Source organism: Gordionus sp. m RMFG-2023, chromosome 1 (assembly GCF_954871325.1).
Source record: "Gordionus sp. m RMFG-2023 chromosome 1, tfGorSpeb1-WG-v2, whole genome shotgun sequence".
NCBI classification, from domain to species: domain Eukaryota; kingdom Metazoa; phylum Nematomorpha; class Gordioida; order Chordodea; family Parachordodidae; genus Gordionus; species Gordionus sp. m RMFG-2023.
In genome coordinates, this window is record NC_088775.1 from 74,383,379 (window position 1) to 74,497,108 (window position 113,730).

The 113,730-nt window shown below is 26.7% G+C and overlaps 4 protein-coding genes across 7 annotated transcripts; 2 read left to right on the plus strand and 2 right to left on the minus strand.

The window, feature by feature from the left end:
- Positions 1 to 3,553: 3,553 nt before the first annotated feature.
- LOC135931628 (protein draper-like) lies at positions 3,554 to 33,590 on the plus strand. 3 transcript variants are annotated; one of them, XR_010573108.1, is made up of 19 exons: positions 3,554 to 3,581; positions 13,831 to 13,997; positions 14,466 to 14,573; positions 15,040 to 15,128; positions 15,348 to 15,440; positions 15,619 to 15,720; positions 16,735 to 16,979; positions 24,282 to 24,392; positions 24,538 to 24,744; positions 25,739 to 25,955; positions 26,220 to 26,390; positions 27,612 to 27,784; positions 27,900 to 28,005; positions 28,290 to 28,553; positions 29,868 to 30,050; positions 30,710 to 30,844; positions 31,214 to 31,657; positions 33,049 to 33,136; positions 33,444 to 33,559. XR_010573108.1 is itself a non-coding variant. In XM_065468866.1 (18 exons), exons 2-18 carry the CDS (start codon positions 13,831 to 13,833, stop codon positions 33,563 to 33,565), a joined length of 2,937 nt encoding a protein of 978 aa, XP_065324938.1. In that variant the 5' UTR covers positions 3,554 to 3,581; the 3' UTR covers positions 33,566 to 33,590. The 3 variants fall into 3 exon arrangements, 2 of the variants coding, with proteins under 2 accessions (XP_065324938.1, XP_065324942.1); XM_065468866.1 differs by lacking the exon at positions 33,049 to 33,136 and having other exon boundaries at positions 33,444 to 33,590; XM_065468870.1 differs by lacking the exons at positions 33,049 to 33,136; positions 33,444 to 33,559 and adding an exon at positions 32,058 to 32,729.
- LOC135931639 (uncharacterized) lies at positions 17,708 to 19,111 on the minus strand. Its single transcript, XM_065468883.1, has 2 exons — positions 17,900 to 19,111; positions 17,708 to 17,837 (listed from the first exon to the last, which is right to left on the minus strand). The coding sequence occupies exon 1, from the start codon at positions 18,983 to 18,985 to the stop codon at positions 17,900 to 17,902; it is 1,086 nt and encodes a 361-aa protein (XP_065324955.1). The 5' UTR covers positions 18,986 to 19,111; the 3' UTR covers positions 17,708 to 17,837.
- On the minus strand, positions 32,834 to 68,912 carry LOC135931611 (ATP-citrate synthase-like). 2 transcript variants are annotated; one of them, XM_065468849.1, is made up of 25 exons: positions 68,833 to 68,911; positions 68,426 to 68,608; positions 68,015 to 68,137; positions 63,746 to 63,808; positions 63,506 to 63,604; positions 63,082 to 63,173; positions 62,677 to 62,756; positions 57,758 to 57,894; positions 57,193 to 57,311; positions 56,598 to 56,731; positions 56,189 to 56,371; positions 55,690 to 55,838; positions 52,537 to 52,715; positions 51,977 to 52,149; positions 51,685 to 51,800; positions 51,151 to 51,307; positions 50,474 to 50,636; positions 49,826 to 50,018; positions 49,329 to 49,550; positions 47,079 to 47,233; positions 46,707 to 46,857; positions 44,141 to 44,287; positions 43,867 to 43,980; positions 39,766 to 39,925; positions 32,835 to 33,123 (listed from the first exon to the last, which is right to left on the minus strand). In XM_065468849.1, exons 2-25 carry the CDS (start codon positions 68,582 to 68,584, stop codon positions 33,005 to 33,007), a joined length of 3,387 nt encoding a protein of 1,128 aa, XP_065324921.1. In that variant the 5' UTR covers positions 68,585 to 68,608; positions 68,833 to 68,911; the 3' UTR covers positions 32,835 to 33,004. The 2 variants fall into 2 exon arrangements, with proteins under 2 accessions (XP_065324928.1, XP_065324921.1); XM_065468856.1 differs by lacking the exon at positions 43,867 to 43,980 and having other exon boundaries at positions 32,834 to 33,123; positions 68,833 to 68,912.
- A 15,687-nt stretch (positions 68,913 to 84,599) lies between these two features.
- Positions 84,600 to 86,140, plus strand: LOC135931513 (transcription factor MafG-like). Its single transcript, XM_065468684.1, has 3 exons — positions 84,600 to 84,737; positions 84,777 to 85,001; positions 85,260 to 86,140. Exons 1-3 carry the CDS (start codon positions 84,687 to 84,689, stop codon positions 85,392 to 85,394), a joined length of 411 nt encoding a protein of 136 aa, XP_065324756.1. The 5' UTR covers positions 84,600 to 84,686; the 3' UTR covers positions 85,395 to 86,140.
- Positions 86,141 to 113,730: the final 27,590 nt, after the last annotated feature.

Here is a 113,730-nt window from a genome sequence, read left to right on the forward strand (position 1 = left end):
GTTTTTTAAAGGAATGGAGTGTGCTTTTTCTCTGTCAAGATATTTTCTCATGCTAAAAATAAGTTCAAGCTTTCTATCTTCTTTGAACTCTAATTTTATACAGAACCAATCCAACTTAAATAGCAAATAAATTATAACTGGTAGTATATATTCATTTTTATGGATGTGTTGGAATCTATTGAAAATAATAAAAATCAAAATATTAATTGTAATCAATATTTCAACTGTATATCTATTATCTATGTCTAACAGAATTGTATTAAGTGTATTTAAAGCCATTTTTTTAAGTTTATTGTAATAACTATCGTGGGAGTGAGATATTCCAAATGGTCAAAAATCGAAAGAGCCGTAATAACCGGTTCCATAAAATAAAATAATATATACATATCTTTTTTAATAAACACTAATAATATAATATTCATCTATGGAGGACTTTATCTGTAATTGGGATCAATAGCGTCACGGGAGGGGGGGGGGAGTGAGGGTAGCTCGAACCCCTGAAAAAATTTTTAAAAAATTTTAACTAAAAAAAGATAATTTTATAGCTAAAAAAAATCCCCGGCTCGGCCCAAATTATTATACACATATCTTGACCAAATATTTATTTAATATTGACTTGGCCATATTTTTTTACCATCTGGTATCGTTTTCAAAATGTGGGATATTTTTTACAACTTTGAAATTAAAACAGTACTACAAAAGTAAATTGAAATTTTCTTTATGCCATGTAAAAGCACAAATTTTTAAGTACTTTTTGACCAGGAAAAAGATTATACATAGTAGAACAGTTACATATGCCTTTAGTGGTTATTCAAAATTGATGGTGAAAATTTTCTCAAGCCACGAAGCAATATCTAAATGCAACTTCTGTTTGGGGATAACTAGATTTGAATATATGCATCATTTTTAATATCAAAAAATGTTGGAATTGTATTAATATCCACATTTTATTATAGATAGATAATTATATCACATTTTATTTTTAATCATAATTTAAATTTTATTATTTGATAAATTACATTTTTATTTTTTCATCCTCATTACATTTTTTTATCCCTTTATATATCTTTTTTTAAACAATAATAAAAAAAATAACTAACACAAATTGATCTATCAAAAAAATGTTAATATAAAATTTTGACCGATTAAATTTAAATACAAATTGATATATAAAGAAATAAATCAATTGCCAAAATAAATAATAAAATAACATCGATCAACATATTCAACATTCCACCCTCCAAAGAAATTTGGCTTATGATTTCCTTGGGTAAGTTGAGTGGTAACGTCATTAACATTCATGATCACCAGGTAATACGCCACCCATGTTCATAGTGCAGTCTTCTTTTCAAACCGTACGATGGCTTGGTAAAGTAAAGACAACCCCTAGCTAATTTTCAAACCGGATCGCTTGTGCATGGCATCGGACATCTAGATTCCTTTCGAGCAAGGTTTATTTTATCGTGCTTCAGCCAGCAATCCAATTTCTTAGTCGTTGCATCGATCTTGGCGCACGGAATTCTCCTTGAAGGTATGATCTTAGGCACAGCATCGGGCTTCAAGTGAACTTTCTCTTGTCTGACCATTTTGGGTTTGTAGGAGTAAGTTGATTCGAGGTCTTTTTTTGTTGTCGAGATTATCTTCTCGAGATCATTCTCCACATTACCTACTAAGAACGTTTTTAAAATGTTGTTGAAGGTATGGAGCTACATACGTCCTAGCAGGGGGATCTTATCACAATCCACTACAATAGCCTCCAGTATATGTGAGTTTTCTTCATACTTAACGTTCACATTGGCAAGACCTAATATCTTGATAGCGCTGCCGTCATAACCAGTGAGTCTCATGTCCGTCTTACGTATCGCAGTTATGCCTATGGACTTAGCTGTCAACTTCGGAAGTATACTGTACCTGGTACCGGTGTCAACTTGCATCAACGTGGGTATGTTGTTGATGCTCACTGTAACGTTGTACGCGTCATATATGGTATCCTTGACCCCCAGATGGTGCACTTCCAAATTATGCAGATTATATTTTTTATAAGCTGTGTTTGAGTCGTCGTCATCATCAATTACTTCGATGTTCATAGCATGGTTCGTATTCATTTGACAATCACGATCTTTGTAATCAGAAGATCTATTGTAAGTATTATTGTCATTTTTGTACTGGTTGGGCCTCGACGAATATTTCGGAAAACCATTAATATTTTGAGAGTTGTGTCTGTGCTGACCACGACGGGGATAGTTGATTCGGTTATCACCTCTATAGCAGTCATTCCGTCGATCAGGGCTTTGATGATGGTCACAATGAGAGTCGTGGCGATTGACATGGACGTTGTACCCGCTATTGTTGTATCGATCGTCGTAGTAGTTATCGTTGCGATTATCGAAACGGTTGCGGTTATAGTGACAATTATCGTAGCTTTGATCAAAACGATTGTCGTGGAAGTTGCTGTGCCATCCGTTGAATCGTTTGTCGCGGTCGTTGTCGTAGCGTCCGTTGAATCGTTTGTCGCGGTCGTGTCGTAGCGTATATCGTAACGTTTATCAAATCGTTTGTCACGGCAATAGTCGCAGCGTAAATCGTAACGTTCATCAAAATACTGTGCGGGGCGATTGTCATTGATAAACTGGGGTTGCTTGATAAGAGATTTACCATGTGCGTGAGAGTTCTGAATGGGGTTTGTTGCTACGTAACTATTTTTGACTCTGCCCATGTGATTAACTTCTTGTACACCAGGTGATTCATTCAAATGTAACAATTTCATCTCGCCCTTGTTCCACTTGGGTCCGCGGTGTTTTCCTCTAGACCTAGATTGTAAATGTCTTCTATGGTCATAGAGCTCTTGACCTCTTTCCTGACATCTTTGGAATACGAAGATACTCTCACTTTCTCAATAATTCTCTGAATGCCATTAAATTTACATTCTTTATTGAGTCGTGCTACGCGCGTGACCCAAGCCGAGAATGTCTTATCCTTGCCTTGAGTTGCAGCATAAAATAATGATAGTTTAGCGTTCTCGGTCTTCGATAGATGTTGTAACTTGAATTTGCCAAGTCGATTGGGTCCTGGAAGTCTTCCTCAGTAAAAATTGCCCCAATATTATTGAATTTGTCATCTGGAAGACTTCGGAGAAATAAAGCGGCCTTTTCTCCGTTGGAGATCTTGCTGGTGTTGAAGAAATTTTGCAATTTCCCTATGTAGGCCTGTCATCGCTACTAAATTTGAGGAAATCCGGCTTGAAAAATTCAGTCATATATGTGGAATTGTTCAAAGCATCCATCATAAGACAATTATAATCGATAAAGCCGTAAAATAGAATAAATATACATTGCAAAATCAAGATCAAATTTTGAAATACTTACGCAAAGTTCAGACGTAGATTGGCCTCCATGTTGGAAATTATTAATATCCACATTTTATCATAGTTAAAAAAATATGCATAGTTGTTTTTCATGCCATAAAAATATTTTAAAGCTATTGTATAACCGGTCATGGCGCTTTTGAGCTTTCTTAGCGCAGATGACCTCTGAATTCATTCAATCATTTTTTTTTTCATTCAATTCTAAAAAGAAAAACTAGTAATTTTTATTTTATTTTCATAGCTTACAAATATTTCCGAATTGCAAGGAAATGGCTTTCTCACTAAAAATTTATTATGTAAAAAATCTCATTAGTTATTTAAAGTGTAAAACAGTTTATTCTTTAATTAGATGTATATTGTTAATCCTTATTTAAATTTTTTATTTTATGCAAAGATATGTTTTTTAAGACTTCTATAATTTCATATTCTTGCAACTTTTTTATCCCATTAATAACGTTATAATATATTAATAATCATAACATTTGAAAATTTTTAGTATTTAATATTTACTTATCAATATTTTTAATTAAAATTGCACAATAAATTGAATAAAAAAGTATTATTTTATATTTTATTTTTAATATCAAATTTATTACAACAATGCATTCAATAAATATATATCCCAATTATCAATGAATCAAACAACAATAGTGTTTTTTTTTTAAATTTGCAAACTTTTATAAATTTACCCCTCATGATCTCAAACTTATAAATATAATAATCTTAACAAGTTACAATATTTTTAAAAAATATTTTATAAAATATACCATATATTTAATAAATTAATATTCTTTTCTATTTTTTTAAATATGCATAATGCATCAGCTTAGATTTAATTGTTTATATCTCAATATTGATTTATGATTTGGAAATAAAAATGAAGACAACAGACCTAAATTTTCTAAGTTGAGATTGGAGTAAGTCTCAAATTTAAGATAAATTATTTTTTAATCACTTAATTAATTAATTCATAGTTGAAGTTTTTAGTTGTATAGGATAGAGTTAAAAATTATTTTCCTAACAATATATTTTTATATTTTAAAAAGAAACATGCTCCATTCAAATTTCAATTTTTCTTTCAAAATAAAGAAATAATAGAATTATTTTCTCTCTTATCATTGGTTAAATTATATAAATTTTAAATCTAACCTCCAATAGAAAGATGAAATTCAATCATGATGTTTGAAGATTTTTCCGAATTTTATTATTATTCTGCTTTAAACAAACTTTTCCCCTCTACCTTTAGTTATTGTCCTTTCAACCTTTCAACTTGTCTTTAAACTAGCAAGCCAAATTAATGTTTAAACCTATCTGATTAATGAGATATGAATAAAGGTCCCATTAGTGTTTGAAAACAATATCAAGGTACCAAAACCTTGGAAATTATTATTTACATTTGATCTAAGCAATTAATATATGCTAACCCTAGCCCACATCTGGCATTAGAATCCAATTGCCCATTAGTGTTTGAAAACAATATCAAGGTACCAAATTCTTGGAAATTATTATTTACATTTGATCTAAGCAATTAATATATGCTAACCCTAGCCCACATCTCGCATTAGAATCCAATTAAAATTAGGGAAATTTTTTAAATGAATTCATGCTGCATCAAAAGTATACATGATTTTTTAAAATCATGATGTAAATGAAATGTCTAATAATTGTTCTGCTTCCACAAAAAAATGATTCTTAAAATATTTATCATATACTAAATTGGCCATGATTTGATGCTATTTTTTAATGACAAATATTACTTTCAAATATTATATTGTCAAAATATTTCCAACATAATTGTGATCACTACAGAAATTATAACCATTATGATTTTAGGTTCTGATTCTAAAAATATTTAAAATATGATATGAATATGATTTGTGACAAAAGAATTTTTTTTTCATTGAACAAAAGTATATTTATATATTGAACATTATTTTCTATATAAAAATAAGATATAATTCTATAATAACAAATTGAATTCTTTTTAAATCTAATCCTCTAGTTAAAATATCATTCAAACTATTTTCAGAATTTTGTTCTCAGAACTCGAGATTTCGATAATATATATCTAGACCTTTGTTCCTTCTATAAATCTTTAGGCTTGCGTAATATTTTTCTGGATAAAATATTGAGTTAGCCGGTTTTAAAAATTGGCTCAAAACGAGTCATTTAATAGGTTTTCTTTAATTCTACAGTATTTATTTGTTGAGGGCCATTTTTGAACTTAATTTGACCGAAAATATATTTCAGCATGAATTTCATACAAATTTGTCTTTAACTTTTGAATATTTTATTTTTTATTATATATATGAAAAATTTATGTAGTAGTTGGAAACCTGCAGTATCACAACCCGCCTCGTCCTGTAAACTTGGCCTACAACAGGGCGATTAATATGATATTATAAATTCTGGCTAAACCAGGCTTAAAGAATTCGAGCCAAACCAAGTTGAAGATTTTAAACAATTGGAAATTTCGGTTAATTTGAAAAAAATAAAAATTTAAACTATATCAATTCAGTTGGAAATCATGAGGCGGTTAATATTCATTTACTACTCATATTTTCAATTTCCCCCATTTAGCCAAATACAGTCAAAATTATTCATATTAATTACATTTTTAAAATTTGGGGTTGGGCAGAAACGTAATAAAATACATAAATCCAGGCTGAGCTAAAAAATTTTTTTTATTAAATCTTGGCTGGGCCTAAAATTTTAATTTCTGTAATAAAAATTTATTAATTTGAGAGTAGTTTAAAGGTGTATGGTAAAATTATGTGAAATCCATATATTAAATATAAAATAAAAATACGTAGCAATTTGTTTATATATATAGTAGAAAAATATGATTAGAAACCAATAATGAAAGGGATAATATTAAGATGTAAAAAAATTTAAAAAATCATAAGGAAAGGTATAAGAATTTGATTATAAAAATATATTTAGTGGGAATATCCTGATAAACTATGTTAGAAAAAACAAATTAAATTATTATCTAAAAGTTTACCCTGATTATATGCAGGTAATATCAATATTGCTGTTTTTTATGAGGTGCATCAAAATGTACATCTATATATATATTTGACCAAAAACAAAAAAAGGTTCATGCATGTATAAACAAACATAGGTAAATGTTTGAATCTTTCCTTTATTTATATAAATAACAAAAGCCGATACTGTGATTTTTTTTTAAGACAAAAGGTAAATGCGTATCGATAAGAAATAAATCAATCATAGGTTTAAAAAAGCGATAGCCCTTGTTAGACTCTGACATAATTTCAGCTTCTAAATGTTTAAATAATCCTTTGATAATCAAACATGTTCCTTTACATGACCCATTTTTAGTTTTCATAGCAATACGGTCAAAAATTATACGTGAAGAGGAGACATGCTTGAAGGAGTTTGGGAATGCAAAACCATAGGGTAGTTGTTATAATAATCAGGGGCATCAAACACGATAAAATTAAAGCTTAGATATGATTTGATGAGCCCTGGAATCAATTAGAGTGAAGAGCAAAACTATTTTTGAAAGTTAATGTGATGGAATAAGTTGTTCATTATTGGCTTCAAGGGCAAAAATGGTTCATTGTCGAAGTCGGCAGACATATTTTCATCACAAAATAAGCATTTCTTATCTTAGGAATGGATTTTGGCACCAGGGGGCCACTCGCAAAATTTTTGCCAGGGTGGATCCAATTTTTTTAACAGTAAAAAAAGTGTTGGGTTTTTATGTTTGAAAATAATAATTTCAAAACTATTGGTAAAATTTTTATTAGCTTTAAATTTGCCAGGATAGTCAAAAATATTTAAAATAATATTATATTCATTAATTAATATCAGAGACCTGCATAGGTACCATTTGTACGACCCGGCCCAGATTTTTTTTTAAAAATTTTTTCGGCCTGGCCCGTTTTTTTTTTAAAAAATTTTCAGGCCCAGCCCGGCCCGGATATTTTTAAAAAAATTTTTTAGGCCCGGACCGGATATATTTAACAAAATTCACGGGCCGGGCCTGCAGGTCTCATTAATATTACAAAATCAAATGGAAGATACCGATACATCTTCTGAAACTATCTAGATGCAGATGCTTTTTAAAAGTGTATCTAGATATATATATACAGCCGGTTTAAAATGTGGATTAATTTACTTTAAATCCGATTCTCCTCAGCCCAAAAATTACTTTTTTTTCAAATGATTAATCACCATATATTATTATTATGTAAATATCTGTATTTGAAAGAGCGGGAGCTCACCAATTCTTACTCTCCCCTCCTTTATTATGTATATTATTTAATAATTTTAAAAATATTCAATTCGTTGACATTATTGAAATGTTTATGCCTTTCGGAGCTCTACTACATTTATATAGATATTTACGTGAATAGTTTATGGCTTTACCCTTTAAAATAAAAAATTAAGTAAAAAGGATTTATATTATATGAGAATAGAAAACACAACTGCAAAGCAATGACATTGATGATTCATTAAAAATGTACATATATTGAAGTCAGCTCTAGTCAATGTCATAAAAATATGAGAATGACTAAGAAGCAAAAATGTTACACGCTCGGGGAAATTTTTAGATTATTATTAGTAAGTTCATTTGTTATTCGCCAGACATAATTATAATTTTGTTGAATGGAGGTTAAATGGTGGCTTAAATTTCCATTTATCTAAATTTAATTCTTGGATATATACCACTGATTTGGTAAGCATATTTCTTTTGACACGTATTGCTCGGCAAAAATAAAATAAAAACACGTTAGAGGGCCCTGGTACTCGGGTTCGCGCAAACATGGGAGTGAGCGGAGCACCTAGGCCCCCGAAATAGTGATAATAGCTCAACTAAAGGAATGTTCAAACGAAGGAGATTTTTTAATTGGTTATAATATATATAAAATTAAACAAGTATCTTAAGTAAGAGTGAGATTAAATAGAGATATGTGTTAAGGTTAATTAAATGTTTGAGAGATATGAATTAGGGTAAAGATATTTTAAAAATGGTTTTTAATAAATTTTAATAGTTTTAATTAATAACCTGTCATATTTGACAGGTCATGTAATTATAAACAAACAAATGATATTTTAAATAAATCAGCTTGTGCTTGCTAACGGCAATTTCCTTGTGTTGGACGATAATCCAAAAGTAGACGATTTTGGCCACCAAATCCTAGACTTTATGGATTGTTATACTTTAAATTACCCTAAACTAAATTGAGTTATTATTTTAATTAAAGTTTATATTCGATTGTTTAATTTATTATATTATATATATTAGTTTCAGATCCTTAATAAATGACAGTAGATTAATAATAAAAAATTTATATTTAATGAATTGGATTGTTAAAACACGTCATATAATCTTTTATTTCATGGGCTATAAAGAGTTTGCAAAATGAAAAGAAAGAAAAAATTGGCCGGTGATGATAAACTTAAAAGAAAGTAGCGAGACGCCAAATTTATTAATTCGCAAAAGAGGCTCTTTTAAAACACTTTAAATGAAGTACATCACATGCCACATCTGAAATGCGAGAAATACTTGTTATTAATAATGGGGGCATTCATATTCTTATAGCCAATTACAGCGCCGTGGGCTTTTGGCGGCCCAGGGAACTAGTTCGGCCACTGTTTAAAAATCACAATTCTAAGCTTTATTTGAAAAATTTTTGTATTCTGAAAGACACTATGTAATATGATAAGATTTAATGGATTTTAATCATAAATATGAGTAACACATATTTAAAAAAAATAAATAGGGTGCATGTACCACGTATATAATCACAGGCTTATAATAATCATTAAAACTAAAAAATAGTAATTAAAACATTTATACTCGACTTTCTCTTTTATATTTAAAAAAGGATATTATACCAAATAAAGATGCAATGTAATTTTCGATTGAAATTAGGGATAGGTTTACGCGGCGATTTTGCACCATGCAGGATTTAAGTAAGTCTTAATTTGTTTGTGAAGCTGTGTTCAACCGATGCGACGGTAAGAATACTTAGAAAAATTCTCAAAACAGATATATTTGACAGGGCTTCATTTGGACTATTAGTGCAAATATATTTTAAGATTTCTAATGCTCTTCTTACATAATATATTTTTTAGAATAATTCAGTTATTAGGAGAGACCGGGGATCTTATGAGTTCGAGGTTCTTGTGAGCTTTGGGGTTCTCTTCTAGAGTACTCAACATATAAAATTTTATTTTAATTATCCAATAACTATTTTATATAAAAAATTAAACCCTATTCTACAATAAAAGTACTCTTTATTTAAACAAAAAAAATGTTTAAACTACCACAAAATTAAATTTTAAAAATTTAAGGGTATGGGACTACTTTTCATAAGTTCATATGAGCTTTTGAGAGTTATTTTTAGAATTCATTTTTGATTATTGAAATTTGAATATGGTAAGAAATTATATTAGAGAAAAGAAACAACTAACAACTGATAAAATCATTAATATATTTAATAAAAAATCCGTCCTTGCTAACCATTATGGAGAAAACAATTGTCTTGTTGCAGACAATTTAAAATCTTGTTTCATTAATCTGCAAGAAACTATATTATACAATTATCTAATAAATGTATCTAAAATGTTCATGAGTCTCTTGCACACGTAAGAGCTCTTTTTGAGCACATGGATGGATTATGGATTCTGTTGCAATTTTATAATCCATTCTTTATTTGTTTGAATTGTCAATAAATTTCAACGAATATTTATAATTTTCCATTGTGGTTGCAATCATATCATTTTTATATTTTAAAGTAAACAATATTTGCAACTTAAAGGCGTCTAGTGGGAAAACTCAACCTTTTCCGGGTGTAGCTCATCCTTTCCCAAATTTTTTTTTGCAAATATTAATACTGTTAAAAGATTATAATGCTTTTTTAAAATTTATGCAGAGCACGAAAGTAAATAAGTGGGATAAAATGAGATACTATTTATTCATTATTATCAGATACTTTTAATTTTATTGTAAGTGACGAGTAAGGTAAAAAAAAATAGTGTTAGTATGTTACTTTTCCCCAATAGTAACGGCCGTCACCTTAATTTTTTGGAACAAATTAAAACTACTTCTTGCTCAAAATACTCATTTATATATATTTTTTTAAATTGGGCTAATCAAAATTGATTAAAAAGCGATATCTCAAAAAAGCACTCATGAAAATTAAGCTAAATTTGGTGTACATGTTTAGCCGAAATTATTATGCTACTGAAAAATTCAAACATTCATACTTATAGGATTCAATAAAAAAAATTTAAAAATACTCTAGGATCTGTATATAAATGCTCAGGCCCACAATGGTTAATAATTATTTTCATAATTAGGTAATGATATATGACGTTAGACCACTTGTTAAACAACGTCCAAAATTTATCAAAATGCAATAAGACTCATTTATTTTTTAATATATATTGACGGAATCACGTGGTCAAGTCCAATCTAATATATATCATCTCCCAAGAACGAAGCCACCAAGTTGGCTTAAGAAAAATACATGATCCTTACTGGATTCTAACCCAGAACCATTGGATTGTGATACAAGTACTGAACTTATTCTCAAAATTATAAAAAAAAATTCTATATAAGGATAAAATTACAACGCTATCTAATATTTTAATAAAACACATTGAAAATCAATGTTCAAGCGCAAACGCTTTAATTATTTTTTAATATGTAACAAATATAATTTAAGTAATTTTTTTTCTTATAAATATTAATTAGTCTTACGGTGGCTAATACACATCGTCAACCTTTTTAACATTTTTTTGCACACATTTTCTAACCCCGCTTTATTATGTTATAAAAATAAAAGCCCCTCCCCCATAAATGAAAATGTTTGTAGTTAGTTTATTTAATCATAAACAAGTTTCTTAATCTTTACCATTTTCCCAAAAAATATTATCTTTTATAATCGGCATCTTCCTTAAGTCTAACCGGTAACCTTATTTAATAAATGAATCATTCTTTGTTTAATATCATTATTACATTTATTTATTTTTAATTTATCATTATTAAATTAAATTAAATACCTTTATAAATTTTTTTTGTAATAAGGTTAAGGTGTAATTAATTTGCTATTTATATTATATAAGAAATGGTATTTATTTTTTTTAAATCGTAATTCATAAAAAAATTTTAAAGTCGGATTTGGGCTAAAACAAATATTATATTTTGGGGATTATTACAATTAAAATTAATTGATTTTGCAAATTTAATTTTATTAGAAATGAATTTCCACAACCTAATATTAGAAAAAATGAATTTTTAAAGGTAAGGGATTTGCCAATATTAAAATATTATATCAGTAGGTTGTGTTATTTTTCTTAAAATATGTGTTTAAGGTCTGGTGCTGGCTAGGCCGGTAGTGTTATTTTGATTTATTTAATATTCAGATTGGGCAAGTGCATTTTTTTAAAAATACGGAAGTGATCTGCATCGGGCCTGATTTTTCTTTAAAAAAGTTTTGCTGACCCGGCTCGAACCCGAAATTTTTTTAAAAAAAGTTTTGCCAGCCCTGTCTGAACCCGAATTAAAAAAATTTACCGGCCCGGCTCGAATTTATTTAAATATAGAAATTAATTTTTATAATTACGCAAAATAAAAGATATATGTTATATGGCGTCTAGTTTCTATAAATAAAATTATTTTATTTTACATAAAAAAAATTCCAAGGCCCGACCCTTCCCGGCCCGGAATTTTTTTAAAAATATTAGACCCGAACTCGATTTTTTAAAAAAAAGGCCTGGCTAGGTCCGAAACCCATTACGGGCCTGGTCTACTTTTGCAAATCTCTATACGGAATATAGCTCGCAATCTACCCACTTTAAAATTTATATTTTAAAAAAAACATTGGAACTTAATACTTAAGAAATGAGTATAATATTTATTTCTTAATTTTTCTATATTTTTTGGCGACGTCGCTAGGGACTGACAAAATCTTGCCAAACATGCCACTCTTCTAAAAAACGTCACTCTTTTTGGTTATATTCTAGGATTATGGAAATAGGTGGGATGTTGATGGCGGGAACCTCTCCTTACGAAATTCCTGGTTACGTCTATTTTACCAACCATTTTTTTCTTCTATCGATTTCATTCTTCCCTTTCATTTAATTAATCTGGACGCTAATTAGTTAAAATTAAAAAGAATGCTATAATTATTTCCCCTTACTTAACCAAATAAATATTAAAAATTGTTACTTTTTAAAGACGAGCGAAGGCGGCCTTATCCTATCTTTATACGCTAATGTCTTTTTCCCAAAGTTATTAGGGTCTGCAAATTTTTTTAAAAAATGCCCCGAGTCACACCCACCTATTTTCCAAGCTCAGACCTCTGATTTCTATTATCCATTCGGGTATTTTTAATTATGAATACAAAACTCACATTTATATAAGGCTAAATAAAATAAAAATCACGAATTGCTTTGTCCTAAAAAATACTAGAAAAGATTGGAATTCTCGTTATATTTTTAAAATGAAAGAATACACAACTTTAACCTCTAATTTTATTTAAATTATTTTTGACTTTATATCTAAAAAAAATAATTTTTGGGCCGAATTGCGTGGCTCTATAGGTTTGAAAGGGACAGACTTTTGAGCAATTTTTTTAAAATTTTTCGTTATTTAATTAGAAAAAATATATAATTAAGTCAGGCTTGAAAATCTAAAGAGGGGAGCCAACCGACATTTGAATAAAATTATTTCAAACCGATTTAAATTTACCTATTTTGTTCCAAACTGAAACCCAAATACCTAACGGGACTTCAGTTCCTTAAGAATCACGGTTTTAGATCGGTTTTGTCCGAGACCGTTAGGATTCGTCCGTTGGCCTTTACTAATTAAAAACTTTTAATACGATTACGTTATATATTTTTTAGCTTTACATAAAAAAATTACATTTTTTTTAAAACTTTTAATTTTTTTTAAACAGTACAATAAGAAAGGAAAATAAATTTTTTTCAAGAAGTCGTTTAAAAATTTTTTAAATTTGACATTTTTGAGGACCGAAGGTTAATTAAATTTTTAAATTCTTAAAAATACAGATTATAAATTGGAATTTATTTTTAAAAAATTCCATTCTATTGTCTTTAATAAATTCTTTTGTTTGATTACGATACGATAGACGCTTTAATAAATGATTTATTTTTTTTTATAAAAAAATAAAATAATTTATAAAATCTATTAGCAAATTTTAATGCCGTAAATGTTACATTAAAAAAGTAACATTATCTTTATTACTTTTCATTATTTTATATTTTGTATAATAATATAATATTACTTTTATATTTACTTTACAATACCTTGTAAGTTTTAAAAATACCTATCCTAAACTATTATACTATTTCAAAAAAAATATTCTCAAAATAAATTCCGTAGAACATCGTTTGCAAATATTTATGCTAAATCCAATTAATATTTTGATGGCGATTGGCTCAATTTTAAAATATTTATAATATAGATGAATCCTTTCTTCCATCCCTGCACATCTTTCCGTTCCCAAATTTATGTATTGATCTGTCTCTTCAATATTTTTCTCCTACTTAATACTCAAGCACCAAATACTGATCATTTTTCCAGCGATGAAATTGGCTTAACTGGTCTTAATGTTTGTGTGAGGCCTCATAAGTAACGCGTTCATAAATAATGAGAATTTTAAAAATAGGAAGAAATAATAATTTTTAAAAAAGGAAGGAAGCAAAAATTGAAAGAATGAATGAGAGAAAGGAAAAAAATAATCAGAGACCTACAGGCCCGGCCCTAAGCTACCCGGGTCGTATTCTAATATTTTTAAATATACCCAGGCCGGGCCCTAAAAAATTTTTTATAAAAAAAATACCTGGGCCTGGTCGTATATTTTAAAACCGAATATTTTAAATCGTCATTTTTATAGTTATAAAAATTAAAAATAAATGTAATATTTTTAAAAAATCCGGGCGGGGCTTAAAAATATAAATCCCGGGCAGGGCCAAAAAAAATTTTTTCTCAAATATTGGCCGGGCCGTGCATGGTACTTCTGTAGGTCTCTGAGAATAATGCAGAAAAAAATAATATTGAGATACAATTTTAAATTAATACTGTTAATTCCATATTCAGAGAACATGTACCATATGAAACCACGGAATTAGTGTTTGAAAAACCTAAATGCGATTTTTGGGATAAAATATTTTCTGTGGCTACCGGAAGATGCAAACCGAAATCAAGGTTTCTTATTATACCTTATGTTTTTTTTATTCCTATTAACATTCTTATAAACGAATAAAATTTATTACTATTAAATACTCTAACCTGAAAATCTGTCAGATCTGAAACTCTAGCATTCTGAGCTAGCAATGCCTCTCATTCGAATTATAAGACATAATTCTAAAACTTCACAATTATAATGACTCGTTTAAATTGTTTAGTTTAGAAATATCTTCCATGATTTTGACTAAATCCGACCGAATTTTTAAGGTAAATCTGGGTTAGATAGAATTCTTAAAATCGAATTTGGTTCAGAAATGATTCAACCTGGATCCTGATTTGAAGAATATAGTTAAGTTCAGGAAAGGCTAAAGAGGTCTAAGAGCCTCACTAACTCATTTTAAAAGTTATCATTACTCGAAGTTGAGGTTTAAAAAAAATTGTAGCTCATTTACAGCATTATTTATAAAAATGTAACGCTATAAAGGACAATAACCGTCACAAAAACCCACACCGTCGAAATTATGCTAAGGCACTGCTGCAATGGATATTACAAATTCATTAATCAATGCTTACGTAAATATTTTAAAATTTTTTTGTAAATTTATTACATATTATAATGGGAAGAATTCATTACCTTCTTTCCTTCCTCACCCTTAGTTTTTTACGGATTTAATCGGGTGTAAATACGATATTTTACAAAATTAAATATTTCAAACTAATATTTAAAATACTAAAACTTTTGACAAAAGTGCATAATATTTGTGTTATTTTTCTTTAAAAAAAATAACAAAGCTATGTGTCCAGATCAATGTATACACGGCATATGCACGGCTCCCGGCGTGTGTCAGTGCAATGCGGGATATTCTGGCAAACGTTGTTTGTATGGTAACCTTCAAAAAAAATCATAATTATTTCTCTTTTAAACAATTTTTGGGACTTTTAAGTAGAATAATCTGTAATGAACTAATTTATTACTCGATCCATATTATCCAATCAATTAGATAGATTAGACTAAATAAATTATTTTGAAACTATTTTTTTCTTCTGTTTATCTTATTTTCAGCATGTAAAGGACTCACCTGGGGTCCTTCCTGCGCCAACCAATGTGAATGTCAAAACGCCGATTCTTGCGATCCAGAAAATGGCGATTGCAATTGCCTATCAGGTATATACTCGTAATTTTATTTAATAAATACCTTGTTATGTAAGTCTAGCCAGATCACTAAGATACCATAAGTTTTCTCAGATTAAAAATCTAATCAAATTCAGCCAAAAAAGATTTTTATAATAATCAGAATGATGCAAGGACAAATTACAATTTTACTAGGGGAGACTCGGGCTAATAAATTAACCAATTGTCAAAATTATCATACATATATAAATAATTTTATCAGAAATTGCAGAATACTAATAGGTATCTTAAATGATTTCTTAGCTAAAGTTAATTAACTATACTACAATTTTTTATAAAAAAATATAGAATACTTTTCAGTGGATTTTTTACCTTATAATCTCCGATCAGAGGGATTACCAACACCAATTGCTTATTATGGATTGGGGGTTGCTATTAAGATTATTTTTCAAATTAACGGTATAAATAAAATCAATTAATATTTTTTTTTTTAAAAAAAGAAGAATCTGCAATTTTAAAAACCCATGCCGAAGTCAAATATGGAAAAGCCGGATTAAGAATCCGGCAGATCTCTAATGTAAATTTGCATGTAATTTTTTAATCGATAAACATAATTGGATTCTGTTTGGCTAGATTGAGAATCAGAAAAAAGCATAAATGAAGGTGAATTAATATTTTAATATAGCATACTTAATAAATCAGGATTAGATGTGTATTTAAAATACAGAAATGGTGTGAAAATTTTGATAAGATTTGTTTTGGTCTTTATTTTAGCAAACAAATTTGTATTTAAAAATTCAACTCCGGTTTCTTAAAGAAAGTCTCAAATATACGATATTATACTAAAAGGAATTATGGGGATTAGGAATGATGGATGACTCTATTTTATGGGAAAAAAATTTAGTATCACTTTGAAATACATGGAAAAGTGAGGGGGATAGGAAGAATAAAATGTCTGAACGAAATAAAATAAAGAAAAATATATAATAACTACATTATACGATATAATTTTTTTTTAAATATCAAATCAAACATGGCTTTGCCAAGGATGGAGCGGTAACAATTGTTCGACTCCTTGCCCTACGGGTTACACTGGTCATTCTTGCGCGACTAAATGTATGCCCGGATTTTTCGGCGCCGCCTGCTTATCGCATTGCTCCTGCGCGTCAACCGAATTCTCTGTTGCTGACCGGGCAATCGCGATGGCCAACCGGAGTGGGATAGACAACGTTTGCGATCACGTGACAGGTGAGTGTGCATGCCCCGTTGGTAGGAGAGGGAAGTATTGCGAGGTCTAATCTTAAATTGAAATGAATTATAATTAAAGAAAAAACGAAAGAAGAGTAAATATTAAGGTAGAAACTAAAACAGGAGAGAGGAAGGAAATTAGTCATGGAGAGATGGTCAATATAGAGTAAACATTTTCTTAATTTATTTAACAATTGATCAATTCCCCTCTTCTTTTTTTTGACTGCTAGATTTTTCATTAAATCTCCTTAATTTAAATGTTGTAAGATAACTACACCATTAATCTGTCAAATTTTCAAAAGACACATGTACATAGGGTATTGTTTGTTAGTATAACACTTTTTATTGTTTTATATGGAATGATTATTATAACAAATTTTTAAATAGAAGTTCGCACATATGTTTTTTTAAAATAAATGATAACTCACTTATGGTATGGTAGTTATTGTTTTATTAAAATGTATATACAGTGAAACGATACACATGTTTAAATATACTATAAAAGGGGGTAAACAAAATAAGATTTTATTTTTAATAGAATAAAGATTGAAATTAAATATGGACAAGCAATTAATTAAGAAGATTAATAGTTGATTAATCATTATAAAAAAAATGTGTAATTTATGATGAAAAATGAATTTTTTTTTTTATTTTCTTTGAGAATGCTCAAGTAAGATATTTGATTAAATTTCATTTAAAATTCTAAATCATTTTTTGTAAAAAGTCTTTTTAATATTTTAGAATTTCTTAAATGTAATCTATTTTGTATATCCATTTATTTCGATAAAAATATGATAACACTATAAACTTTTATAATAATTTCGATAAAATAATTAATACATAAAAAATATAATTATAATTTATCAAAATATTCCATTGTTCCACGAATTTGATGTTGGTACCTTTTTAGAAATTAAAAGAGTTAATATTATAATTATTAATACAAATCGATTATAAAGATTACCTAATTAATCAGTTGCCCGCGATAACCCAACTCCAAATAGCTTTGCATGTGATTGTAAAAGTTAGTGAAATCATAAGGAATAAATCCGTGTAAGAGTTGAATAATATTCCTAACAATTTCATCTCTTGAATTAGGGCGGGGATTGATTGCTCTAAATTTATTTTTCAAAACTCCAAAAAAATTTTCAATGGGATTTAACTGAGGTGAATAAGGTGGTAGGTATTCAATCCTACCTTTATAAGAATCGATAAGATGGCTTCTATGGATAGATGCATTATCCATTACAATGATTGCATCTGGTGGTAGGATACTAATAAGCTCCGTCATAGAATCACGGAATAATAGCCCATTATAAGCTCCGTCTATTATTTTATAATGAATTACCCCTCCAATTCCGATTGTACAAAGGATACTTACATTTTTGCCCTTAGAGGATGGGATTTTTATTATTGGACGGACATTGTATGGCGCCCAGGCGTAGATTGGTACAACATGCAAGTTTATTCCAGTCTCATCTAAGAAATATAAATTTTCTCTTGGGATATTTAAGATCTTTGCACAATAAATTTGACGAATATTAATAGCCCCGGGAGTATTTCTTCTATCAGGCTCCTTGCCAGCCCTTTTTTTAGACCAACCAATATTTTTAATATATTTACTAATTGTGGTTTTTGTTTTTGGACTACCAGGAGGTAACTTTTCTATTATCTCCTGAATAGTCAAAGTGTTATTATCCATTAATAGGCTTATGATACTTCTTTCAATAATGGAAGAATCTTTCTTTTTACTTCCTCTTTTTTGAATATTATATTCCTTTAAAGGATCTCCATTTATTTCTGGGAATGTATCCCGTCTAAATTTGTGAACAGATGCAGTAGACATTTCGACATATTTTGCTATGTCTTTTATTTTCATTTGTTGTTTTTCCGGCATTGATAACATTTTGGTAACTATATCTAATTTTTCTTTATTCCAATATTTGTGTATTCTTTTTGGTCTTTGAATTCTCGACGAAGATTGGGAGTTTTCATTTAAATTGGAAAAATTAGTATTACTATTGGATAATAAAGATTCTATATTAAACATTTTTTTTTATTATTTAAGAAAAATTAAAAATAATTAATATGTAAGTATTTTAATTTTTTATTTTGAATTAAATTTTAACACATTTTTTTTATAATGATTAATCAACTATTAATCTTCTTAATTAATTGCTTGTCCATATTTAATTTCAATCTTTATTCTATTAAAAATAAAATCTTATTTTGTTTACCCCCTTTTATAGTATATTTAAACATGTGTATCGTTTCACTGTAAGAGAAAAAAAAGGGTTTTGGAATAATAGTAATATCACTATCTAGCTGAGATCCTGTCAAAGTTGAGGGTGAATGAACTCATATTACATTAACTTGGCATTTAAACGTGAATTGTTGAAATTTATGTTCAAATTTATTTAAGATTAACAATATAATTCACAGTCAGTCATATTACTTTTATTTTGTTTATATTCAAATTTAACAATACTTATATTTGACTACAAATATTTATGATTATATAGATAGTAAGACTATTTGTTAAATCAACGCATTTTTTTTTCCTACCTTTAATTTTTTTAAATCAATATTGTTCTTGCCTAGGGGGAATAAATAATGTATAATTAGAAATCTCACCACAAAATATGCTTGCATATTCTCAAGAATACTGGACAATAAACAATATTTATTTTTCAATCATAGAAATAAAAATGTATTTCTCAGATACTTCAAATCGGGTTTGCGCTGGTTAAAATATTCTCAATCTCTATTTCAATATAATCTGGTTAAAATGAATTTCATTAATTCATTAAATTATTCCGACAAATGATTTTATAATATCTATAAGTTAATGAAGTGTTGTAATTGACGAATCTAAAATTTAACCCCTTAACTTTACTAGAACGAGATATAGGGTCTCAAAGTGGCTCTACTTGATCATTTTTCGAAAAAAATGATTTTTTAAAATTGGGATAACTTTAATTAGATGCACTATATATATTTATAAGCTCATTTTATGCTAATAATTAATTTTTAATTTATATATTTTTTATGGATAATTTTTAAAAAAAATTGTAATTAATTATTTTAAATAATTATATATTTTTTTTTAATTTACAAATTTCAGATATTTTGTAAAGAGTACCAAAAACTTTTCGTATGAAAATTTTAAGTGGTAAAAAAAAAGTTAAGTAAGAAAAAAGCTTATAATAAAATTATTGCTAGATGGCACTAATAATTTCAAAGAGCTTAAAACTTGAAAATATAAGTCTACATTTTTCATATTCATAATATAATATTTATTTTAAAAAATCACATTTTGGCACCAAAATAAAATTTATGCTTGATAGATAGCACAAGTAATTTAAAATAGCTAATTATGATTTAAATTATAAGGTATGTCGCCTATTTGATTTATTTCAAAAAAAAAATTTCCAAAAATTTACTTTTTATCGGAGTCTAAATACATTTATTATTATTTTGTTGGATTCGCGGCCCAATATAAAAATAGGAAAAAGACTTCGCTATTCCAGCCTAATGATATTTTGTTACTGCGCATGGGATAAATGCGATGGAATAGGGGTCGAACTGCTAAACACTTGGCTGCACAAGCCAGTTTACAACGACGTTATGGATATCAAATAAAATCTTGCGATTTCTTCAAATTCGCTGAGGAAAATATTAAAAAATATTTATTTTTCCTATGTTGTAATTGTTAAACCAAATTACAAAGCCGAAGGATATAAGAAAAAACAATTAAATTTCGAATGCAAATGATTTAAAAAAAGAGGAATAAAAAAGAATGATTATTCAAATTAAAGAAAGTTCAAGATTTTTTTCAGTTTGTTTGTAAAACATTATGTAAATGAATTATAGAAAAGTATATATATATTCGAGGATATTTGTATAAGGAGAGATCATGATTTTACGAACTTAATTATAATTTTTAATTTTAATAATTTTTTATTATTTTAATTTTTTTTAATTAATTTAGTTTGATTATATTTTTATCTTATTACTTAATAAAGATTTAGTATCATTTTAGTTTTAACCTTTCTTTATTTGACAACGGTTCTAATCTCTCAATCCTTAAAAAAACTTCAAAATGTTACAATGATGTTGGAGAGTGGAGGCGACAGGGCAATTTCAACAATTCAGTCTAATTAACTCTCCCACTAGCCTCAGCAATATAAATATCAATCCCATATTGGTACAGGAGATTCTAAATAAAGGGGGAAGGGGATGTATGAAATGACGATCGACACAAAGACAAAGAGTTAGGTCAATGAAACATGGTGTCAATATCAATGGTCGTAATTCGAAAAAGAATAGAATTAGTCATTTAATTAAAAGGAATTCGCCACAAGAGATCGTTATACGTACAAGTGATCGATGTAGCTAAAAGAAATTCGTTATAAATTTTTATTAAAGATATATGGTTGACTGTTATTTAAGTTGATAATATTTAGCAAAATATCAGGTTGTTGATTAACCAAAAAATCTTCATAAAGAGAAACGGCTTTTCGTCATTAGAAAATTTATGCCGCAATCGAGCTCAATTAGAGATCGGATTTTTATTTTGGATCAAAAGATACAAGAAATCATTATAGTATAAGAGATCTTAAGGCAAAGTGGATATATTGACAAGAAGACCAGGATGCTATCGTTAATCGTTGACAAATTATAGCCAATTGCTTATCATAAATTTAGTATAAGATAAAAAATCGAACAAGAAGTCGTGGAAACCATCGTTACTCGCAGACAAATTATAGTCAGTGGTTTACCGTCATTAGTTACTAGAAACCGTTAGAAACAAGCAAAGACTAGGATAATGTGGGAGTAAAACGAGATATAATTAAAGGAGCTAGAAGAATGTATCGGGAACCATGCCTTACTCGCAGAATGGTGGGACTAATCTAAGTGGAAGGGTGTTGTAATTGTTAAACCAAATTACAAAGCCGAAGGATATAAGAAAAAACAATTAAATTTCGAATGCAAATGATTTAAAGAAAGAGGAATAAAAAAGAATGATTATTCAAATTAAAGAAAGTTTAAGATTTTTTTCAGTTTGTTTGTAAAACATTATGTAAATGAATTATAGAAAAGTATATATATTCGAGGATATTTGTATAAGGAGAGATCATGATTTTACGAACTTAATTATAATTTTTAATTTTAATAATTTTTTATTATTTTAATTTTTTTTAATTAATTTAGTTTGATTATATTTTTATCTTATTACTTAATAAAGATTTAGTATCATTTTAGTTTTAACCTTTCTTTATTTGACAACGGTTCTAATCTCTCAATCCTTAAAAAAACTTCAAAATGTTACACTATATATCTCATGAAAAATACCAATAGGAGCTAGAATTTTTAAAGGATCGGTTTTCAAAAGCTTCTTTTCATTCCTGGAACTCATTAAATTCTGCAGTTTATCCTGTTAACTTATCACAAATAATTAAGAAAAAATATTCGAGTGCTGTTCAAACGACCCCACAAAATATTCAAAGTCGAATAGGCTAAATATCAACCAATTATATTAAAGGGTATGTAACATGTTTTTATGATAATAAATGGTGGATGGCTTATATTCTAGCGATTATTAGTGATGATGAAGTAAAGGTAATATTTTTACCCCTAATGAACCTTCTCAGTCCTTTTTATTATCCACCAATGCATGATATTCTTATTCTTCCGAAAAATGATATTCTAACTGTCGTCAACGTTTGACCACTACAGGAAGAACTGATGAAGAATCAGAAATGACTATATACAAATTTAATTTAAGGAAATCAATATAACTAAGCATCTATACTATAAGTAATTTTACTATTTAATTCAATAAATATTATTGAACCGACATATTTTACAAAAATTAAGTTTTTAGCTATTTTAAATTCTTGCGCTATCTAGCGGAAATTTTATTTTTGTTACCAAAATGAGATTTTAAAATTTAGATTAAAAATTTTCAAAAATTAAGTTTTAAGCTCTTTAACATTATTAGCTTCATTAGCGGTAATCCTATTTTTAAGCATCTTTCCTACTTAAATTTTATTTACCACTCTTCGTATTGGGTGAGATATGGTAGTGATGTTAGACAGCTCGATTTTTAAAAACGGGTAACCTAAGATTTTAACCGAAAAATATTAAGCAAACCCCGAGATTTTACTCTTAGATGGTAGAAAGGTTTGGATATCTATTAGCAAAATCTCGAGGCTTACCTAATATTATTTTTAAATCTTAATTTAAAATCCGATAAATAATCTCAATTTTAAATCATTACTGAGGGCATTTGAAAAATTTGATTTGACCCGAAATGTATATCAGCATGTATGGAGTGCTCACATTTTGAATTTCTAGAAATTTTGCCATGAACTTTAGAACTACGTAATTTCATAAAAGTTTATGGCCAAAATTTTCTGAAATTCATAGCCTAGATACTCTACAAATGTTGGAATCCATTTCTGATTAAATCAAATTTTAAAAATTTATAAACCTCCCTCATTAAACAATTTAAAATCGAGAGATTCTAAATACCCATAGATTCCATATCCCAATGCGACATATAAAAAGACTTTGATGGTTTTTATATTAAAATTTTTTAAAAACTCGTTTATTTTTCAAAAGATAACAATATTTTTTGATTATAAAATTAATTTATCCACCTCTTATTGACCCGTAAGCTTCTCGTTGCCAATTACCTATTAGAAATTATTATTTAAATGTTATATCTAGTCGACACTAACGTAATTTCCTTGGTTGGCCACATTAAGGAGGTTTTACCGTGTCCTATTATAATTTGATCGAAGAATGATTGGTTTTAAAAGAAAAATCTCAACAATATTGTGAAAGGACTACGTAGGAGATCTCAACATCATCATGATTATGAATAAAAAATCTAGTTTAAAATATTTTCTTTTGTTGTTGGCATTTAAGCCTCTTACTTTTATGGTGAGCTCTATAGACTAAAATTGTCCTTTCTGGTTAACCAAAAGCAAAGTCAATATTGGAGTTATTTTTTTAAAAATAAAACACAGAAAGTCACTTTAAAAAAATAATAAAACAAAAATGTGAATTTTATTTGGTTACCCATCCTATTTGATTGAGCTCACAGAGAGGGCACTCTTTTGCAAAAGATCATAAATTATTCTTACTCTAAGTATTCATGTATAGAGAAAGTTTCCAAATGGACAAATTTTGGATGTACATTATTATTAACTTATTTATACTATGCTATAGTGAACTAGCTGGGATTTATTTATATTCCTTTATAAGGGACTATTCATCCCGGTTTTTTAAAAAAAAATATTTAATAATACAAATATTTTATATAATTTTAACTAAAGATTGAATGCGAATTCGGCACCTACGGCAAAAATTGTCAGCGACAGTGTAAGTGTCACGATCTTTTAACCGTCATATCTTCCAATATCGATAGGAAAAGCGGGAAGAAGGAGGTAATCCTCACAAAATATTATTTTATTATGGCTTCCTATAATTCCTTATTTAAATTATTTCAGTTTTGCCATTTTTTTCATCCCTCCATCTGTTCCAATGTGATAAACTCAAAGAATAATGGTTCTTATTTTTAACGTAAACAAGGTTCTATTAAGCGGAGGTCTTACTAGATGCGATCCGACTAATGGGACCTGCATATGTTCTCACGGCTTTTCTGGAAAACTCTGCGATCTCAGGAGCTGCCCTCCATTTAGATACACAGGCCAGGTGAACAATTCTATTATAGAGGAGAGTGACGATATAGATGAAAATATGATTGAAGAAATGGAAGTGAAAAATGCCCGTGAAAAGGTTAAAAAAATTTACAAAATATCATCCGATATCTAATTTGTATAGGTTTTTTTTTATTGTTTAAAATGATAAAAAGCACTGTTTTTGAAGCTAATAATTTATAATGCATGAATTTTTACTAATTTGAGATGAACGACAATGTATGTGTAATAAATGGTCTAGTTAGTATATGATATAATATCGCTTGCAGAGACCTTCATGGGCCCTAATTTTTTGATCAAGGCCGGCCTAGGTCTGGAGTAAATAATTTTTTAGGCCCATACTCGATCCGGCCTCTATTTAATATTAAAAAAAATTCCCAAGTCCAATAAGTTTCAAAAAATTTTTCCAAGACCATATCCAAAATATAATTTATTGTATTTAATTAAATAAACATTTAAGTGTATTTAGGCAATCATTTTGTTTGTAATACTGAAATTTATTATTATTAGAAGAAAAAAATTGTAATATATTTTAAAGTTAACAACTTTAAATAAGCTAAATTTGAATTAAAATAGTCCCAAGTCCATTAATAAAATTCAAAATCCCAGGCTAGCTAGTAAATATAATATTAGATAACCGACCCATCGGCTCTGATCGCTTGATTATCGGTCAACTTAACCAGAATTTTAATTGTTATAACAAATTTATAAATATTGATAAAGCATCTTTAAATAAATATATATAATAATATTTCAATTGCTAAGGCTGTGTCCTAAACCTGGTTTAAAAATTCGGAAAAATAAAAAAAAACTTTCAGAAGTTTTTAAATTTTATTTAAATCTGTTAAAATAGAAATATGTTAACATGTTATTATTTTTATATTAAAAATAGCTTTTTTCTTTTCCTTAAGTGTCTTCTTTTAGAAAATAAAATTTCAGTTTCAAGCGAAAAAAATATAGTATCAAGAGAAGGGCAGATAGGTCCTACATGTTCAGGACGCTCTCTAACTATGTAACAAAATGTTTTGGGTTCATTTCAATGCACATTCGAATTATTTTGCATAAAAATATAGTCACCACCTGCCCATGTAGAACCTGCATCATGCACCCATTCCTGCGCTTCAATTTGCTCTTCCGATTGTCATCCCATAAGTGGGCACTGTTTTTGTCCTCCCGGGTTTACCAATTCCCCCTTTTGCGATACTCGGTGTTCTCTACTTCGCATGCTTGACAACACTGAAGAATTTAGCCAACGCGGGCGAAGGGAACATGGTGACGATTTGGAAGAGGGTGATGATATACATTTTTTTTATAGTGCTAAGGATATAAGGAACAAAAAAAATACTTAATATGTTAATTTTAATTTACAATATATTAAAATGCTATCATTTTAGATGCCACTCTATACTCAAACCTTCGAGATTTTTTTTATGCCAAGGGAAATTAGGGAGTAAAATAGAAGAAGTAATAGAAATAAATTAAGGGATAAGGAAAATAACCACAATTCTAATTATTTTTTCCAAATTTCTTTTAAATTTCTCCACCAAAAAAAAGAAATCCCTTTCTTAAAACGATCTTCGGGAGGAAAAGGGTGCACGCGCAGATGTAAGTGTGGGCCAATCAAGGACGAGTTAACCCAAATCACCGAAAAAATATCGGGCGGCTTTATAGAAGCCGTTCTTTTTGAATGTGATCAAGAGACCCAACAATGTTCCTGTCCACCAGGTTATACATGAGTTAACTTTTTAGATCATAAGGATTTATATAACAAAAATCGCATTTGTTAGCCCTTTAGAACTAGTATTGTTAAACGACTCGTTTTGAGCCAATTTATAAAAACGGTTAACTCAATATTTCATCCAGAAAAATACTACGCAAGCCTGAAGATTTGCTCATAGAAAGAACAAAGGTGTTGACATATATTAACTAAATCTCGAGGCTTATGCAATATTTTTATGGCTAAAATATTGAGTTAGCCGTTTTAAAATCGGCTCAAAGCGAGTCTTTATTCAACACTATTTAGAACTATTAAATAGTATAATTCTATTTCCAAAACGGCGATGATATATTCGCGTATATACTGTTTGATCCTGCTAAGGTCGCTAAAATAATTATAGTATAAGTCTATTCCAATAAAATAAATCTCATTTTTATCTAACCAGATTTTATATATATAACGATTATATTCATGTAATCTCATAAAGTGACCATTTCTCCTCTAAATCTATTGTTAAAATTCTTTCTCAATCCATATTATCCAAATATCTTATTAATTAATTTTTTTATCATTTTTAAAAATTAAATAAAAAATTATACTTATTTGTTTCTCTTGTACGTTTAACCTACAATATTTTTTTAACGGTTTTTTCTTTCACTTATTTAATTTAATTTCTAAAAATATTCTAAGGCCTTTACCAAAAAATTTTATTGATAAGGGGAAGTGGATTTTTTTTTGAAACTTATTTTAATCAAATTAGACGATTATTAATAATTACTCCTTTACAAATACAGACAACCCTTAAGACTAATAATACTCGTTTAATTTAATGCACCTATTAATTTTAAAATATGAATAGGAATAGTTCAAATTTAAATTTAATAACTTGTTATAATTTATATAATATTCGTTCATTTTAGGAATAAAATCTACTTTTGATAGCAATGTATATAAACACTTTTTTAAAAAGAAATTGCAAAATTCCGTTAGAGAGATGCCAGTAATTTATCTGAAGGAAAAGCCCCCAAATTCTTCTTTAGTTACGGCCCTCACTTTTTGACTATGCTTTGGGATATAATTTAAATTTTAAAATATATTTTTAAGTGTAAAACACTTGTTTCAACTCTTTAGTACTCTTCATTTTATCCATTCATTTGCATAGCTAAACTTTCACTCTTCATTCTGATCTTAAACTCTGTTCACTTTTTTTACATATGTCTATATTAAAGGCTTTATGGGCAAAAACTGCAGCCAGTTATGCTCTGCCGGCACTTATGGTCCTGCATGTAAACTTTCGTGCTCATGCATTCATTCGCAAAATAAGTGCAATCCTGTGACCGGAGAATGCATCGGGAATTGTTTACCTGGTTATCATGGAGTCAATTGCAATACACCTTGCCAGGTTATCCTTTTTTTCTTTATAAAACCTAAATTTGAAAAAATGGTTTAGTAAGGAAGAAAGAAAGAAGCCACTTGACGGACGGTATATAACGTTATATTTTATTTATTTCACGCAGAACGGCTTTTGGGGTTCTGATTGCACTCAAAAATGTTCATGCAAAAATGAAAGAGCATCTTGTGATCAATCAACCGGTAAATGCGTTTGCCCGCCTGGCTTTACAGGTTTTGCCAGAAAAAAATATTGTTGATCAAATTTCTTCTTTCTAAAATTACTTATAATTACTTTCCTATTTTTTCTCATTAATTTTTGCATTAATTGTAATATTTATGACACAATGGTGCTACAAAAATAAATCATATCCATTTAATTTATATATCGATGTTCACAAATAATACTATATAAATTTATAAAGCGAGCATTAAAGTTTATTTTCGGACCTAAAACAACCACAAAAACTATTATTATATAAGTAAATCTCTTTTTTTCACATTTATTTTTTTTGTAGGTTCTCAATGCCTCACGCAATGCCCGCCTTTCACCTTCGGCTTCATGTGTTCTCAAAAATGCGATGAGTCATTTCTCAAACAAAATTGTCCTTCCTTCTATTCGTATTCCAACACCCATTGCCACCCTGTACATGGAGGTTGTGTGTGTGATACCGAAAGGTATTTTCTGGGAAATTTTACCGACGGTGATAACGTTATTTGCGATAACAAAAAAATCGGGAATTTTGTTGGGAAAAGTTCTTCTACCATGGCCAATATTGGAGGTTGGTTATAAAGATTTGATTCTCAAATTTATATTAACACCGCATACATATAAATATATATTATTTAGAGAATATCCTTTAATTTTTAGATGTTAATTAATCTTAATAAAAATCAATGAATAAAATTCCTGTTGTTTGATAATTTTTTAGGAACACGTTTTACGTGGAACGGAATTTTTTTTTGTCGGAATGGAAAACGTAATAATGCTTTTGTTCTAGGTCTGGTTATGATTAATTATTTGTATATTTATAAATGGATTTCAATTAATTTTACACAAATCTTTTTTTAATAGAAAATACAAATATTTTAAAATAATTATTATTTTATAAAATATATATTTATCTATTTTAAAAATAATTATTATTTTATAAAATATATATTTATCTATTTTAAAAAAAATTACCACATTTATTTGTTTCTTTGTCTAAAATCAATTTTTTATAAATAAATGTTGAATAAGATAAGAGACCGTAAACCTATTTTACTATATATCTCTGAAAAAACATTTTCACACTTAATTTGATGCATTCTGTACAATTTTGTGCTCTTAGAGGGTTGGGACAATTTTCAAAAACCGCAATTTCCCCCAAAAGTATCTAAATACATGCATTGACGAATACTTTTAAATTGATTTTTATAATACCAATAACAATTTTTTTTTCTATTTTATTAACCATTTTCTAAAAATTTGCATAAATAATAATATTGTATCGAATTTGTAAACATTTTTATTTTAGAATTATGTCAATGGACACTATTTTAATATAATATAGTAATCATATTTCCTGCTTCCACTTTCTTATAGATTTTGAAAGATAGTTTGAAGAGCCCTCCATCTAATATATTTAAATGACATATAGTAGGGGATGGGCATACTACATACTCTGCCAAAAATATTTTCTTCAAAAAAATATATTTCTTAAGTTTTATTTCAATATGAAGGTTGCACGTTTTATTAGATATATATTTTTTTCTCTAACTCAGATCTCAAAATTAATATTTAAAAAAATAAATTGCGGATTTTACATGTATATATAATATTTTAAAAAAACTAAAAGTATTTATTTTGAAATCGTAAATAAATACCAATAAAAAATTTCTTCTTTATTTTTTTAAATTTTAGATTTGATTTTTTTAAAAATATATATTGTATATTAAATATTTGTAATCTTTTAATATTGATTTGAATATAAAGCTTTACAGATGAAAAAAGAAAGTATTTGTATTTAGTATTTTAAATATAAATCAAGACACTGCTAATAAACTGGGTTATAAAAAAAATCTTTAATAATAATGGTTTATTTATGAAAAAGGTAAATCAAAATGGTTATTAATACTACCTATAATACTGATGATAACAATCTTGACACTCGTCATAGCCTTTTTCGTGAGAAGGGGATGTCTTAAACGAACGCTCAAAGGGAATATTGGACATGTATTGAATGGAAAGCCTTATTACGATACTTATAGACTACGTACTACCCATAATTTTAATAGTAAGGATATTTATTTTATAAAAAAATGTGTAGATAGAAGGAAGTAAGGAAAGAAAGATTGAAGCAGTGAAATAAATAAGTTTTTCCCCATAATTTTATAATAAAAAATAATTATGGTAAGAAACTCGATTTTTTTTCTCAGGTCTAGTCCATCCGCTCCACGGTAGCAATTATATTTTTATATCTGAAACCGGCCTATTGTATCTGAATTTTTAAAAAAATTTTAAAATCAAAATATTTATTTTATTTTCATTCAAACAATAATGATAATTTAGTTTTTATTATATTTATTGCAATATTATATAAAAATGAATAGTAAATTTCCCATTTGATATTTTTTTTAAAAACCTTCTAATTTAATATATTTTTCTTATAATTATTATAATCAATCAGGCAAAAGGGAAGAATAGGAAATTAATATTTTTCGGGACACAAGCCAGGCGTATATTTTATTGATGAAATAACTGCTGGCCGTTCCTGCAGGACTTTTTATATCAAAATTTAGAAAATCTTTAAAGAGTTTTCTCAAAGATTATTATTCCCAATTAAAATACAATATCCAAATGTAAAATGTTTCAATAAAAATTTTGAATTACCAAAACTTTCTCTATTAAAATAAGTTCCACGAATCTTATATTTTTTATTTTTCGTAAAATCAGCTCCAGATGACTCTTATTATGAGATGGAAGGAAGGCTCAATGGATTACCGCAATCTCCCTTAGGTCTTTCCCCTCAAACCGAAACAGATTTTTCTCGAATTAGTAATAATGATGTCAGATCCCGTCTTAGCAACGGTATTATGTTAGAAAATTAGTTTAGTTCAGGTGGAGGAGGGGAGGGGTGGTACATCTAAATTAATCTAATGAAAGTATTTAAGAAAAATGTTATAGGCCTAGAAATGCCACGGTTTGAATTTAATTTTTTTTAAATGATACATCATGGATTTAGAATTAATTAAGAAATTTATACCTTTTTAGTACCCATTTACACATAAATTTTAAATTTGATTTCGCAATACTGATGTTAATTTATTGAATTCGCATAGATTTTATAATAGATATTTTGTATTGGATTCTAAGCTTGGTACAACCAAACATTTTTTGATTAATTGAACTGAATTATAGTTACCCGTAATTTACAATTATTTAAACAATTTATTCAAGATTTTGAAAATCCTATATACGGACGTGAGAATTCTATCCTAAGTACAGATAAACGATTCAACAACTCAAATGATCAAGCAACTCCAAATAACCATAAATTTAGCAATAAAACAGCTATAAATTCCTTTAAAAATAATCTTAATTCATCGGCTCAACAGAATTCCTCCATAGCCAAAATGAGTAACATTGAAACGGCTAACAAATTAAAACAACAATTAAATGTTTCTCAATTGCCAAATGATGAAACCGAAAAATCGGCTTTACAAAAGGGCCAAGGTTTTTTAACCTTGGAAAATAAAGCTGAAAATGCACTCAAAGGAGCGAATATTGACGATTCCCATACAGGAATGGAAGATAGGCCGGCTTCTTCATACAATACTCCTAGAGCTTTGGAAAATGCATTTCTCAATGATGATCCGTATTATTTGGCATTCGCCTCTCCTAGTGAGCTAATTATTTTATAATATTAGTAATCGATGTTTATTTAGAAATTTTAAGTTTTCAATTTACACTTTTATATAATGATCGATATTTTACTTAGCTTATAACCGGTTTATACCATTTTCGCGGTTCTACCGCTTTCAATTTACCATCTTCTAAGGCTGTGTCCTAATTGGAGCGTTTCAATATTGAAATATTTGTTCAAATAACATGGAAACTATCAATCGTTTTAATCAGGCCCTAGCTTACGTTTCTTGTTTGTATCTGTTACTTAACAACTTATATTTAATTCTTAAATAATTATGTTTAAAAAATGAGTACTAAATAATTAAAAGAGATGAAATTTTTCATGAGTTTATAATTATGCAAAATATAATTTAAATATCTTCATAACTTGATAAAGAAAATAAAGACTTAGACGGTAAAAAAAGATGATGGACTAGCTTGATTTATGTCACGAGGCAAATTACAATAAACATTTTTAGAAATTTTAAATAGAAAATTTTATTAGCTTTTAAATCACATTTTTACCCGGTTTGTTATAGTTTTATAGTTTTTGGTACGAATCAAGTGTTAAATTTTTTATTGTACATTATAAATTTTATAATTCAATTTTTACTATAAAATTCAAGAAGTTAATTTTTGATAAAAAATTTCCTCCCCATATTATTTTTTTATTATGACTCCTAAAATTATTTTTATTTAAAGCGATAAAATGTAATATCATTTTAATTCATATCCTGCCTTAAAAAATACTTCAAAACTTATAAATTTCATGAGCAAATATTTATGAAAATTGAATGACATTTTTTTAAATATCCTAATATATATTTTATATATTGATTATGTTGAGAAGAATTTTTAAAATATTTTTAACTTTATTAAAATATTGTAAAAATCGAAAGATATTATTTTTTTTAATCTTATAATTTTATGATGTATTCAAAAAAATCACGGATAATTTTTAAGAATATTTTTTTCTACAACTTTTAATTTTATATTAAAATAAAATTTAATTTGACAAATTATACATCAAATGACATTTTATTATTTTTTAAATCTAAATTATTTATAAGCGCATAAATTATTTTTAAATTATATTTTTTTAAGAGTAATTTTTGTAATAGACTTTATTTAAATTTGAATACTTAAATAAAATGATGATTACAATAAAATTACATGGTGTTAAAAACTAATATACATATATATATAATATGCATAATGATTACAAATTATATCAAAAACAATTACTTTTTGCAAATAATCAACCGTATAAAAAAATATTTGGCTAAATAATTAGATAATTAAATGTATATGACAAGATTTTTTAAATTATTGAGTTAACATTTTCTATGCTAAATTTGATGCATTAAAATTTTCATGTGATATCTCAGGCATCACGTAAGATATATCGTCCCAAGGATGTCTGTATAATCCCTGTTTCAATCGCTTTTGATCCAAATAATGACCTAAACCGAATAAGTAAATATAATAAACTTGTATAATAATTAGGTGTAACAATAAAATTATGGATCGATTATTTAAAAGAAATTTTAATATTCTCATAACAATATAAGATTTTCAATTTTGTCTAGATCAATAACGACGATTTTACTTATAAAATTTAATTAGTCAACTTTTAAGTTAAAAAAATTCAAAACATATAATTTGATATGAAGCTGAGATGAGAATAAGTTATATTTGTAAAGTGAGTTTAGTTAATATTTTGAAAAAATTAATCTATAAATTTCTAAACAGATAAGAAAAAAAATTGTTAATTTTTTCAAAGACGCACCAAAACCACTTTTTATGGCCGATATCGATACCCAACCCAATACTTATAGTGTCAGCAGATGTCACCGAAATCCAATACCAAAAATAATAACGTACTTTAAAAAAATTTATAATTAATTCTTATTATAATTTATTTAAATTAATTTTTTATAGAAAATACAATTAACATAAATAGTTATTATACCATGAATTAGAAAAAAAAATTATATTTTTAATTAAATTTATATTTTATTAATCTATATATTTTAATATTAATTATATATTATATATTATAAATAATAAAATTATCTAATTTATAATTATCAATTGAAATTTTTTATGTAAATAATAAAATTATCTAATTTGTAATTGCCAATTGAAATTTTTTAGCCATGTTTGTATCCTAAATTCTTTCGCTTCAAACTATTAAGCGGCCATAATGACAGCAATTTTAGCATATTTGTCTTTTTAATATTTTTATATAGTACAAAGAATGAACCAAAACCAATTTGTCAACATTTTAACTTTTTTCATTATTGATAAAATTAGATTAAAATTATGGTGAATAATTCGGGTCAAGGATTTTTAAACATTAAATAATTGGATGGAATTATTCTTATAACAACGTTTTGTTTGAGTTTATAAAAAGGAGAGATATATGTTTTTTTCTTTATGGATTTGGAAACCGTTTAGAAAATATTCAAGCGGTAGCTTGCCCATATGAGCAGGATGATGTAGCTTTGATTGGGACAAAGTGGAGCCCATCAGGCAATTGACATTTTAATAACTCAGCCCTAAGAAGAGGGTCATGTACATTATTAGAAGGGGCAAGGGGGTGTATGCAAGTAAAATCCATAACCAAGGGTTTGCCATATACAAAGGGGACTATAGTTTTGCTGTCAGGGAGTTTTTTATCTATGCTGAACGTGAGTTAAAGAATGCACGGGAAATTTGCCTTATTGAGAAGAGTGGCAATAAGTGTGTCCATTTTGTTGTGTTGGTTAATTTTAGATATGAAGTGTATGGCGTCCAAAACAGTCTGTATGTAACCTGATTACATTTGATGCAAGTGTATTGGTTTAAAAATGGTATGCCCAAGCGCATAACGAAAAGAGTGGTTATCTATTAGTTGCTTGTTTAAAATACTGGGGTAGGAATCAAACAGTTGTTAAAATTAAGCGTCCTGAGGAGGGATTTGTATTGGTGATCTTACTCATGTTGAAGATTCCAGTCTTTTTGCTTTGATGACTCTGGCTGAGGTATTTGGCAAGGCATTGATGGTCATCAATTTAAGGCATCGTCCATAGAATTTCATAAGTGTCTAAATCTAAGAGGTCGGTAACAAATGATAGATAGAAGCAATCAAGGCCTGGAGCCGAATCTCTTGGGAAAGATTTGATAGTATATATTTAAACTTGTATTTGTGGGGGATATTTTGGTTCTGAATGTTTTTCTAAAAGTTGGTATCTCGTGCTTAAGTTGTCATTTGCAAGAGCTCCCTTAAGATAGAAATGATTGATTTGATTATATATTAGTTTCTGTGAGATTACTTGAAGATTTATTGACAGGATCGATAAGTATGGTCATAGTTTTCAAAATTATTATCAAAATTTTCATTCTTGCCTTGAAGGTTTGGCAAAGAGAAGTTGAATTACCCTTAGGGGGGGGGGGGGATATATTATATTAAAGTTGGGAAAAATAACAGTTTTTCCCAATTTCGACCTTCTAGTTTTTGTATAATTGTATTAAGGGATTTGATAAATTATTTTAAGAGACTGCTTTAGGAATATGTGAAATTGTAGATCTAAAGTTGGATATTAAATTTTTGGGATAAACCAAATCAGGAATAGGGTTTTTAATATAGGGTAATTCCCTGGTTGAGGTGTTATCCATTTGTTGAGCATCAAATAACTGGTATCATTTGGAATTGAAATCAATGGGATGATTGGTGTAATGTTAAGATTAGATTGCAGGTAGCTGGAGATTTATTGCTACCTGAGCAAATAGCAGGGACCATGTTTTATTATGAGGTTGTTATTTTTGTGATCAATAACAGTATGAAAAGTTTTTCCTGTTCATAGGAATATATTGGAAATTTTAATAGATATTAGTCAACCATATGATAAGGGGTTTACATCAGGGATGTGAACCCGGACCCTGGACCCTCGTATTTTGGCTGAACCCGGACCCTTTTAAAAAGTGGAGGTCCAAGGGTTCAGGGTGTTAAAAATTTTTTTTTTTAATTAATGTAAAAATATAATTTTTAAAAAATAATATAAAATTTTTATAATTTTATTAATTTTTAAAAAAATAATATAAAATTTTATTAATTTTTAAAAAAATAATATAAAATTTTTATAATTTTATTAATTTTTAAAAAAATAATATAAAATTTTTATAATTTTATTAATTTTTAAAAAAATAATATAAAATTTTTATAATTTTATTAATTTTTAAAAAATAATATAAAATTTTTATAATTTTATTAATTTTTTTCGTGGAATCTCCCTAAAATCACTTTAAAACTATAATTGATAAAGCAAGGGATGTTGTAAAATATTTAAGAACTCCCACAATTGTTAGAATATTAAAATCCATGAAAATGTAAATGATTTTAGATTTCACAACACGTTGGTCCTCTATGTGTATGATGCTAGAGCGATTATTAAGTTTGAAAGATTTCTGTAATAATTTTATCATAGGAGCATGTGAAATCATTTTTTCAGAAGATGATTGGAATCAAGTAAAAGAGCTTACTAGTGTACTGGTTCCTTTAAAAATAACAACATTAAGAGTGCAAGCTGAACAATTGTGTTTCTCGGATTTTTATGGCATATGGTTAAGATGTCGATTAGAGTTAGGGAGATTAACAAGTTCTTTTTCAAATGAAGTATTAGAAAATACTAAAATAAGAGAGCAAGAATATTTACAAAATAGTGTTGTATATGCTTCGATATATTTAGACCCGCGATATCAGGTTTTATTAAGTAGTGAGCAAAAACAAATGGCTATAGACCATCTTGAAGATTTATGGCATACACAAAACTCTATTATTTACAATACATTGGTGGTTACAACAATACAATATCTACTGGTTGTAGCGATAACAATGATAATGATAACGATATTGATGATCTGTAAATTTTACTATAAGATAGAGAAAAAATAATTAAATTATCATCTGATAGAAAGGAGCAAAAAATATTTATTGGATCTTTAATAGAAAAGTTCTTGGAAGTTATGAGAATAAATAGAGATGCAAACATTTTAAAATTCTGGGAGGAAAATTCTTCAATATATCCAGAATTATATACCTTTTCTAGAATCGTCATGGCTGTACCGGCGACACAAGTACAATAATTTATGTATTATAAAAATGACTATCTATTTTAGGTAAGCGTAGAACGTGGATTTTCATCGTTGACTAATTTACGTGGAAATCTGAAGAATGATATTTTAGAAGATATCATAATTGTGCGATTGAATAAAATATTTAAAATATAAATTATCTCATTTCGAATTATAAATGTGTATATATTGAGGTATAATATAAAATGGATGAAAAAAAGTCTTATTTTGAGTCATTATTTTTATGTTTCCTCTAACCCGGACCCGAACCCTGGACACGGGTCCTTTTTAAATTTATTACCGAACCCGGACTCTTTTTTTTGTCGAAGGGTTCACATCCCTGGTTTATATATGTAAACAGCTTATTAATATACTCAATAATTGAAATTAGATCTTTAATTTTGGTCTCAGTCATTGTACTATGGGGATAGGTTCTAAATCGCTAAAAATTGGGAATCTGACTTATATCTCCTAGAAAATTTTAGATGCTAGTGAAGTATACACTTGTATTTAAATTGAAAATTTTAAAAAATCGCTAAAATGGAGGAAATATCATCCAAATTCCCAATTTGATTCCCAAAACTGGGATTTTGGATGATATTTTCTCCATTTTAGCGATTTTTTAAAATTTTCAATTTAAATACAAGTGTTTACTCCACTAGCATCTATTAATATTAATTTCAAATTTACTTTAAAAATTTTCTGGGAGATATAATCCAGATTCCCAATTTTTAGCGATTTAGAAATCAGCTGATTAGAGGTTCACAGCTATATCTAAAGGCATGGAACTTTATCATAATATAAAAATATTGTAGTTTTTAAAAACATTTTAAGTTATTTATCTAGTTTAAGTAGTACTTTAAATAAAATATACTTAAAATAAAATTAAGCTTCCGATTTATCTTCATGGATAGGTGCTATAAAATTTTTAAATCAGAAACCGGAAAATATTATCATTTTTGAGTATCGGCCTTTTACTTTTATAATTTTGTGGCGGAATTAACTTTATTATGAAGACTAAACCTTCAATAATATTAAATACGACTAAATTTTTTTATCCTTAAAAAAAATATTTTTGTGGAAAAGACTATAATAAAAATTTAAAATTTTATTTTGGATTACATTTCATAGAGACCTGCAAGCCCAGCCCGGATTTTAATTCTTTTTAAATAACCCCGGTCGGGCCTGAAATTTTTTTTTAAAAAAAAATACCCAAGCCGGGCCTAAAATTTTTTACGCAAGCCAGGACTAAAATTTTTTAAATACCCGGGCCAGGCCATATATTTTAAAACCAAATATTTTAAATCACCACTAATAACTATAAAAAATATATATATTTAAAAAAAATCCGGGCAGGGCCTGAAAATATAAAACCCAAGTCGGACCGAAAAAATTTTGAAAAAAAAAATCCGGGTCTGGCTTTGCAAATGGTACAGGTCTCTGATATTTCACTTTAAAAAATGGGGTATCGATCTTTGTATAATAAATAATCACTAAGACAGATATCGTTTTTACATTTTATAAGAGTAAAAATATGCTAAAAATTTTATTTAGAAGATCCATTTTCTTTTGAGAGAAAAAATAGCAAGGAATTGCGAGAAAGATTGGGTATAGAAATGATTGGAGTGGTAATGCGAAGATGGTTTGGGCATGTGGATCGTAAGACAGAGATTCACCTGGACGGAAGTAGGAGGATCACGACCTAGAGGAAGGCCCAAGATTTCGTAGATAAATGTGATAGCAGAGGGTATGAGAAAAATAAATCTTACAAATATTGATGCTCAGGACCGTCATAAATGGAAAAGAAAAATCTCAGGGAAAACTGGCCAACCTGGGCCTTGAAATCTTCATTAAACGGAAAGAAGATCCAATAAAGGATTGGGCAATCGGTAAAGATAACTTAATTTCACAATGTATACTGCTAATATTAAATTTTTCTATATTTAAATAAATTTCAGCAGGCCGACAAATAATTTTTATTTTAACTCCAAGCCGGGCTTTTAAGGATAAATAATAGGTGTTCGTTTGGGATCAGAATCGACAAATTTTCTTTTTTAAATTTGGGTCAGGCTTAAAAAATTAGGCTAATGATCACTAATAAACATATCACCAAAACATAAATTTCAAACAGTTTTTGTTCTTTATTATTGGAAGCAACTTCATCTTTGACTAGTTGAAATAGGTTATATTGCCTCTATATTGAGAATTTAATGAAATAAATTATTTAAACCATTCCAATATTTAATTTGCTTGTTTTTCGCCAATTTATACTGAACAAACAAGAAATTATATTGTGGAATTTTTTAGAGGAAGAAATGTTTTATTATATTTATATAACTCTTATAAGGTTAGAGGTGAACATATTTTACTATAACAATAATCATGATTAATTTATTCCCCTTTATCACTATCTAATCATTTTCCTCAGTTCTGAATTATATACAATCACTATCTAATAAAAAGTTATCTTCATCTTATTAAGCTTTATAAAATGTTATAAATATCAAATATTAGATAGAAAATTAAGGATTAAATGAATTTTACCTATCATATGGTTGATTTATAATTTTTCACTCAATCAGATAAAATAGATATTAAAATTTTCAAGTTTTAAGTCACATATATCAACAAAAAAATTGAAATAAAATTATTTTGGTTCAATTTTATATTTTTGCCATATTACAATATGTAATAAAAATAAAATTCGATTTCAAAAAAAATCATAAATACAAAAATGAACTTTGCTTTAACCTAAGCTCACAAATTATAAATTTCTAAAAAAAATTATTAAAATCAATAACCATAAAATTTAATAAATATACCTTATTACAAAATATTAACTGTGAAACTCAAGTCAATAATAATCTCGTTTTTGTGTTACCAAGATTATAAAATTCGTGGTGTATAAATATGTTCTCAAGGTTAAGAACTATATTGGATGCCCATCTCATATAGATTGTAACTGTTTGAAAATGTATAATATATCAAACCTATAAATCCCATCGACCTTCCTAATACAAATATCCCGTTCAAAGCTCCGTATTCGACGTAATCCCTAGCTTCTTCTGGGGTAAAACAACCGGAATGACGCAAAATGTCCACAAAAATTACGCCTATAGCACCGTCCACGTTTAATATTAAATTGGGTTTCTGTTATTAATCGAGATTTTATATAAAGTGCACTGTTAGTTATGCATTTGGTCTTATTACAAAAATAAAACTTAAATATATTATATTTAACTCCCGATTATATCTATTATAAGGAGAAAGATTAAATTCTATGGTTTAGAACACTTCTATGCGCATTTGGGTGGCGTCAAATAGCAATATACAGTTATGATACTTATCAATCAAAACTAATTAGTAATCATCCAAGAGTTAGAATATCAAAAAGTTCAAGGATCTTTTTAAAGGTTCAGAGTCGGGTGACAAATTTTTTAATGGTTCAAATTCGGTTCTGTAAATAATAACTTTGTGGATTTCTTTCAAAAATGTGATAACGCCCTTATCTAGTGTTGTCAAGCGACTCAACCGAGTATGGTTTAGTCGTGAAGTTGGGTAATCGGCTAGCCAATTTTATGGTTAAGGCTGAGCTTAAGATAAATTAACTAAGGTTGAGCTTACGATTGATTATCTAAGGTTGAGCTTAAGCTGATTTTGATTGGCTAACCTTCTGCTTTACTGTAAATTTAATAATAATTTAATTCAAAAGGGTGACAATTGTTATCGTCATTTGAAAACTTTTCCAAAGTTTTCAAGTGAAATTATGTAAAAATAAATATTTTAAATCTGTTTTAATGGAACAATACAATTTTCGTATTCGTCATTATATAACTTTTTCAATGTTTTTAATGAAAGGTAATAATTCATATTTTAAATCTGTAAAATTTAATAATGATGGAATTCATAAATGTGACAATTGTCATTTTAAAACTTTCCCAATATTTTTTAAATAAAATAGGTAAAAATCGATAAAATAATTCTTGTATAAGTGGAAATTCAATAGTAATGTAATAATTTATAAATGTAACAATTGTCATATTCGTCAATTTAAAACTTATCAAATGCTTTTAAAACATAGGCGTAAATAAAATTATATATCTTTTATAGTGTAAATTCAATAATAATGCGAATTTAGGGCGACAATTATCATATTCGTCATTTAAAATTTTCCAATATTATTTAACTAAAATATGTAAAAATTAATATTTTACATCTGTTTTTGTGAAAATTTAATGATAAGGGTGACAATTGTCATCCTCATCACTTTAAAACTTCCATTGTTTTTAATAGATATAAATGATATTCCAAATGTTCCAATTAGACAAGGTCATTAATTCTAAGTACTAATTGACGTATAATTTTTTGATTTATAATAAATATCATTACATTTACCTATTAAATAATCTTATACTACAAAAAAAATCTTGGGTTTTCTTTATATTATAACTGAATTATCTTATATTATATTGGAGTGCAATAAAAATTCAAAAAATATGTGAATATTTTTTTTTGTAATTTTGTAGATTTCATGATGTTTAGAAATGATATTTATTTTTATAGCCTTAATAAATGTATAGATAAAATACATATTATAAATAATTATAATCTTAAGATATATTTAATAAAAAGGATAAATCATTTTATTATCATTTTTTTATTATTATCAACTATTCTATGAATTAATAGCAACGTTGTTAAAGTTCTGGAAAAATTGCTGTACCAGTATCAAGATATATTTTTATAAAAGTATCACTATCTAGATACTATTTTCGAGGTATCTGTATCTATTTTTAAATACATTATGATATTTTTTATTTTACGTTATTTTATATTAAAAATGATAATATAAGTTAAATTCATTAAATATTATATTAGCTTACTTCATTATAAAAATAAACCAAACAAATTTGATTTTAGCAATGGATGATGAAAATATGGTTTAATTTTAATTATATTAATTTTAAAAAATTATATATATCATAATTTTTAAAATTATATATATCATAATTTTTTAGATGATCATTTAGTAGTGATTATGAAGAAACAGAAGAAATCATCAACGAAGCACCAAAGAGATCTTTGATTTTTCCTTGGCCCATTTATAAAACATTTTTTTTAAAACGATCTCAAAATAAAACCAACAAATTTCTGATAAAAAAATGTTGGACATTCCATAAGATGCCCAACTTTCAGTTAGAATTTCTCCATCATATAACATTATAAAAAATTGAAAGGTAACAAAATATCAATAAATATTTACACAATTCTAACATATAATTTTAAACTTCATCCTTATAATTATGGAGGTACCAATATTTATTACGGATCGGATCTGAACGATATTTCACCCATTTTAAAATATCGGTTATCGGCCAATATTATAAAATTTTCCGATCCGATATAAAATGGCGTCTTTAACAAAAATTAAATGTTATAAAATTTTTAAAAATAAAATCGAAATCCATTTTTATTTATTTTTTTTAATAATAATTAATTAATTAACATTCTGTCATATTGTTATTTTTTGCGCATTCTGTTTATAAGTGTGCGATAATCTCTTCAGAATCTGTTTTTAGTGAAGCTGGTGATATTGACAGTTACCATCGCCGCAGGCTGACCTCTGATAAATTTGAAATTTTGGTATTTGTAAAAAGAAATCTTCGATATATTAATGTTAAATATTATTTTAAATCAAGTGATTTAACAATAAAAATATTTTATATACTTTTAGAATTGCAATTATATTGAATATAAAATATAACTGATCATTATAATATATTTAAGTGACATAAGTTATGATACAGTTAAATTATAGATGTTATACTAATAAAAATTATATTAAAAATTAAAACCATTGGTATCTTTACATAATACAAAATGAGATATGATATCAGATCGGTAATCGGCCGATATCAATTTAATATAGGGAATATCGGATCGGCCTCCAAAAAGTGGTATCGGTACACCCCTACTTATAATCTTGATTGCATTTGATTTCAAAATGCAAAAGATTTACAGAAAAAATTTAATTAAACTGATTGTAAACACAGATAATCTCTAAAAAATATCAAATAATTTAATAGATATTTTCAACACTTCTTAGAAGATATTAATTTTGACACCCATTTTAAATGATTCTTTTAAAAATAAAACTTAAAGATTATCCTAATATTAAATTGTTATTCATAAAATAAATGTAGCACCATTCTTCCACTAATCCATGGAAAAATAACAAATTGTAAAAATATAAAAATAGTAGCTAATAATTTATATATAAAATATCTGAAAAAAAAAAAGAATTAATAAAATTCTTATGTAAATTTTTACCATTTTTAATTATATAAGCTATTTAGTAGTTTAGTAGAATATTTAGTATTAATAATAAAAAATGATTTATACTTTTTATTATATCAAAAATTATAATTATCTACAAAATGTATTTAATCCAAACATTTATATTTATTAGACTATAAAAGTAATATCACTATAAAACAGGGTAAAGCTTATAAAATACACAGAAATTATAATCATATATTTTCTAAATTTTTATTGCATTCCAATATTAAATAATTTCGTTATAAATAATAGTATATTTATAATCAATTAATCAAAAAACCTTCTAAACTATCCAACATTTAAGGATTCTGAACCTGATCAACCTGCAATAATGCCGATTTATACAAATTTTGATACTTCATTTGCAACTTTAATGAATGTTTATCATATTAAGATGTTTTTATTTTTTTTTAAAAGTGAATTAATAAAATTCAATTTGCATTAAAAAATATAATAATTTTCTATTTTTTTAATGCTCAAAGTGGTAAAAAAAAAAGTTTTACACAACTGAAGTTCAGAACTCGAGTAGCGACTTGAATTTAACGAAATATGAGTCGAGTTATTGTGACTGTGACTTGGAGTCTGAGTCGCAATAACTCGACTATTTAAAAACACTACCCCTTATCCTTTAAAATTAGTATAAATTAACAAAATATTTTTAATGATCTATTTTATATAATTAATATTCCTTTATTTTCACGTTAAGAAAAAATCATATAATTAAAAAACAGATTTTTCTGAGTTTTATAAACCTTGGAAGTGAGAATTTTTTCAACTTCCAGAGCGTAATTGAGTAATGGAGTGGGACGTAAATGACTTTTAGCGTATTCCTTCAAGATTACTACCCGTTGGTCAGGATTATTCAGCTTAATTCGTCGAAGTTTGCAAGAAAAAATTAAATATTACTTTGCATTATATTTAATTTATTGTGCCTGCCATTTATATGAAAAATATGAAAATTTATTTGTAGATAATCAAGAATTACCGGCAATTGATTGCAAAAAAGTTCGATTTTTTTAAATTTACCGATTTAACACGATGCCCTATGCCCATAATGAGTTTGCCTTCCTTGCGAGTAGAGTTAACAAATTCCATAGCTATCATCCTTTGGTCATAATAAGCTTGACTAAATTGTTTAGCTGCTGCGTCTAAGGCCCCGCCAAACCTATCGCCCTAATTTATAATGTTTTATATAAGATGCCTGCAGCCATATTAAAACTGATCAATTTTTTTTAAATTGGATGAGATATATTTCAAATTAAAACAGGTAACTCAAATAAAGAACAGTATTAAAGATTAGGAGATATAGGTTAGGGTCAGGCGCGTAACCAATGGGGGCGCGTAACCAATGGGAAGGGAAGGGGGAAATTCCCCCCCATCGCAAATTTGACTATTTTCATAAATATCATTTTAAGCTAATAAAAATTTTACCCCCACCCCCCAGAACCCCCCCCCCCACCAATCAAAATTTTACAAATATTTGAATATCAATTTTCCAACATATTATTCAAAAATATTAATAAAATGGAAAAATATTTAGTCAAAGAGATTGAAATCAAACGATAATTTATAAATAAGGCTGAGCATGAAAAAAAGTAATGTGTCATTAGCAGCGATATCATTATTGAATTCAATTGATCAATCAGAGTTTATCATTGCTGCTAGTTGCATCAATAAATTATTTTTAGCTCACTACTTTGTAGAAATTTACAAAAACCAAATTTAGATTTGGTTCAGGTTATTGATTTGGCGGAAAATATACATGAACAGGTAGATACAATAAGAATGAATGTAGATAAATATTTTCATAATATTTATCTAGACGTTGAATCGAAGGCTAAATTTTATGATATAATACTAATTAAACCTCGTCTAGCACCTAGGCCATTATTGAGATGAAGATAAATATTGGCTCAACTGAAGAATATTATAAAATATCCATTTTCATCCCATTCTTAGATACTTTTTTATCGCAAATAAAAGTACGGGTTTTAGATAAAAAACAAGTCTTTAGCAATCTTCAAGTTTTATTACCCAAAGATCCTTCTTCATTTTCAAATGCCACTATTGGTAAAATTAAATATTTAGAAAAATTTTATTCCTATGAGATTGATACTGAAATAAATTTAATCAGTGAATTCGAATTGTGGTACAAATATTTATACGTTTAGCTATTTTACCTGAGCATGCTATTGATGCGCTCAATCGGTGTAAAGAAACCTTGGCTCAATTTCCTAATATTTCGAAGTTGTTTTATATTCTTGCATGTTTGCCTATTACAACATGTACGAATGAAAGGACTTTTTCTAACTTGAGAAGGTTGAAAACATATTTACGAAGTACTGACTCTCGGCTAAATGGGTTAGCTCTGTTAAATATACACAGAGATTTGGTTCCAACGACAAACGAAATAATTAAAAATCTTGTATTTGATAAGAAGTTAAAAAAACTTGTTAATTTAATTATTTTCTAGTCAATATTTTAAACTACTATTAGTATTTTCAATAAAAAAAGTATATTCTACTTATATTGTATGAGAATTTAAGCTGAGGCTAGTTTTTAAAGCAAATTTTATAAAAAAAATGACATTACACTTTATTTCAACTTTACATTTAAAAAAACTTTATTAAATATAATATACCTAACTTGAAATAATAAAAAAGAGGCTTGTAATATCCTATCCATAAGCACGAATTAGTAAATAATAGTTAAAAATAGAAATATAATTATTATTAAATTATTCATAATTTAATAGAATGGCTAAATAAGACCCGGCCAAAGGCGCCATTTCCCCCCCTATAAGAAAATCCTGGATACGCCACTGGTTAGGGTTAATATATATTAAAATAGTTTTTAATAAAATTTAATCATTTTTATTAATGGCCTCTTGAGTTACAACTAAATCGTTAAAATTAGCCTATTACTATGGAGGTTTAAAAAATTTATTTCTATATCATTTATTGTGAAGCATTAAATAATCTCCTTTTAATATTGCACATCTGTATTAAATGCAAAAAGAAAGAAATAAGAAATGAGATAGGAAAATAAAAATTCAAAATGAGAGAAAATGTTATTCTTAAAACAAAAATGATAAATATCATTGGCACTATATTTGGGCAAAACCTAGTTTTTAACTTAAAACTATCACATCGACCTCGAGTTTTTAATATAGTTAACTTTAAAAGAGAGCCTGCAGATTTGGCCGAATTTTAGCTATTACTTAGATATAAACCAACCCGATATTAGCAAATATGTTTAAACTAAATTCATATCAAATTTTGCTAAAGATATGTAATGTAAAGAAATAATTTTAAAAAAGTTCTTATATCATTGATTTTAAAAAAAATCCAAAAATAATGGACATTTTATTTAATTTTGAAACAGAAATTGTAAATAAATATGGGCTAGTATTATATGATTTACCCAAGGTGGGAAGATAATTAATAGAATTATTGTGGATGAATATCACATATATAAAATACTCTTTCTAAATTCTAGAAAAACAAGAATGAATGGTGAAAAGAATAGAAGTGAGAAACTAGAAGAAAGAAATTAAAGCAGATTTGGATCATTTTGTATTTTTAAAATTTACGATAGTCAAAAGGCCAGAAGCTAAGCAAGAGACTAAATCCTTTCCGGCCCTAGCGCACACTATAGTATTGTGGGCTCCACTAACTGCTGGCCCATGGTCTGCGGTTAAAATTAAGCACATCTCTATGAAACGAGCCGCGTGATAAGGCAGTCTGTAAATTTAATATATTTTTATATCAAGCTTATTTTTCAATTTTTTCCAAGCAATACCTACAAAACTTGAGTTATTTTTATAAGTGTATAATTTGTTATGGAAATTTTACTTGAATTATAGTATTAAGAAGTGATAAAATCAGCAAATCCTTCATTTTCTACTTATGCATATATTTTTTTTAAACCTTCAATTGAAATGTATATCAAATAGTTCATAAACCTCCTTTGGAACCAGAGCAGGCTAATAACGTCTCCTATACCCAACCCTTGTTCAAATATGCGGGTTATAGGCATGCCTGCATATAGTAATTCCTGACCACGTTCATCACAAATTGAGGTCATAAAGGAAGCCGGTTTACGGATTAGTCCCAGCTCCTATTAGTTTTATAAGTATAAAAGCAAATGCAGAATTGGTTTAATATATATATTTAATTTTGACATTTCTAAATATTAGAAGTGTTAAATTTTTATACTAACATTTCAAAATGAACTAAACTAAGAAAAATTTGGGATGTTTGTTAAATCAGATAAAGAGTGAGGTAGTAATATATATATAAACACTTTAAAAAAATTACTATTTGGCCTTAAAAAATTTAACATAATTGCCCATTTGTAAAGTAATCATTCAGATAGGTACATATGCTATCTAAGTTCAGGTCTGGTAATCTTAGGTAGAATATGACTCTATTCAACCTTTCTTTATTAATTGAACCAATTATAAGTTAACAGCATCTAAATTTATTGTGAAATATTCTCAACATTCAAAAACTTAAATCCTTCATCACACGAATATGATCTATCCTTTATATAAAAAATGGTTCTGAAGCTAATAATTAAAATTATATAATTTTTTGACCAATCAATTCCAGAGTTGTTAAACGCTATTTTTAAAAGTAGCGCGCTACCGTAATAGCTGTTTGTCAAAAAAAGTAGCGCGCTACCGCTTTCGCTATTTGTCAAAAAAAGTAGCGCGCTATTAGCTACTTTTTATAAAAAAAAATTTAGAAACAAATGAAACAAATTTTTTTTATTTTTTTTTTCTTATAATGTAAATGTATAATAAATAATATATAAAAATCAACATTTATAAATATAAAAATATAGTTAGTTTAGATTATAAAAAAATAAGTAATATAAATAAATATTTATTTTAATTTGTTGCATTTTAATAATAATATCATTTCAATATTATCATCCCCAAGTCTAGAGCGACGATCAGAAAGTATAAGCTTTGCTTTACTAAATAATCTCTCGACACTAGCACTTGAGGGCAAGGGGGTATTAAATTTTATATATAAATTTTTAATATATGAAAAATTATCAAAAATATTCATTTCAATATTTTTTGATTGAAAAAAAATATCAATTGGATTTTCTATTAAATCATCTTTAATTTCAAAAAACAGATCTTCTTTTTAAAGTCCTAGGGTCTAACCAATGGCCTGTGATTCCCAAATAAGCTCTAAAATTATTTAATCAGATCAATTTATAAATATAAATAAGTTTTTACCTTCTGTTATGTGTCCAACTATCTGCTATGGTACATACATAAGATATATCTGATAACTCTACTATTAGAGCATCTTTCATCACTTTGAAGTTGTCGGCTATTTTATTCATAAGTGTCTGGCGACATAAACTGTTGTGCCAGGGGATAAAGTTTTAATCATCAGAGTAAATGATGGATTATCAACCAAAGACACTGGCTGAACTGTGTCAATAATAAAATCAACAATAACTTTATCAGCCAATTTTTGTGAAATATTGGCATGTTTATTATCCGTTAATTTTGTTTGGATAGTATTTGTCTTTTTGAATGAAGATTCTCCTCTACCAAAATTTTTTATATGTTTCTCTATTTCCTTATAGCAATTGGCGTGAACAGTCTAATAAAATAAATATTATTATAATGTAAAAATAACAATTTACCTTTAGGTGTTTCTTCAGGTTATAGCTACTCGATTGATTTGATGATATATTTTTTTTACATTTTAAGCACATGAATTTGAATCCAGATTTTGTTTTAATATTTATTTTAAAAAATTTTTCAAATTTAGGGAATGGAAAAACGTTATTAGAGCTATTAAGTACATTTTCTTCCATTGAATCTTCCATATCTGAATCACTTTCAAGGATTTGGATATCCATGGACGATGCCATTTTAGATTATTAACACAGATTGAAAATATAAATTAAAAATTGAAAACATATTTAAATTTCAAAATTAAATAATAAATTATAATTAATTATGATATTATATTTAAATTTTTATGTTTATACTTACATTCATTATATTTTTAAAAGTAGCGAAGTAGCGCGCTACTTAGCTACTTTTAAAAAAAGTAGCGCGCTAAAAAATTAAATAATTTTAAAAAAGTAGCGGCTATTAGCTATAGCTACCAAAAAAGATAGCGCGCTAAGTAGCGCGCTACTTTAACAACTCTGATCAATTCAATAATTAAAAACTCACGCAAGCCCAATCGTAATCCATTGGTACGGTTGGAGGAGCCGTCTCCTTCCTGATCTCTATCTTGCCTTCTTTGACGAGCGATTGGAAAGTTTCTCTTATAACCTCACCCAAGGTGTCGAAACTAGATGGTGTTATTGCGCCGCACTCTTTCAAGGCTCGATTCTTAGCAGTAGCCGTTTCCGCTTCAGCCTCGGCCATTGAGCCAGCATGACCAAATTGAACCTGCAAAATAGTTTTTAAATTATAGAGTAAATAATGATATTATTTACATTATTTTAGCCTAATTAAAGATACTTTTGAAATATTTTTATAAGTAGAACTATATGCATCTTGAAACTTTCAAAAGGCTCAGATATTGGATCAGGAACATTTAAGGGAATCGTTCAATCTTAAAAAATGGCGGCTTTTCAGTTATTGTTGTATCGATTGTTGTTTTAGGTTTTTTCCCCAACCCCACTTTCAATATCTAATCAAAATATGTGCAAATTATTTCTTACGTCGGAATTGAACTTATTAGCGCACGTTCCTATACACCATGCCACGAGAGGCTTTGTCAATTTCTTGTTCTTTAGGGCGTCGCAGATTCTGTATTCTTCCACCCCACCTACCTCCCCGAGAACGACCATCATCTTAACATCAGGATCCGCTTGAAACCTTATCAAGTGGTCCAAAAAAGTTGTGCCCGGGTATCTGTAAAAAGTATTGTGGAATAAATAGATCAACATTTAAATAAAAAGTTGGAGTCTTTCAGCAGAGAATTTAATATTTAAAAAATGAACACCATCAATTCGGATAAGGAAGCTTAAAAATAGTATTTTGAAATGTTTTTATACTCGATATATTTTTAAATTAAAATTTTTATGATTTTTTTTTTCTATAAACAAAATTCAATAATTTTTGCTGAGTCTGGTATCTGGTTAACTGGATGGTGGATAGAAACCTTTGCTTTTAAATATCTAAAAAAATGGCCTTCTTATTTTCCACCCCTTATGCGTGGAAATACGTCACAATACCTGACCATTGTTTCCCCAAAGTCATCTAAATTTTTGAGATTTAGAAGCTCAATCAAATAAAATTTAAATCTTACAAATTCCCATAACGTTAATTTTAAAATTTAATTCTGATTATTAAATAATATTTTATACCTATCCCCTCCTATGGCAACTCCTTCGTAGGCCCCATCCGAATTTCTTGAGAGAATATTATTAAGTTCGTTGGACATACCACCTGACCGACTAACGTAGGCCACAGATCCGGGCCTATATAATTTGGAAGCTAGAACGTTGTCAAGCATACCACCCGTGTTACCTGTAAATTGCGTTTTGATTGATAAAACAAATTAGGCGATTGAGTTATAATAAAAAATAATATTGAGCTGTATACTTTCAAGATTTTCTTCTGTTAAATTATATTTATAAGGAGAAGGAATACATTTTAGAATGATTCTATAGAGAGTAACTGGCACTCAATTATACATATCACTCAATTATACATATCAATCAATCAAAATGAATTGATGCTAAAAACATTTAAGATATCCAAACCCTTTTAGTATGGTACGGGTGAGAGATATAATTCGGGTTGGGCTCAGTGACTGATAACTGTTTATTATTTCAGAACCTTGAAAAAAATCGTATATAGATCAAGAAATTCTTATTCAATTCAGTTCCAAATCAGATTTTTTTTAAAGGTCAAACTTCAATATCAAAATCCAATTGATGTGATTTATAATAACATTATGTGTCTATAGGGATTATAATATATAATAAAAAACTTCTAGCAAATAACTATCAGTGTCTGATAAAATGAAATTTTAAAAAACCTATTTTGAAGCAAGCAGGCTTGATGGCGCCAACAGTAGCAGGTCCTATGAGGGTGACGGCCGATCTTTCCTTACTCTTGAGCTTCAAGGCATGGGCTATAAGAGATTTAGTCAAGTTTTCTGGTATCCCCTCAGCGATTATGGCTATGGTTCGAATCTAAGTAATGACACAGAAAAAAATAAATGTTAAATCAAATATTTTTTTAAATAGTACTTAATTTATATCTAAAAAATGTAAAAGTTTTTAGACAAGATCTAATTGATAAGAATTTGGGTGCAAGAATTCCAGAATATTCTTATTGATGAAGACAGACAGATAAAGTAGATAACATAATATTATGCTTTTAGTGATCTCAGCGCTATAAAAACAACTTAAGAACATAATAAATAAAGTTCGGTCAATTCCATGGTATGACCTAATATTTAAAAAAATTGTCAACCGGGTTAAGACGATTTTAAAAACCTAACAACACCGATTCGTTTCAAGCAGTCCAGATTTTATACTAAATATAATGATCAAACATATTATTGAACCTGGGGGTATTTCATGCATTCCAAGGTACTCTCATAAGCGGATCGGAGAGAAGCGAAGTTTATCAAGACATCTGTGTCAGGGTGCTTTTTCATGGCATCCTCCATTTTCGCATAAACTAAAAAAAGCAAAAGGGAGAAATAAGGTATGAAAAGTCAAGAAAATTACGTTTTTAATAGACAAGGTACTATTATAACCAAATTATGACGCAAGTTAAAAATATATATTACACTAAAACAAATCTTATACAACAAAATATAATATATGGTAGTAAATAGATATTTTTCCCCAAACCCGGAATCAAAATTTCTTTGTGGCCCCAATAAAATTTAGCACTGTGATCGCCAGTGAAAGGGTATACCATGGCTGAGACGGAAGGATTAATTCTAGAACAGGAGTAATCGAAATCAAGCATGCTTTGAACGGCCCTCAGCTGGAGACCCCATATTATAGAACGAGTATTTTTCCTGAAAATTATAATTATTTTTAAAAGTTCGTATATTAGATGATATTTGAAAAGGATAGTTTATATTTCTCCTTTTTTCAGAGCTATGTGATTCTAATCTCAATTTTGTTATATAATTTTTGTTTTTAATTCTAGCCTTTTTTAGTCGCATAGAAAGGTATGTTTGAAAAAGACCCGGTATGACCAAAAAAGCTAAATATTACCTTCCCTCACCTAACTCAACCTTTTTTATGACATACTCTAAAAAGTCTCATATTTTTACCTAGCATAATTGGATATATATAATTAAAATATCAATTCGATACATATATTTTAATATTCTTTTAAACGCTAGCATCTATTATAATGTAAAAATTAAAAGATTAATTATTAAAAATGAGAGACTAACGTGAACAAAAGGTAGTCCTCTTTTGCCTGTATTATGTGGACATGATTAGGCATCACAGATGATGACTGTTTTTCTTTCTTTTTGCTAGCGCAATCTCCAGCAACACTGACGTTGGATATGTTTTCTTTACCTAACGAACCTGGGCATGTATTACTAATACCCAGTTCGGGACCATTTTTCTATATTAAAACAAATATTAAAGAAAATTAATGTGGCATGTATATTATGCTCATAAAAGGTAAAAAAAAAAATTTAAAAAAGGACGACAAGTACAAAATGGTGGGGGGGGGGTAAAAAGGTTAAAAGAAATGTCAAATCAATCACTTTTCGGCCGACCCCTTTCGATTTCGATGAAAAATCGTAGGCTGGTTATATATGTTCCCATTAGATTATAAACAAAATTTTAGCGGATTGGCAACTATATTAGTGAAGATATTCGGGGTTAAATGTCTAAAAAACGTCTTTTTTTGCTTTTTACTGATGTTAAATAATTAGTTTTTAATTTTAAACTAAATATGATCAAATATTGAATATAATATCAATAGCTAAGTTAATAATTGATGATTATGGCGAAAACATCAAAATTAATTTTTGATAAAATATGGGTCATCTTATGGTCAGTTGAAAACTTGAAATTAATATTTCGAAATGTATATGATCTCCGATTTTTAATTTTTTTAAGAAATATTATCCGTTTACTATTTCTTTAATAATTTCTTCAACAATTAGCATGGCTGGATATTTATTTTAAAAAATATTGCGATTTTTATACTTTTAAAAAAATAGATGGCGCTATATATAATAGTTTTAATATGTTAAAATTCATTTTTTTTATTGATTAAAAATATTTTAATGTATATATATCATACTAAATCGATTACAATGTCCATTATATATATTTATTTGTAATTCAGATCATAAATTTTTAAAATCTTCACAAATTTAGCCTAATTAAGATAGTTTATAAATTAATTAAATCTTACTTCATCTAAAGGAATACAAAGCCTGGCTAGCTTGTGAGATTTCTTCAGGAGATAATATATATGTTTGACTGGTGGGAGTAGAAGGATTGACCAGCGAGAGAATATGAGATTTAGGCAACACAAAAATATCTTTCAGAGGAAATTTAAATGAGGCTGAAGGTCTACAAGGCTGTAAAAATCGGATTTTTACTTCTTCATTTATATCATTTTTATCGATTATATATCCTAACTACCATTTATCATCATATAAACATGTTATATATCCATTAATAGTTTAAAAATTAATTTTCTCATTTAAAAACGAAACTTGTTTTATATTATATTTTTTGGAATTAGAATATATTTTGGTTTTTAGTCTATTTTGATCAATGGGAATAACCCCGTGAATTTTTTGGGTCCCATGTATAAGCAGTGCATTAAATCTTTTACGAAGGGCTAATTCCTCTTCGATATATTCTTGATTGGATACATATTCAAATTGAATTCCATTAATATTTTCTTTAGCATAATTATATAATTCTAATGGGGTTAGGATTTGATTTTTATTTGGCCTTTGAAGACTAGCTCAGTTCCTCCGATACCGTCACATGCATTTTTGCCGTGAGCAGTGGCAAAGAAATGCCATTCGGCAGGAATATTAAAATCGTATTTATAAAGGCATATGTTCAGAAAAATTTTGCGATTCTTGTATTGACGCGGCTTCATCTGAAAAATTTTTTTTTTTCTGGTTTAGAATTAAATTTGGATAAAATAACAAAATTTATATTTTTAATTATTCTCCAGATTTATATGCTACAAATGGATGTATAGTGGTCTGCACGTTATACCAATGAAATCCCTGAACTTCATCTTGTAAAATGAAGGAATAATTCTCAGAACAATCTAGAATTGTTAAAAATTCCCCATCTTTTAAATTTTTCTACATTTGTCATTAATTTCACATTCTGATGAATGGCGCAGACACAAACAATGTGTGTGCCACTAGCTCCAACTAAAATACAGTTTTTTGGTCTAAGTTCGGCAAATTTAGAGAATCCAATTGATATATTTGGGTATTCTTCCTTAAACATCTTGAATATTTATTTAAGCTTATTTAATATAAGTCTTTGGACTGATTCTTTCTCACTTTTAACAGATACACAATCTTTTATTCCAGGCATGAGTCGGCTTATTTCATCAGAACTATAATTTTGTTTATTTTTATTGCTTAAAATTTTTTCAAAATCTTCGAAATTTTCTTTATCTCTGGTTATTTTAATAATTGAAGATAATGACAATTTCATAACATTCTTGATCTTGATGGGTATGACTTAGTCTGGGGGGGGGGGTGGAGGGTTGGGGGTAGGCCTGGTAATTAATGTGATTTTCAATTTTTCCCTTAATAATTTTCCTGCATTCCTTTAATCTTGCTTTTTTGTTCGTGTGCTAGTCTGATTTTTTAATTATTTTTAATTTACATTGAAATATTAAAAAAATTATTAAAATTTTTTATCCTGGGAATATCTCTGGGGAATAAGGTTTACAAAGTTATATAATAGAATTTTATGATATATTATACATTAAAATAAATATTTTTAATCAATAAGAAAAATGAATTTTAACATATTATAATTATTATATATAGCGCCATCTTTTTTTAAAGTATAAAAATCGCAATATTTTTTTAAATAAATATCCAGCCATGCTAATTGTTGAAGAAATTATTAAAAAAATAGTAAACGGATAATATTTCTTAAAAAAATTAAAAATCATAGATCATATACATTTCTAAATATTAATTTCAAGTTTTCAACTGACCATAAGATGACCCATATTTTATCAAAAATTAATTTTGATGTTTTAGCCATAATTATCAATTATTAACTTAGCTATTGATATTAGATTCAATATTTGATCATATTTAGTTTTAAATTAAAAACTAATTATTTGATATTAGTAAAAAAACAAAAAAGACGTTTTTTGGACCTTTAACCCCGATTATCTCCGCTAATATAGTTGCTAATGCGCTAAAATTTTGTTTTTAATCTAATGGGAACATATATAACCAGTCTACAACTTTTTATAGAAATTTAAAGGGGTAGGCCGAAAATCTTGATTTTTTTGCTCATTTGACATGGAATAACCCACAAGCGAATAATAAATTTTAAGAGATTAAAGTAAATGAAACAACCATTCCACTGGAAAGCAAGAAATTAGCCGTCGTTTCAGAGGGTAAGGGTTCAGGTGCGATATCTGTTACGCCAAGGGCCATTCCAACTATAGCTGTCATGTGGGTCTCAGGACCGTATACGTATATGGGAACTCCTTTCAAAGTTTTGCCTTTTGCATAGTATAATAAATTATTATAATTTACATATCGATTAGCATTAAATATGGAGTATTTTTATTTAAAAAATTACGTTGCATACAGGGTTTTTTTATATAAATTATTAAAAAATTTTAAAGCCATAAAAAGCATAGCTATTCTATCATTTCAAAAATAAAGTATATGAAAATTTTAAAATGTAATATATATTGAAAGATAGAAAACAACAACACATTAAATTAATATATAAATAAAAAGGCGTATTGTCATGTCACCACCTAATAATATGAATATTACCATTTCTATTTCTAAAAATTTGGAGTGACTATTGCATGATTATCACATAAAAATCAAGATGCATTACCCAAATTTTTCATGATCCGTAATCCCTCTTGATAATTAGGCCCAGCTCTCCTGACATAAATCTTAGCACTGACTTTACACAGGTCGGAATGGAATTCGGTCAAGGCTCTTACTATGCCTTTGAAGGTGGAGGCCACATTAGTGAAATTTGCTATACCTCCTCCTATAATGAGCACTTTGCCACCTGTTATATTTTGATTTTTATAATAGAATAAGCTTTGTTACATTATTCAATTATGGTGGTGTACAGGTGAGCTTATTTTGATGAATTAAACAAAAGACAAGCATTAAAGAAATCAATTCTACTGAAGCATTTAAGGCAAATTATTTTCCTTTAACCAAAAAATAACCCAACCTTAAAAGAGTATTTTGTGGTGAAATAGAATGATTAAAAGCAACATTTGAAAAACCTTCTCTCGGATTTCTAGTCATGAGAGATAAAACGGTTTTGGCGTACTCATAGGTTTGGGACTCGCTAGGAGCCCCAGAATATTCTCCATAATTGGCTAGATCGTCGGCCCCACCCAGGTCACAAATCGTATCGCTTGCCATATTAAAATAATATTTAAAATGCTATTACATTCTTCGGTAAGAGTTAAGATATGATATAAAACAAAATAATGAGCGAGAATTATAATAGTCTTTACAGGATAATGAATCGCACTTAATTAGCTCTAGGACTGTAAAAAACGAGTTTTTTCTCAAACTTAAAAGCAAAAATAATAAATATGCACATATATCCTTTTAAAGAAAAACAAGCTAATTTATAAAATTGTATTTAAATTAGGTAAAAATAATCATAGAATGTTTCTACCAAATTAAACTGGAAATAAATTAACCAAGACTCCTGGACAATATTATTAATTTGGTTAGGAATGACATATTCTTATAAATCAAATTTAATATTAAAATCAATGATTTAAGCACGAAAAAAGTCATAATAGGTAATAAAATATATATAATAAAAAAATATAGAAAAAAGATTAAAAATAAAATTCTGCTTACCTGTATATGACTGATGCCCCTCCACCTGCCACCATAGTCCAAATCCTGCCGTTAGGATTCAAAATAGTCAATTTCAGAGAGGCCCCACTTTTAGCATCAAGGTCCCTGATGTATTCTTCCTAATTATAGCAACAATATATTCGAATATTATTTGAAATCTTTTTCCAGAATCTCCACATTGTTTTTAGATTTTGTGTGATAATCGAAACAAATAACCACCGTTCAAAATTAAAGAAGAAAAATAGGAAAAGTGAATACACAAATAGCATCGTTAGATTCTTATTATAGAATTCTAACTCTAAATTTGATCAAAATTGTTAAAATACACCACTTTAATTTAAACAAATTACAAAAATTATTCTTTTTATATAATAAAATAAGGCGTTTCTTGTGAAGTTGACAAAAGATCGTTTTTTTGTAAAATTGATGGTGGAGTTATATAAAACTCTATGCCAATCAGAGACAACCTATTTTTATAAAAACGAACAAAAAAAAGAATTATGAAAAATGGAGCTAGCTATAAAATAAGATCGATTTAAAATAATATAAGTATAAAATTAATTACTTCGGGATAAGCCCTACGACCAAAAGGCGGGGGATAGGTCATTTCACCCCATTTCGCTTTGCAAAGGTACTCGGCGCATGTGTCAATTTTGGCTGCCACATCCAGAGCGCATATGGAATTATCCTCGCTTTTCATCACTTAAATGCGGTATGAAAATAGTGTTTATAATAAATGATTATATATTTTGATTTTCTAAAATGGGGTATATATTTTTAGTCACAATTAGGAGGTGGGTCACAAAATAAAGGCAGTTTTTTTGATTGAACTCTATATTTGTTGGATAGTCAAATCGAATCAACTATATTTAGTTGCTTTCCAGTAGGCCTATCCAATAGTGAACTGAATAATTATTCGTTTAAACATATTGAATAATTTATCATTGGAATAAAATCCGAATAGTATTTATTATTTATAAGAATCAATATGAATAGTAAATTATTTAAGTTGCAAATCAAACAAATAATGCATATTTGATTTGTATTTGAATAAAGTCCTATGGATATTTCAAAACCGTTTGACTCAATATAAGAATTTATTTTTATAATAAAAATAATTTTAAAATGCTTTTATAGTGCAACCTTTAGCTGTATATAATTCTAATATTTTCTGGTTAAATTGTTTTTCAACTCTTATGCAATATCAAATAGAGTAAAATGATCAAAATTTATATTTTTATACCCTTTATACTAAACTGTGATCAAAATAAATATTAAGAAACTTTCATTTTCCAAACGTGCAAAAATATGTAAATATTTGCATGAGAATATGATTAACAGAGTTGGGCAGTACTGCGAATACTTATATCTAAGATACAAAATCCTTTTGTATCTTGTACTCAGTATCTTATTGACATTTTTAATAAGATACTAGTATCTGTATCTAAGATTCTTTACTTTGAAAAGAATCTTGTATCTTTTTCATTTTCTTTAAAAAGATACAGATACAGATTCTTTTTAATATTCATATTTAACCCTTTAGGTTCCCTCATAAAATTAATATGTTGCAACACGATATTTAGTAATTTTTTTATTGATTCTAGTATAATATAATATAAAACACACAAAAAAAGTTTTTTAAATTCAAAATGGCGGCTCTCCCTGGTGGTTTCAAATTCATATCATTGACACCTTATGGAAACTTTCGAAACAGTTTCTATTTTTATTTAGACATAGTGGTACGTTGCATGATTTGCACGACCACCTTGTTCTTCTGGGATTTAACTTTGTACTACAGAAGGTACACCTTCGTGAGGTTCCTGCCTGAGGTTGATGAGCTGAGTTTTTTAGTCTAATTTCTGGAAGGATATAAGCTTTATTATTTTTTCTTTGCATTGATATATAATTATTATCATTATGAATATTATCATCCCTATTAACATTTTTACAGTATACCAATTCGCTAGCAATTATTTGTCTTCGGAATTCTTTCGATGAGAGTTTATTATCTGTAAGAATATTGTATATTATGAATGAATTGATAATCGCCGCATCTATCAGCCAAAAAAATATTGGTAGTCACCATTTTCGCCACTTTCGCGAAATTTCATATAAAGACTTGAAATGGTCAACAGACCCCATATATTTATTATACATCTTTATCATTATTGGACATTTTACGTCAAATACTTCCCCTTTTTTATTTTTTCTCTTCACAGTATCCACTGATCTCGGATCAATATAATTGGGCATTATAAATAAGTCACGATTATCTCGCCATTTAATTATACTTATATTATTTTTGTCACTTCTCCAGTCAAACTCACCTCTTTTTAATTTTGTTTCCATATTCTTTATGGGCAAGTATCTCCTATTTTTGTTTAGTGTTCCGGTAGCATATATACCTTTCTTTTTTAAATCGATCAATTTCAATTTGATAAGGTGTATCCGATTCATAATCATCACTATCAATTTGGTAACGTGTATCCGATTCATAATCATCTTCGGAATCAGTGGATGAGTTGTCTAACGAAGAACCTTCAGATGGAATGTCCAGATAATCATCCATATATATAACAAGCTAAAATTATTGCGAAATGAGTTGGCAAAATTTATCAATTATTTAAAAAAATAAATATTAAAAATATTGTTGTTAAGTGGCAGTGGTTAGTTTAATATACCACATTAAAGAGATCAAAATAATATATAAATATTATTTATTTGAGCAAAAATAAATATTAGAAAGATAGATAAAATAGTGAGGAATATATACATTTAAAAATATTTGATAAATATACTTACTTATAATTAAAATTGGAATTTTAAGAAAAATCATCGTAAAAAACGTATTTTGAAATAAAGGCGCGAAAAAAAAATTAAAAAATAACTCCTCCACAAACATATGAAAAAGAATATCTTTTAATATATATTCGTGGTGGTTTCATTTTATATGATTAACTCCTTTAGAAGATATAAAGGTTAAAAGGTGGTTTTATATTTGCACTACCGCGACCGAAAGGGTTAAAACATTTACATATCACACAATCTAACTTTATTTTCTTCGTGAAATCTTGTATTATTTTCTTTATTTTTTCCTGCTATATTTTAAATATATTGATAACCAAAATTAGTTGGAAATTTTACAGATCACAAAGATAGAAAGATTAAAAATAACAACACCAAAACTAAATAAGTAAAGGTTATATTTTATATGAAATATTTTTTAATCTGTTGAATGTTTAACATTTATAGTAGTGAAGATGAAATTATGGAGATAGGTTCTCCTGAATCAAATCCGAATCTTAAAATTCTAGATGGAAAATTTTATAAATTAATTCATGTGAAAAAGGACAAGGTACAAGCCGAATGTCAAAATTGCACAAGTAAAAAAGTTATTAAAGGTTGAAAAAACTCCTCTACAAACTTTGTTAAACATATTCAAGTATATTATACATTTTTATTTTATAATTATTAACATAATAATACCTATACTCCCTCTTAGATAATTGTTATTAAAATTTTTATAGAAGATGGTTGATTATCAAATTAAAATCATTTTGTATATATAATGAGGTGTACCGATACCACTTTTTGGAGGTCGAGATCCGAAATTCAATTGATATCGGCCGTACCGATCCGATATCATATCTAATTTTGTATTCTGTAAAGATACCAATGGTTTTAATTTTTAATATACTTTTTATTAGTATAACATTTATAATTTAACTATACCATAATGTCATTTAAATATATTATAATGATCAGTTATAGTTTATATTCAATTCAATTGCAATTCTAAAAGTATATAAAATATTTTTATTGTTAAATCACTTTTATATAACAAGTAATAACATTAATCTATATACATATTAATTAATAAACAATTATAATATGAAATTTGAAATAAATATTTAAAATAATATTTAACATAAATATAACGAAGATTTCTTTTTAAAAATACCAATATTTCCAATTTATCAGAGGTCAGCTTGCGACGATAGTAACTGTCAATATCACCAGCTTCACTAAAAACAGATTCTGAAGAGATTATCGCACACTTACAGAATGCGCAAAAAAATAACAATATGGTAGAATGTTTATTAATTAAATATTATTATTAAAAAAATATACATAAAAATGGATTTCGATTATATTTATAAAAATAAATGATTTTAGATATAACTATTTTTTTAAATTTTATAACATTTTATTTTTGTTAAAGAAGCCATTTTTATATTGGATCAAATTTTATAATATTGACCGATAATTGATATTTTAAAATGGGTGAAATATCGGTTTGATAAAAAATATCGGCACATCCTTAATATATTTTATATTTAATTATTTTAGCATCTTATTAGAGTAAATATTTAAGCTACAATTGATATATAATATTAGATAATTTTAAAAGGCTCTTAATAAAATAATTATAATAAGGTAGAATTTAACTTTATTAGTTACTTTTATTTATTTATGATATAAGTAAAATTATATTACAGTATTTATCTACAAAATTTAATCAATTTAAAATGCATTAAAGAAAATTGTTATATATTTAATAATTAAATAATATAATGTTGTACATTATTTTTATATTTTTTATATATAATTAATGATTTTGCAAGAAATATATTAAAAAAATTTGAAAAGAGATTTAAATGATATTTATATATATATGATATAAATGCAAGATTTAATAAGTCATACTATAAAATAAAACTAATTTAAAAAATACATATATATCACAAACAAGTAATGATAAATACTTATTAAATATAATGAATAAAATAAAACTAGTATGATTTTTTTTAGAGATTCCATTTAGCCATATACTCCGAATATAAGCTATATTTAAAACAACACAAAAAATAACCTGCAAATTCTAATAAATCATTTGATTTAATTTTTTTTCTTATTTGAACATTCAACTCCCATTAAATATACTATACTCTCCCTTCCCTGTTTAAGCTATTAATGGACAAAAATTAATATTAAAATCCCTGGTTATTATAATTAATTCATCAATAAATATTTTATTAATTATTGCAAATAATCATTATTATATGTGTAATACTATTTTCTTCACATATAAATAATAAAAATTGTATTTTATAAACTATTCTAATTTAATTGGTAATGATAATTTAAAAGTATCTTGTATTTAAGATACTCTAATTTAGTAAAAGATACAAGTATCTTTTATCTTGTATCTTTTTGATATTTTGAACAAGGTACTAGTATCTGTATCTAAGATTCATTTTTTTATAAAGAATCTGTATCTGTATCTAGATTCTTTTTCAGGAGGACCTGCCAACTCTGTTAACATCTATATTAATATACAGTGGGTCTTCTACAATATCCAGTTCAAAATATAGCTTAAAATTTTTATCATCTAATTCATTAGTTAGTTTTCAATGGTATATTAATTATAATAACAGTATGCAATAAAATAAGATATGTGATAATAATTTAAAAATTGTGTACCCAACGGGTTGATTTCAAGATAAGTAAAATAGAGATCAGAGTAAAATTTGAACAACGTCTCCAAAAATAGAGCCAACGTCCTGCAAAATCAAATAATATAAAATTTTATTCGGTCAAAAATCGTTTTTTGCATCTTTCTTTATATCCTTTTGGCCTCTTTTCTTTTTAAAATTCATTAACTAGCTTCCTTGCCCATTCATCCTACGCCTACATTACGTTTAGCTATGCCCCATTCCTGCATTAAATCAATTACTTCTAATTTCCTCACATATTAAACTTTTTTTACTATTCCTTCCTTTCCATACATTTCATGTTACTTAACTACATACAAGCAATCTTGCATATTAGATATTTTAAAAGATAAAATTTGAGAATCAAAGAGCAAATTAAATATCACAAATTTACGGTCTTTTTTTAGGGCTAATATCCTGGAGTAACTTTTTTTCGATCTCAGATGCGGTAGGAAAGGTTTCGATTGGAATATCCATTTTTAACGCCTTTAAAAAAATAAAAATTACATTATTTGAATGATTCATGATTTTGGTTTAAAATAAAACGGTGTTTTTATTAGAGCCTTATTAAAATACGCTCAAAGCTAGGAGTGTTCAAAATTATAATATTTTCTCATTATAAAGGATATCATTTGATTTATATAAAGCCCAATAAGAATTTAGATAGCTCACGTGATTGTGAAAACAGTTTTCTAACCATGAACAAGGCTTTTAAATCTAATTATTAATTTAACACTATTGTTTAAGATGAGTAACTTAACTACAAATTAAGAAGTTTCAAAATGAATCAAAAGATATTGTAAACATTTTGCTCTGACCTTAGAATCGACATCTCCAACATCTATACCTCCCCTGGGACAAAACATCAAATAATCGCCGTTTCTATGCGAACATATGCAAACGTACATTTCGTCCTCCTGAACAATAAAACATTCGCCATTAAAATTAAAATTAATATTCTTCTTCTTTTTTCTTTCACTCGTTCTTTCTTTCATTTTCCTTCCTTTTTAAATTCATTCATTATATCCTTAATGTACATACCATACTATATATAATACCTCTTTATGCGGGAAAAATTTTTCTATGATAAAATAGTTGCAATACCCTTTCGAATTACCGATCTGTGTTATAAAAAATATATTAAGTAGCATTTTATATAAAAATCTTTATAAATTGTCAATAATGAATGCTAATTTATAAGTAGAAATGTTAAAATTAGTGAAGGCCAACGCTACACAATCTAAAAGTTCTTCGTAAAAAAGGTCAGCTGCATTTGATGTATAAACTACATCAGCGATCACTATTTTTTAAATTTCTTTAAAGATTGTGGAGCCTGAACCGGTCCTACAAGAACCTTCATTTTTAAGGCGCTAAAAAATAGAAGCCATTCCTTTTTCAAAGTCCCAATATAATAAGATATTTGAAGCGAGCAGCACTACCAGTAAAGTAAACTTAAAAATCATAAAATATGTATTTATTAAATAATCTGATGTATTTTATAAAGAGGGACAGGAGAATTAATCCTCTCTAACAATCCGCATCAGTAAAGTAAACTCAAAAATAAAATCGACCTCTATTATTATTATAATTAGGGATGTACCGATATTTTTATCGGATCGGGCCGATATTTCATCTTTTTAAAAATATTGGTTTTAGACCGATATTATAAAATTTTGAGATCCAATTCGACAAAATGCCGTTTTAGTTTTAAAAAAATTTATTTCGAATTTCATAATAAATTTGTATATTACTTATTATTTAAATAGATTAATGTTACTCAATATAAGTTATTCATCAATAAAAATATTTTATATACTTTTAGATTCATGAATATATACTACAACTGATCATTATATTATATTTAAATGATTTGTGTTATGGTATAGTTAAATTATAAATGTTATACTGTTGAGTAGATGTATTCATTAAAAATAATGATTAGTATGTTTATAGAATACAAGAGATATTTTATCGGATCGGTAATAGGTAGATATCGATTTATTATCGATAATATAGGATCGGCTTCCAGAAAGTGGTATCGGTGCACCCTTAATTAAAATATATTACGAATTCATTGCATTATATGTAATTAAGAAAACATTGTGATTGACATAAATTCCAGTCCTAAATAAAAGCAATTTATTATTTCTTATCCTTTTTTTTTTAAAAAAATCCAATTCCTTCTTTTAAAAAATTTGTGTAATAAAAAAAAATTCTGATTTGAATGATGTAATTATTTGTCAAAAAATATTTTATCGAACATAATTATATTGAAAAATCAATATCCAAGATTGGAATTTGTTCAAAATACATTCGATTTTTTTTATTTATTAATAAACGAGAAAGGCATACATTTGTGACGATTATTTTATTCGGCTGATGACTATATTGATGTTTAGACCATTAGGCATATCGGAGAAGGGCGTTTCCCTCCTTTAATTTTTCTGTTCACCTAAATACCCCTCTTTAAGCGAATAAAAAGTTTCCTTTACACCCTTTCCCTTCAAAACTTTGTATCACTCAAAATAACAATATTTTAAAAAAATTATTAAAAAGTTTAAAAATGACTTATAATTCAAAATTTTTCGGAAATTATTAAAAAAGCTATAAATTTTTAAAAAATATTAACATAACATAGCCAAAGGTCTGCAATAAACCTACCATAAAATTTATATGGGAAAGCCAGTGTTCACCTCTTTAGCAAACTCATATCTACTCGTACTTTGAAAATAAGTTAATCCATTCTAACGTAACTTTAGAGCTATTAATGAAAAAATATTTTAAACTTTATTAGCTTTGAAGAAGGCTGTAATTTTAAGTTTTTATATTTATTTTGTGTAAAATTAGTAAAACTTAATTTTTTCTAGTGAGAATATCGATTTAATTTGTTCAATAAGATGAAGAATTTCCATAATAAATAAATATTTTAATAATTTAAACAAAATATTATTCGCTACTATAATATCATAAAATCTTGATTTTATAAAATGTAAAATAATTATTTTTTCATACTTCTTTTACTATATATATTCGAATGAATTAGCATTATGTTATAGTTAAATTTTGGGAAAATTTGCAAATATACGGTTATATATATATATATCACTCTTAAGGCAGTTTCTTTATTTAGTTAGGGTTGGTTAATATAATTTTTAAATTTGTCGATTCGGAGACATTTAAAACCCGTTTTATAATATTTATTGGCAGACCAAAATCTCGTTGTTTTGTTATTCCCAATGTGTTTAAATCTAGGCCCCATTCAGTCCAAGTCTGTCTTATTAAACGGTCCATTTTGACCAAAAAAATGATTGATATTTTGTATATATTAAATAGGTAAATTAAATATATTAAAATTTAAATAAATAAAATACTTAAAAAAATGAAATGTCTGAATGATAAACCTATATTAATTAAATTATATTTGCATACTTTGCTGCTTTTTATTACCAGTTGAATTCATTAATCAATTATACTATTGTTAGCTTCAAGGTATACTACTGTAACTTCTATCCTTTATATTTGGCAACCTTTTATTTCATTTTCTTAGTATATATCACAACCTCACGAATCAAAATTGTAGACTCAGTTCGATCTTTTTTTCGATGCAGAAATATTTTTGACCTAGCTCTGGAGCCTGCTCCAGATTTTTAAAATTTGGGGCATTCTATAGTCCAACACGAATTTTTAATTTGGTCATCGACAATTTTGGCTGTATTTTGGTAACCATTTCATAAGGAAACCGAAAATATGAGTTGATTAAATCATCCAATATGTGATAATGATCTATTATGCCCCGAAGAAGGCTGATTAACGTTTTTTTTAGACTGAACCAAGATTTTCTAAAAAAAAACGATCTTATATTATTTTATGATTGCAGGCAGCTATGAGATACTATTTATTTTAGAGCTCTGCAAATGTATTTTTGGCCCGAATCCGAAATATTTGTTTATTCAAGTTCTTTTGAAAGTTGAGGTAGCGAAAAATGTGATATATTATTAATATTTTGTTATTATTTTAAAAATAAGAAATGAATTTTAAAAAGTATACAACGAATCACATTCAGCCATAAACTTTATACTTAAATGTGATAATTAACTTTAGGGGAAGAAAAAAAAATATTAATATACACGTTTTTTATGAAATTTGTACAAATATAGATGGTAAATAATTCAATATAAATATCGGATTGGTGAAAAATTTGTGGATTAACACAGCCCTATTCATTTTACTTTGTTTATAAAATAAATTATTTCGACTTAAAAAATGATTGTGTTAGAAACTGATCTAGGCCTACAGAAAATCAAATATTGAGATATTCGCAAAGGAATTTGTGTGGCCCACCCAGGCTAAAAATATTGTGCAAAATATTCGGACTGGCCGAGAATTTTTTTGATTTTTTAAGTCTGGAATAATGCAAATTTGCCATTTTTCATTAAGAAAAAAAAATTACGGATGAAAAAAGTGTATCATATTTTTTGGATAGGTCTATGAATAATGACCAGATAGAATCAAAAAATCTTTTTACATTTCTTAATGAGCTAGCTTGGGTCAATTTCTAATATTCCTATACAATTCATAAAATTTAAATCAAATAATTTCATATTTTTTCAGGCATAAAATTTTCCAAGTTTCTTCTCTTAGAAAAGTGTGTTTTAGTAAACATAAAAAATGATTATATGCAAGTTGAAAAAAAATAAAATGTTTGATTGATAAGTAACTTTAATTATTTTATTTTTTTTTAAAAATTTAATTATAAATATTTGCAAATTCTAAAATTAGCAAATAAATTTAAAAATTTTTAATTATTACTTGTCAATTTTTTTGAATTTCATATTTGTAAATTTTGAATTGAATTGAATAACAAAATTTTTGACAAGCCTAGATGGATGGTCAAAATCTAATATTAGTCCATCCCTCCAAGTTAGTACTATTAATAGCGTAACCCATATTTTATCTTGCATTTGAAGGGCACATATTAATTTCATTGTTAAGAAAAATGCAAGATAGTAATCACTGATCACCATTTTCAATTATCAAGCTCAAGAAATATATCAAAACTAAGTCTTTTCTCAAATTAAGCCAAAAATTTATTAGAGGAATACTCTTAAAACTCAGATAAGTTCAACTTAAACAGTGTTTTATCAACAATATGTACAGATAATTATATTTGTATAATATTTTCTTGAGTTCAACAATTAGTAAAAAAAATAGTTTTTTATATTTTGTAAAATCATAAATCAAATTTATTGTCTAGTTTCTTATATTTTTAAAAAATTTTCTTTTTATATATTTAATTGTAGAAAATAAAGTATGATTAATATAAATACTTGTAGCTCTTTGCTTGTAAGGTCTAAAATCCAATCACACGCATCTTTATAATTTGTATCAAGCTTAATCAATCCTAATTTTCCTCTTCTCTTGATCATTTGATCAGGTTTCACAACTAACCTCTATAAATTTAATTAATTTGCATTTTATTTATAAATATATTGCAAATTTTTTATAGTAAGATTTGTTAATTACAAATTAATAGTATATTAAATATAATTTTGATTTTGTTTTTTACTACATATCTTCAATATGATAAAAATGGTCCATTATAGAATCTTAGACAAATGAATAAATTTTTTATTAATCAGTAGTATAAATGAATTATCATAAGAAAAATAGAATTTATACACTTTACTATGTAACCTAAGACACTCAAATATAGATTGAAGATAAACAAATAATTATACTTCTGTTAATAACCATGGTTGATTTTTGGCCAGAGCATTGAAATCACATTCGGGAGTAGATATTGATGCAATTAAATTATGATCAGGAGTATTATTAGTAAGAACATATTTGTTAAGTAACTCTTTTCCTTTGGCTTCAAATATAACTCTGGAAGACATTTGTAATCAGGAAATCTAAATATTCTTATAATTATTATGAAAATATAACTATTTTATCATATAAATATATTTTTTTTAAACTATTTCTTAATTGACATTTTATCTAATATTAAATAATATAAAGAATAAGATTTATAACTTAAACTCAATATCAGTCTAACTAATAATTTGATTAAAATTTCTTTATATACTTTCTTTTACAAAGGATAATAATAAATATTAATTAATTTTAACATCTTTTGCTTTACTTTATATAGAATGGTAATGAAAATGATAGTAAATAATATTTGCTAAACGCAAGCAAAATTCAATTCGCTTTTAAAAATTTAAATAGCGTGATTTATCACCAAACAAACAACTTTTTAGAAAATAATCTAAAATAAAATTTTCCTGAAATAAATAAATTTAAATTGTATAAAATATTTTTGTATTTTAGCATATATACTTATTTATCATTTTTTTAAAAAAATGCCATATGTTGAAATATGATTAATTCAAAATAAATATTCTGAAATTTTCATTAATAACATTAAATACAATCTCTTATATTTTATTATTTATTCATATTCATTAAATTACAGAGGATTAAAAAATATATATTAAAATGGATATATTAAAAATTAAATATAAAAAAAATAAATATATAATATATATAATCTATGAAGACATTAAAAAGGACTATAAAAAATATATATATTTTAAAAAAAAGGGGGGGGTATATATCATCCAAGAGAAGAGTGAATACTTAAAAAATTAGACCGGCAAATTTCCAGGGAAATCTACTGGCGAAGGTAAAATTTTTTATTGGGGTCCCCTGAGATCTGTCTCATTTTTTTTTCCTATGATTTTAATGAAATTGGCATACATCTATTTTTATTATTATATTGAAGCATTATAGAAAATAAAATCACATTATGTGCAAAAAAAAATAAATTATATAAAATATTTGTATAAAAATCTATTTAAAAAATTTTTTTGTATTTTATACTTCTATTTTATCAAGCTTCTAGTTTACTATTAGGATAATAATTGATTTTTTTTTATTAGTATAACCCTATATAATTATTGTAAGTAATTAAAATTTCTCTTTACTTCTTTGTAGAGGTCAAGTTAGGGATGTAATTGAGATTTATCAGAGGAAAGGTAGGTGGGGGAAGGGAGGGGAGGGGAAAGTTTTAATTGTCTTCAACTATGCTGAATTGGCTTATTGATTAAAAGCCCTACTAAAATATATGTTAATATTTTGTCATTTGTTAGTATCTTTAACCAGTATAGTTCCGAGTATAAAGAAATAAAAATATTACCAACAAAATTTGGCAAACCTAATGATGAAAAATTGATCGAAAATACTTATTCTGCAAGTTTTATCAATATTTAATACTTATTTAGTATATAATTTTAATAATAGTAAAAATGAAAAATTATTAGGCGGATGTAACAATTTTTAATTTGCCAGATAAATTTTATTTCACTTAAAATCCAAGATTTACATAATGATTATTTTCATATCTAGCATTTTAGTGACTAACTTATTAATACTTCTTCTCTTATACAACCAAACTATATTTTTAAAACTTGACATATGTGTAGCAATAATTAGTTGCTAAGATTGGCATTATGCCAGAAAATAATAATAGAAGTACTGAATATCTGTTCGATTGCGACCACCTTTATTGCCTAATTGTAAGTTATTAGTTTATCAATCTGGTTGCCCGTAACAGAAATCGAATTGTAACCAAAATAAAGCTAAACAAAACATGTATATAAATTGATTTTTTCAACAAATTTTACAGATATATTATTTCATCCTCTTAAGCTATTATTGGTCTATTATTTTTAATTATAGTAGAAGAAGTACTAGTGGGATAAAATTAAGTAAATTATCTTTGTGTTCATCATAATTTTAAAATGAATATAGGAAACAGTATTTGGTTTCTTTTTTTAAAAAGAGATATTAGGAAAAATAGGATGTAAAAGTAATTAGTTCTAAGATAAATTCCCAAGATATCATTAACATGTTTTTATGGTGAAGATATGTATGATGACAAATTTCAAAATTCTTGAAATAAATATGTACCTTGAAACATCTTAACAATTTAGAAACGTTAAAACCATTTATATATTATAATATACTACTGCCATCCTCGACATTTATTGAAACAGCAAAGGTAATCTTGCAGATAAACGATACAAGAAGTTTGATAAACTTAAATTTTAAATGAAAATTTTCATTTTAATTACTTAAATTAAGTTGCAAAACTGTTTATAAAATTCTAAACAATATTTAACATAAAATTTATGCCATACTTCATAGTAAGCACAGCACCCTTTTTACTGTAAAAAACAGCAGAGCTAAACTGGAACTCTCTCATTCCCATCGGGCAAAAAATTGGTGGCGAGAACTTCTACCCATTTTTGTTGCAGGCTACAGTTATCTGAATGCGCAAGAGGCAAAGCCGATTTCATGAAACCCTATGGGAAATATGATAACAGAAAAAATCTGTGTCCAATAAAATAAAATAAAATTAGTTTTAGTTAGGGTGGTGGGAAGAGGGGGGGGGTGGATTTGACTAGGTCATTTTTAGTTTCATTAGCATTGAGGTAGAAAGGAGAACAATAAAAATTGATTAAATTATAGTACCAATATGAAAACGATCACTAATCAATTTATTAACTAAAACTTATATTCATATTTTTAAGATTCAATATACCCATAAAATTAAAAACAAATTAGATGGAAAAGACAAAACAAAATTTATTTTGTTGTCATTATTTTAAAAGCTCAGTTTTTATGATTTTTTTTCGAGTATACTCTATTTGTTCAATATATTTGAAAGTTTTGAAGGTTCAGTAAATTTTCTAGTTTCGGTTATACAAAGTTTTTATATAATTATATATACTTATTTATAATTTGTTTTTGGCATATTATATAATAATTTTCTAAATATGTAATATCATTCAAATTATACTTATACTATAAAACAAATTACTAAATAACTATAGTAACTAGTTACAATGGTTTTAACACCAACACTAATATTTCAAGGGTAGTAGTGTTCTACTAATTGGGTCGGGCACTGGTAAAAATTATTTTTTCGAGGTAAATTATAGGATGGGGTGGGGGTATGTTGGTTTGTTATCTGTAAAAAAAACACACTGACCGGCTAAATTCACTGCATACACAATGGCTATTATAGGATCCACTTTATTTCCCGATTGTTCTCTTTTGTGAAAAATTTCGATTATTCCTTTATTTTCCTAAATTATAAAAATAGAACATTGTCTTAAAATATTTAACGACACTATTCACATTTTCGGGATCATTTATATGATCTAAATCAATTTTTTCAACACCCTACAGCAGCGTCTACATGACAGGATTTTCACTGGATGCAAACCCCCTTCAAAAACCTTTACCTTTCCCCACCCCCTAAAAAATTACGCCATCTTTGGCGGCGATATTTCCCCATTATTATTCTTACCTTTTTAATTATAATGATATTCTTTCAGAGAATTTATAAAGGATAACTTAAATTAATCTATCTCTACTACCAACTATCGATATTTTGTGAATAGCAGAAAGTTTTATTCGGAAAACAATGTGTATCATTGTCTGCAATATATAGATTTGGTCGATGAATTGTATTAGAGTTCTATAATTAAATTATTAATTTTTACGGCAATAAATTTTGTCCTATTTCAACTCAAAATTCAATAGATAACACCCCCAAAAATTTATCCTACCCCCATTAAAGCCGCCTACCCTCTACCCCCCTCAAAAAAATAGGATGCAAACTGTTCCCTACCCCTCCCGCTCATGTAGACGCTGCCCTACAGTCTTTTCCCTTTATTAGATTAGAATATTTGTTCTATTCATTTAATTATATTGCAAATACTTCTTAATATAACGAGCAATAGGGTTTATTTAAAAATATATTTTTCCCCTATTACCTTTCAAATGGTTTAAAGAATTATGAATATTATGAACTTTTATTTTACTTCATCATATATGTATATTTCTATGCTAATTTGAAAATTTGGATGATGAATGCTTAATATAATATTTAATTATATTAATTATTATATATTTTTTTATGAAACCTAAAAATTTATAAGTATATAAAGTATATATATACATGTCATATTGGGATATGAAAATCATGGGGGTAAGTTAATCTCTCAGTTTTAAATCATTTACTGAGAAAGATTTTTAAATTCCAAAAATCTAATTCGACAGGAAAGTATTTCAGCATATATAGGGTACTCACACTGTAAATTTCAGACAATTTTACCATGAACCTTTGAAAGTCGTATTTTATATTGATTTTTATATGAATTTTTTATATAAATAAATAAATAAGAAACCTTTATGGGAAAATGGTCTAAAATCAATAGGGTAGGTATTCTACACATGGTGGAATATATTTTCGGTTAAATCGAATTTTAAAAGTACTCTTGGTAAGTGATTTAAAATCGAGGGATTCTAAATCCCCATGGATTCCATATCTACGACATATATATATTATAATAGAATAAAAAAATTGCTTGAAATTTAAATATATAATTTTATTTAAAAAAAACGTCATAAAATATAATATCAAAAAATCATATTTTATTTAAAAATAATTTAGTTTTTCATATTTTTTAATGATTATCAAATATATTTCGTAGCCATAATAGTCTACCCTATACTTGCTCTCAAATATCTTTCATAGCCATGTGAATATACCCTATACTAGTACGCCTTAAAAAATTCTGTATAAACTTGCAAAAAATTCTGAATTTCTTTTAAAACAAAGTTAACATTTTTAACACATTATAGTATTTTAAAAAATGATTCCAAAAGATTTATACGAAAATGGTATATATAACAATTAATGGCATTATTAAAGAAATAATAATTTCCTGTTAAAAAAACCACGAATGGCACAAAGGTTATATTTCTCAATATCATAATAATAAACTAAAAGATAAGCATTTAATATATTTTATATAGCTTTCTCTATGGGTAACATATCGTCGCACGAGAATTAGGTAATCCTATATTCATTTTTTGTCAAAAATGACTTTTTTACATAAATCATAATTATGCCATTCTATTTACATTAAAAAAAACTATAATTAAATCTTATACTAGGCTAACCATCATTTTGAAAACAATTAAAACTTAATTTTTAAAATTCTCTCCTGTAGAATTATAAAAAGTGGAGATAGAATATTCTAATTTTCAGGCGACGAAATGTATTTTCTTTTTAACCTATTTGGTCATAGATCAGACCCGACCCAATGGGTCTCATGAGCCGACCCAACGGCTCGGTGCAGGGTCGGCTTGCTGGGTTAGTTTACTGGGTTGGCTTGCTGGGTCGGTTTGCTGGGTTGATTTGCTGGGTTGGTTTGCTGGGTTGGCTTGCTGGGTTGGTTTGCTGGGATGGCCTGCTGGGTCGACTTGCTGGGTCGATTTTTTGGGTCGACCTGCTGAGTTGGCTTGCTGGGTCGACCTGCTAGGTTGGCTTACTGGGTCGACAAAATATATAGAAATTAAACAAGTTTGTTTTAACTCAGGTTCAATGTATTTGATATTAGAAAGATGTTCAAAAATCTTAAGTTCTGGTAATAAATTGGCACTGCTATTATATTTTATTCCACGAGGAAAAAATATATTGTGAAAATTTTTTAAAAACATATCTTAAGCCTAGTTAAAAGTTTTAGATACTTGAAAGAGGGTATGACTAAATACTGTCTTGCTAAACTGTCTTGCTAAACTGTCTTGCTAAAAAGCAATTAATCATAATTAATCATAATTTGATGATATAATATCTTTTAAAAAAAATTTTTCTAAAACATTTTATTTATTTTACATAAATCAATTTTTAATTAATTAAAAAATTGATAATAAATATCAAATAATTTAAAATTCTATTTTTAATTAATTTTATTGGAAAAAAAATATATTTACTAGCTTATTACAACTTATATTTTATTTTTCAATTACAAAATTTAACAAATTTATATCCATAAGAGGGCGTTAAATACATAAATATGAAAATATATTCTTAGGTAACCAGAATAAATATTGGATAGCGCTTTTTTTGTATTTGGGTGTAAATACATGTGAAAAACCTAAAAAAAATTTTAAAAATAGAGGTTTCTTTGAGAATTAATTAATGAGTAGGTTTAGAAGCGAAAAATAGTAGAAAGTTTGTAAGGAACATATTGCTGGCGTTATTGATCAAAATCTCTTCATTTTTGGTTTATACTTGTATATTTAGGTGTTAAACATTATCCTAAAAAATATTTTGAAAATATTATGATTTGACCGAATGCCGGGCTTAAAACCGACCAATTACTAATATTCGATCGACCAAATTTGGTGTTAATATTATTTGGAAAATGTTCATTTTTTGGTTTATTTATCTATAAATACGTGCAAATCATTATCCCCAAAAATATTTTAAAAATATCGTGATTTGACAGAAAACCGATTTGAAACCGGCCCAATGACTAAATACTGTCTTGCTGGCGTTATACATGGAAAATTCTTTATTTTTGGTTTATACGTGAACAATAACGTGTTAAGCATTATCCTAATTAATTTTTTGAAAATATTATAATTTAACCGAATGGCGAGCTCAAAACCGACCACTTACTAAATATTTCGATCTTACCAAATTTGGTAGTAATATTATTTGGAAAATGTTAATTTTTGGCTAATATATCTATAAATACGTGCAAATCATTATCCCAAAAAATATTTTAAAAATATCGTGATTTGACCGATAACCGATTTGAAACCGAAATACTGTCTTGCTGGCGTTATACATAGAAAATCTCTTCATTTTTGGTTTATAGGTGTATATTTAGGTGTTAAACATTATCCTAAAAAATATTTTGAAAATATTATGATTTGACCGAATGGCGAGCTCAAAACCGACCACTTACTAAATATTCGATCTACCAAATTTGGTAGTAATATTATTTGGAAAATAATCATTTTTGGTTTATTTATCTATAAATACGTGCAAATCATTATCCCAAAAAATATTTTAAAAATATCGTGATTTGACCGATAACCGATTTGAAACCGAAATACTGTCTTGCTGGCGTTATACATAGAAAATCTCTTCATTTTTGGTTTATAGGTGTATATTTAGGTGTTAAACATTATCCTAAAAAATATTTTGAAAATATTATGATTTGACCGAATGGCGAGCTCAAAACCGACCACTTACTAAATATTCGATCTACCAAATTTGGTAGTAATATTATTTGGAAAATGTTCATTTTTGGTTAATATATCTATAAATACGTGCAAATCATTATCCCAAAAAATATTTTAAAAATATCGTGATTTGACCGATAACCGATTTGAAACCGAAATACTGTCTTGCTGGCGTTATACATAGAAAATCTCTTCATTTTTGGTTTTAGGTGTATATTTAGGTGTTAAACATTATCCTAAAAAATATTTTGAAAATATTATGATTTGACCGAATGGCGAGCTCAAAACCGACCACTTACTAAATATTCGATCTACCAAATTTGGTAGTAATATTATTTGGAAAATGTTCATTTTTGGTTAATATATCTATAAATACGTGCAAATCATTATCCCAAAAAATATTTTAAAAATATCGTGATTTGACAGAAAACCGATTTGAAACCGGCCCAATGACTAAATACTGTCTTGCTGGCGTTATACATGGAAAATTCTTTATTTTTGGTTTATACGTGAACAATAACGTGTTAAGCATTATCCTAATTAATATTTTGAAAATATTATGATTTGACCGAATGGCAAGCTTAAAACCGACCAATTACTACATATTTGATCTACCAAATTTGGTAGTAATATTATTTGGAAAATTCATTTTTGGTTAATTTAAAACCGAAATACTGCGTTGCTGGCGCTCTCCATGTAGAATTCTTCATTTTTGGTTTATAAGTTAACAATAAGGTTAAGTAAGCATTATCCTAAATTATTTTTGAAAATATTAAGATATGACCGAATACCCAGCTCAGATAATCTTTATTACAATAAATTTTTAATCTCCAAAAAAAATAATTTCTATAAAAAATCATCCCTCCCCTCACCTCCATCGAAAATTCTCGGGTTCCTGTTATTTTTTTATTTCATAAAAATTAAAAATTTATACAAAATTATAATTTTTTCAAAAAAATAATTTTTTAAAAAATAATTTGGCATATTCCTAAAAAAAATAAAAATCAATGTGCATAAAAAAATAATAAACAAATAAATAAATAATTTTAAATATTTTCCGTTAAAATTTATTATTATTATATAATTATAAATATTCTTTTTGTGATAAAATGCCTGATTTCCTGCCCTATATGAATCGGTAAGTTCTATAAAATTATAAATATTAATTTTTTTTTATATTAGATTAATTGAGAAGCCATCTCCTGAGGTGGCTCTCGAAATTCTTAAAGAGATAAAAAGTGAAGATATTGTGCCTATGATGTATCATTCTTCAAATGGATTAGTCGGGTATGTTGATGTAATTACTAAGCATATATTAGAGAGAATTCAACCAACAATATTGTTGAAGTAAATATAAATATATATATATATATTACAACTTTTATCCTTGGCCCCGGGTATATGTAGCAGGCCATGTTTTAATTTTTTAAAATATAAAAAAGACAATGGCCGTACCGAAAAATTTTGTAAAATAAAAATTCTACCCGGGTTGGTATTTTTTTTAAAAAAATTCGACCAGGCCGTTTAAAAGGAAAATCTGCTTTTATATGAATATTGATTAGATAATATGAACTATATTAAACTTTTATTTGAATCATTTTTTAATTGTTTAAAAAATAATGAATATTTTTTTAAAAACAAACTATATTATTAAGATTTTCACCAAGGAAAACGATTGGGGATGGAAATTGCCTATATCGTGCTGTGTCATTAGCAATTTTCGGTGAAGAAACGTACCACATTTATATTCGTATTATAGCCGCAATCGAGGTCATACTCAATAGAGACTTTTATGATTTAGAAAATGTTAATTATATTGTACCAGTTTCCATGAGAGAACGTATTTTATTTTATTCTTATAATCATACTTTAAATAACATACTTAAAATAGGGGATTGGTCAGGCATGATTATTATTTTTGTTTTAAGTGGGGCTTTAAATACGCCTATTAAATCTTTTTGTCCCCCTTTATCATTTAATTTATTAAGCCCAAGTCCTTATACCCTTGATATATATGGTCGGGATGTTAGCAGATGTTCTGATATAAAAATTAACATAATGTGGACATCTTGTAGTATACCCAATGATATTTTAAATATTTCTATAAATCATTTTATTTATTTACAAAAGCTTAATTTCAACCCACATGATAAAATAGTTAATATTGACAGTTCATTTGATACTATATCTATTAATGAATCCCATGATTTTATAACTAATACTGATAATGTTAAAAAATCGAATTTAAATTATATAAACTCTTCCCCAATTAATGATATCAGCGGTAATTATGATAAAAAATCTATTAATGAATCGCCTAAATTTATAATAAAATCAAATTTAAATAATATAAAATTTTTCCCAATTAATGATAATTATGTTAAAAAATCTATTAACGAATCGCCTAAATTTATACCTATAAAATCAAATTTAAATTATATATTCTCTTCCCCAATAAATGATATAAGCAGTAATTATGATAATAAATCTTTTAAGGAATCGCATGAATTTACACCTATAAAATCAAATTTGAATAATATAAAATTTTCCCCAATTAATGATAATAAATATACTAATAATCAAAAATTCACTAATTTTTCAATAAAAAACATTTTATCATCAAACTCTTCACAAAATAAAAATTTTTTACCATGCGATAGTAGTGATATCATCTTAAAAAATTCATTTATCGAGACTACACAGGTAATACAGTTTTTACTAGATCCTAAAAATATTTTAAATTCTATACCAATAGGTATCAAAAATAATAAATATTATATAATTAATAATACTAATAATATAAAAAATATTGGATATCGCAATGCATATGTTGATGATTGTGGTGCTTGGAGTAGTGTCAAATCCAGTTTAAGTCAAATCATAATATTTTCAAAATATTTTTTAGGATAATGTTTAACACCTAAATATACACCTATAAACCAAAAATGAAGAGATTTTCTATGTATAACGCCAGCAAGACAGTATTTCGGTTTCAAATCGGTTATCGGTCAAATCACGATATTTTTAAAATATTTTTTGGGATAATGATTTGCACGTATTTATAGATATATTAGCCAAAAATGAACATTTTCCAAATAATATTACTACCAAATTTGGTAGATCGAATATTTAGTAAGTGGTCGGTTTTGAGCTCGCCATTCGGTCAAATCATAATATTTTCAAAATATTTTTTAGGATAATGTTTAACACCTAAATATACACCTATAAACCAAAAATGAAGAGATTTTCTATGTATAACGCCAGCAAGACAGTATTTCGGTTTCAAATCGGTTATCGGTCAAATCACGATATTTTTAAAATATTTTTTGGGATAATGATTTGCACGTATTTATAGATAAATAAACCAAAAATGATTATTTTCCAAATAATATTACTACCAAATTTGGTAGATCGAATATTTAGTAAGTGGTCGGTTTTGAGCTCGCCATTCGGTCAAATCATAATATTTTCAAAATATTTTTTAGGATAATGTTTAACACCTAAATATACACCTATAAACCAAAAATGAAGAGATTTTCTATGTATAACGCCAGCAAGACAGTATTTCGGTTTCAAATCGGTTATCGGTCAAATCACGATATTTTTAAAATATTTTTTGGGATAATGATTTGCACGTATTTATAGATATATTAACCAAAAATGAACATTTTCCAAATAATATTACTACCAAATTTGGTAGATCGAATATTTAGTAAGTGGTCGGTTTTGAGCTCGCCATTCGGTCAAATCATAATATTTTCAAAATATTTTTTAGGATAATGTTTAACACCTAAATATACACCTATAAACCAAAAATGAAGAGATTTTCTATGTATAACGCCAGCAAGACAGTATTTCGGTTTCAAATCGGTTATCGGTCAAATCACGATATTTTTAAAATATTTTTTGGGATAATGATTTGCACGTATTTATAGATATATTAACCAAAAATGAACATTTTCCAAATAATATTACTACCAAATTTGGTAGATCGAATATTTAGTAAGTGGTCGGTTTTGAGCTCGCCATTCGGTCAAATCATAATATTTTCAAAATATTTTTAGGATAATGTTTAACACCTAAATATACACCTATAAACCAAAAATGAAGAGATTTTCTATGTATAACGCCAGCAAGACAGTATTTCGGTTTCAAATCGGTTATCGGTCAAATCACGATATTTTTAAAATATTTTTGGGATAATGATTTGCACGTATTTATAGATATATTAACCAAAAATGAACATTTTCCAAATAATATTACTACCAAATTTGGTAGATCGAATATTTAGTAAGTGGTCGGTTTTGAGCTCGCCATTCGGTCAAATCATAATATTTTCAAAATATTTTTTAGGATAATGTTTAACACCTAAATATACACCTATAAACCAAAAATGAAGAGATTTTCTATGTATAACGCCAGCAAGACAGTATTTCGGTTTCAAATCGGTTATCGGTCAAATCACGATATTTTTAAAATATTTTTTGGGATAATGATTTGCACGTATTTATAGATATATTAGCCAAAAATGAACATTTTCCAAATAATATTACTACCAAATTTGGTAGATCGAATATTTAGTAAGTGGTCGGTTTTGAGCTCGCCATTCGGTCAAATCATAATATTTTCAAAATATTTTTTAGGATAATGTTTAACACCTAAATATACACCTATAAACCAAATATGAAGAGATTTTCTATGTATAACGCCAGCAAGACAGTATTTCGGTTTCAAATCGGTTATCGGTCAAATCACGATATTTTTAAAATATTTTTTGGGATAATGATTTGCACGTATTTATAGATATATTAACCAAAAATGAACATTTTCCAAATAATATTACTACCAAATTTGGTAGATCGAATATTTAGTAAGTGGTCGGTTTTGAGCTCGCCATTCGGTTAAATTATAATATTTTCAAAAAATTAATTAGGATAATGCTTAACACGTTATTGTTCACGTATAAACCAAAAATAAAGAATTTTCCATGTATAACGCCAGCAAGACAGTATTTAGTCATTGGGCCGGTTTCAAATCGGTTTTCTGTCAAATCACGATATTTTTAAAATATTTTTGGGGATAATGATTTGCACGTATTTATAGATAAATAAACCAAAAAATGAACATTTTCCAAATAATATTAACACCAAATTTGGTCGATCGAATATTAGTAATTGGTCGGTTTTAAGCCCGGCATTCGGTCAAATCATAATATTTTCAAAATATTTTTTAGGATAATGTTTAACACCTAAATATACAAGTATAAACCAAAAATGAAGAGATTTTGATCAATAACACCAGCAATATGTTCCTTACAAACTTTCTACTATTTTTCGCTTCTAAACCTACTCATTAATTAATTCTCAAAGAAACCTCTATTTTTAAAAAATTTTTTTAGGTTTTTCACATGTATTTACACCCAAATACAAAAAAAGCGCTATCCAATATTTATTCTGGTTACCTAAGAATATATTTTCATATTTATGTATTTAACGCCCTCTTATGGATATAAATTTGTTAAATTTTGTAATTGAAAAATAAAATATAAGTTGTAATAAGCTAGTAAATATATTTTTTTTCCAATAAAATTAATTAAAAATAGAATTTTAAATTATTTGATATTTATTATCAATTTTTTAATTAATTAAAAATTGATTTATGTAAAATAAATAAAATGTTTTAGAAAAATTTTTTTTAAAAGATATTATATCATCAAATTATGATTAATTGCTTTTTAGCAAGACAGTTTAGCAAGACAGTATTTAGTCATACCGCTTGAAAGATGTTCTTAAACCTTTTGGTCTTGTAATAAATTGGCACTGCTATTATATTTTACTCACGTGGAAAAAAATTTAAGAATTTTCTTTAAGACTTTGTTTTAAGCCTTGTTAAGTGTTTATGATATTAGGAGGATGTTCTAAAACTTTGGGTCTAGCAATTAATTGGCACTGCTATTATATTTTGCTCCACATGGAAAAAATAAATTGTGAAAATTTTTTAAAAATTTAATTTAAGCCTAGTTAAAAGTTTTTGATAATAGAAAGATGTTCTTAAACCTTTGGGTCCTGTAATAAATTGTAACTGCTATTATATTCAACTCCATGAGGAAAAAATAATAAGGGTCTAATAATTAATTGGCACTGCCATTATATTTTACTCCACGAGGAAACATTAAATGAGAAATATTTTTTAAAATTTACCTTAGGTTAATGTTTATTTAAAAGGTTTGATACTCGAAAGATGTTCTTAAACCTTTGGGTCTTCTAATAAATTAGCACTGCTATTATATTTTATTCCTCAAGGAAAATTAAATTGTTAATCTTTTTTCAGACGTTGTTATAAACCTAGTTAAATGTTTGTGATATTAGAAATAATGTTCTAAAATCTTTGGATCTAACAATTAATTGGCAGTGTCATTATATTTTTCTCCACAAAGAAAAAATAATTTGTAAATTTTTTTTAAAATTTATCTTAAGTCTAGCAGGCCGACCCAGCAAGTCGACCCAGAAAATCGACCCAGCTGGCCGACTCACAAATTGACCCAGTGCCGAAAGTCGACCCAGTAAGCCAATCCGGGTCGACTTAACAGGCCCAATGGGTCGGGCTGGGTCGTGGTCAATTTTTCGATCCTGGCTCAGGGTTGGGCCAATTTTTACGACATCGACTCGGACTCTTGGTCGAAAAAAACCAATTATTTAATAACACTAGTATACACTCCTCCTATTCTCAAATACTTGGGGACAAAACTCAGGACATGAATGGTTTGAAGCTCTTCTTAATGCTAACCTTAGTCTTTTGATATCACATGAGGAGCTGAGGGTAGTATTGCTAAAAACCTATTTTGGGTCCATTTAAAAAACGGCCCGATTATGATTTTTGCCAAAATAATATTATGCAAACCTTAAGATTTGTCAAATAGATGTCTAACTCTAGCGAGGGTTAGGATGGGGTATGGATTAGGCTTCATAAATGTAAAGGGTGTGGGATAGAATCCGATTATATGTTCAAATATGGTCAGCCTTGTTTATATTTTAAAGGACGATTTAGTGGCCACAGAACTACTAACTTTATAATCTTTAATAAATTAGGTTTGGTTGACAACTTGTTTAATGGAACCCGTTTCCAGTTCCGCGCCTGATTGAAAAAAATCATATGGCCTTATAGAAATATTCCTTGGTTTAGATGAAACACCTTATTTGGAATTTCACTTGTGTCTCTCAGTTGACCTGATTATCTCATTCGAAAAATGAAGAAGGCTATTAAGATTATAGGTAAAATAATACAAATGAATGGGAATCGTGTATAGAGATGCTAAATGGGCGGGTAGGTGGGCGAGCAAAAAAATTTTAAGAACGGGCGGGCTAGTTAAAAAAAAATTTAAACTATTGGCGGGGGGGGGGGGGTGGGATTAAGAAATTTAAGCAATGGGCGGGTGTGCTAAAAAAATTAAAAATCATTTAAGTAAATATTAATCAAAAATGGTTCTTATGAACTTTTTGAATATTAAATATTAAAATGTACCTTTTTGGTATCATAAATTCTTTTTCGTATATTTAAAAATACTTTAATGGAAACAACAAGAAGAGATTTGCCAAAGCTATCAAGATTAGCAAGAAAAATATTGTCAATTCCTGCAACTAGTTCTTCTTCTAGCATTGCTGGAATTTAGAACAAAGAAGAACGTGTTTGAATCCATAAAAAGGTTGATTCATTATTATTTTTGCATTATAATTACATATAATATCAATTTAATATTTTTATTTTTTCATAAGTATTTTATTTGATAAAATTAATTATCCATAATTTAAATTGAATATTTTTGTATGCATAATATAGTAATTTTCATAATTTTAAAACTTCTTATAGAGGCTTAAAAAATTGAAAGAATGGCCATAATTAAATTTTATAATAGCGGGCTTGGGGGGCAGGTGAGGAATTTTAGACTAATGGGCGGGCGGGTATATTATTTTTTGAAAACTATGGGCGGATTGGGTGGGCAGGTTATTAAATATTGGGTGGGCTCAAAAATCCGCCCAATGCAGACCTCTAATAGTGTATACTCTTATAAAATCTTATAATTATTCCCCGAGGCTATTATCCTAGTTTGATCGAATCTCAATGAGATTTCTTTTGTTTTTTTAAAATTTATTGTATCCCCCTGTTATGTATTTATTATAGAATATTCTATTCACATATATTATAACTTTTGTAATTATCTAATAAATATAGTTCAATATCTTTATTACTCCATGTACTAACCCCCCCCCCCCCCGCTTTATATGTTTTTTAAAATATGTTTTTTAAAAATATGTCTTTTAAATTGTTTTAAATAGTTTAGATGTTTTTCATATTTTAATATTCATTACATATGTTGTTATTTTTAATTGTTAAATATATATTACAAAAAAATATAATTTAAAATTGCGTTGTTTTTTTAATATTAAAATATAAAAATTTGAATGGTTATTATAAATGTTAAGAAAAAAAAGTCACTATATTCAGAAATTATTTAAAAAAAATTATCATTTAATTTTATATTGATATCAATATTAAAATATTATTCCATATTACATAACGATTAGATAACGATTAATTGAAAACAAATGAATGATGTATGTGTAAACCAATTTAAGCAGTAATAATATTCGATTTTTCCAAAGCCAAAATATATTAATAATTTATCTCTTTAGGGAATTATACAACATATAACAGGTGAAATAATATCATGATAAAAATAGAACTGTAAATACTACATATATTGTGCATATTTATTTTTATTTTATATAAAGCTATTTTCAGACAGGTACGGTTTTAGTAATAGCTATTTTATCAATGATGAAAACTTTATAATCTATCCCCTTTGACCTCATTTGCAAACAAGTGATGTCTCAATTCCAAAGTTCGCAACATCATGCCAAAGACAATAAACATAGAGTAATATTGTTATTACATAATAGTTTTAAGCTTTTTTAGAAAAAAGAGATGGTTTCTCTGTATGGCATATCCGATGAACATCTAGTCAACCTCCCGGTTAAAGATTTAAACAGACTTTTAAAAGGGATGTCTAAAAGCGAAATGTTTAAGTTAAAACAGCGTAGGAGAACATTGAAAAATAGGGGATATGCGGCTAGCTGCCGCACAAAACGAGTCAGTGTTAAGGAATCATTGGAAGGTAACAAAACAGGCTTAGAAAAAGAAGTATGACTTTTTTTTCATAATTTTATTAAAATTTGAATTAAACAGAAATATCAATACTTATGATATACATAATCAGCAATATTATTTTTATTTAATGTAATTTTTATGATTCATTAATAATATTGATTTTATCATATTTTAAATGATTACAACAAAACATATTAGTATAATTGAATCTAATGTTTTACTAATATCTTAACTAATCACTGATCTATTTTATTATAAATTATATTTTAAATTATTATCATTTTCTTTCAGGTTGAACAAATTAGACAACACAATTCTATTCTGAAAGAAGAATTAAAGGCTATTAAAATGAAGTATGTAACTTTGAAAAAATTTTCACAAGAAAATAAAGTTATATCTTTTGTCAAAGTGGAAAAGAAGCCTTAATTTATATATTATGGCAAACCATTTAGTTTAAAAATTTGTATTAAATTATATTTTATAATATTTATTATAATATTTATTGACAAATTTTTAAAATATTATGCATTAAAGATGAATCTCATTTTTATTTTATAGATATAATACATTACTTTGTTAAAGACTAATTTTAAAAGTAGCAATTCACCCAAATGATAAGCCCCTTAAAAAGGATAGAGTAAAAGTTGGCATGACCCAAAAAACCCCACTCATGGGCTGGGGAAAAAGATTTTTATAGCTGGTTAAAATTGTTCAAAATATTTTACAAGTTGGCTGAAGCTTATATTGAGCATTTTCCTTCATTAAAAATCAGTTTGAAAATTAAAATAATTAGTAAAATCTTATTTTTTTTTAAAAATGACTTTACCAAAAAATGCTAATGTTGTAAATATTAGAGGTTGGCATGGACTGTCCAGTGTAAGGTTTGGATATTAAAACCTTTTTGGGAGCTTGGGCTGGACTGTAAGAGGTATCCTAAATAATTATTTTAATTCATAATGTAATGAAAAAGCAGAAAAAAATTATTATGTTATAAAGAAAGAGCATTTTCAGTAGCTGATGATAGGGCCTTTGACTCATTTAAAGCATGATATCTTTATAATATGTTCATTATATCATGTATTTTTATATGATCATAATTTTTGAATACGATTATATTATAACTTTTTTATTATTTAAGCTGAATAAAATGTATGTTTTGAATTTAAATAAAATGCAACTTAATATAAATATTGATTACGATTAGATTATGGTGGCCAAATAAACTTTTATTTCAGGTAATACACATAATTTTAAATTATTTTTTGGATATTATAATATTCAAACTCAAAAAATTTAAGCTTGGGTTGGGCTCTGAATTTTTTTTTATAATTTAGCCTTAAGTCGTGCTCAGGCCACAAAAAAATCACTTTGCAGACTTCTAGTAAACTTTACTTCAAAAAATAAATGTTATGATTGAAAAAGTAATATGTTACTCCCTTGTGAAACAGTGTTACTGGCTATTCAAAAAAGTAACTTGTTACTTCAAAAATATTATATATAAATTTTCATTTTATTGATTTTTTTCTCCATAGATAATAAAAATAAAGTTACTCAAAAATAATATATTGGTTCGTTTTGTAATCATTTTTTATTTATTTTTAATAACAATTGATTTTCAAAATTTTGATCAGATAAATAAGAGCACTTAGTTGACAACACAGCTTTCGCTGTGCAATATGTGCAACTGGTGCGGAGGATGAGAAGTTTATATTATGTTTAAACCTGTGCACCACCACGCTAATATGCTACCATTGATTCCTGACCATGCTGACGCCGCCCCCAAAAAGTGTAGGCGCTCAACATGCCACCATCGATGTAAAAAATCGGCGATAGTGGCCAGGCCGTATTTTAATTTTTTAAATCACAATTATTAATATAAAAATTAAAAATAAAATAAGGGACCTCTGCAAGTCTCTGATTTATATATTATTTATGAATTATAATAAAAAAAATAATATTAATGTGGTTTATTCCTTCATAGAAAGTGATTTAAATCGTTAAAAAAAAATTTAAATTATATGAAATACAAACAAAATATTTCGCCTACTATAAGAATATATTCTTACAATAAATTTATATAAATATAATGAAAAGCCAATAGACATTATAAAAAATTTAAAATAAGTCGAAATGGGCAAAATATTTTTTAAAGTTGTTAAAGGATCGCTACCAAAGAAATAACAATTCTGGATTCGATCCCAATTTCCCGGACCTATAATTATTTTAAAAAACGAGGATCCTGATCGAGATGTTAATAAAAGATTCTTCATTACTTTTAAATAAAATAAAATTTTTCTATTTTTTTTTCAACTTTAAAATGCATAAATATAAGGTTTCTAAATATTTATATGAAAAATTCACAATCCATATAACATTCCTAAAATATAACAAGCTTTCATAAATAAATAGATGGTACAAAATTTAGTGAAAATATTATTTGTATGCTTTTATGATTATAATTTTTCTCTTAAAATATACTTAATTACAATTTTATATTATAAATAAATAGCTATTGCACCAACCATAAATGTTCCTACCTACCAGAAACCTGCAGACCCGGGCCCGTATTTTAATTTTTTTAAATTTACCCGGGCCGGGCCTAAAAATTTTTTTAGGAAAAAAATCCGGGCCGTACAAATAGTACCTCTGCAAGTAACTGCTATATACTAAAATGTATTATAATCGACTATATTCGTTCATTAAAAACATTTTTATAATCTTTTAAATAATTTGAGATAGATTAATATTTTTGTAATTGTAAAAAAAGATAAGGAAACTCTTGTAGAATTCATCAGAGAAACCAGAGATATTTTATTCTAAATTTTGGTGTATCGCAACTGATGGCAATATCCTTTAATGGTACTCTTTTTTTCTTTTAAATAAATTAAAACATAAAAATTCACTAATAATCAAAATTAATTTTTACAATTTCTTATAAATATAATCAAGCAGCTCTTTTGGAATCAATACTTCTGTTAAAATAAATCATATTCAATATATGTAAAAAAAAATAGAAACTACAACAAATATCACGAAATTTTTTTATAACAAAATGATTTTTGTACAAAAAATACAGATAATTTTATTTTACATTTGCATAAAAAACATTTTTTAAAATATATAATAAATAAAAGAAATATAATAAAAATCCTTTATTAATACTAATTTATAATGAAATATTTATATAATTAATAAATAAATCAGTATAATTAATATTTTTGGATGATGTAGTAATGGCGTCTTCGTCTCAAGAAAAGGCCTTCATGGAGTTCACCAGTGAGTTTGCGAATACAAACTAATTCCTTAAAAAACGATAAAGTTAAGTTTCCCGAAGGTTGTTAGGGTAGGGGAAATAATAGGGATGATTATGTGGTCATGCGAAATTTCAAACAAGAATACTCAAGGTTTGATTGGAGGGGGCTAATGAGTCTATACAAGGGTAGTCCTAGATAAATTTGCTATTTTTTATTGGAGAATCTCATCAGGAATTTTTCATCTGATCTAAAAAGACTTGGAGGTTCTAAAATGGGCGATATTTGAGCAGAGCTCAATGAAGTTACATAAAACATGTCTAAATCTAATCATCGACCTTTACAAGAGAGGCAATGAATACTATTCGTAAATTTCCCTCAACCCTAGAACTGTAGCCAGAGAGCTCTCAAATAGTTTAAACAATTTCCTATGGCATAGGTGAGTTTATTTTGGTTGATATATAGATACAAATTGACCGAGGCATAAGAATTTTGCTAAGAGGAAGGAGAAGCACTATTAGGTGGGGTTTCTTCCATAAATATTATTAAAGCTTTAGGGCCCACTTATTTTCGGCCTTTGGCTTTGTTAGATTGTTATAAAAATAGTTTTTGTTTTCACTTTTTTTTAAATAAAAATGCCTTTTTTAAAAATTTTAGTTATAGTCGTTATTTTAAAAAATTGACTAAGTTCATGTTTATAGTGATATATTCCATACACTTTAGAGTAGAGGGGGATGGGCGAATGTGTAGGGAGAAATTTTTCATTACTTAAAATGAAATTTAGCAGAACAGGTAAATTGATGGGGTGGTGATTTCCCCTTGCATCCCCCCTTCCTACGTCTATATGTCATATTTAAATTAATTTATTGATTTCTGTAACCATAGCATTGAATCAAAACAGAATTATAAGGAAGTTTAATATTGAATAATTATATTGTATATTTACTAGTTCCTTGGTTATATGAGATGAGGGAGTCAAGGCAAGGACTTCTACTACCAAGAGAGGAAGGGGGATTTGATACAAGATCATATTTAATATTAGAGGAGGATGGGTAATTGAGACACTATAGTTATTTAATAAAATCTGAGCGAGTATTTTGATTTGGATTCCCCCTTTTATGCTATTAATTTTGATTTTTTCATTTTGCTAATTTTTTGATATAATAGGGGGGTCGTAGGGAATAAAACTTATGGAAAATAGAGGGTCAAATTATTTTAGAGATGGGTAGGAAGTAAATTCTTCGTGAAAGGAGATTGTCATTGGCTTCGGGGGGAGGGTGTAGTAGTCCCTGGTTCAGGATAAACTCTTCAATTCGTTGTTCACAAATTGATATCATTGGTTTCATACCCAACAGCAATGAAAGAATTATGTGTGACCCAGAAATAAGAATGATGAGATGTAAAAACCAACCTGTTGTAATTGTTAAACCAAATTACAAAGCCGAAGGATATTCAAATCTACTCAAGAAAAAAGAATTAAATTTCGAATGCAAATGATTTAAAGAAAGAGGAATAAAAAGGAATGATTATTCAAATTAAAGTTCAAGATTTTTTCAGTTTGTTTGTAAAACATTATGTAAATGAAATATAGAAAAGTATATATATATTCGAGGATATTTGTATAAACAGAGATCATGATTTTACGAACTTAATTATAATTTTTAATTTTAATTTTTTTATATTATTTTAATTTTTTTTAATTAATTTAGTTTGATTATATTTTTAACTTATTATTTAATAAAGAGTTAGTATCATGTTATTTTAACCTTTCTTTATTTGACAACGATTTTAATCTCTCAATGCTTTCAAAACTCTCAAAATGTTACAATGATGTTGGAGAGTGGAGGCGACAGGGCAATTTCAACAATTCAGTCTAATTAACTCTCCCACTAGCCTCAGCAATATAAATATCAATACCATATTGATACAGAGGTGCCTTACAGCGATTGATCCAGGCTTTAGAAGATCAAAAGTCAGTCTAATTAACTCTGAAAAGAGATTCTAAATAAAGGGGGAAGGGGATGTATGAGATGACTATCGACACTAAGACAAAGAATGAGAGCAATAAAACAATGGTATCAATATTAATGGTCGTATTTCGGAGAATTAGTCGTTTAGCTAAAAAGAATGCGTCACAAGAGATCGTTATACGTACAAGTGATCGATGTAGCTAAAACAATTTCGTTATAAATTTTTATTAAAGATATACGGTTGACGGTTATTTAAGTTGATAATATTTAGCAAAATATCAGGTTGTTGATTAACCAAAAAATCTTCATAAAGAGAAACGGCTTTTCGTCATTAGAAAATATATGCCGCAATCGAGCTCAATTAGAGATCGGATTTTATCAAAAGATACAAGAAATCATTATCGTATAAGAGATCTTAAGGCAAAGTGGATATATTGACAAGAAACCAGGATGCTATCGTTAATCGTTGACAAATTATAGCAAATTGCTTATCAAAAATTTAGTATAAGATAAAAAATCGAACAAGAAGTCGTGGAAACCATCGTTAGTGGTTTACCGTCATTAGTTACTAGAAACCGTTAGAAACAAGCAAAGACTAGGATAATGTGGGAGTAAAACGAGATATAATTAAAGGAGCTAGAAGAATGTATCGGGAACCATGCCTTACTCGCAGAATGGTGGGACTAATCTAAGTGGAAGGGTGTTGTAATTGTTAAACCAAATTACAAAGCCGAAGGATATTCAAATCTACTCAAGAAAAAAGAATTAAATTTCGAATGCAAATGATTTAAAGAAAGAGGAATAAAAAAGAATGATTATTCAAATTAAAGTTCAAGATTTTTTCAGTTTGTTTGTAAAACATTATGTAAATGAAATATAGAAAAGTATATATATATTCGAGGATATTTGTATAAACAGAGATCATGATTTTACGAACTTAATTATAATTTTTAATTTTAATTTTTTTATATTATTTTAATTTTTTTTTAATTAATTTAGTTTGATTATATTTTTAACTTATTATTTAATAAAGAGTTAGTATCATTTTTTTCTAACCTTTCTTATTTGACAACGATTATAATCTCTCAATCCTTTCAAAACTATAAAATGTTACAATTGTAAACAATTATATTTTATTTTATGGGTAAACCTATTTACGAGGTGTTATATTATACATAATATTTCCATTTTCACAATTTATACAATATCAGAGCACAATGATCAACCATACGATATAGCCAATTTTTTGGATAAAGATCATATTAGCCAAGAGGAAAGGCATATACTTTTTAAAAAGGTATTATAAATATGTATGATAAATATTTATTTAATAATAATAGATCTACCCCTCAATTATCAATACAAACTATATGAAGTTACAATTTCAAGACAACTATTTTACCAGATGATTGTGGCTAGCATACCTTATCCGAGATAATGGAGCATATTGAAATATTTGGCCCAAAATATGCTGGAAAAAAATTTAGTTAAGCGTAACAGTCTTGTTGAACTCCATTTCAGATACAAAGATGCCGGACAAATTATCACAAAAGCTGTGAACTTATGATTTCTTCAAAAGAATTAATTCAAAGCGATTATTTGATTCCCATTTCATCACATATTGATAAAAATATCTGTGAATGAGGGGATCACGAATTTACAATTAGGACAAATTCGTTGCTAAATATACAAAATATGCTGTATTTGTCTATTTTAACTTCGTTGCGAATTCTAGATAACTGTGAATGCAGGGTTACGTGTCCATTTGGATTTTGGAAGCTTGAATTCCGATAATAAAAATAATGAAAGTAATTTTCATGGTCTTATAAAATTTAAATCCTTAGGGGATTCTGCATTATAATAGCAGAATTAAAAATAATTCATATCTCAGCTCCAGGATTCAAAATGAAATTATTGATATTTGCAATATTATTTTAGAAAAATTAATTAATGAAATCAATTCTGCCCCATGTTTCTCAATTTTGGCAGATTCCATTACAGATATAGGCATTGAGTAGATGCCATTGTACGCACGATACATTGATATCCAAAATAACATTATTAAAGAAATATTTCTTCAATTTATTTCTGTTTCAAGCATTACTTGGTCAGCCTTAGCTGATATAAAATTTGAGATCTTAAAAAATTTAAAGTATAATTAATCTCATGATAAAATTATTTTTTTGGAAAAATATAGCTGAATATAAATTTAATACAGAGACAAGGGCATGATGGAGCTTATGCAAAGAGTTAGAATTCAATGGACTTACGATAAAAAGAAAATGCCCAATACTATTAATGTCTACTGTGCTGCTCATTTCCTCAATTTATCCATACTAATGTTTTATTTTTCCATATACAGGTATATGTTTAATTTTTATAATTCTCATTAATTTGAATTTGTGTATTAACTTAGAAAATAGCCATTAGTTCTAAATTTCTGAAACGATACTTTTAAGTAAGAAGAATATTATCTTAAAAAAACCTCCCTCCCCCTTTCACAGCAAATTCCTGTGTACGCACCTAATACTATTATATATATATGATTCAATAATGACGTAGTAATCAAAATCAATATAGTTAGTATTAAATTATATTCAATTCATTTTTATAATGTCAAATTGATAAAAGTTTAAAAAAATAAAAAAAAGCAAGGTTTTATATCTTTTTTTTCCCCACAACAAAATACAATTTCAAACTTTATTTGAAATAATTTGGCTATAATTATACCTTATTTATTTAAAGTTAAAATATATTAAAATATAATAATAAATTTCTTTGTCTTTAGTTGGTAAACGAAACTTTATGACTTTTACACTTATTCTATTTCACTTAATTACATTGACTAAAAAGTTAAAATAATCGCTCTTTTTGTTTGTTTGCGCAATATTTTTTAACAATTCAAAAAAACCTAATTGAGAAAGAATAATTTATAACAAAAAAAAATAGAAAAAATGGCAGGTAGAACTTTTGGTAGGTATATGAAGGTAATTTGCATAAATTAAAACTTTAAAAATTTGAGATTATATAGTGTTTATTAAATCTATAAAATACTAAATAGAACCTTTTATAAACTTCTTGACAGACGAGGTGAGGAAATATTTATAATTATCATTTTTATTTATTTTTTTAAAACTTTCATCTACTGTCTTTGGAGCTGACATAGTTATATTTTGATGACTTTATAATATATAATAACAAAATTCCCTTCTTTTCTTTACTTAAAATCAATGAAGGGAAAAAGATTTAAAGCCGCATCCATTTATGTAGAAAAAAAACGGGGAAATTTAAGGAATAATATTATATTTATAAATAAAATTGAGACAGATGCGTGTGACAACTGACAAAGACAATTTACATTTACATATGTATACATGTAATCAATGTAAAAGTAATACAATTAAATTTATATATCACTGATTTATGATTAGTTTTTATTTTATAAATTAGCACCCAACAATACATAAATGAGATTTCACTTGTAATCCAAATATAACCGATAAAGACATTAAAATTGCACAAGGGAATCATCATTTTATCATGACCGTTTTTCTACGAATTTTATTATAAATATAGAAAATAAATATAAGTAAAATGAAATTTAGTTTATTTTTCAAATTAAGAAGCTAAACAAAAAATCATTATTCCAATAAGGAATCCTAACATTATAATGAAAAATGAATTAATTTACACTAAATTATTATACTTCATAAAAAAGTTTAATTTCACAAACTTTTGAATTTTATGCAGACGAAATATTGGAAATTAGTTGATGACTCGAGGGTGAATAAACTAAAATCGTGCTGTTTTTTGTTTAATTCTGAGAACTTGTATAGGTCAGAACCCGGCCTAAATTTAAAAAAAAAATATTTTCAAAGCTCCAATCCAATTTAAAAAAGTCTATTTTAGTCTGATACTTTATTATAAAATATTGATTTAAATTAAATTGAACACTTATATATACACTTTTGAATTAAAAATATCTTTAAAAAACAAATAAGGATACATTAAAAATTAAATTAAAAAATATATCTAGATACCGGTTTTATTTTAATTTTACGCTTGGCCTGGATTTTAAAAATTTTATTATTTCATAACCCAATCCGTTATTTTTAAAAATATGTCATTTTTGTTGAATTTCATAAATGGTATCAAATGAGAAATTGGGCTGTTGGACAGGCCTGCACCTTACAGGTGTCTGTTTTAATTTAGGGTTTTTTAATATAATCATATTTTGGGTCTAAAAAGTAAAATATAATTTTTTTGTAAATATATATGTCGTAATATGGAATCCATTTAGATTTGGAATCCGTCAGTAAGAGCGATTTATATGAAATAAAAATTAAAATTAATGAGGAAATTTTTTGAAATTGATAGGGTAGGTAAAACTCTACAAGTGTTGATATACATTTACCACCAAATTATATTTTTTAATTTTTAAAATCGGCCTCAGCAAATGATTTGAAATTAAAGAATTCCTAATCTCCAAGGATTCCATATCCATAAGAATAGTACATATCTAATAGAAAAAAAATTCAAAAATTATTCTCATTCACATTTTGTCAATAAATAACGTTAAACGATACATAATAAACATATCATCTGCGTAACCATGCCTAAATTAATAGTGTAGACGGGTATGGAACAAATCAAAATGAAAAATTTATGTCATGAGGAGATAATCCCAAATTCATGAACAATTCATCATCCATAAGTGACGTCAATAAGGGTCAACTTGAGTAATTTACTCTACTATCGGGGCACCTTAATTTTAAGGGGTAATAATGGTGCCTCTATTAATCAGTTTGCAAAGAATGGACGAGAGATGGTAGTAGTAAATCGTGATTGTTTTAATAGTTGAAGTTTTTGTTTAAATAAATTTAATTAATATATGATTTGATATCTATTTAAATAAAATCTCATAGTTATTATATATTCTTCAGTTTTTAATTTGTTAAAATTGCATTGTAGATGTAATATTAATAATAATTATTATAACTAATAGTTTTCCAGATTGAAGAAGCAGACGATTTATTTTATATATATGTCGGTCATGTCAATGAGAAACTTTATGTATTTTCAAAATCAAGGAATTCAAAACCATACCTCTTTCTTTCGGATATTAGATTTATGGTTACTTATAAACCAAAAAAAAGACAATTATTTATTGATTCTAGAGGTCACTTATGATAGTCAAAACTGAAATAGTTCAGCTTCATCCATTAAAGAGGACGAATTTTCAAAAATTAGCTAATTATTGATTGTTACATACTATTATAAAATGTACATATGCATTATATTTTATTTCCCATGCATAAATATGAATTAAATTTTAGGTCTTAAAAACATCTGTCTTCGCCCCTGAAATTCTGGAATCAAAATACATCGACAATCCGCTGTCGCCCCACTTTATGTTTATAAAAGAATTGTGATATTTTGATCTAATTGAGCATCCCTCCGAATAAACATAGGAACTGGTCAAAATCTCAGCATCAACCTCTTTTTATAACAATTAAGGATTTCTATTCGACTATCTACACGTTGTAATATTATTACATCATCTCTTCTCTATAATGCCCAAGTTGAATATAGATCTCATTCATTACTTTGCTGATTTTCTTTAATTTAAATTTGTGAAGAAAAAATTCGATGATTCGACATTCTTCCCTTTGAAAATATGATAAATTATATTGGGTGATTTTGATTTGTTGATTGTATTTTTTAAAAAATGATTCCTTTTAACAATGTCATTATTGGTTCCTTACTATGGTTTTTATAAATTAAATCGTAAAATATTATTAGAATATTTTATTATATATGACGAAATTCATGTGTTGTTAATGTTTTAGGTAAATTAAAACAAAACGATTTGAAATAGTTCTAGAGAAATGAACCAACGAATTTGATGTTATTTATTTAGAATTTATCTTTCAACTCGTTGAAATAACCAACATAATATATATCTCATTTCTCTATAAACATCTGTTGGTTGTGTTATAATTCCGAACTTACTCAGGGTGTTTAATCAGTATTGGGAGAGCAATTTAAGAATTATAGGTTTGTTAAATCTTTCTAAAATTAAATAAAAGATTAATTCTAATAATAATGATGTTTAATTACTTACCCTTGAGTACCTAAAATATATATGTCATTTCGCTTAATAATTATAATTTATCAAATTGTATGTTTACCTTTTCTTTATTAACTCTTTCCTTTGGTTTTATTAATTTTATTTCCAAATATCGTTCGTTAAAAATAATAACATAAATTTCGCAGAATCCAAAATTATTCAAAACTGAACTTTTTTGAATTAACAATGTATATATATATATATAAAAAAATTAAACAATTTTCGAAGAATTAAATATATAAAATTTGCATATTTGAATATATATATAAAATTTATAGAAAAATATTATGTTCAATTTAAGATTATTTACATAGACAAATTACCCCAAAAATATTATCTTCGTCTACCATTTATTTATGAATAATCACTTTTCAAAATTAACATTCGAATTTGCATATACAACACCTCCTTCCTTTAGATCTCCCTTGCCCCCGAAGTGTTCGCTGATTCAACCATATTTCGCATCGGTAAATTCGTATTATTGTTCGCTGTCAACTCTACACTGGGACAATATCGTAACTTGTGTCCTCCCCCACAAGCCCAACATTCCACTCTCCTTCTTGTGTTATATGGTGCTATCCTGTGAACCCCTCTCGTTGGCGTCTCTTGTAGCCCATCTCCATATCTTTGTTTGGCTTCGTTCCTAGCGGCTTCTACCCATCTGTTGGACTCTTCTGAACCGTCAACCTCTCGGATCTCTATCTTCATTATTTTGTTACCCACTCTAACATAGGAGGCCATCTAAATCAAATACTTTATACACATATATATATATATTCTTCGACTTTCTTCTCTAACTCTTTATAAAATATAACTCTCCTAATTAAGTCTAACATCCCTTTTATTTCCTACAACGTATGATTCTCCTACTACGTCTATCATCACGTTATTCCTTTCCAAATTATGATTCTCCTACTATGTCTATCATCAATTTATTCCTTTCTAAATTATGATTCTCCTACTATGTCTATCATCAATTTATTCCTTTCTAAATTATGATTCTCCTACTATGTCTATCATCAATTTATTCCTTTCTAAATTATGATTCTCCTACTATGTCTATCATCAATTTATTCCTTTCTAAATCTTCGTATATTTCTCATTTCTCTCTAAGGCCTTAAGCTTCTACACCTTACTTGCTTCAGGTGCCTTGTAAAGGTTCCTTCTTGTCCTTCAATCTTTACTTCTACTTTTTTCTTTCCTATATTTTTGCTTATTACCCCCTTCCCCCATTTAATAGGCCCATCAAACAACAATACCCACACCAAACTTCCTACTGGAAATCTTTCACTCTCTGCTTGTTCTCTCCTTATCACTTTTTCCTTTAAAAAATCTAATTCTGATCTCGTCTTTCTTCCTAAAAATATTTCCGCTGGTGACTTTCCTTTTGCTGTTTCCGTACTGTTGTATGCTAACAATGATAACCACCATTGCCCTTCTCCATATTTTGCCTTTTTCAACCAACTCTTTACTAAAGCTACCATTCGTTCAGCTTGTCCATTGCTTCTTGGGTAATATGGTGGTGATAATAAATGTCTAATATTCCACCTATCACAAAATTTATCAAATGCTCTACCTTTAAACGCTGGACCTCCATCTGATACTATCGTCTTCATTAAACCATATTTGCCTACAAAATCCTTTATCTTGTCTAAAGCTACTCTTGTTGATAAACCTGAAACTTGCTGACAATCTATCCATTTTGAACCTGCATCTACCATGATAAAAAATCTTTTCTTCTCATATTCTAAAAAATCTACGTGTATTCTTTCGCATGGAATGTCTGTCTTTGGCCATTTATCTTCCTTATTCTTTGCTGGAACATTAGCCCACATGTTACAGGTTTCACAGCTCCTTGTTAACTCTTCTATTTCTTTATTCATCTTAGGCCACCACATATATTCTCTTGCTTTATTTTTCATTCTTTCTATGCCTTGATGACCTGAATGTATTACATCTAAGGTTTCCTTTCTTAATTTATTCGGTATCACTAATCTATATCCTCTCAATAAACAATTGTCTTCTATATTTAATTCACTCTTAACTTTTTTAAACGCTTTATCTTCATTTTTCCATTCTATATCTCCTTTTAAACAAGCTTTAATTCTTATTAATTCTTCATCTTTTTGGGATATCTTATCTACTATATCAAATGTTATAGGTTTTTCTCTTGTATCTATTCTCACCGCTCTTATAATATTACAATTTACATTTTCTTCTTCTTCTATATATTCTAAACTATTGATTACTGGTTCTATGTCTTCAATGTCTTTATTAAACAATCTTGATAAAATGTCCGGTAAGCAATTTTGTTTACCTTCTCTGAATTTTATTTCAAAATCGAAATTACCAACTAAAATTAGCCATTTTTGCAACCGGGGTGAAATCATAAGTTCCTTATTCTCTTTTTTAAATAAATCTACCAACGGTTTATGGTCCGTATACAATAAAAACCTTTTTCCTATCAGATATTCCTTACATTTCGTAAGCCCGAATTTTACTGCTAGAGCCTCTCTTTCTATCGTTGAGTAATTTTTCTCAGTGCTATTAAATCGTCTCGATAAAAATAAAACAGGTTTCTCCACATTATCTATCATCTGCAACAAAACTCCTCCTATACCTTCATTAGAAGCATCTACTGCTAAAATAATATTTAATTTCTCATTAAAACAACTTAAAATAGGCTTCTCTACCATCTTTATTTTCAACTTTTCGAAACTTTTCTCCTGTGCTTCTCCCCATTCAAACTTTTTATTTTTCTTTAATAAATCATACAACGGTGTAGCAATTTCTGCAAAATTTTGAACAAACCGATGATAATAATTTGTTGCTCCTAAAAACGCTTGTACCTCCGCTTTATTATTCGGGGCTCTCATATTCATGATCTTATCTATATTCTTTCCAATTGGCGTAATCTCATTTCCCTTTATAACATGTCCTAAATACTTTATTTCTTTTACTCCAAAAACGCTCTTCTTCAAATTAGCTTTTAACCCATTTTCTACTATAATATTTAACACTTTAACTAATCTCGAATTGTGTTCTTCTTCTGTTCTACCAGATATCAAAACATCATCTAAATAATACATTATTCCTTTTATTCCTTGAAATAACGCCGTCATCGTTCTTTGAAATATTGGCGCTGATATTTTCAAACCAAAAGGTTATCGACAGAATGCAAACAAACCTCTATGAGTTGTAATCGTTAGTATCTTACTTGTCTTTTCACTCACCTTAATTTGCAAATACGCATTCGAAAAATCAATCTTTGAAAACAGGGTGTCTCCTCTTAAATTCGCTAGCAGTTGTTCTATTCTAGGTAGTGGATACTTTTCATTTATTACGCACTTATTAACTGTTACTCTATAGTCTATACACAATCTTAAACTGTTATCTGGTTTTCTTATGGGCACTAAAGGTGTTGCCCATTCACTATGCACTATTGGTTTTATTATTCCGTCTTTTAACCATTTATCTAATTCTTTATCTATCTCTTCTATCCAAGAAAACGGTAATCTTCTTATGCCGCAAAACTTAGGCCTATAATTTTCTTCTAATCGTATATCTACTTCAAAATTTTTCAGAGTACCTAATTCTTCTTTAAAGACTTCCTTATACCTATTCAAAATAATCTTTATTTCTTTGTCAAAAATATCTTCAACAACATTCTGGTCTACCATATTATTAATTTCTTGTTTAATTTCGACTGAATTTACCTCTATAGTCTTTATATCTCTTGTTTTCTTAATTTCTTCTAAGTTGCTTCTATATTTAATCAAAAATTCTGGTGTTCGATTTTTAAGTTCATCGAGAACTATCTCTTGATTGACTCTTAAACAAGGTAACTCAGTCTTCTCTTTAACCTCACTTCTTATTATCTCTTTAGTTGTTTTGTTGTTCTCTTGTATATTTTCGAATAAAGACCACCACTTATAATCCGGTCCTATCTTCTTAATGTCATTCCAACCTAAAATTGGTTCCGTATTTATTGTCGTTATCCATAACTTTATTTCCTTCTTTATATCTATCAATTTTATTATATAAAAACCAAGAATTTTAATCATGCTCCCATCTATCTGTCTCACCTTTATTTTCTTTGTGATGAATCTATCTTTTGAAAAATATTTATTAAATTCTTTTACACTCATTAAACTAATTTCGGCTCCTGTATCTAATAAAAAGTTAATTTCCATTTCACCTATATTTATTTTAATCCTAGGACATCTATTTTTCCTTATAATATTTTCCAACTCCATCTTGCATATGTTTTCTGTTTCGAAATTTTTTTTATCATTTATCTTATATTTATTCAAATATTCTAAATCATTTATATTATTATCATTTATTCCTAATTTACAATTAAATTTATAAAAATCAGATATACTATTACTATTATAATTTATATACTTATTCTCTCTTTTATATAGTCATCTGTTACATGTTTCCTGAACATGTCCTTTTAGTCCACATTTTAAACATATTAAACTATTATCTGCAAAACTTCTACAATTTGTTACTAAATGGCCTTTCCGTCCACATCTCGTGCAATTTAAATGTCCAGTTAAATCACATTGCCTCGAAATGTGTCCGAACTTTCCACAACTGTAACATTTAATTGTCCCTACATTATTTATTTGACTTATATTACTTTCTTTTCTTATAGCGTTCTTTATTCTTTCTAAATCTTTATTTTCCAATCTTATTACCGAAGTATTTCTACCTATTATTAATCCTATCGAGAAACTTAAAATTAATAACAAAATTATAATTATACCTATATATTCAAAAACTAAACTTAATAAATTAATCTGTGTAATATACATTATAAAGTACTCAATAACCACTTAATTAATAAAATTTTAAATAATTTAAAAACATTGTATACATATAAAATTACTACTATCATAAATAAAAGTAATAATAATTTATATACCATAAAATAAATCTGTTTTTACCTTTTAATTCCTACGTGAATATCTAAAGGTCCCTGATTTACTTCGGTCCAAATTGTTATAATTCCGAACTTACTCAGGGTGTTTAATCAGTATTGGGAGAGCAATTTAAGAATTATAGGTTTGTTAAATCTTTCTAAAATTAAATAAAAGATTAATTCTAATAATAATGATGTTTAATTACTTACCCTTGAGTACCTAAAATATATATGTCATTTCGCTTAATAATTATAATTTATCAAATTGTATGTTTACCTTTTCTTTATTAACTCTTTCCTTTGGTTTTATTAATTTTATTTCCAAATATCGTTCGTTAAAAATAATAACATAAATTTCGCAGAATCCAAAATTATTCAAAACTGAACTTTTTTGAATTAACAATGTATATATATATATATAAAAAAATTAAACAATTTTCGAAGAATTAAATATATAAAATTTGCATATTTGAATATATATATAAAATTTATAGAAAAATATTATGTTCAATTTAAGATTATTTACATAGACAAATTACCCCAAAAATATTATCTTCGTCTACCATTTATTTATGAATAATCACTTTTCAAAATTAACATTCGAATTTGCATATACAACAACAATATAAATTTAATATTTAGAGCTAACCTTTTGATGTTCCTATACTGACTTTTATTTATATCATCAATTATTCTTCCATTTGTAGTTCCATTATTTGTAATTATTAGGTTAGGGATTTTAATTACTGAGTAAATAAAATATAAATTTTTTAAAAGTACTACATATTTTTGCTTTTTTATAAGATGACTAGGATACTTAATGTCATATTTCCTTATATCCATAATTTAAAAGTGAGAAAAATTGAAATTATTTGACGGGAAATTTAAAAATGGTAAATAAATACTGTCAAGGAAAATTTGGAAATCCAAATTTAATTTATAGAATAATTTAGTAGATCATAATTAAATATAAATTTAATAAGAGATGGGAATAATTATTATAAGATTTAAATTAATATTAAAAAAAAATGGTATTTGTGAAAAATATTTTTGTATATCCGGCATCTGCATTTTATGCTTAAGGGGGCAAGGGTTCTAATCCACCGCCGCATACGTTAATTAATAGTATATATATGAACTATTAACTAACCCAAATTAAGGATTCATTTATTCAAAGTGTACATACATTGAGGTCAGCTGCAGTCATTGGATATAGTAGACGCCATTAAAAGGTATTTACTTATGATGAACACTTTTTAATGCATTTTAATGAATGAATTGTAAGTCTTGGTTAGAATATTAATTTGGTATGAAATAGAGCTATGCATGAACTTGTTTCGAATTCAATAAAATCGGTTGGTCTGACTTGGGCAGTCATTTTCCTCCGGCTTCCGGATTGGACTGGATATTAATTTCAAATCACTTCCGAAGCTTCTTCAATCCGTACCTGAACTCGTTGATCATTATTGTTTTTACTGTTATAAATATGAATCCTAGAATTTTTCAATAACATTTTTTTTTCGGAAATGTGTCGTACCTTATTTCGAAGTCTCATAAAATAATGTACCTTAAAAAAATAATAGGACAGGTAGATATATTAAAATATTTTCATCTTTAATATTAGGTCATATGCAGTGCTTTAATACGATAAAGAAAATAATTCTGAAGTGGTAGGAGTTTAATGAAAACGAAAACTCAATCGATTAATTAATTGTTTTATACTTAAAAAATAAATGTCAGAACCATCATCATAGACGTATAAATCTAAGAATTTCAAAAATTTTATTCGTAAACAAAACTAGTTCAGCTTGAAATTCACCTAACGATCTTAAGTTAAGGCTCTTAATATTTTATTATAATTAGTCGTACAAATTTAATACATTATAAACTTGGGTTATCTATCCATATTTACTAATATATATATGGTAGAAATTAATTACGTTTAAATTCAATTTGAAAAAAAAATGGGAGTAGAAAGGCATCGACTATGAAAACTGAGCTAATCGTGCGATATAAAGAGTGACCATTTGATTAAGGAAATATTAGCTTTTTTAATTCATCAAGGTTTAATCATGGAGGAAAAAATCATGAATTACAATATCTTGAAATCCTATCAGACAAATTACACATATTGCGCTTAAATTAAAAAATGCATTTTAATTTATTTATGGTATATATTATTTAAGAGGATACATTATATATATATATAGGACCATAATTAATTAAAATCAATTATTAATTCAATTTTATTTTTCAGATTTTAAAGTGCAGAAATAAAAGACCAAGAATTACCTTTTGGTCCTTTTGAAGAAATCGAAATTATTTCATAAGTTAAACAGTTATATTAGCGAATTTAATAAAGTGCCTAAAAACTTATATTCTAGCTAAGAGTCATAATGACATCAAAATAATGATTAAAAAGAGGAACTATAGAAATCCATCATTTTCCAAAAAAGTATACTTCCTTCTGAAATTAGCCGTTTGCTGATTTGATATGCTTGACATGGCAATGGATCAAGTTATAATTTATCAATTAAAATTTTTTACGCATTCCAAACATCTTTTAAAGGGGAATAGGCTTGTTTAACACATATTTATAGGTAGAATCTAAATGTGAGTTTTCCAAAAATAATTTTTTTTAAATGTAAAATGATTTATCAGTCTAAATTATAAAATTAAAAAAATTTGTGCATCAAAAATAAGGAATTCGCTAAACTAAATTTAAATAATTTTCATTCTTCCTCAGTTCATAAAACTTATTTTGTGTAGCATTATGATTTTTTGTTAACAAATTATTTATTTATTTATACTATATATTGTGGCTGGCGAAAATAATTTATACTTTGGAGTTTATATCATAATTTTTAAAATAATAAAATAGAATGGAATAAAATGAAATAAAATATAATCACTTCTCTTGATTTAGCTATAAATATTTTTTTTAAATTGAAAATTATAGTCACTAGTAAAATTTCCACCTAGAAGAATTTTTAATCTTCCGCCTTTCTTAACCTTTCAACAAAATAAACTCTGTATGACCTCCCCCCCCCCTTTTGAAAATGTTAATTCTTGATTTAGATTTAGGTGTTTTGATCAGTAGTCACAATGGGTGTACTGTACTTTTTGAGATATCATCATTACTCAGAAACTTTAAAAAGATCTGATCTCATGATTGAATGAATGTTTTAAGCCAAAAATTTATTAATTTGTGCATTATTTTCTGTAATTTTTTTTTTTAGAAGATAAATATTTTAGATTTTTGATAATATTTTTAATGATTTTAAGGCTACCCAGAATAATTGAATAACATTTATTCAAAACTTTGTTTTTAGACTAGTTTTTATAGTATTATATAGATGTAGATTATTTTTGTTTAAAATAAGCTTTAAAAAATGTTTAAGAATTACTTTTACTCTATGATATAATGGCAGTTTAAAATTGAGGTCAAATAGATATCGCCTTAACACTTGAGGGGTTTACATAACTTTGCTTCTGACTAAATAAATAAACTAGTTAAATTATCTTGTCAAGTTAATGAATGAAGGATTGTTAACCTTTTAATTAAAAATCAGTATGATCGAGTATAAAATTAGTATACCTCTGCAAGGGAAGGTCGGAAACTATCTTTTAAATCGGATGAACTTGAAATTGATAAGATCAAGTTTGTAAAATTAAAATTACTATATTTTCGGCTATTGCTTCCAGACCTTTTTTATTAAGTCATAATATCCGCCATTTGTAATTTATATCGAATTACTTGAATGTAGGAATTTGAAGCAAAAAAATAGAAAATATTATTATTTTGGTTTATTTTATATATTTTATTTATTTCTACTTATATATCATTTTTTTAAATTATTCTACCCAACATATAAAACATTGGCATACCATGACTTTCTTCTGATGTAAAAAGTACGTTCATTGTACCGGACCACTTATTCTAAGCGTATCATGTTTCTTTGTACCAAGCTTTCTTACTATTCTATAAAAATTTGGTAAATGAGCAACTACTTTAGAAGTAAATACCTTCGCGAAATATATTCATTTTATGGAAATAGTCATTAATGATATACTTTAGCGGACAAATTTTTATAGTCGTAATATTCGAATATTATGAATTATAATGCACATTAAAATATCGCTTAAGTTACCATATCTCTCAATCTTGCTTCTTAATCTCTACCCTGGCTATTATAAAAATTGTTAATATATTAACCATTTTTAGGATTAAAATATAATCCCATTTGGATGATACCTTTGTACAGGTTTCATATAATTTTTCTTCATATAAACAAATATCATTATAAAAATATTTTATAACTGTCAGAATAATTTTTTTAAAACAAATTGATATTTAATTATGATAACAAATAGCGAATATCGTTTCCTTTAATTTCGATAATGGGATATTTTACAATTTTGATTACAAAGTTTAACTTTTAGTTTTTTTATACAAAACTAGAAATATATAAAATGGTAAATGCATTCTTGCGAATAGATATGTTATTTTATAATGGAGTTAATTGTTATAAAATGACATGTATCTGTAATTTTAATATTACAAAAAAAACTTAAAAATTAAATATCTTGCCCTATATCGTTCAGACATACTTCTCCAAGATCTAATTTAATTTGAATTTATATAAAATTTAATTTTAAAGATATCATATAGCTATTAATTTTTATTATAGGGTTATGTTATTTAAATTAAAAAAAAATAAATTAAAAACAATATCAATTTAAATTATTTTTTTTTAAAAATATTATGTAATTGAAAAATTAAGAAATATTTGGAAAGATTTATGAGTATTTAGAAATTTATATTAGTTATTTTAGTCTTTCTAATTTATATCCGATTAAATTTTTGCGAAAAATTAACTGTAATAAATTTTGTAAATAAAATAATTTATTTAATATCATACCTTTTTAAAAAATTCTATCTAAGAGCAGAATCAAATAACCAAAATCTGTCTTTATATGATCAAATTTAAATACTTTCTATTAGTTATAATGACATACCTATACCAATTGCCCTTGTAGAAAGTTTGTTAAGTTTAGGGAAGCTTATTATTTAAAAAAAATAAACACTAATTTCGAAAAGACTTTATTGTTAAAATCCAATAAAAATTCCAACCCAAATATTTATGAAACATAAATATGTGATATAGTTCTGCAGAGTAATCATTTATTTATATTATATTTGTGATATAGTTCTGCAGTGTAATTATTTATTTATATTACATTTTGATTAAAATTATTTGGCTTAAAATTTTTATATCGCAAAATTATTTTTTTTTTGAATAATAAAAAAAAATTATATAGAAAATGAGAAATATTTATAAAATTATTTCAGCTACATTTGAAAAATCTCTAACTAATTTAAGAATGTATCTTGTAACAGTATCTAGTTAATTTTCTAAAGTAGTGATTTGATGTTTTCTATACTACTTTTCTCAGTTTTTACTATTTTTTTCTTTCCTTCTTAAATATTAATTTTTGAAAATTGCAATTTGACTTCTGATAGAGGTTTGCAATGGAGAGGTCTTAACCCAAAAGCCTACTCGCCCAATGTTTTAAAATTTTTTATCCCGCTTGCCCATGTACGCCAATCGTTTTTCTAATAAATCTGCCTCGGCCCCATTCATCTAAAAATTTAATCTATCCACAGGTCTAATCTATTAAAATTATTAGATTGGATTTAGCTATATTTTATTTTATTTTTTATTTTATTTTATTTTATTTTATTTTATTTTATTTTATTTTATTTTATTTTATTTTATTTTATTTTATTTTATTTTATTTTATTTTATTTTATTTTATTTTATTTTATTTTATTTTATTTTATTTTATTTTATTTTATTTTATTTTATTTTATTTTATTTTATTTTATTTTATTTTATTTTATTTTATTTTATTTTATTTTATTTTATTTTATTTTATTTTTTAATTTAATTTAATTTAATTTAATTTAATTTAATTTAATTTAATTTAATTTAATTTAATTTAATTTTAATTTAATTTAATTTAATTTAATTTAATTTAATTTAATTTAATTTAATTTAATTTAATTTAATTTAATTTAATTTAATTTAATTTAATTTAATTTAATTTAATTTAATTTAATTTAATTTAATTTAATTTCATTTCGTTTCATTTCATTTTCATAATTTTTATTAAAACTTATAAAATATGCATGTGAGATAAAATAAATTTTTTTAATAAATACATGCTCTGGTCATTTCATCCCAAAAAATTCCAATTTAGAGGCCCACCCGCTCGTCCATTGTTTTAAAAATAATTTCAACCTGTTAGCCCAAACTCATTCAAAGTATAGGAGGTCGGGTTAAGAAACCCACCCATTGCAGACTACTTACGATTATATTGATATAAATTGATAGAAAATTTGAGTTCCTCCAAGTTATCAAAATAAGATTAATTAATCGATATGACCAATTTTGAATGTATAAGGGGGGGGGGGGGTTATCCTTAATAATCTTAATATAAAAATTTTATGATTACTTGATTTATTTTTTTAGATCGCAGTATACCCTAAAAATTTAATTTTCTTTTTTAAAAAAAAACTCAAAATTGGCACATCTTTATACACTTTTTTAAATGTAGATGAATATCGGAGACATTCCCAGACCTAAAGGGGCCGCCTAATTAAATATTCTTTTGAATTATTATTTATTAAATCCTCAAAAAGGTAAACTATTTAGAACCCTTGAAATTAAATGGTAAATAAAAGGCTAGAAAAGTAATGAAAAAGACGAAACCTTATGCCAATTTTACCATACTCAAATTTATTGTAACACAGTTCGACCCTTCGCAGTAGCAGCAAAATAAATTGTACTTTTAAATTTCTTTAATATTGCTTGCTAAAAATATCCATTTTTTAAAAATCATTGGCCGAGTTCGGAAAGAAAAAATTTATTGGCCTAAATTTATTAACATATCGTCAAAATAGCTTTAAAGAAATAGCATAGATTATTTAAAATATTATATTGTTTGATTGAACTTTATCTTTACTATCAAAAACGTACACTATATTATATTATAATACATTGCAATACGATTCCTAATCTCGCAATTTATAATATAAAAATTAAAAAAAAATTTTTTTATGCAAATAAAAGTTTATTTTCTAAAATAATAATAAAAATATCAAATGTCCAAAAGGTTAAGACTTAAGATGTGATAAAGGAAAGGAATTGTATAGAAAATTTTTAAATTGACCACCCAATGGAATTTCACGTATATTCAATGTTTTTAAAAGGAGAAGTTTGAATATTTAAATTAAGAGAGGTTTATAGTCAATAGACTCTGTAGCAATCACACCAAAGAGGTTGGAGCTATGTAAGAGTTAGTCATTATAACAGGTTTTATTCTAGTTAATAATATTACTCGTTTTTTAAAGAATTTAATTGTTTGTTTGTTCGTAATGTCTTATTTATATTTAAATTCATGATGAATAAAATTTAGGCCAAAGCAGAGTGTGTATCAAATATCATGGCATAAAAAAATATATCAAAATTTATAAAAGTGAATTTCTAATTATTTACCTGAGAAAGTTTAAAGATAATTAAATTTACCTGCTCAAAGATGACTTAAAAATTTTAATAATTTATGTTACATTTTTTATTGTCACCCACCAAAAATGTGTTCAACTCATGTGGCTAAATTTAATTTAGAAACACCTCTAAAACATTTCCTATTTGAGCAGAAAGTTTATTTGATTCACTTTTCAGACCCGTAGATGATAGATTTTAGCAAAACAACTATATTATGATCAGTCAGGCGCGTATCAAGAGGTGGGGGGAGGGATCTCCCTTCATCCTAAATTTGTCTATTTTCGTAAATATCATTTTAAGCTAAAATAATTCTTCTTACACACCCCATATCCACCAAAAAAATATGTAATATATCACTATAAAGAAGTGTTTAAAGAAAAATTAATAAAAATTAATAACTTTTTAAATTAATATAATACAAAATTTTTAGAAAAAAGCATTTTTATATAAATAAAGTGAAAACCCAAAAATTATTTTTACAAAAATTTAATTTAGTCAAATGCCTACAATAAGTTTACCTATAGACTTTTAATAAAATTTACGGAAAACCACACATAATAGTGCCCCCCCCCCTCCCATAGCAAAATCATGGATACATATAGGTGATCTGTCAAACATATTATCAAAATTATATAAAAAAAATACTATAGAATAAAATTATTATATAATAATGGCGTGAGTGTGAGATTGGAGATCAGCAAATTCCGGACTGGGCCTATTTTTTTATAAATGTTCTGGCTGGATTGGTCCTAATATTTATTTAGAAAATTCGGGCCGGGCTTAAATTTTTAATGATATTCAATTTGTAAAATGATAAATTTTAGTTGAAAAAAATTTTATTTATAGTTTTTTACAAATAAAAAAATATTAAACTTTTCTATATTTAAATAAATTCAGGCCTGGTCTGATGGACAAATAATTTATATAAAAAAATTTGTTCGGATTTCGAGCCGCCGAACAAATAATTAGGCCTGAAGCAGATCACTAGTAAAACTTACATTATAGGGGTAAAATTGTCGAATTCGATTGTGCCTTAAGGCGTGTTCCAGAAAATTTTTTTTGAACCTTGAAGCATGAGTGGATTCTTCGATTCCCGTCTGGTTGATCCATTTTTAGGATAAAATTTCGAGATGCAGTTTTTTATTTTTAGATAAACTGCAACACATTGCTTGTATTTGCATTTTTTTTCAGTCGAAGATTAATTCATAATTAGCATTTATTTAATTTTTTTAAATATCCCATATATTTCTCTTTTTTTAAAAAACTAAATATAACTCATTCAACTTGTCTTATTTGTTTTAGAAACTTTTCATTTATTAAAAAGAACTATTCTCAATACTAACAATATTTCTCCTCAAAATTCTAATATAAATTTAATCTCTCAGAAAAGTTCCACAAGGGACTACTTTTAATTATGAATTAACTTCTCATTTTAATATTCCTAAAAGGTGAAAAATCTTTAGTTGATATAACTAGATTCTGATCAATTTTCCTTGTAAAGTCCTCACCAGAGTGAAAATTAATGACTTATTTTTTGACTGATTTTGAAAGTTCATTTCAGTTTCCTTTAGATGATCTTAATTCAAAATGAAAGTTTATCAATAAAAAATATTAACCTGGAAGACATAGTCCTGAATTTGGCAACATGATTTGCTACAGCTGCAATGATTTCTCATTGCTATTTTTAAAATTTTGAAATGACCAACTTAAGTCTAGAATGGCACTTTAAAATGCTGTATATAATGAAAGTAAATTTTGTGCATCATTTCCTTATTTTTCCAGTACATATCCAATTTACACCAATCGACTCAAATCGTTTTTTAAAGATTATATATCTGAATATATAAAATATTATTTTTTTTTCCTTTTGACCTTTGTTATAAAATACACTTAATTAACTGTTTTTTAAAAAATTATTATATAAAGTATATGCACGTAATTTTTAAATTTTTTATCATAAGCTCAATAGGAAAGCTTAAGTTAATATTAACGTCATAAGTTAAAATATTTCTAACTAATCACAAAAAAAATTGTATAGAAATTTGATAATCTTTAAAAAAACAATTTGAGTCGATTGGTGTAAATTTAAGGATATGTATTGGGAAAGTAAGGGAATAATGCACAAAATTTATTTTCATTTTATACAGCATTTTATCGTTATCAATTCAATTCAAACTTTCTAGACTTAAAGTTAGGCATATCAAAATGTTAAAATAAGTTATAACAGAAATCATTCTAACCCGCAGCCATAGCATATGATGTTCCCAAATTCAGAACCATGTCTTCAAAATTAATATTTTTTATTGTTAAAATTCCATTTTGAATCAAGAACATCTAAAGGAAACTGAAATGAACTTTCATCAGTTAATAATAAATAATAAATTTTCAGCCATGGTGAGGACTTTACAAGGAAAAGTCATCTCCTTGGAGGAGGCTGAATGAAAATTTATAGGCAAACTTAAAGATCCAGTATATCATCATTCACTTTTTAAGATAAAAGATATTTCATAAGGAAAAATATAATCCCTTGAGGAACTTATGAGAGATATATTGGAAATTTATTTTGAAACATAATATTGTTAGTAATGAGAATTGAAGAACCTTATATTTAATGATAGGAAAGTTACTAAAACAAATGAGACAAATTGAATGTATTATATATTAGATTTAAAAAGAAATATATGGGATGTTTAAAAAAATGGAATCAATTCTAATTAATATAGCTTTGAAGAAAAAAAATGTAAAATTTTTAATTAATAATTATCGGTTTTGTTTTCGTAGAAAATATTAGGAATATAATAAAACTAATTATTTAATAAGAGTGAAAGTTTAAAAAAAACAGACTAACTAACTTAGAGGTTTAGTTTTGAAAAATTACAAAAAACTCTATTAGTTATACTATTTAGAGAAGATCCCTCTATAACGGGGTGGGGTGGGGAAGTGGATACGAGGCAATTTCGTCTAATCAATATATAATTATATCCCCTTACATTTTGTTTATTAACATGGTCCCATATCATTTGCTTAATGGAGGAGTGGGGGGGGGGGAGGTTATCTAGAAGACTAGCGAAATTTGATATATTCGATTATGCGCCTGTCCCATATTTAATATTTAAGGCGGGATGGTCTCAAAGTTAGTATACCGTTTTCTTACTAACTTTTCGGTAAATTTTATAAAATTTTTCAATAATTAGTTTTCATTTCAAATTCTAAGACCAAGCTGATCTTAATCTCCGAGTTTCCATTTTTTTAAAAGGATGATTTTATTTGTTTATAAATAAAAATTAATCGACGTGTTTGAATATTTTGTGAATAAAAAAAGTCAACACCCTCCTCTAAGAATTATCAAAAAAATTTTATGAATAAATGATAAAGGGGACATTTGATCTTTTAAGAAAATATTGGCTTTTTCAAAATTAAACTGGTTATTTGTTTTAAAAAATACATCGTTTATTTTCGGTCATTTCCGTCTTTTTTTTGAAAGAAAGATGACTTCTCAAAGACTCTTTGGGTGGTAAGGAAGACGCCTCAAGGATGTCATATCTTAAACGAGCGTTTCGGGCGATATGTAACCTTGGTTAATAATTCAACTAACAATGGAACTAATCTTTGCTGAAAGGCATATAGATAAAGTTGCTATTCTTCCCTCTATGTCGATTTAAAAAAAAATATATTTTATAACTTAATTTTAATTAATGATTGCCAATGTTATCATAAGTACTCTTCATTTATTACTTACAATTTTATATATTTTTCTTAGCTGAAACTTTTGTTTTAATTATTTGTATAAAAAATACAATTGCACTTGAACCTTTTTTATAAAAATAATATTGCAAAAATTTTAACTTTTTTTAAAAAATTATATTAATTTATGTATGGGGTTTCGGAATATATATATAATATCTGTATAAAAACAAAATGTATAAATTAACTTAAAATATTTTTTATTTTCAAAATAATTATAAATAAATAAAAATTTTTATTCCCCATAAATTGAGCAATTTTAATCTCATTTCTAAATTCATTATACTATAATGACCACTGTTATAAAAGGATCACAAGGAGAAAAGGGTATTTTTTGAACATTCTTTGCATTCCTAGCAACTCGAAATGTTACTGTCAAATTTCGTCGAAGACAAACCCCCCAAAATGGATAGCTCATATAAAAAATATGCTACCTGCGACCAGAATAAAAAAATACAAGTATAAAAATCATGTTCAAAATCAGTTATCATACAACTTGAGAAGCACCCCCCCCCCTTCATGGTTATTTCTTACATATAGAGATAGTATAAGTATTCTATAAAGCACATATTTTAAACTAGGTATTAAAGTTAATACTAATGTGGAAAAAGTAAAAACCTCTTTAAGTAGAAATACAAAAGGAAATATTGGGAACAAATTAACCTGATAATGATGGATGCTGTGGTGAATGAGTTTTGAGTAGAATAATAATTAATAAAAACGTTAAGGAGTGTCATAAAAGATTTTTTTATATCCTCTTATAATTTTATCACTAAATAAAGATTGTTATAGGAAATTAAATTTCGATGAAATAATGAAGAATTTTAGGAGAAAGAATAATGTTTTAACAAATCTATTTGCAAAAATTAAAGCCTTTTTTAAATTATAAAATTTATGTTAATATAGTAAAAATACAAGTTCGTTGTTTCCGTTTATTCAATTTAAAAAATTTTCATAAACATTTTAAAAAAATTTTTTTAAAATAATCTGATTTTTTAAAATTCTAAATAATCTGATTTTTTTTATTTAAAATAATCTGATTTTTTAAAATTCTAAATAATCTGATTTTTTTATTTAAAATAATCTGATTTTTTAAAATTCTAAATAATCTGATTTTTTTATTTAAAATAATCTGTTTTTTTAAAATATTTTTACTCACTTCAAAT

What these genes read in the sequence shown, in the direction of transcription:
- LOC135931628 (XM_065468866.1), top strand. Translation starts at nt 13,831, where the DNA reads ATGAATCCTTTCTTCCATCCCTGCACATCTTTCCGTTCCCAAATTTAT. An exon ending in TACCATGGCCAATATTGGAG is followed by an intron (nt 28,554 to 29,867) that starts GTTGGTTATAAA and finishes TTTATGAAAAAG; the next exon opens with GTAAATCAAAATGGTTATTA. An exon ending in CAGATCCCGTCTTAGCAACG is followed by an intron (nt 30,845 to 31,213) that starts GTATTATGTTAG and finishes AATTTATTCAAG; the next exon opens with ATTTTGAAAATCCTATATAC.
- LOC135931639 (XM_065468883.1), bottom strand. Translation starts at nt 18,985, where the DNA reads ATGTTTAATATAGAATCTTTATTATCCAATAGTAATACTAATTTTTCC.
- LOC135931611 (XM_065468849.1), bottom strand. Translation starts at nt 68,584, where the DNA reads ATGTCTTCCAGAGTTATATTTGAAGCCAAAGGAAAAGAGTTACTTAAC. An exon ending in GGGGCATCAGTCATATACAG is followed by an intron (nt 56,732 to 57,192) that starts GTAAGCAGAATT and finishes TAATATGGCAAG; the next exon opens with CGATACGATTTGTGACCTGG. An exon ending in AAAAAATTCTCACTTCCAAG is followed by an intron (nt 39,926 to 43,866) that starts GTTTATAAAACT and finishes GATTAATAACAG; the next exon opens with AAACCCAATTTAATATTAAA.
- LOC135931513 (XM_065468684.1), top strand. Translation starts at nt 84,687, where the DNA reads ATGTCTCAATTCCAAAGTTCGCAACATCATGCCAAAGACAATAAACAT. An exon ending in CCAAAGACAATAAACATAGA is followed by an intron (nt 84,738 to 84,776) that starts GTAATATTGTTA and finishes AAGCTTTTTTAG; the next exon opens with AAAAAAGAGATGGTTTCTCT. An exon ending in AAACAGGCTTAGAAAAAGAA is followed by an intron (nt 85,002 to 85,259) that starts GTATGACTTTTT and finishes ATTTTCTTTCAG; the next exon opens with GTTGAACAAATTAGACAACA.